This window comes from Diceros bicornis, chromosome 28 (genome assembly GCF_020826845.1).
Source record: "Diceros bicornis minor isolate mBicDic1 chromosome 28, mDicBic1.mat.cur, whole genome shotgun sequence".
Taxonomy (NCBI): domain Eukaryota; kingdom Metazoa; phylum Chordata; class Mammalia; order Perissodactyla; family Rhinocerotidae; genus Diceros; species Diceros bicornis.
Genome location: NC_080767.1, coordinates 27,904,102 through 28,035,108, shown reverse-complemented (window position 1 = coordinate 28,035,108; position 131,007 = coordinate 27,904,102). Strand labels below are relative to the sequence as shown.

The window sequence follows — 131,007 nt, the reverse complement described above, 5'->3', positions numbered from 1 at the left end:
CTTGTCAGACTCTAGCCAGCGTGAGCAGAACGAGAGTATCCTCATGCATGCTGCACACCTTATTAATTAGGCTGCTAAATAATGACATCAATATCGAGGGTGTTTTTATTATTAATAATCACAGCTGCCATTTATTAAGTGCCTGTTATATACCAGGCACTTTACATACCTAATCTTATTCAGTCCTCCCAACAACTCTGATAAGGTGGGTGCTGAGGTCATCCCCATTTTACAGATGAGGAAACTGAGGCTAAGAGGTTAAATAACTTGGCTTAGGTCCAAGTTGCAAGGAAATGACAGGGCTCTTGTCTCTCCACCTCTAAACTGTCGCTTTCCACTCTACCATCCTGCCCCTCATTTCCTGAACACCTGCTCTGTACAAGGCCCTGGGTGGGACCACAAGATGAATCATTCAAGTAGTCATTCGTTCAACAAACTTTTTCTTTTTGAGCACTTACTATTTTGTACAGGCTTATTTATTTATAGCATGCCTTATTACAGAAAGCACTTAACGTGACTTCTTTACTTGGTATACAAGAGAATAAAATTTAAAGGTGTGGCCATGTGACAGGTGACAAATGGAAAACAGAAACCAGAAAAGTCAGGAGAACCCAGGAATGAGACAGGCACACAAATGCAGACCTCGAGGTCCTATATGTTACAGAGACAGGCCCCAAATTGTCCTCTGAACTTTCTAGCAGCCAAAACCCCATCCCACGAGGTTCGGTGTCCACAAGATACCAACAAACCAGTTGCTGAGGCGAAACGTGACTCGCATAGGCTCTGAGACCAGAGGGGCCTTTTCCTCGTAAGTTGGCACAAAGAGCACTGTCAAACCTAAAGAGCAATGTCCCCAAACAGTGTACTTATGGCACGTAGTGCACAAGTCTCAGGGACTGTTCCCCGTCCCCCTCTCCGTGCTGGCCCAGGTCCCAAAGCAGAAAAGCAGCTCAGAGGAGAGAGAGCAACCAGCCAGGGCATGCATGCCATGCTCCAGTTTAATCCCCACGCAGAGTTTATAGGAAACGTTTACAGCAAACTGGCAATCCACTAGCTCCATGCAGTCCTCAGGTAAGTTTCATCTGGCCTTTGAAGTGTATTTAAACTGTTTGAAATAGTTGTCAACTTTAAAGAGTTAGATTTCACATAAAAATCCAGATTTTGGCAGTCTATTAAGAAAAAAACGGGATTTGACGACATGGGGCCCACATCCGCGAAGGACGAGAATTGGCTGGAGCTGAGAGTTTTCCAGTCCCTCTGTGGTCCCCTGAAGGCCTTTTTTGTTTTTCACTTCCCTTACCTGGTTTGCAAGTCATCCGACAATTGCAGCCCCGTTTTAGGATATTCCAAGTTGGGGCCCATTAGTGAGCATCAGAACCACCCAGAAACTTGTTTACAGGGCAGAATCCCAGGTCTGGCTCCTTGGATTTGGGGTGGGGCTCAGACAGGCATCTTTCTATCAGGTGATTGTGATGTAGGTGGGCTCTCCTAATAGGCCGGGAGGACCAGGTGGGGACTGCAGGTGACAGTATAGCTGCTCATCACCGCTGATCCAGATAAACGAGTGAACAGTGTTTCTTTCCACGAGACTTGTGGCAAGTACAGTGAGTTCAAGGTTATGCTCCAGCTCCTCTGAGTTGCTGGGGAAGTTCTGAGTCAAGTGCTATAAATTACAGTGGTGCTCAACCTTGGCTGCACGTTAGAACCACCTGGGGAACTTTCAACCCCTGCTCCCCAACCCCATGCCCAGGCCACCTCCCAGACCAATTAAATCAGAATTTGAGGATGAGAACACAGGCATCAGCATTTTAAAGCTCCCAGGCGATCCCAGTGTACTGCCAAGGGTGAGGAGCAGGGCTTAAAAAGGAGCATCTTCTCTGGGCCAGGTGTGTGTTGACTGTAGGGATACAGAAATGAGCAAGGCTCCCAGGAGAGGGGAGTGGTGGAGGTAGGCGAGTAAGTGGACCGTTAGAGTAAGTGTGATGAGTCCTCTGAGGAACCCAAGTGGGGGGCACCTAACCTGGCCTGGGGCACTCAAACTTTCCACCGCCCTCCCCCAGAGGAGGAGCCTGAGCTGAATTTTGGGAATAAATACCAACCAGCCACATAAAGAAGGGGAAGGAAAATCCCAGCCAAAGCAAGTGTCCAGTCCAAGGCTCTGAGGCCCAAATGGAGCCGGGAGGAGATGGAGCTGAAGGTTGTCTGGCACAGCTGGATCAAGGGTGGAGGCGGGGAGTCTGAGAAGAGGCCACAGAGGCAAGAAGGGACCAAATCACAAAAGGCCTTGCATGTCAAGTAAGGAGATTGAACTTGACCCTGAAGCTAGGAGGAACCTCTGGAGGGTTTCAAGTCAAGGAGTCACATGGATGAACAAACCCATGATGAGTTGGGGTTACCAAGGAGGGCTTCCTGGAGGAGGTCAGACTTAGCTGAGGGTGGGGAAGGATTTGGAAAGCTAGCAGGGAGGAAGAGGTGTGGGCATTCTGATTAGCTGCTGCAGTTAAAGCTCTTGAAAATCCTTCCCTCCCCCACGCCCTTTCAAACCGTTTGAATCACAGACTGCCTGTGTTAAAGATGTGTTTGTCTGTTATTTGAAAGCTGTGGTTTCTCTTTAACAGATTCTGGGCCCCATCCTTTGACGAGGAACCAGGAAGGAATGAAGAACGCATCCTCTTGCCCAGAGAGCTAATTATTGAAATACTGTGGGCCTCACCAGGGTTCATGGCGTCATTGATCTCTATCCTCCAACAGCTCCTTGTTTCTAACTGGTCAGAGTTTTCAGTACATTTTTATGGGCTGCCCCAAAGCCAGCTGGAAGCTTTTTTTCCATAAACTCCCTGAGACAAGTAGCCAGGTTTCACATATTAAAATGAAAACGTCAAAAGAGTTGTTTAAAACAAAAAAAAATACGCAGGCTCATTCGTGAGGCCTCAGCTCACGAAACTCACATCAGAGTCCCAACAGCACCTGCCCAGTTTTTTCTGCAAAGCTGATGGTCAGGTTAGAACGATGATAATGATCCCTGATCACTTGTTTGTCTATTCATTCAACAAACGCTTACTGGGCATTTACTGGATGCCAGGCCTTGAGCTGGGCACCAAGATGAGAACATGCCTCAGGCATGATTGCTTCGTCTCCACCGCCCTCCAGGCTCAAAATACTTTACAAAGTGCTGTCACATGCAGTTTTGTGAGCTGTATGGACTGTATTATCCCCATTTTTCAGAGAAGGAAGTCGGGGCTCTTAGAGGTTTGATAACTTGGCCCAGAGTCATGATGCTAGTAAGTGGTAGAACTTGACCTTGAGTCATCCAAGGTCAGATCTTTAGTTCTGTCCACTCTACCTTGATCCTTTTCAAGTAATACCATCTAACTGTTATTGGCCTAGGTTGGACAATAGCCCCAAGATGTTTAGCTGTCACTTATAATCTGTCCAGTATCCACTTCCACCCTAGAATCCTGGTTTCCCATTGGGGGAATTCCCCATTGAAAGGAAGGGAAAAACCAGCCCCCACCTCCCATGACCACCATCATCAGGAAAGCCTAGGGAAGACAAATCCTTCCCCAGCATCTCCTCCTGCCTGGACAGTGGATAGGCACATGTGAAATACAACCTCAGCAGATCAGATACTCATTCCTGGGACTGACTTTTGAGGGAGTGGAGAGGGGTCCCTTGGAGATCAAAGCCATACTCAGTAGAGGTCCCTGGATCAGACTGTGCCTGCAACATTCCCTTTGCTGGGGTTCCTGCGGTTCTCTTGGCTCTGTCCTTTGTCCAAGCCTGTTCTCCAGCCTCTTGTCAGTTCTGTGAGCCCTCGCTATCTTTCAGTAAGTCCCTCCTTGTTGAAGATAGCAAGAGATGGTCCTGGTTACTTGTAACCAAGAATCCCAACTGAATACAAGGTCATAGGTCTCCATCCTGTTTACAGAGCTAGCCGGAAATAGCCACCTCCCATGGTGCTGTGGGCACTGACCAAGGAGATTCTTACCAGGAAAACCATTTTTGAATGCTGTGAAAATGTTGGCACTCTTGCCAAAGCCTGAAAAATATCACAGCACACAGACCCAATTGTCCAGGCTGCTGCCTGCATCCTGAAAAGCCGGGCATAGTCTCCTGTTCCATGTCTCGCTTCTGGGTTCCAGAACTCTCAGCTCTTCAAGCTGCCATGAAGCTTGCTTTCCTATGATTCCATTCCCATCTGAGCCTTTCTGGCCTCTTAAGGATCACGAGTGTGGAGAAGCAGGCTGATGTAAAACCCATGGGTGTGGTCTATTGAAGGAGAGATGTGCTGGGTATATGGACGGAGGGGCAGGAGGGAAAGGAATACGGGGACCTGCGTATGTGTCAATGGGTGCTCAGAAGATGGGCTATGAAGGGCCAGATCAGTGATCTGTTCTCTGGGACTGTGAAAGAGGGTTCATCGGTCGGGGTCCTCGAGAAAAACAGAACCAATCAGATATACGTGTATGTTTATTTATTTATAGATACCTTTATTTTAAAGAATTGGCTCATGTGATCGTGGGACTGCCAAGTCTGAAATCTGTAGGGCAGGTGACAGATGGGAAACTTGGGCAGGAGTTAATGCTTCAGTCTTGAGGCAGCATTTCTTCTTCTCTGGGAAACCTCAGTTTTTGTTCTTAAGTCCTTCAACTGATTGGATGAGGCCCACCCACACTATCGAGGGTAACCTTTACTTAAATCAACTGACTGTAGATGTTAACAACATCTGCAAAATACCTTCAGAGCCACAGCTAGATTAGTGTTTGACTAAAGAGGTGGGTGCTAGAGCCCAGCCAAGTTGACACGGAAAATTAACCATCACAGAAGGGTCAGCCCAGAGTGGTGCCTCCTGTGATGGTCAGAGGGGTGACTGCGGGCAGGATGGACCAGCAATGGGAGTGGGAAATATTCAAGCTGACGTTGAGTGATCTCCTGGCTACAGAAGAGGACATGGCTCCTCGGTCACACCAGGGGTATGTTGCCAAATGCCGGAGTTGGCTTTTTCTGCCCAGCTGTGCCTTAGCATCTCTCTGTTTTGGCCGGATGTCCATACAAACTACGCCTGCCGTCCCCCGACCCTAGCTAAGTCCCAGGGCCTCCTTCCTGAATGCCGACTGCTCCCGATTCCCTCCCTGCTTCTGTTTCAACTGACCCCCACAGCCCAGCCACCACACACACACCGGGGGCCTGTCGAAGCCTTGAAGGTGGGACCTAGACCCCAATGGTCTGAACCGTATCTGGAATGAAGAGCTCTTGGCTCACAGGCTCCTCCCCGGGGCATCTCCCACACAGGCTGGGCTCCCTCCACACAGCTCTGGCCCAGATGTTTCTTCTCCTCTGTGGCAGGAGACGTATGGGACCTTGAACTGTCATCCTGGAAGAAGCGGCTATAACACGCAGATCTAAGTGGTCCCAGCTAAACCTCTTGGACCTATTGCCCCAATTTAGGTCCAAAGATCAAAAAGCAGAACAGACCACAGAGAGAGACCAGTGGCAGAACCACAGCCTCTCCAAGCTGCAAGAGGCCGTAAAGGCGACTTAGATGTCCCCCCACCCAGGCAGGGACTCCCTCTGAAATTCATGAGAACGTCACATATCACAAAACACTCAACCAGAAGAGTTTTTAAATAAATTTTGGCAGTAGAAAATCTCAAGAGGACTGCTGGAGATCTGACAAAAGCAACAAGATCTGACGTAAATCTCTGGGCAAGGAGGCAGAAACCTTGATCAAGTTATGGCTCATCTGCTGATTTACCACTTGACTGTGAACAAGTCTTTCCTGGACGACCTTGAGCAAGCCTCACCTGCTCTCCAGGTACCAGTTTCCCCACCTGAAAAGTTGGAGTTGGGCGACTTGACTTGGAAGGTCCTCTCCGGTTGTTATGACTACGTGACCGAGTCTTGTGTCTAACGCTTTCTAGCTGCACGACGTTGGGCACATCCCTTTTAACCTCAGTTTCATCCTCTACCAAATGGGGGAATTATAATCCCTGCCTTGCTCATCTTGTAGAGTTGCTGTGGGGATGGAATGAGAGATGTGGAAGTACCCTATATAAACTCCAAGGAGCTATTCATATATGAAGTATCATTGTAAGATGAAATATCATTGTCTGATGTATCTAGGATGTCTTAAGCTGCATAAGAATCTACAAAACCAAACAGCAGTATTCACGGGGCAGAAGGGCATGGTGGTTAAAGGCTCTTGCAGTTTGGAGCCAGACTGCCTGGGTTTGTGGCTCCGCTCTGACACATTTACCCATTTCCTTAGAGTAAAATGGGATAATAATAGCATAATAATAGCACATGTGGAACCCAGGGCGGTGCCTGGCACGTGACATGCTTTCCATGCATGTTGGCGATTAGCAAGATTATCCTCCTGTCATGATGCACAGGAGGCAGAGCGGGGCAGTGGGACGGGCGTTGGCTTTTGAATACACCAGACCTAACCAGGTCCAAACCTCAGTTCTCCTGTTACCAACTGAATTATATGAATGATCATATTGTATCCATTATCTTCTTTTTTGCTCTCCTCTGATTATTTCTTGAGAAGTTATGTCTTGTCTCCTTCATGAAATGCCCAGCTAGAGGCCTGGCTCCCAGGGACTAGTTCTGGCCCACTTCTTCTCTCTCCTGGATGCCCATCTTGGGGCTGGGTGCTCAACCGCCCCAAGCTGATAGATTTATGGATTGCATGATCCCAGAAAAGATGCCTTGTAAATATTGTAATTTACTAATAAAGTGGCTCCTTTGTATTTTAATGTGGGGACGACTTGAAAGATATCTTTAACCCTCTCTGGAAGTATCTGCTATAAAATGGCATAGATTAACAAAATACCCAGTGCCCTTGTTTGGGGCTAGAATTCTATTTGTATATCTATCTATCTATCTATCTATCTATCTATCATCTATCTAATTCTATCTTTTTTTATTGAGGTATAACTGACATATAACATTATATTAGTTTCAAGTGTACAACATAATGACTCGATATTTGTATATACTGCAAAATGATCACCACAATAAATCTAGTTAACATCCATCACCTTACATGGTTACAAAAAAATTTTTTTTCTTTTCATGAGAACTTTTAAGATCTACCCTCTTAGCAACTTTCAAAGATGGAACACAGTATTATTAACTATAGTCCACATGCTGTACATTACAACCCCATGACTTATTTATTTTACTGGAAGTTTGTACCTTTCGACCCCCTTCACCCATTTCTCCCACCCTCCACCCCCCGCCTCTGGCATCCACCAATCTGTTCTCTGCAACTATGAGCTTAGTTTTTTTGTTTTTGTAACTCTATCTTTTATCATCACACTATTTGTATCACAGCAATCAAAAGCTCTGATTGAATATAATATGTGTACCTAATTCATAAAAAAAGAGAAGACAAAGTAACTATCAAATAATAAATGTGGCATTTGGTGCGTGAAATATTTATACAAGATCCTTTGTGGAGAAAGATTGGGAACCACTCGTTTGTTCTAAACATTATGCTTTGACGTGTGAGTAAATCTAAAGCCCAAAGTGAAATAATCCAGTCACAAAAAGACAAATACTATAGGATTCCACTTATATGAGGTACTTAGTGCAGTCAATTCATAGAGATGGAAAGGAGGTTGCCAGGGGCTGGGGGAGGGGAAAATGGGGAGTTATTATTTTAATAGGTAGAGATTTGCAGTCTTCCAAGAGGAAAAGAGTTACGGGGATGGATGGTGGTGATGGCTGCACAACAATATGAATGCATATAATACCGCCGAACCGTACACTTAATGGTTAAGATAGGGCTGGCCCGGTTGCGTAGCGGTTAAGTTCGAGCACTCAGCTTCGGCAGCCCGGGGTTTGCAGGTTCGGATCCCAGGTGTGCACTGATGCGCTGCTTATCAAACCGTGCTGTGGCGGCGTCCCATATAAAGTAGAGGAAGATGGGCATGGATGTTAGCCCAGGGCCAATCTTCCTCAGCTAAAAGAGGAGGATTGGCATCAGATGTTAGCTCAAGGCTAATCTTTCTCACCAAAAAAAAAAAAAAATAGTTAAGATGGTAAATGTTATGTTACATGTATTTTAACACAATAAAAAAAAAAAAAAATCTGAAGCCCAGATTAGAGAAGTGACTTATTCAAGGTTACCCAGTGAGAGAGACACAAAGCTTAGATTAAGTTCCTAGAATCAAATAATTTCGTAGTCAGAGGCACCGTATCAATCATTGGTATTTGCTCAGAGCCACCACTCATTGTCTTGATCCCATCCCTTGACACACCGTCACAGTTACCTGTGACGTCACAGTTACCTGAGACGTCTCTGTCTCCCCAACCCGACCAGCTCTAGACTGGGAGCTTCTTGAGGCCAGAGGCTGTGTCTTATTCCTCTTTACGGCACATCTCCCTCTGCCCCCACTCTCATTCCTAGCACAGAGGCTGCCACAGCACGTTTCCCTAAATGGCTGCGGAATGTTGAAGGCACGGACAAAGCACCAGTTTACTTTTAACAGATGAGGAGACTACATTTCAGAGAAGAGAAGGGACCCAACCCATGGGTCCACAGCAAGCTTGGGGATCAAGGAGGGCTGAAGGGATCTCCCACAGCACCTCGTGAAGGCTCTCCTGGGGTCACAGAGAGGCCAGACACTTGACTTCTCTCATTTCCCCACAAAAGCCACAGGTAAAGGTGTTTATGGCTTGGCAGCTAACCAAGGCCACAAGCATTTTAATAGGTCACGGTCTGACCCTGTCAACTAGTTTTTGGTTTTTTGTTTTTTTTTAATGGTGTTAGAAATCATGCTTTCTTCTACAATTTGAAAAGTCTCAGCACCTCCATGCTGAGGCCATTATGAACTGCTCCCCAAATTCAGGCAATGAATCACAGGCCCACCTAGCTGGTCAGCGGCTTTTAGGGATAAAGTACCTTTATCTTAACTATTTCTCAAACTTTTATTACAATAACAATTACTCACATTGTAAAAAGCATTTTCTTTTCGTAGAGCACTTTCATACATGGTAACTTGTCTAGTACCCGAACAAATATTTCCAAACGACATTATGTTCTCTCAAAATAAGTTAGTGCTGTACGTTTAAAATAGGTGAATTTATTGTATGTGAATTACAGATCTTGCTCTACTTACGATGGGGTTACCTCCCAATAAACCCATCATAATGTGAAAATATCATAAGTCGAAACGCATTCAATACACCTAACCTACTGAACATCCTATCTTAGCCCAACCTACCTTAATTGTGCTCAGCACACTTATATTAGCCTATAGCTGGGCGGAATCATCTAACACAAAGTCTATTTTATAATAAAGTGTTGAATAGCTCACGTAATGTTTTGAATGCTGTACTGAAAGTGTAAACAGAATGGTTGGATGGGTACAGAATGGTTGTAAGTGTGTTCATTGTTGACCCTTAGGATCGAGTGGCTGACTGGGAGCTGTGGCTCAAGGCCGCTGCCCAGTACCATGAGCATCATACCGCTAGCCCAGGAAAAGATCAATAATTCAAAATTCCAAATACAGTTTCTAATGAATGCATATGGCTTTCGCACCATCGTAAAGCCAAAAAATCGTTAAGTCGAAACATCATAAGTCAGGGACCTTTTGTATATAGACCTCAATTAAGCTGACTTAAAAAGTAAAATAGTGAAAATCACAAGTGACTTTTATTTTCTTCCTTGTGCTTTTCTATACTTTCCAAGTTGTCCTTAATTGAAAGAAAAAAGAAGAGTGCAGCAGATGGAGGAGGACGGAAGGCAGGAGACCTCCTCTTGAGGTTCTTTGGCCTTTGTGCTGAGACACAGCTGAGAGTAAGGAGACTTGTCCTAACTCCCCACTGGGTGTGACCTTGGGGAAATCACTCCAGCTCTCCAAACCTTGTTCTCTCCCTGTAACCGGACCTGTCGCCTGCCATGCCAGGTGCACCAAGCTGCGGCACGTCTCAGCAACAGACACGTTGGGACACTGTGCGCAATGATGGCCCTGCACACGTGGCAGATGGCATGATTACCAACCTCCTCTGCTGCAATCTCCTCATAATCTCCCTGCCCTTCCCATCTTTAAAATTACTGAATATTTCAAACATACAGAAAATAGAGAAAAAGTTTTAGACTTGAGAAGGAGAAGGATCAGAGAGAACAACTATGGACCAGCCACCCAGCTTTGTCAAATCTTGACACCTTGCCATATTTGCTTCAGATATTTTTTTCAAAGAAATAAAACATTACAGATATAATTAAAGCTCTTCCGTACCTCTTTCCTCTCTCATTCCCATCCCTCCCTTCCCATAGGTAACCACTATTCTAAACTTGGTGTCTTCGAGTTCCCATGCATGTTTTAACACTTTCACTATCTAATTGTATCCCTAAAAATATACAGTAGCATAGTTTTGAATGTTTTAGAAAAAAAACTTTTTGTATCACACTGTACCTATTCTACAACTCGATTTTTTTTCTCAACTGTATCTATGTCGAGGCTTAGTTTATTTTTACTCCCAGTATGTTATTCCATTGTATGAATACATCACAATTGATCTACCTAGACTGCTGTCGATGGACAATTAATCAATTTCTCATTTTTCACAATTCTATGCTGAGTGAGTGGAGCAGAGTCGTTGAATTGCAGATATGAGCAGCTTCAACTTGATTAGATGTTGCCAAACTCTTCTCCAAAGTATTGTACCAATTTACATCCCCATCAATGGTGTATGAGGTTCCAACCGGCCCACATCCTCACCACCCCGCCCCCGCTCCCCATATTGACAGACTTCTTACTGTTCGCCAGTCTGGTGGGTGCGAAATGGTGTAGCACGGCTCTTTCCATTTGCATCTCTCACATGACCAGTGAGGTTGAACATCTTTTCATATTTTAGGCCATTTAGGTTTCCTTTTTTGTGAATTGCCTAAACCCATTTTTTAGAAAATTGGGTTGTTCACCCTTCTCTCATTTGTCCACACTTTAACCTGCTACTGCCGGATCCTGAAGCAAATTCAGATCATGGCACTTTTCTGCTCTAGATTCCCCACGGCTCTCTCTAGAACATGCACAGCTTGTAACCTTGCTCAGTGGCCCTGTTGCCCGTGGGCTGACAATCGAGCTTAGCCCATTACACTCAGCTCCACCCTCTCTTCCAACCTTACCTTCCACGGCTTCCTCCACACACCTGAACTCCAGCCTCCTGCACACGCCCGCCCCTCCACCGGGAAGGCTCACCTCCCTTTTCTGCATTCTATCTAAATGCCACCTTTTCCAGGATATTTATCCTCTCTTCTCAATTCAAAGTTAGAGTGGCCTCTAAACAATCACTGGTGACACCAGACTTTTCTAGTGGAATTTTGTAGTGTTTTAGCAGCTCCCAATTTCGCATACCCCTTTTTTGTTTACAAAAGCACCTGCTCCTTCGTTATGCTATTTTAACCCTCATTCATAATCTGATTTTAACCACATCTATGCAACGGCCCTGTGAGACAGGGTACCTGCTTTGAGGAGATGAGGAAACATGGCCTAAAGGGGGACTAGGTCACCAAAGATCCCACGCCAGCCCCAAGGCAGAGCTAGACTCAAAGCCAGGACTCCTCCCGTTCCCTGGCCAGTTCACCTCACCAGGCCCCTCATATTCATATATGCGTGTTGTTGCTGCTTGTGCCAACACCTGACTCCTCCATGAGACGGTGGGCCCCACAGCTCCCAGTTCGAGTCCCACCCCAGGGGGCACTCAGGGAATACATAATTTCTTGACAAACTACAATAAGCACTTACTGCACACCCACTGGTTGCAGGGGCTTTGCATGTATTAACTCTAACTTTCCCAACAACTCTATTTAGATGAGGAAACTGAGGCTTAAGAGTTGAAGTGATAACTCAAGGTCCCATGACCAGTAATCAGAGGAGCTGGCCTATGACACCCACAGATAAGTGCTTCCTTCCGTTATCTCTGCAGCGAGCATCCTAAAGGCAGACCCAGCCAGCTGGAGAGATCACACCCTAAGGCTGGAGGCAGAGAGCCAAGGATGGGCAACTTGAACAGGGAAGGCTGGGGGATGGGAGGGTCCTGTCCACTGGCCACACCCATGAGGTACACACTCCCCAGGCTCAGAGGGGTGTCTGCAGAGTGTGATGGTAGCAGGTGAGAGGAGGGCAGAGGGATGTGGGCGTTGTTGGCAAGTGTTCTCCATCCCACCCCAGCAAAGAGTGAGTCTGGATGGGGACATGTCTGTCCTTTCTCCCCAGGGCAAGGACCCCATATGACTAGAGCCATGCCCTTGCCTCAATCTGCCATTCCCGTGACTCTGTATGTTGTCTTTCACTGTGTGCTATTTATTTATATGTTGTGTTTGTGCATGTGGTATTTGCGATTGTATCTTTGTATTGTTTCTGGGCAATGTGTGTCTGTGCGTTGTTGGTGTATGTACTGTTTCTTTTGTGTGTCTACTGTGTTGTGGCTCTATGCCTGTTGTTTGTCTACCTTATGTGTATGTTCTGTTGTGGGTCCACCCTGTGTACATTGTGTGTCTCTCCTTGTGTCTATCTGTGTCTATGCTCTGTAACTGCCTCTTTGTGTGTTCGTGTCGTGTATATCGTGTTGTGAACTTGTATCTGTGCTGTGTGCGCTGTGTATCTGTGTTATGCTTGTGGTGTGTCTCTGTGCTGCCTGCGCTGCAAGTTCAGGGTGTTGTGTTTTCATGTTGTGTTGAACCCCGTTTGGGTTGTCCTGAGTCTGTGTCTACGCTGAGTCTGTGTGTGTCTGCACCTCCCTGCCGTGTGTCTGCGCCAGCTGTAGGTCTGTGCCATGTGCACAGAGTTGTGTGCTTCCTGGACAAGCGTGTGCCTGCCCTGAGTGCCGTGCGCGCGGGCGGGTGCTTCTGTGTGTGCCCGCGTTGTGCCTGCGCCTCCGCGGGTGGCCGTGTCGCGCCGCGGGCTCCGCGTCCCCGTGCACTCGCGCCGCGTGTCTGCGCCCAGCGCGCGGTGGCGGCGGAGGATGCGCGCCCGGGGGCGGGGGCCGGGGCGCGGCGCGGGGGCGGGCGGCGCTGCGGGGCCCCGCGGCCGCGGGCTCCAATGGCGAGGCCGGCGCGGCCCCCGCTAATTACATAAGCGGGACGTCAATAATTCGCGGGAAAACGCGAAAAAGATGGCGCCCCGCGCCCGGGGGGCCCCTTCCTGAGCGCCCCGGCCCCTCCCTCCTCCTCCTCCCCCCCTCCTCCCCGCGGCGCCCCCGCCCCGCCCCGCCCCCGCCGAGACCCCGACCCCGGCCCCACGGGCGGACACTCGGCCGGGCAGCCGCGGGCCGAGCGCAGCCGCCTCCGCCGCCGATGCGCCTGGTGGCCAGACTCCAAGTGGGACCGGCGGACACGCAGCCGGGCGGTAAGTTCAGCGCCGCAGGCTGCCGGCCCGGGCTGGGGGACTCCCCGCCACACTCTTCTCTCCCTGTACGCATCCGTCTTTTCGAAATCTCCCCGAACTTTGGCGGCTCGAACGCCCCCGGGGGGGGTGTTGGAGTCCTGGGGAGCCGCGCGCCTGGAGGATGAAGGGGGGTGAACGGAGTCCGCGGGGCGGCGGGAGCCACGCCCGGGTCCCCGAACCTTTTGGGGGGCGTGGGTGACAGGTCGCTATTCCCTTGCCCCAAATCTTTACTTTTTCGGTGGGGGGGGTTGGAAACCGACAGGGGCGTTTGGGATTTTGCTCACGTCCGAAGTCAGGCTGCGGCAGGAGTGGGATGGGGGAGGCTTGGCGTCGGAGCGACTGAAGAGAGGAGCGCTTGAACCCGAAGGGGGTTCTTCTGCAAGCTTTTTTTCCCCCTCCTGAACACCCTTTTTAAAAAGCCAACGGCCGCCCTGGGAGAGGCCCCGGCGCATGAATCATCCTCGCTTCCTGCCCCCGCCCGGCCCCGCGCTCCGGGTGCCGCGGATTTGAACTGGACGCCGACGGGAACCCGCAAACAGGCATTTCTTTGCAGATGGGTTTGAATCAGCCAATCACAGCCCGCCGGGGCCCGCTCCGGGAGGATGGAGGCGCGGGTTGGGGGGCCGCCACCCGGGGGCCCCTCGCCCGGCCAGGCGGGGGCGCGGCGACCGGGCCCGCTCCCAACGGCGCGGCGGGGGAGGAAGTGTCAGTTTGTGAACCTGCCGCGGCCTGGGCCCCAGGCCTGGCGGGCGGGGACCTCGCAGCGCCCGGGAGCCAGGTGGCAGGGAGAAGGCAGGGATTCGGACTGCATACCCTGCCCAATGCTTGTGCGCTCTGCCCTGGAGAAAGAGGAATGGGGCGGTGGGGAGGAGGGGGACGTGGCCGCGCTGCCCCCTGGGGAGCCAAGACCTTAGCAGTGCCCGGCCTGCCCCAGGGCCCCTGACATGCACACACGCATATTTAGTTTCTTATACTCACTGACGTACTGCTGTAGACATCATCAGACACAGTCTCACAGGAGTACACACCACTCACACGGAAAATACACAGGACTCTCTCCCTGTCTGCGCACCATCATAACACCAGGTGCCCAGCGCCCTGGCAGAGAGGGAGGGGACCAGAGTAGCAGGTACAGGGAACAGAACAAGGCTGTGTTTGGCGTAGTGCAGAGTGTGTGGAGGGGCATGGAGCCAGGTGAGCCCAGAGACGGGAAGAGGAGGCTTTGGGAAAGGCTTGGAATGCCAGTGAAGGCACTGGGGTGCCCCAGAAGGTTTCGGGAAGGGAGAATAAGAAGATGGGAATTTGTGGAAGAGTCTGGTGGGGAAGCAGGAAAACAGGGAGTGGCCTGTTTGGCATTGGGCGCTGGTGGTACCATTCCCATCCCAGGTGCCCCAACATAGGTGAGCACAAGGTTCAGGAAACAGTTATTGAATGAATGAATGAATGAATGGCCCATGCAGAAGAGAGGCCTGAACTCAGACCAGGACAGGGAATGGAAGAGAGAGGCCGAGGCCAGAAGTCACTGTGCTTGAAGTTGGCTGACTGTGGCAACTCATTGGTTGGAGGAGTCTCAGATGCTTGAGGGTTCTGGGGACCAGAGAAGTACCATTAGCAGGCAGAGAGAAAGCCATGGGGAGCAGCACATTTTATGGGATGGTGAGAGACAGGCATGGAGAGGGTGGCATGGGGATGATTTAACTGCTTGGAGCAAATTTGCATCTGAGTGAAAGCATAAGTGAGTTTAAATGCCCCAGAATTGGTTTCCATTAAATCATCCCATAATTGAGAACAGAAAAGGGGATTACAGAAGACACAGATGGCCAAGTCTATACCAGTTCACCAGCCACCCAGGAGTTTTCCTTTCTAGGTGAGTTTTCTGTGGCCAGCTCTCAGGGTAGGGGTAGGGGATAAAAACATCCCGCTGATCCCCTGGAGAAGGTCCTCGACTCAGACAACATGGAGAATGTTTGCTTTCGGGGTGAAGCCTCAGGCTCCTCAGCTGGGGAGTGTGGTTCAGGCCCCTGGGCAGGGAGACTTTGCTGTTGGTTGAGAGATGCGTTCTCATGAGAAGACAGCATGGTATGGGTGGGAAGAGAGGCAGAATTTAGAATCAGCTCCCCTGATTATGAACCATGGCTCTGCCTCTGACCTACTAGCCACTTCCCCTTGCCAAACCTCAGTTTCCCTACTTGTAGAATGGGAATAATAATGTCTCCCTTGGAGGCTTCTCATGAGGATCTGGTGAGATGATAAAAGTGTCTGGCACGTAGCACGGGTTACATAAATGGTAGTTTTCTTCCTTCTCCTGGTGGACTTTTGAAGCTGGGAAGCCAGGAGTAAAAACCCTGTTCTCTTTCTTTTCCAGTGTCAGTGGAAGCTGATGGAGAATCGAGCTCTGGACCCAGGGACTAGGGACTCCTATGGTGCCACCAGCCACCTCCCCAACAAGGGGGCCCTGGCAAAAGCCAAGAACAACTTCAAAGACCTGATGTCCAAGCTGACGGAGGGCCAATATGTGCTGTGCCGGTGGACAGACGGACTGTATTACCTCGGGAAAATCAAGAGGGTAAACCTTTCCTCCCCGGCCCCGGTTCCCAGGCTCAGCATCTCTCGGCTCATCCTCTGGCCTAGGCCTCAGAGCAGTGATGGAGGATGTGGGATTGCTGGGAAATTCCCTTCTTGTCCCTCAGGCTCAAAAGCTGACAGTGGAAGGAGCTGGAGTCTGCTTTTGCAGGCGCCATCCTTAGGACCAACATCACCCTACCAGTTCTTTAGAAAAGTGCTCTGCGAGCCTACAAAACAAAACAAAGTCAGGTTGGAGAGGATCACAGATGACCATCTGGCCTGTTCTGTCCTCAGCATTCCCACCAAGTTGTCTCGCAGTCCCGGACTGTCCAGCTCCAGTGACTGGGCACACACTCCTTCCCCTTCTAGCCTAGCTCCTTTCTGGAGCACCAGGAGTGGGTCCTGGTCCCTCTGCCCTGCAGGGACAAAAATGGGAGAGGAAGACGCTGTTCCAGTGGCTTGCCCCCTGCCACTTTCTCACGTTGCTCCTCCCTCTCCGTGCCCCAGGTCAGCAGTTCTAAGCAGAGCTGCCTTGTGACTTTTGAAGATAATTCCAAATACTGGGTCCTGTGGAAGGACATACAGCATGGTGAGTATTTGGAAGATTTCAGGCACTCCTGCCCCACCCCCAGTCCTCTCTCCTCCACCTCTATTTTTTTCCTTCTCTCTTTCTATCTCTTACCCCTGGCATCTGGCCTTGTCCATGGACCCCCAAGGCCACCTGAGATGATGATCAGACTACCAGTGGTGCATTTACATGGAAAGGCACTTACGACATCTGTCATCCCCTTGAGTACTCAAACCTCATGAGGGAGGCGGGCAGATGGAGAGAGTGGCTCGGGGAGGTGCCGGGACAGCTGGGATGAGTCTCAGGCCTTTGTTTGCTTCCTTGCTGTACTTCTGCTGCACAATGCTCTGGGTCAGTCTGGGGCTAGGAATGAGGAGGGGTCCAGGCAATCAGAATTGTCACCTCTAGATGTGAGTACAGTGTCCTTTATCAACATGTGAAGAAAACTAGTGGAGATAGCTCTCTCCATGGGGGAAAGACCAAGTAAGCAGAGATGGGCCAGGCAGGGTGAAGATGGACATGCCTGGATGGAGCTGGACCAGCTTTCCGGGTTGAAAGGGAGCTGGGTTGGGTCCCATCCCTGCCCTCCGAGAGCTGACACTGTCTTACAGAGATGTCAAATCGGGGCCATTCTTGCCACCATTCTCCTTTCCCATGGACATGGCAGACATCACTAATCAATCATATTTGATATATGTAACGATATATATCGTTCTCAACACTCATGTATTTTCAACATGGAGCTCCAAGCAGCCAGTACCAGTCAATCAGAGTTGCCATGAGAGAAGAAACCTGTCTGCCATTTATGCTCTAACAGGAGAACAGACATGGTGGTATGGGAGGAAGAGGCAGAGTTTAGGGTCAGATAGACCTTGGACCACCTTCTAGCTCTGCCACTGACTAGCTGCACATACTTGGGCAAGCAATGTAACTTCTAGCCTCAGTCTCATCTGAAAAAAGGAGATAATGAAAGTACTGGCCTCACAGGGTGGTTAAGTGAGATAATCCAGGTAAAAGGCCTAGCCCAGTGCTATTGAGTTACAGGGGGCAGTTTCTAAAGAATTTGTTACCGTAAGGGATGCTTTCAAGGAGCCTGCCAAGCAGAGGCCACAGAACCCAGCCAGTTAGTAGAGTGTCTAAACTGCCCCTTTGTCCGAGATGTTGTGGCTGATGCAGACTGATTCTTCTCCAAACCCGTCTCACTCTAAATTCATTATATAAGTTTATATAACTTTATATAAGGAAACCCAGGCCTCCTCTCCTGGGTGACCCTCTTATTGAAAGCATAGGGAGCCAGCTGGTGAGGAGAGAGTTCACCTGAGCAGACCTTGAGTAGAAGGCCCACTGTACCAGGCACGAGGCGGTGCTGCAGTGCTCACCTGGGGAATGGCATGGCTCCTCAGCCAGATAACTGCTCACGGGCAGGACGGCGGCCTCTCTGGCATCTCCCAAGATGAGAGCATAAGGCTGGACACGCTGTAGTTATTGATCCATCACCTCATTAAGCCAATGAGGACATACTGAGACCCTTGTGGGCACCCCCTTCCTGGAGGCATATTCAGAAATAGGAGGCAAGAGACCATTTATTCAACAAACATGTCTTGAACACGTGTCATGTGCCACGTTCTGAAGGAAGTCCCAGGGACACATGGATGAAGAGATACCATTTCTGCCCTTACAGAACTTTCAGTCTGCAGGGGGAAATTAGACAGAAACACACATCAAAATGTATTTAATTTATTCACTCAAACCTTTCACACATAAATCTGTATTTATTTTTCAACCCCCAAAAAAATGCAAAGAAAAAAAAGAGATGGAGAAGGAACCTGTAGTTTAAAAGCTATTGAGCACACTTAAAATTGTTATGACATTTTTATTTGAGACAATTGGAAATGTGAACACTAACTGAATTTGTTGATGATATTAAGAAATTATTTTTAATTTTTAGGTGCAATAAAGGCTCTATAGTTATGTTTAAAAAAGAGAGAGAGACTCCTAATCTTTCAGAGATACACACTGAAATATTTATGGAAAATGAGTATCTGGAACTTGATTCAAAATAATACAGGAGGGGAAGTGGGTGGGAATATATTTGAAACAAGATTGGATGGGGCCGGCCCCGTGGCTTAGTGGTTAAGTGCACGCGCTCTGCTGCTAGCAGCCTGGGTTCGGATCCTGGGCACGCATTGACACACCACTTGTCAAGCCATGCTGTGGCGGCATCCCACATAAAGTGGAGGAAGATGGGCATGGATATTAGCTCAGGGCCAGTCTTCCTCAGCAAACAAAAAGAGGAGGATTGGCATGGATGTTAGCTCAGGGCTGATCTTCCTCACAAAAAAAAAGAAAAAAAAAAAGAAACAAGATTGGCTATGAGTTCGTTAACTGTTGGTGAGAACATGGAGTTTCATTATAACATTCTGCCTATTATTATCCCTTAACAAAATCTAAAAAAATTATTTAACATGAAAAATTCTTTAACAAATCAAGTTAAATTAGGCAGGAGAGGCAGTGTGATATGGTCAAAAGAACAAAGGATTTATATCAAACAGCCATGGGTTTGAATCCCACCTCTCCTACTTACTAGCTGAGCAAGGGACTTCACCTCTCTGAGCCTCAATTTCCCCATCTTTAGAATGAGGTAATGATAACAGGCATCTCAGAGTGGTGGGGAGATTCAGTGAGTTGGCACAGGGGCCCAGCACTAGGCCTAGCATGCAGTAGAGGCTCAGCACCTGGAATGTGATGTCAGAACTCTTCTAAGTCCTGGACCTGACCTGACCCTGGAGGGCCTCTCTCTCTTTCAGCTGGTGTTCCAGGGGAGGAGCCCAAGTGCAACATCTGCCTGGGGAAGACATCGGGGCCACTGAATGAGATCCTCATCTGCGGGAAGTGTGGCCTGGGTGAGTGAGATGAGCAGCCCTGAGAAGGCCCGGACCTGTGGGTCCCCATCCCCACACTGGCCCCGGACGGGCACTGCTGCAGACTCTTGGGGCCTCAGCTGGCTTCCTGTTTCTCTTGGAGCTCCAGAGTGACAGGGGGCCAGTGTCTGGGAATGAGGGCCCACGGAGGTGACCCTTGAGGAGTGCTGGGGCTTCTGGAAAGTGAGACAAGTTATGCACTTCGGAGCCCCCCTGGGTGGAGAGGATGGGTGGGAGAGATGGAGTGCAGAGGCTGAAGCCAGACCTTGTCCCTCCCCCACTGGGGCCCAGGCTGTCTTAGTCGCCTGCTTGGATACCAACTTTGGCTGCCTTGGTGAGTGTCGCCAGCCAGTCCCCTGGCAGCTGGCAGGCACACAACTCCCTGCCGCCTTTGGGCTGACTGGCCTCGGGCCACTGCTTCCTCGTGGGCACTCACCACCCCTCCTCTGCCATAGGTTACCATCAGCAGTGCCACATCCCCATAGCAGGCAGTGCCGACCGACCCCTGCTCACACCTTGGTTCTGCCGACGCTGCATCTTCGCGCTGGCTGTGCGGGTGAGCCCTCCATCCTTCCAGTCCCTGCCTCTCCTCCTCCTCCAGTCCGGAAGTCCAGAGACTCCCTGGGCTCAGGCCTGACTCCCTGTCACAGAGCCTGGGCTTTGGCGGCAGACAGTGCCGCTGCCACTTACCAGCTGTATGTCCTTGGCCGGGTTCCTTAGCCTCCCTTGGCCTGTTTTCTCAGCTGTCAAATGGATACAGGTGTGGTGTCAGGAGGAGACCCCTCCCCCCCAATGAGTGGTGCTTTGCTATTAAAAGAGAAAATCCGGGACCGACCCGCTGGCGTAGTGGCTAAGCTTGTGCGCTCTGCTGCTGGCAGCCCGGGGTTCGGATCCCGGGCGCGCACTGACGCACCGCTTGTCGGCCATGCCGTGGCGGTGTCCCATATAAAGTGGAGGAAGATCAGCACAGATGTTAGCTCAGGGCCAGTCTTCCTCAGCAAAAAGAGGAGGATTGGCATCGGATGTTGGCTCAGGGGTGATCCTCCTCACAAACAAAAAAAAGAAAATCCATGTAAGTGCCCACACCTGCTACATATTGGTTATTATTGTTGACTTTATTGTTGTGCTTATTACTCTTAATACTGTTATTAATGGAGACCCTTCTGGGATAGAGAGGAGGGATTTGGGATTGATGAGAAAAAGCTCCTTGCGTTTCTGGCTACGCTGGAGTATCTGTGGGTTCCCCTGCTCGGCATTTCCCTTGATAGCCCTGTGCTGACACCTGTGGCCCAACCGGGACCACCCCCCCCCCCGCCCCCGCGGGTGACTCGGGTCCTCATCTCCCCGCAGAAAGGCGGCGCGCTGAAGAAGGGCGCCATCGCCAGGACGCTGCAGGCCGTGAAGATGGTGCTGTCCTACCAGCCCGAGGAGCTCGAGTGGGACTCACCCCACCGCACCAACCAGCAGCAGTGCTACTGCTACTGCGGCGGCCCGGGAGAGTAAGGCCGCGGGGGCGGGGCCTCCCCGAGGGTCGGAGCACGGGGCGGGGCCCCCAAGGAGGCGGGGCAGGTCCGGGCGCAAGGGCGGTGCGGGCAGGCCCGACGGGGGCGGGCCTGGAGAGTCAGGCGGAGCTCGAGGGGCGGGGCCTGAAGGTAAGGAAGGCTGTGGCGTGGGGCCCGAGGGAGCGGAACCTCAAACGGAAAGCCCGAGTACTCGGGCTGCGGCGATGAAGCCCGAGGGCGGGGCTCGAGATGGCGAGTCTAGCGCTCCGCGGCAGTGTGCAAGTGCAGAGTGCAAGTGTCTTCTTGGGGCACCGTGGAAAAGAAGGCAGTATTGAAGAGCGGTTAAAGAGCCTGGCCCCAGGTGTCCAAATCCTCCCAGCCCCTTACAGCTGTGCAACCCCTGAGCCTCAGTTCTCATAACAGTTTTCCCGTGATACGGGGTTTGTGAGCAGAGCCTGAATTACATAATTCACAGAAAGGCTCACAAAGTGCCTGGTACTTGGTAAGCACTTAATAAATGTGAGCTGTTACTGGTGGTGCACCAAAGTTAAGATAAACCTTTCTGTTGTCAGAGTCAATGAAAACAGGCTACTGGTGAGATCGTTTCCCTGGAGGTGTGCAGGCAGGGGCTGCGGTCGTATGTTGGGGAGGCTGTGAAGGAGATTCTTGCCCTGGCTATGGGGCAGGAGTCTTTGATTCTTCCCTGCTGGTCTGGGCCTCCATGTAGCCATGGGCAATTGAGCCGGCTTCCTTGGGCTGACTGCACCAGACACTCTGGGAGGAAACCATTGAAGTAAGAGATGGGGATCTCTGCCCTCAGGAAGCTCAGCCTACAGGAGCCCTGGAAGTCCTGAATCTCAACCCCAAGCTCTGCTGACGAGCACTAGGGGTTGAAAGCTGTGCTTACAGCCTTGCCGGGTAATTTGGACAAATCGCTCGAACTACTGCATCTCTCAAGTGGAATTAATAACCTCGGCCCCATCAGCTTCCCGTGGTGTTGAGAAGCCTGTGGGATGACAGATGGAGAAGTGCTTATACAGACCTTCCAGCATTAAGGCAGTGGTTCTCAATGCTTACTGAGCAGAGTTGCCCAAGGCAACTGTTAAAAATGCATCTCCCAGGGGCTCCCCCAAAGATTGAGTTGGTCTGGAGTGGGCCAAGAAATCTGCATTTTAACCTAGACCACCCACCCCCGCCAGGTGATTCTCATGCAGGTAGTCCATGGACCACACCTGAGTGTTATTAAGGCAATAATAGTTTTGGCTCTTCATTCATATTCAGTGGATAGTTGTTAAATGCCCATGATAGAGTAGATACGCTACCAGGTGAGAAAAAACTAGATGTAGTGCTGCCCATGGAGCTTACAGGAGCCATTATCCTCCCAGGAGGTCTCTGGACAAACCTTGCCCTGTCAGTGGTGTTTGGGAAGCAGTATGTGGGGCGCAGTCCAGAGATGGGGGCTCCAGTGTGACATGGCACAAGAGCACAGGCTTTGAAGTAGGAGTGCAGGATCTGAATCACCATCCACTGCTTGCTTCCTGAGTGACCTTGAGCAAGCCATTTAACTTCTGACTCAGCTGTAAAATGGGAGCAGTGGCCTGTCTTATATCACCTGGTGAGATCAAATGAGGTAACATTTGCCCTGCTTCCAGGACCTCCCCTGGCACAGCCTAAGTGCTCAGAAGCTGTGAGTTCTCTTCCCTTTCCCCTGGTGGAGGGCGAGTTTGTGCTGGGAAACGTTGCTGAGGCTCATGCTTGGCTGGGAGTGCGGGCCTGGCTGACCCTGGCTCCTCTGGCTCTCCAGGTGGTACCTGCGGATGCTGCAGTGTTACCGGTGCAGGCAGTGGTTCCACGAGGCCTGCACCCAGTGCCTCAATGAGCCCATGATGTTCGGAGACCGGTAGGTACTAATCTGGTCTGGCTCAGCCCTGAGGTTGAGGTGGGGGTACGGGACAGCAGCAGCAACTCCTTCAGATTACCTGCCAGGCCCTAGACAAGTGGGGTCTATGATAGTGTGAGCCTATCTACGGGAGGCAGCTCAGGGGGAAGGCCTTCTCAGTAGAGGAAGATTCTGGACCACATCCCCAGTTGCCATTGACTTGTGGGGGACCTTAGACGAAGCCCTACTTTCCCTAAGCCCTGGTCTCTTCAAGTGTCTGGGGAAAGAGGAGTGACATAGGCCCTGCCCCATCCCTGCCTAGGGTTGTTGTGGGAGCCCCTGGGGAAATGGATGACTTGATCTGGCTTCTAACCAATGGGACTAAGCTAATGGAAGGCTTATGTGTGTCACACCAGATATCACGTGTCTGGGTTGGTGATTCATGTTGTTTGTGATTGTGTGTGTGTGTGTGTCTCAGAGGGAAGAGGGTGACCACTGCAGCTCATCTCACTCTCTCTGAACTCAGCCACCCTCCAGGGCAACAACACTGGGGAAGGGGGTTGAGGTGTGGGTTAGAGGGGTAGGGGAGTATTTCTTGGTCCCTGTCCTGTCCCCATCCTTACCCCCTTAGAAGCCACCAGTCCTAGGAATGAGAACAATGCTGACTGGGTGGGGAGTGAGGGGGTGAGGGGCTGGACTAGAGTGGGGTGTCAGAGCCCCTCCTACCACAGGCCCCCTCTCCACCCCCCCACAGGTTCTATCTGTTCTTCTGCTCTGTGTGTAACCAGGGCCCAGAATACATCGAGAGGCTGCCCCTGCGATGGTGAGAGGGTGGGGCTTGGCCCAGGCCCACCGCTGTCCCCTCCCCACCCCTCCCCTCCCTCCTCCCTCCAGGAACAATTCCATTTCCAGCCACCAGGTCCCAGCCTGGCCCCAGCCCTTCAGCCCTGACCCAGGAGGCTCCAGCCCTGGCTGGGCAGGCTGCCACCTCACCTTAGCCCCACCTCCCTGCCCCCTTGCCCAGGGTGGATGTGGTTCACCTGGCCCTCTACAACCTGGGAGTGCAGAGCAAGAAGAAGTACTTTGACTTTGAGGAGATTCTGGCCTTTGTCAACCACCACTGGGAACTCCTGCAGCTTGGCAAGGTATGCAGGACCATGGGACGTCAGAGTGGCAGGAGTCCATTCCACGGTGGGGTTACCAAGGCCCACGGAGGCGAGAGGTTTGCCCAGGGTCACACGGTGCAGGACTAGGATCTAGGTCTCTGAGTGCTCACTCTTCAGCAACACTGCCTGTCTGGGAGGGCTGCTGGCTGGAACAAAGACCCAAGCCTTTTAGCTGCTGCATCCTTGAGTCCAGGCCTCTGAGCCTGTGCCCTCCAAGGGGCTTCTTGACCCAGGTTTTGGCAGTGGGCAGGTCAGGGCCTCACCAACTCAGCTGCAGGGAGCTGGGCTCTCTCCAGAGATGTCTGACTCACTCCAGATTACCTAGCTAGAATGGAAAGTGAAGTGGGCCTGCCCCCTGCTGGTCCTACTCTGAATAGCAGAGTGGTCACCGGGGGGCCTGGGAGCCTGAGATCCATGGAGTGAAGTAACAAACCAGAGACTTGCAGGATGTCAAAGGTGGAGAGTGACTTGCTGCTGGTGAGCACAGCTTTGGAGCTGAGCCAGGACCTCCCCCACCACTTCCATGGTGGGGCCATACCCCCTTTTCCCTAACGACACCCTTAGAATCCTCTCCACCACATCCAGAGTGAGGCGTTTTCTCTACTGACTGCCCCAAATCCTTCTTTGATGAGACAGGAATTTAAAAGAAAAAAAAAAAAAGTAACCCTTATGCTTGGCAAAAGCTTTTCATATAATGTCTTCATTTACAGTGTTTAATAATTTATAAAAGACATACATATTATAAAGCCCTAAAAGATAGGCAGAGGTGGTATATTTTTAAATAACCTTTTTTTCTGATTTATAAAAAAATCATACATGTTCCTGGTAGAAAATTTTTAAAGTACCAAAAAGTATAAGGAAGTATACTTAAAAAGAAGTCATCCATACTCTCACATCACACCCCCAGAAACAACTGCTATTAATGCACAGGTGCATATCCCACCATCCTCTCTTCTATGTCCATTTTTTCTTTTTACATGGCTTAGATTATACAGTATATACAATTTTAAATCATCTCTTTTCCAGTTTACATTATACCATAAATACTTTTCCATATTATGAAAGAAGAAAATTTCGTCAGGATTTTTAATGGCTGCATTGGTTTCCACCAAAGCTCATTCACTGTTTCCTTCCTGATGGGCATGTAGCTTCTTTCCCATTTTTCATCCTTGGCCATCATTAGGAACAGCACTGCATGAACATTTTTGTACATAAAGTTTTGTTCATGTTTCACTTTATGTCTATATGATAGATTCCATGGGGTAGCATTACCAGGTCAAGGGCAGGGACGTTTTTAAAGCTCTTGTTACATTTAGGACAGGAGTTATTCTCCCCATTTACAGATGGGGAAGTGAGCTCAGAGAGATGAAAAGACTTGTCTGAGATCATGGAATAAGTTGGTGGTCCTCACCTGGAGGACTCGGAAGCATCAGGAGATTGCGGGGAGCGAGGGGACAGGGCCTGAGGCTTCCTTAGACACCATGTGCCTGGGTCTGACTGTCTTGCTGGCCTGCTCCCCCTTAGCTCACCAGCACCCCCGTGACGGACCGAGGACCACATCTCCTCAACGCTCTGAACAGTTACAAAAGCCGGTGCGTGCAGGGAAGCGGGGTGCCCTGGGGCCCCCCGACAGGTGGGATTTCAGTTTAAAGTGTCCTCCTACCTTATAGCCTTTCCTCAAGCTGTGCTCCTGCCTGGGTCTCCCTCCCTTTCTCTTTGACTAGATAAATCCTACCCATCCTTCAAGATCCAGGGAGCATCTTTGTGATGCCTCTCCTGATCACTCCAGCAGCCTGACACATTTTGGGACTGGGCTCAGCTCCACATGGGGCTGCACCCCTGATCTCTGAGGGCCCGTCCTGCTCTAGCCATCTGGTTCTGGGCACTGAGGGATCGATACACCATCTCTCAGGCAGGCTGTAGCCTTCTAACTTGACCCCAGCCCATGTCTTCCCGTCCAGACTTCTGAGTTCCTCTCAGAACACACAGCTGACATGTCCCTGGCTAGCACCACAGGGAATGCCTGGGCTCCTTAGCACAGCATTCAAAGCCTCTTCTGATCAGACCCAGCCCATGCCTTCTGCCACTGCCCCTTTGCTTAATGTACCTTGGCTGTCAGCCATACTGAATCCTTTGTCCTCCTACTCGGTGCTTCTGCTCACACTCTTCCCTTTGCCCAGGATGCTCTTCAATCCCTTTCATTCATTGGTTCCATCAACAACTATTTGTTGAACTGCTGTTCTGTGTCAGCCCTTTGTAGGTGCTGAGGACACAGTGAGAACTAAGACATGGTCCCTGCTTCTGTGAAACCTCTCCAGACATCTCTAGACAGGATTATCCACTCTCTCTTCCATCTTCTCATGGTTTGGGGCCCAGACACAGCCCTACTCTTGAGTACATGGGGCCTCCTGCCGTCCCCTGGACAGTCTCTGGAGGGTAGGGCTGTGTCTGAGTTACCTCTGCAGCCTCATGGCAGCTCAGCCAGTGTTGGAAGGATAAGGGAAGTGCCTGGACGTGCTTGTCTCCTTGGGGAGACCAGAGAATAGAATGGTGTAGAATCCAGTGTCTCAACCATAGGAGTTCCACTGGGAGCTGGAGGAGGCCTTCCTGTAGGACGTGGCCTTGGGGCTGATTGAGGCAGAGAAGGAAAGGAAGAGGAGCACCAAGAACCACACATATGCAGGAGTAAGGACAGGGAGGAGCCATAAGCCACATTCTCAGCCACCAGCCGGGACCCCTGATCCCATAGGCTTTGAGGAATCAGTGTGTCCAGGGGCCACTCAGGATTTTAGCTCTGGGTCCAGGGAGGCGGAGAGGGTAGTTTTAACACTTGACTCTCCTCCCCAGGAGGATGGACCGACAGACTCCAGAGCTTTCTCCTCCCCCTGCTACCCCCCAGGTTCCTCTGTGGCAAGGAGATCAAGAAGAAGAAGTGCATCTTCCGCCTGCGCATCCGCGTCCCACCCAACCCTCCAGGGAAGCTGCTGCCTGACAAGGGCCTGGTGCCCACTGAGAATGGCGCCTCCTCTGAGCTGCGTAAGAGAGGAAAGAGCAAGCCTGGGTCAGTGCCCGGGGACACAGGGGCTAGGGCTGCAGCTGACCTCGGGTTCTCTGCTCCCAGCCCCAGCTGATGGGCTCTGTGGTGGGCCCAGAGTACGGTGGCATCCAAGTGAGCAAGGAGGACTGACACCCAGCTAGTCATAGCTGGAGGCACCCTGAAAGGGCCAGTCAGTGACTGAGCCGGGACTTGATCCCACATCCCTGACTCCTTCTACCACAGCCCCTTATTGCCTTGCTTGGAAGGAAAGCCAGATCACAGGACCCAGTCTTGCCAGATGAGGGCTTAGGCAGAGAGCTGAAGGGGAAGTCAGAGTGGAGGGGGTCCCTAGCTCTCCTGGCTGAGCTGAGCCCCCTTATCCTGGGTGTCGGGGAGCAGAGCATCTGGATGCATGTGCCTGGAGAGGCACCTTCCCTTTTCTGCCCACCATGCCCCCCTCCACACCCTCCTGCACCTACTGCCCCAGAGGATTCCCCTTCTTCCCCAGGTCTCCTTGTGAAGACCACCCCACTGCTGTGACCCCAGCCCTGCCTCTCCTCCCTCTGGGCCACCTCTGGGCCTTCAGGCTCTGACTGAGCCACCCTCTCCCTTTTCTGTCTCCACAGTTTGTTGCCTCACGAATTCCAGCAGCAGAAAAGGCGAGTTTATAGAAGAAAAAGATCAAAGTTTTTGCTGGAAGATGCTATTCCCAGTGTTAGTTTCTTGTTTTCTTCCTCTCCACTTTCACATGCAGGGTCAGCACATAATAGGGATTCCTGTGCAGAAACCTAAGTCCCCCAGGCCCAGGGGACTCTCCCATGTCCCTTAAAGGAGAAGCCAGTTCCTACTACAGCTAAACAAGGAAAAGCCAGGCACTGCATGACTACTCTTTTATCCCCCCAAGTTCCCCCAAGAACCCAAATGGGGCAGGCGTAGGTAATATCCTTGCCCCCACTGTCCAGGTGGGGAAATGGAGGGCCAGGGAGGGGCAATGACTTTCCTGAGGTCACCTCAGGCGGTGGCAGAGCCCAGCCTAGGACCAGGAGTCCAGATCTCTCTCTCTCCTCCTTCAGTAGCCCTGCATCCTCACTGAAGCCCACCCTGTGGGCAGCAGTATTAGCACTGCCTCACATCTCCGCAGCACTTGGCAATTTACAAGGCCCTTTTACAACCATCACTTCATTCTGCTGTGCTTCCTGACACCTCTAAGAGTGAAGCATGGCAGGGGGTACCGTCCAAAGTTTGCAGTCGAGGTAACTGAGGCCCAGAGATGGGAAGGTCATACAGTCCGCTAGAAACGGAGCCGAGACTAGAACCGGTGTGACTTGGCTCCCTGGTCAGGGCTGGAAATAAAGAGGACGTGACAAGTCTTACCCTCAGGAGGGTCCAGCCCTCAGAAGACCTGGCTGGACCAGCAGGCAGCCTGGGTGGCCCTCAGCAGGGAGAAGGGTGTTTGTGGGAGGCTGATTTGATGCTCACTGACCCACCCTCCCCCCTCCTTCCTCTGTGTCCACAGAGCGACTTTACCTCCGCCTGGAGCACCAACCACCATCTGGCCAGCATATTCGATTTCACGCTGGATGAGATTCAGAGTTTAAAAAGGTAACAGGGGGCCGGCCCCATGGCTTAGCGGTTAAGTGCACGCGCTCCGCTACTGGCGGCCCGGGTTCGGATCCTGGGCGCGCACCGACGCACCGCTTCTCCAGCCATGCTGAGGCCGCATCCCACATACAGCAACTAGAAGGATGTGCAACTATGACATACAACTATCTACTGGGGCTTTGGGGAAAAAAATGGAGGAGGATTGGCAATAGATGTTAGCTCAGAGCCAGTCTTCCTCAGCAAAAAGAGGAGGATTAGCATGGATGTTAGCTCAGGGCTGATCTTCCTCACAAAAAAAAAAAAAAAGGTAACAGGGAGAGACCCAGCAGAGGTCTGCCTGGAGACTAGGGTGGAAATCCAGTGGGGAAGAGCACCTCCATTCCCCAGCTGTGAAGGCAGGCTCTGGAGTGGGGGAAGCAGAAAGCCATTTGAGGGAGTGGGAGCTCCCTTGGGGTTATCCCAGTTCAAAAAGTCCATATTGCGTAAGGCTGCCCGAAGGGTCTTTATACATTAGAGCTTTCAGCCTAACATCGCCCTACTGTAGTCTCCAGGGCTCCCAAGGACAGCTCCCCAGAGCAGGCTTCAAGGCCTGCCTGGCCTGGGCTCTCCCTGCCTCTCCAACCCTTCACCCTGCCTCACTCCTGATACCAAAATTGCTGTGATTGTCCCACATTCACATTCCTCCAGGAAGCCCTAGCTAACCCTTGCCAGGCTTCCTGTGTATTCCCACCACACCTCATGCTTGATACGCCTAAGGGAAAGGACTGTGTATTCCATCGTTTTATTTCCACAATTACCTCCTCACCTGTTTTTGCATGGTTGTTATGAGATTCAAACAAGATACTGTAAATGAAAGCATTTTGGGCCTGTAAAGTGTTGCACTGGTGTCTGGGATCTCACTCTTTTTTTTTTTTTTTTAACATTAATCACTACAAGAGTGATTTTTTGTTTTTGTTCTGTTTTGAGGAAGACTGGCCCTGAGCTAACATCTGTTGCCAATCTTCCTCCTTTTTTCTCCCCAAAGCCCCAGTAGATAGTTGTAAGTCATAGTTGTACATCCTTCTAGTTGCTCTATGTGGGACGCCGCCTCAGCATGGCTTGATGAGCAGTGAGTAGGTCCGCACCCAGGATCCAAACCGGCGAATCCCAGGCCACCCAAACGGAGCACGTGCACACTTAACCACTACGGCCGGCCCCCTGGGATCTTGCTCATTAATGATCATCTTTAATTATTGTCACCAGTGCTTATATCACCACCAGGGGAGGGTCATCAGGGAAGGCTTTCTTGACTCCTTGGACTTTGAAGGCTGGGTGGGTAGAAAATGGACAGGCAGAGAGGAGGCAGCAGCTGAGGTGTGACAGGAAGCTCAGCAGTGGGAAGGCGGGCCTATGCTGGGACAAAGGATGCGTGTCAGAGGGGCCGAGAGACAACTGGAGAGGTCTCAAGGGGTGCTGAGGGCCAACAGCAGGCTCACCCTCTCCTCCCCCTCAGCGCCAGCTCAGGCCAGACCTTCTTCTCAGACGTGGACTCCACTGACGCCGCCAGCACCTCTGGCTCTGCTTCCACCAGCCTCTCCTATGACTCCAGGTAAGCTTCCTGCCGGTCTGGGCTCAAGTTCCGTCATTCCCCCAGACCCTCCACCTTCCATTTCTGTGACGTGTGGTTCATTCTGAGTCTGGGGCTCAGGGACCTGGCCTTCTGCAACTGTGAGTCTGGGTCTGGGACCCTCTGGTTCTGAGTCACAGGGGTTCAGACAGGGGCTGAGTATGGACATTCAGGTCACTCCTCTTCACCTGCTGCACAAGGTTGTGTGACACTTCTTGCTGGGTATTTCCAGTTCTGGGGTTGTTTGACCAGAGGTTCTTTCATTCTGGGGTCCTTGGCCTCTGCACACCATAATTTTGCATGTCTGCGCCTCTGACTGCAGGGTTCCCTGAGCATGGTTCTTGCCTGTCTGAATCTGGTGTCTGTCTTCCAGGTTTCTAAAGAACCATTGATTTGGAAGCCTGATGAGGGGAAAATGGCATCCTGCAGGGTGTAGAATCTGGGAGAGGGGATGGAAAACCCTGGGGCCTAGCTGAGGGTACAGCCTGTTTGGCAAGAGCTGGTCTTCAGCAGCAAAGGGAGGGTGGGGCTTAAAAACATATACACAAATTCTTCTGAACTCTGAGGCTCCTTTAACTGTATTTTAGGATATTTGAGGCCCTTGCAAAAGTAGAATTAAAAGTGCAATGCCCACAGAAGTGTGTCTTGGGACTCTTTCTGTCTCCAAACATCTGTCTCAGTGTCTTTCTCTGCTGTTGCCTCTGTACTTTCATTTATTTCTTCCTGTTTCTGTGTTCTCACTAGCTCTTCAGGTCTTGGTTTCTAAGCGTCTGTGAATGTGTACCTCTTCCTGTGTCTGTTTCTCTACCACCTCTGCCTCTTTGTCCGTGTGTGTTGCACAGAGACGTCTGTCTCCAATCCAGGCTCTGGAGTACAAGGTACTTTAGTCCGTAACCCCACTCCTACCCCTATTTGACTCACCAGCTACAGATGAGTCCCAGGTGAGGGACAAGCCAGTCTAAGCAGGACCTCCGCACTGCACGACTTCAGGAGGCACAGAGAATGCTGCCCCTGGACTTGTGCAATGCTGAGATCCTCAGTATGAGGAACACGTGCCTTAGAGCGGGACATACCCAGGTTGGTATCCTGTCTCCACCACTCCCCAGCTGGAGGTTTCTCCTCTGGAGCCTCCCTCCTCAGGGCTGTTGTGAGGATCCAGTGAGATAATCCATGCCCAGAGCCCAGTGCCTGGTGCCCAGGAGAGTGCCTGGAGAGAGGCACTTGTTAGGATTATCCCATCTCATTCCCATCATCTTCCTCTTCCCCTCCTGATATAGACGGACAGTGGGCAGCCGCAAGAGGAAGCTGGCAGCCAAAGCGTACATGCCACTGCGGGCAAAGCGGCGGGCAGCTGAGCTGGGTGGACGCTGCCCCTCGGACAGCAGTGCAGAGGGGGCTTCAGGCCCCGAGCGGCCAGACGAAGGCATCGACAGCCATACATTCGAGAGCATCAGTGAAGATGACTCATCCTTGTCCCACCTCAAGTCATCCATCACCAACTACTTTGGCGCAGCTGGGCGGTTAGCCTGTGGGGAGAAGTACCAGGTGTTGGCTCGGAGGGTCACGCCCGAGGGCAAGGTTCAGTACCTGGTGGAGTGGGAAGGGACCACCCCTTACTGACGAGCCCTCAGAGGATGCCAGGAGCCCTGGAAACCAAAGGAGAGACAGTGGAAGCCACAGGCTCCCCAGTTCTCTCCAGGCAGGGGTGGGAGAGGGAAGCAAGACAGTGCCTGGCAGAAGGCCCTTCCTGCCTGCCAGCCAGGCCAGGGCCTGTGCCTCTCTGCTGTGCCCACCCTGCTCTTGAGCCGCCTCAGGCTCATCATCCCTTTGCCTGTGCCTCTAAGGTCCGCTGGCTATTTCTCAGTGTCTCCACACACCCCACACTCCCTCAGACTGTTCACATGTTCCTCTGAATTTGTGTCCCCCTGGCTCTGTGACCCTTTTTCCTGAGGCCTGAATCTTTCTCTTTGTCCCCAATTCTGTGTCCCTTTACTCTCACCCCTTATGGGTGTGTTTACACACTCTACGTGTGCATGGCCGTCCCTCCACTGGATGTCCTTCACACCAGACCCATGGGCAGCCTGTCCTCCCAGGGACCACGTTATAAGAACAGGAACCTCCGAGAGAGAATGGGGGAAGGTGGATACGAGGATGCCCTCGGAGCTTTTCTCTCCCACTTTCCTGCCACTCCCCCTGCCCTTGGAAAGAGGTGGTGAGGGCGGGAGAATGCCAGCGCCTCCGTGAAAGCCTGTGCGGCAGAGACCCTGGGACTCGCAGGATGTGAGCAGTGAAAGGGCTGCATCTCTGCCTCAGAAGGTACCAGCACCAGAGCCCAATTATTAAGGTTAAGAGTGATGGCTGCTAATGTCAGCTTGAGGTCCCAGAAGTTTTCCTTTCCCTGGCCGCACTGCCTCTTAGTTGCCATGGAGCTGGGCCTGGCCTTGCTGGAATGGAGACAGCCTTGAAAACCTGAGGCACAGGGAAAGAAAGTGGGAGAGAAGGAAGCCATGTCATGCTTAACCTCAAACTGTTTCCTAGGCCTCCCACCCCAGACCCACCACACACACAGCCAAACAATACACACTCACTCACATATAAGCTTCCATCTACAGGTGTGCCTTCACTTTCCAGGCAGACGCATGTGGCCCCTGGCCTCTAGGTGTACAGACACACATACAGCCACACATTCTCTCTGGTGCCAGCCTGGTTCCTCCCCTTGGCTTTCCCTTGGCCCTCTTCCAGGGGCCATGTGCTGCAACTAAATGTGAAAGTCCAGCTCCTGCCCCCTTCTTTCAGCCCATGACACAGCTTTGACCCCATAGGGAAGTCCAGGGGACTCATTCCCTCTTCCTTATCCCCTGCCCCGCCCTGAAATTGACAATCACTTTTTTGGGACAGGTTAGGATTTTTCAAGGGCCTGCGTCATTCAGTCTCCTCAAAGGGAAGCCTTTGTCAGTGAAAATATAATTCTTAGAACCGACATTTAAACCCGTACACATCTGGAGGGAAACCAAAAATGGAAGGGGGAGGCGACCCCTCATTTTTTCTGCTTCCAGAGATATTAGAAACTGACTCACTTGATTGGAAATGGAAAGAAGTGCCTTGAATGGGGGGTGGGTGCACCAGACGGGGACCAGCCTTGCCAGCGGCTGCTGTAGCCTCCAGCTTGGCTGAGTTTTGTAGGCTGCCAGCTGCAAGGCGAAGGTGGATGAACAGTAAAGGGGGGTGGGCAGCAGGGACAGCAGGCCTGTGGAGCAGGCTTTTCCCATTATTGGGCTGATCCCCCTCCCTATCTGCGCCTATCTGACCCCAGGGGTCAGATAGTTCAGATGCCCCTTGCCTCAAGTCTTAGCTCCTATAGTGCCTTTCAAATGGGACCTCATCTCCTGTGCACAGCCTACCCACCTCCCTCTGCTTCCCTGGCATGGCCCAGGCAGGGACAAGCTGGACTTGGGCCTAGTTCTCCCCCTTCTCAGCCCCACAGCTGCTGCCACTGAAGCCCCCTACTTGGGCCAGGTGGAAGAGGAGCTGAGAAGCCAGCCTCCAGCTTAGCAGGGGTGTGGGACCTGGGATCCAATTTGTGGCTTCCTGCCTGGCTTCAGAGAGCTCAGCAACCTCCCAGGCCTGTTTTCTAGGCTTCTAGAAAGCACAGGATGAGCAAGGCCTGTCACAGTGCATCTGCACCTCCTCTACTCTGGCTCCAGAGAGGCTCTGGACTTGAAGAGGGAGAAGGAGAGAAAGGGTATCTTCCCCACTTGGGAAGTCAGCATAAGGCCTAGCAAGGTCACCCTGACTCCACACCCCAGCATTCCATTCATACCAGATAATAGCTGCATTACTGCCAACTGACCTTATAACCCTGTGCACCTTCAGAAAGATTTATGGTTTTGAATTGCTGCTTTTAATAACATTTGTTATATTAAAGTTATAATTAATGTGTCTGACTTACAATTTAAAAGCTCCCTATGAAAAACTGCCCATCATGCTCCTAATGAACTATCAGCTGTTGGGTAGCAGGAGGAATTGGCTCCGCTTTCTGGTTCTGGTCTTGCTTCCCTGGAGGCTGAGGAGGAATGGCAGGACCCCACCCTCTCAGGCTACGTGCCACTCCTGCCGCTGCCTACCACATTCTCTCAGCGATAGTCTCACCCCTGCGGCCCAGTTGACGTGGAACCTTTTTTCTACTGCGAGTACGTGACCCATGGGGGCAAAAAACATTAGCTGAGGACCACGGAGAAGTAAAAAGTGGGGAATGAACTTAGAAATTGACCCTATTAACATATTTAAGTACAGGCACTATAAAACTTTACCCAGTACACACAAGCACACCATTCTAGAAATCTGAAATGGGTTCTAGGCCTGGCTCTGATAGTTACAACCTGTGCCACCTGGTCAGGTTCCTTTGCTTCAGTTTCCTCACCCTTCAGATGCCAGAGAATCACCAGGTGTTGAGAGGGAACCCTTCACATGTAAACGTGATGGATTATTACTCTCAGTAAACTTCTCTAAACTTGGGGCAGTTTGGAAAGAGGAGAATATGAGATGTGAAGGGATAGGAGAAAGTCAGCTGTAGTGAGGTGAAGGCCATGGGTACAACTGAATTATGTAGTTTCAGGGGGAAAATGTAGCCTGTTAATCCCCGAGTGTTAATGCCTGCCCTTAAAAATCTTAACTATGGCTCCTACTTTTTTCCACTTCAACCTTATAACTGCCCTTGGAACAAAACCACAAATGGTAGTGGTGGGGAAGGGGGATGGGACGGTCTTCTCTGGGCTGAAACCAATGGACTGGAATGAAAAGTGAATGGCACAGGTGTCAAGAGACCTGGGGTCTAGCCCAAGTTCTGCAGTGAGCAGGGGTCCTCCCCAGGCTGGAGAGTGCCTGGTTCTTTGTAGTCTAGGTTAGTGTTTACAAACTTACAACAAATATTTATCTTTGGAATTTAGGAGCAAGAAATTAGAATTTTCAGAAATTCCCTAAATCATAAGTTACTCTTAAAATACTTCAAATGTTCTTCATATGCTTTCCTCATTATGATAGATATCTGAAAAATTTTTGCTTAACAAATAGGAATATTAAGCTTAGTAGTATTTACAAAGAACTGTAGCCTACAGGGGATATTTGAACACTAGAAAACGCCAAGGAACATTACTGGGTAGTATTCAGATATATTTAGATAACATTCAAATATCCTAGCAACGTTAACAATACACAGAGTCACATGTCAAAATTGCCAAATTAAGAATTTATTTTGCTTCCAGAGATTATTTCTTGGAATACCACTCAAAGGATTTGTATAAAGTATATCATGTGTATAAACTTACTTTATTTGCAAGAATCACTCACGGTTTGCAGCAGACAGGGCTACCGACACACACACACCTATCACATGGCAGCAATCACAAGCAAGACTGAGATAGTACCCATTTCTCTCCTGCGTGCTCCTGTCCTGGTTCTCTTAAGCTTCAACTCCACATGTTAGTGTTTCTTGCTCTTGTTTTTTACTTGATGAAGGTGGATCCCTTCAAACCAGTAATGTCTCTATGCTTTTAAGCTCTAGCATTCATGAATAATTATAATGCCTTTTCTCATTTCCTCAACTGATTTTTCTGGGGATTCTAGATACAAAAAACATACTTCCTGTGTCATGCTGGGAAGGAATTCCCACATGGAAACACTGGTGTAGGTCCTAGCCCCAGCTCCCACAGCATCATTCTGGGAGGACAGTGAGGTCTAGTGGCCAAACCATGTCAGTTGGAGTTAAGCAGAGCCTAAAAATCATTGAACTCCTCTAAATATATCCCCTCATCTGTAGAATGAAGATACTATCACCAACCTCCAGATCTGTGGGGAAAAGTAACCAAAGCAATATATTTTTAAGTGCCAGACCAACTTAGCACATAGATGTTTTAAGAACGAATACCTCTTCCTTTAGAGTTGGCTACAGCAGGCTCTCCGGGTCTTTGGCCTACAAAGTGACATATCCAATCTCTCTGAAAGAGGCAGTAAGAGCATCAGGTTTAGAATCAAATTTGGGTTCAGAGCCTAGCTCTGCCACTTATTTTAAGTGTCTTATGCTCTCTGTTCTCAGGTTTCATCTGCAAAATGAGAACACTGAGTTATAAGATAAAATAATTAAGAACCTAAGATAGTACCTAGCAGAGACAGCTGGTGTTTTGTCCCTCTCCTCTCCCATTCCTATAGTCAACTGACACTGAGGCAAAGGAAGGCCACCAAGAAACAGTTTTCAATGCACAGTCAGCATAGAAAATGATCCAATGAAGGCCATACATAGAAAGAAAAATCTCCTTTGGAATTAGTCCCACTTTAAGAAAGTTCCAGGAAAAAATGTTGGAGGCTGCCAATTCCATAAGTTACAAAGTAACTAGGGACTGTAGAGAAAGCTTTAGCTATTCAAATCCTTGAAACATCAATTCGGGAAATATTTGCCAAACCCTGTGCAAGAGATCACATAGATTCAGACATGCCCCTGTCCTCGAGCAGCTCACAATACAGAAATATTTTTGGAGGCTAACTGTGTTGCACAAGGATAACAAGGACACCAAGGCAGGAGAGATTCCTTCCAACCGAGGGAGCCAGGCCTTGCAAAGGCACAGCCAGATTTCACAGACATTCATGCAGAAGGGCAGTCCAGGCAGAGGGGATGGCCTGAACACAGGAGTAACATCACACAGCATATTGGAGCTATCCACTTGCCAGAGTTGGAGAGGAGACGTGAAGATGATGCCAGAAAAAGTAAGTTGAGGCAAGCTTATGAAAGGCCTTGAAAGCCAGACCAAGATGGATAAAAACTAGACTACTGGTGGTGAGCACAATGTAGTCTATATAGAAACTAACATATAACAACGTACACCTGAAATCACACGATGTTATAAACCAAAAAAAAAAGCCAGACCAAGAAATTGGACTTTATCCTGAAAGCAATAATGGGCAAGTCCATTTGGGGTCCCCAGAACATTTTCAGTAGGGTTTAGTTTACACAAGATTTTTATATGTATCAGAAACATCCGTTGTAAAAAGGGACATCACCATTATCATTTTCTTTGTTGTTCTCCTGAGGCAGCCCTCCAAAATCCCCACTGCCTATCAAAATAGGATCCCCTGGACCTTAGGAAGGGCCTCAGCCTAAAGTCCCTAGAAGGTCTTCATAGAAAGGCCCTTGGAGATCCTCCCACATTTCATATTTGGAGGAACTAAGGTCCAAGAAGCACAGCAGATGTCAGAGCTAGAGCCTGGCAGTACCCCTCCCACAGCCTTCTGTCTGGGAAGAAAGGCCCAGGATAGCACAGAAATCTGTGGGTCCTACCCAAACTGCCCATGGTCTCCCCAGAGTGGAGTTACCTTGTGACAAAGGCACAGAGAGGGCTCTCTTCTCACCCCACAGGGCTCTGCCTTCTCTGCCCTCTTGCACCTGAGACACGTGGAGCAGGTAAAGGTGGACACCAGACACAGGGTGAGCAGCCTTGGCTGTACCATTCATAACTCAACATGCCACCCCCTTTCTGGACCTCAGTGCAGTTCAGTTTCGTTTAGTAATCTATAAAATGGAGACTGGCTTTGACTACTGGTTTATAAACTTTTAACAGAAAACTTTTTTAAAAAATCCAAATCTTACAAGGGAGCTCAATACATAAACATCATAAAAGCACAGTTGCACTGGTTGCATTATCGGTGGGGGACCTCATATCCTTACCCCCACACCCAGGCAGCCCCCGGAGTACCTTTTGTCAACCCCTGGGGCTCTGTGGAGTAACTCTGAAAAACACCAGTCCAGCAGTTCCCCAGAGTTCTTTCCTACTTTAGGATGTTCAGTTTCAACGCTCAAATGAAAAGGTTAGTATGGTGGGCTCAGAACCTGTTTCCACTGAGCAAGGCACCAGAACTTTCTCACGTCCGTCACATTCAGGCTAGGAAGAGTCAAGACCTACTCCTAACCCATGAGGCTGTGTCTAAGCCCTAATATTCCCCTTGTCCTACACACACTCTTGAAGCCCATTCCCAGTCCCCCCCTCCTCAGGACTCAGGAATAACAAACACCATCTTTAGCCTGGAGAAATAATCCTGCTTGTCCCTGAAATTCCACTATTAGGAATTCATCCTTCTGCATAAAGCGCTTGCCAGTTCCCCAAAAGGTGGCATTCATCCCACACGCTTCTGGGTGAAGAAGTCATCAGGTCCATTCCTCCTCATGAGGAGAGTAATTACATCCTAGGCACTCGAGGTAGGCCCAGTGACTGCAGGAGAAGATGACAAACCTCACCCTCACTGCCACTTCCCCTGGACCCCTATACACAGCCATCCTCGCTCTGGCCACCTTTAAGCATGAAGTACTCAGAGAAAAGTTCCACTGGGTTCTCGCTTGGCCCAACTGGCCCAGCCTCCTCTTCCAGCCTCAGGAGCCTCGGACTGTCAGCCTCCACAAGTTACTTAGCTCCTCTGTGCTGACAAAAACATGGAATCCAGAGATGCTAGGAGGCAGAAAGAGGCCTCCCCTTCCCCAGAGTGCAGATGATGAAGGCTAGAGGCAGCCAGCAGGATGCACAAAAAGCCTCCCCCACTCAGTCCTCCTCCATGCCCTCCTCCAGCCACTTTAAATAGTGCACATCTCCTTGGTCCATGGGAAGACTGAAGACCTCTGGGATTTCAAAAGGATGCACCAACCTTTAGAAAGAAAGCAGAGCCCTGTAAGTGACTATGATTAGAATCAACCCATGCAATAAAACCCAACTGGCCAGCCTCACTCGAGGCCTTCTGCAATCCACTGCAGCCCAACCAGCCCCGTGGCCTACCAGTCCTGAGCCTATGTTTCCCATCTGTCAACAAGCAGAGAGTTGGGCCAGCTGGCTTTAGAGTCTCACAGACACAGGTTCCAATTCTAAGTCTGCCCCTTACTAGCTATGTAACCATGGACAAATCACTTAATTTCTCTAAAGGTCCTACAAAAGAGGGGATATAAAAATAGTACCAGCATGACTGGATTGCTGAGGATTAAATGAGACAAGGTATACAGAGCATTTATCTGGTACACTGACTGGTACTGTATACACTCATTAAATGTTAAACTACTGTCTTTATTACTATCCCACACTCATCACTGTGCCTTCTCCAAACAACTCCACCTCTATACCTCTGTATTCTTTTGCCCTCCTAGAAAGTTCTCTGCTCCTGTTGATCAATCAAAAGCCTCTCTATCCCTCAAGACCCAACTCAACCATTGACCTTTCCCAAGGGATCTTCCTTGACCATCCAAACCCACAGGAATCTCTCCCTTCTGCACGTCCTCCCCGCCCCATTTCTTTCACCTGGCCCTAGGCACACAATGCAAGTTCTCTTCACTTTCCAGACTGAAGAAACAAGAGACCTTGGGCCTCAGTTTCCCATCTGTCAAGTGGGGATAATAATCCTCTTCTTCCTTTCTGCTGAATGAGGCACTATAAAATTCTCATGAGATAGCATGCTTAATAAATCACAACATGCATATAGGTGCTTAAACATTTGAAGTGAGCTGGGTAATTCTATCCTTTGCCCTAGGATAATGAATTTTCTTAACTTATTTCATGGACACCTAGACCACTATATGCGTTTTTATAAGCAGACAAATGAGTTTAGTATATGTCTGAATACAGTATTCAGACATACAGAATAAGACACTTTTAACACTTTAGTAGTAAGAGCTGACACTGATACAGCACTTCATGTGTACACTTCACATAGATTCATTCCAATATGCATAACAACCCAAGGTACTAGTATGATCTCCATTTTATAGACAGGGCAACTGAGGCACAGAAAGTCTCAGTAATTTGCGTGCACTTCTGCTACAACTAGCAAGTGGAGGAGCCAGAATTTGTCTCTGGAGGTCAAGCTCTGGGGTTCGCTCTTTTAACCCTGAAGCTGTCCCTCCCAGTTAAGCTGTAATTTCTCAACAGTGCTGGTTCTACCAAGGGTGCCTTATTCCCACACCTCTGAGGGCCTTCTCTACCACTAGACTTGAGATCCAGGTATAGCCATATATTCACAGAATGCTGCCTCCCTAATAAGTGAAGGGGAAAAGGGTTTTATCATCAGATAGGTGACCTGCATCCCTGCAGATGAGAGTCAGTCTGGGTACTTCTGAAGAACACCATACTTCATCCCCATTCCACATGAATTAAGTCAGAATCTGAGCCTTGGAGCCTAAATCGGTAATTTGAAAAATGTCTCCAAGTGATTACAGTAGTGAGCATCAAGAATCACTGGTTTAGACTAGTGCTTCTTAAGTTTTTAATGTGCACAGGAATCATCTGGAGGTCTTGTTAAACTGTGGTTTCATTCAGTAGGTTTGGGTTGAGCATGAGATTCTGCATTTCTAGCAAGCTTTCAGGTGATGCCAGTTATTCCAAAAACCACACTTGGAATGATTAGAATTTAGACCAGTGGTTCTCAAAGTGGGATCTTCTGTCTGCTGGGGAACTCCAAGGCTCTTTCAGGAGGTCCATGAAGCCCAAACTATTGTCATAATAATACTAATGTTTCATTTATCTTTTCACTATGTTGACATTTGCACTGATGGTGCAAAAGCTATGGTAAGTAAAACTGCTGGCACCTTAGCATGCATCAAGACGACAGCACCAAACTGTACTAGCTGTCATTGTATTCTCCACCACCACCCACTTGCATTTAAAACAAGTCAAATTCACTTAAGAACATCCGTGATCAAGAGGTAAAAGTTACTATCTTTATTAAATTTCAACGCTTGAGTACATGTCTTTTTAATGTTCTGTGTGGCAAAATGGGAAGCATACGCAGAGCACTTCTGCTATATTCTTAAGTTTCATATTGTCTTAAACTTGTCTGATGGTTTGAGTCACAAGCTAAACTAGGCTTGAACACCATTTTACTTTCAAGCCTGAGCAACCATCATTTATCTGTCACTTTTGCAAATCATGGTTTCTCAGGTTTGAGTATTAGGTAGACATTTTCTCAAATATGAACAAAGTGAGCCCATCATTCAAATGAAGACAATTTACATCATTTGTTGCCAATGAAAAAACTCATGTTTTCAAGCAAAAATTAGAAGTTGGGAAAGTTTGAATTTATCACCATTAGATTAAAACTGTCCCAATACTTAAAGATGCTTCTGAGGAGATCCAGCTTTTATTAAGCCAGATTTTGCAAAATGATGCCATTCTTCTCACTTTTTTGTTTTTTGGAAAATATGGTTTCTTTCCATAAAAATGCATTATTTATGTTAATATGTAATGGCTGTATTACTGTTATTTTGAATGAACTAAAAATATTTTTTTAATTTCTCGGTTCAATTTCTAATACAGTAAACGATACAACCCACATAAACAAAGCTCTTTTGGGTCCCCCATAAGTTTTAAAGGTTTAAAGGGATCCTGAAACCAAAATTTTGAGAACTGTTCATTTAAACTAACTCATTCCAGCTTCTCATTTTATAGATGGAGAATGTGAGGGACAGGGACATGCTCAAGGTCATATGGGAGGCTGGCGACTAGGCTCTAGGTCTCCTGCTTTTCATACTCTTTTCATTCACTTAGCCCCCAGCACGTCCCTGGCTGAGAAGAGATGCCAGCATTACCTGATGTAGCTGGACAGCACGTGTACCTTGGAAGTCTTTGTCTTTATTAACTGTAAAAAAAAAAAAAATCACTGCCTTAGGACATCAGCCCCAGCTTTGCAGCTGCTCACTCATCTGGCCATTCAGGAGACAGCATTCCTCCCAGGTCACCACGCCCTGTCACTGGCTCACAAATGAACCTAGGGCATCTTATGTGGGGCAAGAACCTCAATCAGCTGATCTTTGCTCAGTTTTAACTGAAACCAAGGAATAAGGCCTTGGTCTCACTCTTCCCCTATCAAGGCCCCATCCCCCCATCCTCACTCACCAACAGGATCTCAGTGGCTTCTTCTATTTCTCCATTCCAAAAGTATCTGAAGAGGAGAACAAAAACACATTATGCTGCTCACAAGATGAGCCCAGTGAAACATCAAACCGGGCCCAATTAGGTGACTTACTGAGGTGGAAACTAAAATCTTTCCGAGCCCATATAAAAAAGTCTAGAGTTGGTTAAGGCCCCACAGGTCATCTAGTCCAACCATTCTAATGTATGCTTCTAGCATGTGCCTGAACATTCCTGGAGGTGACAGGTTCACCATCTCTTACGGAAGTCCATTTACCTTAAAGGTTTCCTCAAGGTGGTTTTTCTTACGGTGTGCCAACATCTGCCTCCCAGTTGTTTCCCCAGCTTCCACATGAAGCACACTCAGGACAGCCCTGCAGAAACTCCTATGTTTTCTCTCCTCCAGACTGGGCCTCTCCAGCTCTTTCAACGCTCATCTTATACTCATGGCCTCCAGGGCCCTCCCCATCCTTTGGACTAGTGCTACTTTTATCACTGACTCTCAAAGCTGAGTGCCCACAAATGGATAAATAAAAAAGCACAGGTGGCTTTAGGAAGCAGTGAGCCTTATAAAATATGGAAACAGGTCCAAAAGTTAAAAACAAAGTCAGTGACGATATTTAGAAAAGAGAATGAGAACAGCACAGCATCATGGAAAAGGAAAGAAATTTGGCATGAGAAAATCTACACTGACCCATGGCAAGCATAAGATGACCCAGGCCATTGGCCCTGCCTCAGAGAGCTGTGGTAAAAGGATCAATTATAAGGAAGGATAGACAAATGAAGGGAATGATAAGCTGAAATTCTATTCTAGTTCTCAAGTATTGGGTCTCCGACTGGCTTTATGTGAATCACCTATACGATTTTTAAAAACTCAGAGGCCCAAGCCTCACCCTCAGTGAGACTGATTGGGTGGATCTAGGATGGAGCTCAGCAATCTAAAGCACAGCCAAATCTGGGAGCCATAGCTATAGGTATTGTGAGCCACTGAGGGAATGACAACGTTTGGAGGGGAGGGGGACAGGCTTTCATTATACAGCACTTTTCTGTTTTGATTTTTAGAGTAGATATTATTCCACCACCACCCCCACCAGGGGAGGAAGAAGATGAGAAACAGGCTGATCAGAGATTAAGGCACAAGACAAATCCTGCACAGGTAGTACTGGGATGCTGAAATATTTTGATGAGGGAAATGGTGCAGACCAGGCTTAACTAAAGTGAAGGTGTCAATGAAATGAAAGACAGACAGTCCACAGAAACAGCCTGTCACATATGCTAAACTCTCAAATTTTTCCAGGTAATCTAAAAGCAACGGAAATGATTTTCTTTGATATCCCTAGTTGGCGTACTCAAGGATGGAATACTCAGTCTGACTTCTTTGCTAACAGCAAGCAAACTGATTTAAACAAAGAATGTGCAGACAAGATTCACTGTTCCTAAAGTGTAGGTTTTTTTCTGTCTTCTGGATACATAACCTATTTTTGCTTTTGTTGGATGACATAAACCCACTGGTTGATTTCCTTTGAATACAAATCAACAGTGAACTGTTGATCAATTAAATGCCTTTGAGTTGTTCTCGGACAATTTCCCCTTAGTTCAGTGCTCTTCCAACCAGCCAGGACCTGACCGAGCACACCCACCCTGCTCCACTAGCAAAACTCACAGTGAGGATGCCTTGGGCAGGATGTTCACAGAAGCAGCCAGCTTCTTATCCAGTATAGCCCTAAAGCAAAGAGAGAGAGTGACAGTCACTGGGGCAAATGTCCAGGATCTTAAGAGAAGGGACAGGGGACAGGAGTTCCTAGGAATTACCCAGGAAACCTAAGTCTCAGTAGATAACCATTTAGAATGCCCCTCTCCCCTCAAATCAACACATTCCATAACTGCTATGCACAGAACCTCTCAAGAGCTGTTTCTAAGTCTTTCCCTGGGTGGGGAGAGAAGTAAGGAAGCAGCTATGAAGAGGCAGTTTTAAAGACAGGCCCAGTCTGCTTAAGGAATAGGAATTAACACTGGATGGAGAACAAGAAGACCTGGATTCCATTCCTGGCCCTGCAGTAGGATGGCTGTGTGACCTTATGCAAGTTTTTTCTTTCATTCCAGGAATAAGTATTTGAGCACCTATCCAAGACAGGCATGTCCCCCTCACTCAATCTGACTCTCCTGCTATACAATGAGAGGGGCAGTTCAGTCAGCCTTTTCGCCACGAAGAACTCCTTTTATTACACCACCTTCTTCTGCTGTTATCTATTAGATATGTACCAGGCTGACACTCAGTGCTTCAGATCTGTAGATACCCATGTGACCACACAGAACTGACAGAACTCCAGCTAAAAGCAAAAAAAGCATCATATCCTGTGTTTGCCTTTGGCAAATATAGGCCCTTTTCATCTTTTATTTTTGTGAAGGTTTCTACCATAGCCCTAAGAGCACAATCATCACCTTTGCAGACCTCTAAGTTCGTTTTTTGACAGACCACAGGTTGGAATTCCTGGTCTGATAGTCTCTGATTCCCCTGCAAAGCCCTGGTGAACACAATAAAATGTTCTTAAACCAGTACAGGTGTCACAGAACCAGGAGCACCACCAAGTCATCGACGCAAAGAAGTGTTCCCAAGCATCAAAAACTCAAGCCCTCAGAATCAGGCAGAACCTGACAAACCTTTCTCAGGTCTCAGGCAGCCTCGGGGGCCCGGTCTCTGTTCTCTGAAGTGCTTGAACCCTGCCAAATAAACCTCATCTGAGCCCTGCTCACTGATCCCTCCTTTCCTCAGCTGCTGCCAAGAGAACTGACCTACTTTCTCTTCCTTTGAGTTCCAGGCTGAACAGTGCTCTATTTATGGCTCCACATTAATGTGGCATTACCACCACCCTCATTGCCTTGGAAAGTTCCAGGAACTAAATAAATCCCTGACCATAAGGAGAGGCACATGGCACAAATCTGTTAAGCAACTGCTGCAAGTCTTGATCACTCAATCATCTGCTGAGGGATTACATTTAATTGGTTCTGAAGGTGGCACGCAAATACAGCGAGTGAGTTAAACCTCCAGGAAAAATAACCCACTGCCTCCCAGGCCCTTTCCAATCTCTATGGGAGTGTAAACTGATCACAGCAACCTGTCCTTGCGTAAAAGACTGTAGAACTGTGGTGGACTATGCTATGCAAAAAGCCCCTATGGCCAAAGAGAGAGAGAGAGAACATGCAAGCCGACAGATAAAACACACACACACTAAGACCAGCAGTGAGTCACAGATGGGGAGCTCAGGCCTTCATGCTCATCTGAGGAACGCAGAAGATAGACGTGTAGAGCTGCAAGGGCCTCTAGAAATCACAAAGTTCATAGACTAGTAGCTCACAGACCAGATACATGGTCAGGTGAAGTTGTTCCCTGTCAGGTCTCAGAGTGGCTGATCCAGGGCTCCAGATAGTTCAGCACAGACCCTTAGTATACCCAGGGTATTTCAATTCCTAGCTGCTAAATACTATAGTCATATTTCTGGAGTAATCACAGGTTCTTTTAGACAAGAGCTATTCTCCAAGGCAACATATTAATGAAGGAAAAATAAACATTCTGCTTGGGGGAAGAAAAGACAGAATCAAATGCAAGGGCAAGGTTAACCTGGGACCAACAATTTGGAGGCTGTGTGCCTCCAAAGACCAGATTCAACATGTTATAATACTATAACTTAGTCTTATCATCAAACTTCAAGAATGCTGAATTGTGGAGCAAGAAGAAAGGGAGCAAGGAACCCCATTCATTACCCTCCAGCCCCACTAACCATCTTCAAAGCTACAGGTCCTAAAGAGGAGTAAAGAAGGGAAATTCAGATACAACACACATTCACCGAGCAAATACTACGTTCAAGTTACTGGGGTAAGGATTGTACATATTTCATATCATTTAATCCTCACAACAATCCTGTGAGTAGGTGGCATTATCCCATTTTATAATTCAGAAAACTAATGCTTACAAAAGGGAAGCAACTTGCCCAAAGTCACACAGTAAGTGGCAGAGCCAAGGTTCAAGCTCTGATTACAAGTCCAGTGCTCTTTCTACCACACCACAGCTGCTTTTAGAAATTTGCCAAATACTTGGAATGGCCTCCTCCTCCTCACTTGTCATAGTGAGTACCTCTGGGACTGAGCAAAGAGATCATCTCCAAGAAGAAAGAGAGCTGGGCCAGGAATTAGACTTAAATTCGCAGCCTGCAGGGTTCCACTGTTCTCTTACCTTAACACCTTGGGCGAGCCACCTATCTCTCTGGGTTTCATATCCCTAATATGCCCCCATGCACCACTCAACATTTTCAGAGCCAGCAGCAGGATGTGCCAGGGGATAATGCAGCCATGCTCCTTACATCACCCCAAGCACACAGCTGTGTAGTTCATCACAGGACAGACGGGGCTGTCAAAAGCAAAAGAAGGGCCCAAAAGTGGCCCCTCTAGAGCATCCTAGTAGCTCCCTGGGCCTCCTGGGGCAGCACCTAAGCCCCTTCACCATACCTGGCAATATCTCTGGCAATTTGCTCATTGGGACAGTTGACAAAGACGATGGAGTAAGTGCCGGAGACATAGCTGCCGGTGACAGTTGAATGGAGCTGCAGGCTAAGGGTCCTGAGCATAGGGTATGTCAGGAAAGAAGCTGTCAGGATCTACATGGTAGGAAAAGAAAAGCACAGGTCAGCAGTGACACGGCCAATTCACTATTTGCCAGCTCATAGAGGTTGGAACCAAGGCTGGGCATCATTTTTTCATCCCCATTCCCCATCCACAAAATAATTCCTGGGATCTGTATTGAGCTTTAGTTCTTAAAGTTTTCAGACCTAGATATTTCATGCATTTCCCGCATTTTGTAGCTGACAAAGAAATGGAGGTTCAGAAATCTAGAAACTTGCTCAAAATCACACAGCTTTTAATCAGCAAAGCCAGGATTAGAACTCAAGTCTGGATGCCTTGAAATCCTCATTCTTATTGTACAAAAGTGCTACTGGCGGTAACGCCAACCGGCACCCACTGAACTATCACCCTGTGGAGATTATTATGAATGATAAGCTCTGACATCAATTGATGTTTCAGGGAGTTAATTTCACCTTCATTCATTTGTATATGTGCCAGGCGCTGTGGGTAGTCTAGTGGAAAGGTAGCCTAATTCTAAAGCAATGTGCCCTGTGCTACTGTAACTGAGAGCTGGGGGGACCAAGAGGAAGGCTCTACTTGAGGCAGCAGGAAAAGGCTTCAAAGAGCAGGTACCATCTAAGTTGGATCTGAAATAATAAGTAGGATTACAAAAGGAGAGGGAGGCACTCTAAGCAAATGATGCATACAAACTCAAGAGATACTTAGGGACAGATGAGACATCTAGTCTGCATGGGTCTTAATCTGTGGGTTAATCAGGAGGAGATGAGAATGGCTAGAATTATAAAGAAAAGGGCCAGGCTAAGGAGTCTGGAGTGTATACTCAAGTGATAGGGTACTTTTGGAGGTTTTTAAGTAGGAGAGTAATAATACGGTCAAGCTGAGTAGAGTAATGGGAGGGAGGGTGGGGAGTGACCAGAAGGCAGTCTACTTAAAAGGCTATTACGATGACCCAAGAAAAAGACATTAAGATCCTGAGCTAAGAAAATGGCAGTGACAAGGTGAGAGGAAAAGACATTCAAGATATAATTTTTCTTACTCTTTTAATAATAAACATTTAAAATAAGAGGAAATGAAAAGAACTGGAGAACATCTTCCACTCCAGGGTTCTCTGCTTGGAGGATATAATGGAGTCATTAACAGGGAGAGAAGCAAGTTGCAAGGAGTCCCACTGTGACTTGGGCAAGACTGCACCAGAGCGTGCTTCTGCCTCCCAGCCCAGGGCTCATGTCTTGCTCAAATAAACCTCTGTCCTCCCACTGCTTTTACATCATCGCCTGGGCCCTGGCTCCTACTTCTTGGCAGGGCCTGAGTAGTGTTTTTATGTCTGTAGCTTCAGTTTGACTAGAGGCCTGTCTGGATTGGGTTTCTCATTCCCTCCCACTACCTCCACCAACACCTCCAATTCAACACAAGAGTTCTCTGAACTAAACCAATGAAGCTTTTATTGTGTGTATTTTTTAATGACAACTCAGACTATAGGAAAAAAATAAAAGCGCTAGAGAGCAGGATTTAAATGCTAGTGTCAGTACTGCTAACTGCCCGTGGCCTTCAACAAGTTACTTCCTCTCGCTTCTACAAATGTTATCTAGAAATTGGAGATGATGTCACTTGTGCTGCCTACCTCAGAGTTGCCATGGGTTCAAACAAGATAGGAAAAACAATTTGTAATCACTAATTCAATAAAGGAAGGGACCGTGCTTTGCTCATCACTGTATCCCCAGCACAGTTCATGGCACACAGTAGGTTCTCAATAAATACTTGTAGACTAATGAATTAATACACAAGCAAGATGTTATTGAGACTAAGTAAGTGTCAACAAGTAGTGAAGTAAGTGGGGCTCTTGGGTCACCCACTGTTAACAGTGCTTTTAGCAGAGAACTAGACATACTGGAACACTGTCAGTCGTCAACTACATGACTCTAAGGTGGCTTCCAGCAAAGACTCTAAACGAAAGGAGCACTGGGCTGTCCTGTCCTCCAACCGAAAAAGCCATTTCTAGGGAACCTCTGGGGCATTTCAGCCAGCAGGTTATCAGTGGAAAACAGAGCTAATAGGATTACATATAAACTCACCTAAAATGTATCGAAACTCTTGTATGAACTCATAGTCAAAATACTAAGAGGTAAACGGGCCCTCGGGTATTATCTAAGATAACACTTAATTTAACAGATAAGGTAACTGAGACAGAACACACAGAAACTCTGTGACAGAACCAAGACTCGAATCCAAGACTTCTGCCTCCCATTCTGAGCTCTTTGAACTGCAAGGTACACTGACTAGGAATTGATCTAGTGGGGTCATTTCACCTTCACTCAATCCAGTGGCTCTCAACTCAGAGCAATTTTGCCCCCCAGGGGACAGGAGGCACTATCTGGAGAGAATTCTGATTGTCATGACTGGGGAGGAGATGCCATTGGCATCTAGTGGGTAGAGGCCAGTATTGCTGCTAAACATCCTTCTGTTGTACCAATGACCACATTGAAATACAGACAGTTGTTTACATATGTCTTCCCCATCGGACATGAGCTCTTCAGCCTCATTTATTTCGGTATTGCTGGCACTTTACCACCCCTGACAGGGCGAATGGGCTTGAGAAACATTTGTGCACCATACCAACAAAGCAGCAGTATGAAAGGTCAGTTTGGAACCAAGGGTGGACCACAATATATGAGAAAGTGACATGATGTGAATGCAAAACTGATGGAAAATACATACATCACAATATTCCCTAATAGAAACATTATAATAGGAAAAGATTTACTATAATTTTTAAAGAAAAGCTTTTATAACATTTTCATATTTATGTGTTTTACTGTATAACTTTTCTAATTTTATATTCTAAAATATTTTATGTATCCTTTCAGTTATTTCATATTTCATTCTGCCTTTTCCCTTTTTTTGTCCTGCAGTATCTGCATAGCCTTTAGGAGGTTATGACTGACTTGACAGTCTGTTAAGGCAGAAGGGGCCTCAGAAACCACCGAGTGGTTCTACACTTGCAATCCACCTAGTTTTAAGGAATCTGCGAATACTCTGAACTTGAATGCAACATTGTGTTTACCTATATACTTTCCTTGGGTACAAATCCAGAACTTTAACAAAAAAAAAAATTCAAGAAAAATTAAAATCCCAAAAAGGTTAAGGGCTACTGATTTGTACCAATTTTTACAGATGGGGAAAGTAAGGGTCAAAGAGGGAACGAAAATCACCCAAAAAGGGAGCAGCAGAGCTAGGCTAGACCCCTGGGCTTCTGACCCTGCCCTACAGTTCTCCTTACCACCACCACCACTGGTGGTACTCTGTAGCCATCTCCAACTTTAACATTTTAAGATATTTCAGAGATGAGAAAACAAAGCCCCCAGAAAAATACAGAAAAAGAAGACGGTAACTGCAATAGAAACAGAAAAGGAATCTATCATGTGACCCTTAGATGAGAACTCACCAGCAGACACCCCTTCACCTCTCAGACCTCCCTGGCAGTGAAACACAGTCCAGTCACTCCTCCTCACAAGGCAGGAGTGAAGGGGTGCTGGTAATCTTCAGAACCACGCCACAATCTCCAACACACCGGGGCTGTCTCCAGGGATCTTACCCTCCACCGGCTACCTGCCTGCCTCCAGCTCAAAATCCCAGGGGCACTAAAGAGAAAGGCGCCTTCTTCCCTCAGTCCCCAGGCTGGAGGTTTAGGGGTGAGGAGTTCCTAGCGTCGTAGCATGGGGCACTCACCAGGAGGCATATAAGGACCGAGGGCCGCAGGAGGCCTGGCAGAGGGCACCTCGAGCCCAGCTTGTCCATGGCGTCGCTGGTAATCGAGCGGCACAGCCCTAGGGAAGGGCGGCCTCAGGCTGAGTTGCCGGCTGGTGGGCGGGCACTGAGGGCCTAAACTGCCCGCTCCTCTCACCACCTGCTGCCGGCCCCACTGCCCAGCCACGCCCCAATCAGGAAGGCTGGAAGGAGACAGTGCAGGGGGCGGGGAATGAGGGAGTCATTTTCATTGGGCAACTCTCTAGAAACAAAACCCAAGCACCACATGCAGACCTAAAACCCCTGCAAAAATAAAAATACTAATTTTTCCTTCCCACTTTACCAACAACAAAAAAATCACAAACTCCCCAGAGATGTACAGATAAAAAGATCTAAGTTTCTTAAATACATAAAACCTTCAGAAACCACAGCCACAGAAACCACAAACACTAATACACACACACAAAACTCATCCACTTTACAGAGGCCCATCCCGCCAACAAAAACAAGTAAGTGAAGCACACTCAGCTGCCTTCCGGTCCCCCACACCACCCCCTCCTCCCAGGGTCTCCCTTCTAATCCTTGGCTTAGAACACTAGCTCTGACTGCTCTCCCTATGAACTCATTCATCTTTCCAGGCCAGCTGCTCCGTGCAGCCTTTCCCCGAGTTAATCCCGCAGTCCTCGGTTTCCCCTCAGGAAACTTTGCACACACTTCTGTTGCCACATTTAACATCAACTATGGGGAATTACAAACAAACAAGTAAAGCAGCAAGCTAATGGTTCACCGTTGCCCTTTGGGAACGCAGAGGCCACTGTGGCCAGCGTTTCCAATTTCTTAATCCAGTTTTTTAATGTGAAATATCTTAATTTTTAAAATATGACATTTCTGGGGTGGGGCAAGGGACTGAGTGCACAAGGGCACAAGCAAACTTTTTTAAGTTAAAGGAACAGTTCTATAGCTTGATTGTGGTAGTGGTTACACGAGTGTTAAAAAAATCAACAAACTGTACACTTAAATTGATGAAGTGTATTGTATGTAAATGGTACCTTAAACAAAGGAGGAGGGGGATGCTAGAAACCAGTCCAAAATTGCGTTAAACTGGGTAGACCAAACATATCTGTTAGCCAAATCTAGCCTGCAGGCTGCGGGTTCACAGCTTCTGTGTTTATTTTAATTACCTGTTTACCTGTCTGTCTCATTCTTTAGGACTATAAATTCTTAAAGACCTGATACATTTCCTAGGAAAGTGTCTGACAAAGTTAATAAATCAACTGTAGCCGTAGTCCTATCGTTTACATTGTTGGCTGTGCAGACTCAGGCCAGTTACTTAACCTCTCTGAGCTTTTGAGGGTTTTTTGGTAAAGGAAGGGCTAACACTTTCTTCATAGGTCTAAAGTGAGGATTAACAGAGAAGATTAACGTAGAGTGCTTTATAAAATGTAAGACCACGTCAGCATTTCAAGAGCAAGTAGTCTCATGCCAACTACCATTGGAAATGGTAGAAAATCTCCATTTCTGATTAAAGAATTTAGTATCTGTGCAAAAACTAAGGTTAGAGAAAATGAGGCTGAGTGGTCCTAAGAAAATCTTTATATTCAAAGTCCATTAAAATAAATCAAGACTGTGATCTTTTATACCTATTACATTAATAAGAAAATCCACTGTTAATGACCATTTACCTTAGATCCTGAGACGATTTCCTGAGATGATGTCCCCAAGTTTAGCACACCCCATATAGTTTATGCTCAATAAATGTTTGTTGAATGACTAAATGATACAGATGTGTGGCTGATGATTATAAGGATGATCACGATGAAGGTGATGTTAGGGCAACAAGGGAAGTTCAGCAAGAGATGAACTGTTATTTGGAAGAAACTGCCTCTGGATTCTTTTCTTCCTTCAACTCAGGCACCTTACTCTCTCCAGATTCAATTCCAAGGTTAGATTCCAAAAGTCCAATTCTGCATTTATGGCTTTGGCAGATTCTTCAGATATAGTAAGATTCTTAGTGCCACTGCCTGAGTGTCCACGCTCTTCTTCTGAAGGCTTCTTATCCTTTTTCTCTCTCTCTACCTTCTCCCCCTCCTTATAGGATTCAGAATCAGACTCAGACTCTCCTTCAGACTCATTCTGTACCCATCTCCTTCACCCACACTACTTCCTCTTTGTGTGTATTTTCCTTCTCTTTCTTAAACTCATTTGCTTTATTTTGAACGTTCTTTTGAATCTCTTTATGGGTATACGACAATTTATTGAAATCTTTTTAAAAGGTCAAACTTGGATCCAGGAAAGGATCCATATCAATTGCAGCATCAAGGAGGTCTGAGGCCTGGCGTAAGACAGCAGACAGTTTCCTTAGATTCATCTTTACCTCTGGTTCCAGGGACTTGTCTTCTTCCTCATCTATAGATACTCTTTCTCAGTTATCACTAAAGCTTCAAACTTGAGTAGCTCATTAATTTCCCTTTCATCAATACTGATGAATTTAAAGCCCATCTGTTTTGCAGACTGTATGATTTTTTTAACTTCTTCATTAGCTCTAAGGAAACATGCATAATCATTCACAACACCCTCCCAAAGTTTCAACCAGGCTTTAAGAGTAGCCGGTTTTATATCACTCATCACCTCTTCTATCACTACCAAAGCATCGGCAGTGTGGTACTGTTGCCATGCTTCTTTTGCAGTAAAGCAAGAGTTTTTTTTCAATATAGTCAACAAAATGGTCAACCATATGCTTGGTGTAATACCTCCTGAATGCTTCAATTATACCCTGATCCAAGGGCTGAAGACAGCCAGTACGTTCCAGAGGGAGGAACACACTATCAACTTTAGGATGAGCAAATAATAATGAGTCTGGGTGATTGGGACCTCTGTCCAAAATTAGCAACACTCTGAATTCAAGATTGTTTTCTGGTGATGGCCCTGTGGCATAGTGATTAAGTTCAGTGTGCTCTGTTTCGGCAGCCCCAGTTTGCAGGTTCGGATCTCAGGCACGGACTTACACCACTTGTCAGCCATGCTGTGGCAGCAACCCACAAACAAAATAGAGAAAGATCAGCACAGATGTTAGCTCAGGGCTAATGTTCCTCAAGCAAAAAAAAAAAAAGATTTTTTTCTGTTAAATAACTCCAGGCTTGATGGAGAAAACCAATTATGAAACCAATGCGAAAAGAGGGCGGCGGTTAATGATACTCTGGGGTGTGACTGCCAGAAAACAGGAAGACGTTTTTTATCTTTTTCCAAAAGACAAGTGGGATTAGCGTCTTTATAAAGCAGCAATGGTTTTATCATTTTGTCACCTGTGGCACTGGCACAAAAAAATGAGGGAAATCCTGTCCTTAGCTTCCTCTAAGCTTTCTGGCTTTTTGTCTTACTCCCTAAAAGTATGAGAAGGCATGCACTTCCAAAACAAGCTCATCTCCTTGGCGTTGAAGACCTGTTGAGGCACACAGCCGCTAGCTCTGATCAGTTTCTGGATCAGAGTTGGAATTGCTCGGGATACTTGGGTGCCGACTGGGCATTTAAGGGTTCCTCCTCCTCCATCAACCTCGAATTTCGCAGACTGCAGCCATCTCTAAACTTCTCAAACCATCCTTTGCTCGCATGAAACTGATCTGGGTTGCCCTTCCCGATGACTTCCATCAGTTGCTCGTAAACGCGTTTGGCCTGGTTGCAGGTGGCCTTCAGCGTCAGAGGCCGCCCCGCTACGGTCTGGTCCTCGAGCCAGGTTAACTCAGTCTCCATCCTCTCTATGTTTACATCACGGGGAATGCACAGCACCCTGGAGCAGACGGGGGAAACTCCCCATGTTGGCCCTGATGGCCCTCTCGTTTTTCTTAATGGTGCGCACAGTGGACTCACTGACGCCAAAAAAGGCGCCCCCCGTCGGTGTTACTCACGTCTCCTTCCAGCTTCTGGGGAATTTTCATCTTGTCTTCCAAAGGCATGACCCTCCGCCTCCTCTAGATACGTGTCTTGCCCGGGAGCAGGATGCCCATCGCCGCCGCTCCGCCCGGGGTGGCCTCCACCGCTGCGGCTCTCGCCGCGGCCCAGAGCCTGGTTTGAGAGCCAGAAGGACGCCCGCGAGGCCGTTTAACCTCCAGTGGGCCCTCATTCGCACCACTCCGCTTGCCGGACATTGGACGAGCCTTCGCTCCCTGTGGGAAACACACACGCCGACCGGAAAGTCGGCCCGCTTGACCAACTGAGCGGCGCCCAAGATGACGCGCGACCCCGCAACCACCAGCGATCGCCGGCTCGACCTTAACAGCCCCGGTCTCGCGAGGCTTGACATCCCGCAGCGCGCGCGGCCAGCCAGCTCCGCATTGCTATTGGTGCGGCCCGGCGGTTCGCCGTCAGAGCCGAAACTCGGGAGAGGGAGGCTGCGCCCGGCAGATCTCGCGAGGCTCGGGGAAGCGCGCCGCGAACAGGGCCGGGCGGGCGGATCCGCCAGCCCCTGCGGGAGGGGGCATGATGGCGGCCCAGGTGCTGGCGCTGCTGAGGGAGGTGTCGCGGCTGGAAGCGCCGATGGAGGAGCTGCGCGCGCTTCAGTCGGTGCTGCAGTCAGTGCCACTTAGCGAGCTCCGCGAGCAAGCGGCGGAACTGCGCCTTGGCCCGCTTTTCTCCCTGCTCAACGAGAACCATCGGTGAGAGGACGCTGCGGCTTCAGTGGGGGAGAGTGACAGCCCCAAGTATGGAAACCGGGGTGGGTGGGGTGAAGGGGAAGGCTTTTCCAGTCGCAGTGAAGGTAGAATATAGCTGAAATGTAGAGAGGGGAGGACCCTGGTCTGAGAGTCAAGAGACGGGGGTCAAGTCCAGGTTCTCAGGTGTGCCCCTGGCCTCTCTGCCTTCATCCTTGAAATAGGATTTGGGGGAGGAAAGCAAGGTTGCCCATCTGCATGGAGGACTCCACAATCCTGTGTACAGGTCCTTGGCTTTTTCCCTCTTAAGAAGGGGTGCTATCCTGGCAATTTGGCAAGATCCGTCAACATTTTTAATTCACATGCCTTTTGATCCAGTAATTCCTGTTATAGAACCTTAACATGCAAGTATACTCCGACACAAAGTGTACTGTATATACGGGAATATTCGTAGCAGAAGGTGACAGCAAAAACCTAGAAACAACCTAAATATCCATTAAAAGAGGATTCTAAATAAATTATGACACATTACTATGTAACACTATACAGCTGCTAGAAAAATTGAGGTAGATCTATACATGTGGACATGGAAAGATCTCTAATATATGTTGTTGAATGGAAAAAGAAAATTGTAGGAGTTTATGAGCCCCATTATGTGTTATTTTTACAAAGAATTACAATTTTCCCGCACAAACACACAGGGCTAGTATAACATTGGGAATGTCTGAAAGGTACAGCAGAAACTATTAATATAGAAGTGGGACTTAGAATGGTAGGATGGCAACTTTTACTTTTCATTTTATGCTCATTTGTTGTATTTGATTAAAAAACACTTTGTATTTGATCCTCCAATAATTTTAAAAGGTTGAAAATGTTTGTGATCCAGAAATTTAAAAGTGACCTTTCTGCTTGAAAGGAATGAGTCACTGAATCAACACTGGATGATTTCGGAAGACTTTCTTGGCTCTGACCTAAGATTCCTCCCTTTTTCCTATTTGTTCTCCCTTCATTAAATCCGTTAGTTAACATTATTGAGGTCTGTTTCTGAAATATGTCTTTGTTTGCCCATTTTAATTCAGGCCCTCGTTTTCTCCCTCTTGCTAGGTCTATTACATTAGTCTGACTTTTCATTACCTCAAAGCTTCCTTTTCTAGTGTGTCCTTGCCACACTACAACCACAGTGAACTTCTCGGGTCATTTGGCTCACGTCTTTTCCATGGTTTCCCATTGCCTACAGTGTAAAATCATGACTTCTTAGTCTGGTGTTTGGACCCTTACAGTATATTTCCATCCTATTTTCCAGCCTCATCTTTTTCCTCCACTCCTGTAAACATATTTCATCTGCTCCAGCTACCACGTGGCACCACTAACTTTCCCTTGATCATGACTTGGCACTTTTCTAACTTTGTTCATGCCATTCCTTCTAACTGAAATGCCCTCCCCTCTCTCCAAATCCTTTAAGGCCCAGGTGAAGTGCCATCCACTGCAAAAAGTCTTTCTTGGTCACTCCAGTTGCAAGTGACTGGTCCTCAGATCTCCTGAAGGACGTTATCATTACTTCTGTTGATAGTTAACACTATTGCTTTATGTTATAGTTCTGTATGTGTTTGTGTCTAGTTTGTAAATTCTTTGAAGGCAGGGGCTGTATTTTGTTCATCTCTGCATCTCTCATAGGGCGCAGCACATAATGCAATATATGCCAAATAAAAGATTAGACTCATAAATTTTAGAGAGGCCTAGTCCAACCACTTTATATTATAGGTGAAGAGACTTTCAAGGCTCATACCATAATTTAACACCAGAGATGCAATAGGAACTGAAATGAAGAGGAGTTTTAAGAATAAGTTCTATGGGGGGGATGGTTTGCTGACTGAAGGAGCAGTGCTCTAGCAAGCAGTCTTAATGAAAATTTAAAGGCAGAGTAATTCAGAACTGGGTACATAGTAGATAGCAATTGCAATTTGTGGAAATAATAATTCTCTGGATGGTAGATTGGCATTCTCCAGATGTATTGCTATTATCCTGGTTAAACCACACAGGTTGCTATATATTAGTTCAAGATCTGATCTGATAGATGTAAATCTAGAATCTTTTTTTTTTTTTGTGAGGAAGATCGGCCCTGAGCTAACATCCATGCCAATCCTCCTCTTTTTGCTGAGGAAGACTGGCCCTGTGCTAACATCTGTGCCCATCTTCCTCCACTTTGTATGGGACGCCACCACAACCTGGCCTGACAAGCGGTGTGTCGGTGCGCACCCAGGATCCGAACCCGGGCCACCAGCAGCAGAGCGCACGCACTTAACTGCTACACCACGGGGACAGCCCCTAAATCTAGAATCTTGATAGGAGTTTTTGTGAGGGAAAGTAAGTCCTAAGGTTACTGCTTTGCAACATGGAAGTCAAACAAGACTGATTATAAGTTATTAACTCTTTGGCTTCCTGGTTCCTAAGGGCCACATGTGGCCTGAAATGTGTGTACTATGTGGTTTAGCCTACCATTGCTTTTTTTAAAAACAGCTTTATTGAGATATAATTTACATAAAATAAACTGTACATGATAAAACATACAATTTGACAAGTTTTGACATGTATATACCCATGAAACCATTACCACAATCAAGATAGCAAAGCTATCTCTCACCCCCGGAAGTTTCCTCGTGCCCCTCAGTAATCCCTTCCTGCCTCAGCCAGGCAACCACTGATCTGCTTTCTATCACTATAGATGTTTGCCTTTTTTTTTTTAGAGTTTTATATAAATAGAGTCATACAGTATGTACTCTTTTGTTTGGTTTCTTTCACTCATCATAATTATTTTAAGATTTATTCATGTGATATGAATAAATACTTTATTCCTTTTTATTGCTGAGTAATAGTCTATTATATGGATGTACCACAATTTGTTTATTAATTCACCTGGTGATGAACATTTGAGTTGTCTCCAGTTTGTGTATATTACAAATAAATGCTCACTGCTGTGAACATTTGTGTACAAGTCTTTACATGGACATATTTTTTCTTCTCTCTTTGAGTGAATACCTAGGAGTAAAATGGTTGGGTCACATGGTAGGTGTACGTTTAACTTTTAAGAAACTGCCAAACTGTTTTCCAAAGTGATTGAACCATTATACATTCCTACCAGCAGTGTATGAGAGTGGATTATAAACCTAATATAAAACCCAAAACTATAAAATTTCTCAAAGAAAACTTATAAAAAAATTTTTGTGCCTTGGGTTAAGCAAAGATTTCTTTGATGTGACACCAAAAGCATGATCCATAGAAGAACAAATCAATAAATTTTGACTTCATCAAAATTAAACATTCTCCTCTTCAAAGGTCACAGTTAAGAGAATGGAAAGGCAAGTCACAAATGGAGAAAAATCTTTGTAAAGAACATATTTGATAAAGGACTTAAGTATTTGGAATAGATAAAGAACTCTCAAAACTCAATAACAAGAAAAGAACCCAACTTAAAAATCAGCGAATTATTTGAACAAGAAGATATATGGCTGGCAAATAAGCACATGAAAACATACTCAACATCATTAGTCATTAGGGAAATACAGATTAAAATCACATTGAGATTCTACTACATACCTATTAAAATGGCTAAAACATACGAACAAAAAACACCAAAACAACCCAAGTGTCCATCAGTGGATGAATAGATAAACAAAATGTGGGATATACATGCAATGGAATATTATTCAGCCTTAAAAAGGAAGGGAATTCTGACACATGCTACAACATGGATGAACTTTGAAGACATGCTAAGTGAAATAAGCTAGACACAGAAGGACAAATATTGTATGATTCCACTTATATGAGGTACATAGAGTAGTCAGATTCATAGAGATAGAAAGTAGAGGCTTTGGGCTAAAGGAAGGGGAGAATGGGGAATTAGTGTTTAGTGGATACAGTGTTTCTGTTTGGGAAAATGAAAAGGTCTGGAGATGGATGGTGGCAATGGTTGCACAACTGTGTGAATATACTTAATGCCACTGAGCTATATGCTTAAAAATGGTTAAAATGGTAAATTTTATGATATGTACAATTGCAGTTTTTTAAAAAAAGGAAAAGAAACACACACCCATTAACAGTCCCTCCCCATTCTCCCTCTTATCCTCTGCCCCAGCCCCTGGCAATCAGGAATTTGCTTTCTGTCTCTATGGATTTGTCTATTCTGGATATTTCATATAAATGGAATCATCATCAAAAGGAAGCCTTTCATATCTGGCTTCTTGCACTTAACATATTTTCAAGGTTCATCCATGTTGTAGCATGAATCAGTACTTCATTTCTTCTTATGGTTGAATAATATTCCATTGTATGGATATGCCGTATTTGTACATTTATTAATTGGTAGACATTTGGGTTGTTTCCACTGCTGTGAACATTTGTGTACAAATTTTTGTGTGGGTATATGTTCTCAATTATCTTGGGTATAAAAACATTCTTGATTACTCCCTTAGGCTCAGTTATGCCAAGTGCAATCCCTAAGTTAAAAGGATATGTTCATTTTAAGGCTTTTGCTGTGTATTGCTTAATCACCTTTTAGAAATGTTGTGCCAATTTAATTGTATACTCTTATTACCAGTATGTGAGTGCCCATTTACTTGTACTGGCTATTAAGAGACAAGGAAGTGATTCTTGAAATACTGTCTGTATCTACATCTGGTAGTCATCAAGTTCTGATTATATCCCTCTTTAACAGCTCTTCAAATCTTTTCCCTCTTCACCATTCCCACTGCTACTCCCCTGTTTCACTCCTTCATCGCTTATCATCATCAACTGCCTTCTAACTGAAAATTCTTTCTCTAACACTGATGCAGAGTTATTTCTATGAGTCTCATCTCATCGTGTTACTTCTCTACTTTAAAACCACTTCATGGCTTGCCATTGCCTTCTGGAAAAAGGCTAAATTCCATTGCAGAACATAAAAGACCTATCAGAATGTGGCTTCTGTGCATCTTTCCTGTTTTATTTCTTGCCCTTCATCTCCTGCCTTTTACCTTCTCCCCACTTCTCTCCCCTTCTGACCCCAGTCATACCAAGCTACTTGTGGTTCCTTGATTGCAAAACACTGTCTCAGTCCTCTTTGCCTTTTCATGTGCTACTACCTCTACCTGAAGAGATACTTGCTTCTCCCAGATAACTTGCACTTTTTCTTAAAATTTAGCTCAGGTGTTACCCCTCTGAGAGACCTTCTCTATACCCTGTGTTCTTTTTTGAGCTCCCACAGCTTCCAGCCGTAACCTATAGCATTTATCTACCTGGATTATAGTTGCCTTTCTGTTTTTCTGTGTCTTCCATTAGGCTGAGCTCCTTGAGGCTAAAGAATATATCTTATCCTTCTTTGTAGCCTCAGCACAGGCATGGCACATAATAGGTACTTAGTAAATGTTTAATAAATTAGTAGAAGCTGGTGTTTCCAAGGGAAGTCTGTGTGGAGGAGATCCTCATTGAGCCAGGCGACAGATATTATTAGGTTGTTACTTTCTGCCTGGCAGGACATGAACTAATAAGATCTATGGTGCCTCCTTTAGGGAACAGACTACTTTGTGTGTGTCCATTCTGGAGAGATTGCTCCAAGCTATGGAGCCAGTTCACGTGGCCCGGAACCTCAAGGTTGACCTGCAGAGGGGACTGACTCACCCCAATGATTCTGTAAAAATCCTCACTCTGTCCCAGGTATGAAATTTTACCAGCACATAATAAAGGAACCGACATTTAATGACCACTTGCTGTGGGCCAGGCTCTATGCTGGGTGCCAAAGACAGCGAGATGAAGAAAATACGCCCTCTCTCTGTCCTCGGGAGCATATAGTCTATTCTAGTGTGCATAGCTAACTATGACCAGGGGGATACAAGCTAAAGTAAGAAGTTCCGCTCAGTACCATCTGAATCATTCATTCATCAAATACTGACTGAGTTCCTTTTACATGGCAGGCGTTGTACCATATGCTGTTAGAGCCACCAAGATAAATAAAGCCTATTTCTTTCCTTCAAGGAGCCCCAAGTCTAGAGAAAAAGATTGCCATGTTAAGTCTTATTATAGTGGCATGAACGAAGTACTATTGTAAAGGTCACTAAACCAACAAATTAAAACAGTAACTCTTATCACCCTGGTAACTAAAACATCCTACTACTGTTTGGGTGAAGAGCTACTACTGAGGATTAATCTTGTTGAAACATTAGAAGCTGAGCAGTTAGTTATCCAGTAGGTATTCAACTACTCTTTTTCCTTTTCTCCTCTAAAGTGTTTATTCAACAAAAAGGGGAAAGCATCGATTTATTCATTGACCATTTATGTGCCAGACACTGTAGTAGGTGCTTTACCTATTTAGTCTTATTTAATCTTCATTACTATCCTGCAATTAAGTACTGTATTCCCATTTTGCAGACAAGAAATTAGGTTCAAAGAAGTTATTTAATTTGCCCAGGTCAATGCAGCTAAAAATTGATAGAACTAGGATTTGTATTGTTTTCACTCCTTAAGGTGTCTCAACTCTTTACCCACCTTTTATTATTTTTTTTTTTTCTTTCCTTTCAAAGATGTGACTATACCGTATATGTGTTTGGCTTTAATGAATTTGGGTCACTTGGAATTTTTGTTGATTTGTCTTAAAGCTGTAATCTGTAATTCCTAAAATAACTGCATACTAAGGAAATTTGACCATTGTGTGTTCACGTCGCCCTACCTTGGAAGAGTATTTCTGATTGTTTTTTTCTTGCAGGTTGGAAGAATTGTTGAAAATTCTGATGCTGTTACTGAGATTCTAAATAATGGTGAATTACTAAAACAAGTCGTTTATTGTATCGCTGGAGAGAATCTATCTGTAGCTAAAGCGGTAAGTCAGCTAGAACCATCAGCTTAAACATGCAGAGACATTAGTGTCCTAAAAGGTGAAAGAAGGCCTTCTGGATTGAGAGGTGAAGGTTTAAATGGATGATCTGTGTCATTGAATTTGCAACAGCAAATATATGGTATCAAATAAATAAATGGTGTCAAATAAATACTAGTCCCTTCTATTTTCTAGAATACACATATCTAAATTATCCATCATAGGGCTTACAATGTGTTGTTTGATAGGAAGCAAAACTTACATAATCTGTTTTCTGTTGGGAATAATATGTATCTTTTCCAATCATAAATAATAATTACTAAAATGTAAAATGTAAATGCTCATTGGGCAAGGTGCATTCCATACACTAATTTTCATATCAATCTTATGAAGTAGATATTAATATTCTATATTTTTATGACTTAGAGATATTTTCTTTCCTTGTAAGGCCATTAAATCCCTGTCAAGAATATCACTGACCCAGGCTGGACTGGAGGTTTTATTTGAAAGCAATCTGCTGGATGATTTGAAAAATGTAATGAAAACAAATGACATTGTTCGATACAGAGTGTATGAGGTAAGACTAAAAGCACACTTTCTGATGCCTACAATTCAGAGTGCAGTCAGGCTTACATTGGAAGGAAGATGGCTCATTTAACATGCGTTTATTGAGTATATAGTCTGTGTTAGGCCCTACTAGGTGCCGGGACTACAGGGATGAACTCCCAGCCTAGGGTGAGACAGTCAGATAAAAAGTATTTACATTGCACTATAAGTACTATAATAAAGGAGATACCGTTGAAGCTGGACTTTGAAAAAATTAGTTGTTGTAGTAGTAGTAAGAAGAAGAAGAAACGGCTTTCATTTGCACCAGCTTTATGCTGAGCACTGAGCTAAATCCTCACATATATTGTCTTCAGTTCTCACAGTAAACCCTATACATTACTATTGTTAACCTCGCTGTTGATGGAGTAATTGACCCAAGGCCACACAATTAATAGGCTACATATTCAGAATGGAACCCTGTATAGTAACTCTCTTCAAAACACTTCCTTTCTTTGCATGTCTTGATACCACACTATCCTGGTTCTCTTTCTGCCTCTCTAGCTGTTTCTTCTCAGTCTCTTGGCCTATTATCCTCTATTGAACTTTTTTTGTGTGTGTGTGTGTGTGAGGAAGACCAGCCCTGAGCTAACATCCGATGCCAATCCCCTTTTGTTTTTTTGTTTTTTTTTTTTTTTTGCTGAGGAAGACTGGCCCTGGGCTAACATCTGTGCCCATCTTCCTCTACTTTACATGGGACACCACCACAGCATGGCTTAACAAGCGGTATGTCGGTGCGCGCCCCGGATCCGAACCGGCGAACCCCAGGCCACCACAGCAGAGCGCGCACTTAACCGCTTGCACCACCGAGCCGGCCCTCCACTGTTGAACTTTTAATTGTTAGAGTTTGTGAAGGTGAAGTTGCAAGCCCCGTTCTCACTGTACTCTATATTCATTCCTAGGCAGTTTTATTCATCCTCTGATTTCAGCTCCCACCTAAAATGGTGATTAGTCTCAAATGTAAACCTTCAACCCAGACCTCTCTTCTGAACTCAGACCCTCGTGTCCAACTGCTTATTCACTCTCTCCCCCTTGGACATATTGTAGGCCCCTCACACTCGTTTCAAACCGAGCTCCTGATCTTCTCCACCCACCTCATGCCCCTAATAAACAGCAGCAACAAACTGGCCCTATCCCACAGTCTACATTGTTGAATACTAGACTTGAGCTCATTCTCTGTGAGGCCTTGTTCTCCCTACCACAGTCATCACATCATGTTGGTTTTACTTAAACCTGTGCATTTCTCTTCCTTGGTATAGCCACTACCATGCTAGTCTAAGCTGCCAGTATCTCTCACCCAGGCTGTTATTGTATTTGCATCCAAACTGGTATCCTCTCATCCATTTTTATCACCACTAGTCTATCTTCACATGCAGTCAGAATAATCTTTTAAAAATCCAAATCTGATTCTGTCATTCTTGTGCTTAAAATCCTTCCATGACCTATATATTTCAGTAAGCCCTCAGGGCATACTTGTGAATGAGTGAGTGAGTGATTCATAGAATGCGTGCATGAATGAATGATTTTTACAATCTTTTTGTTATTGCTGATTCAGCCTTTTGTACTCTAATTGAGGATTTGTGGGTTTTTTTTAAGTGCAGATACACCCAGATATAATGGAGTATTTCTGTGTCGAAGTAATTTCTTATGTGTTCAATGAAGTTTTCCTACTTGTGGAGACAAATAATGGATGTTTAAAAATTCAGTTATATAAAGTGCCTAATCCTGCATTTAACTAAAATGAGATCTGACAAGTTTGGGGCTGTTTTGACCTTTCTGCTTTTTCTGTTCTTTTGTTTCAGCTAATTGTGGAAATTTCTTCTGTGTCACCAGAATCTTTAAACTACTGTACCACCAGTGGATTGGTAACCCAGCTCCTCAGAGAGCTGACTGGTGAGGATGTGCTGGTCAGGTATGTTTGCTGAGAGAGTTCTTAAAACAAAAAGTCCTCTTTTGGAGGGCCGGGAAACAACCTTGAGACTCAGTGTGATCTTCCCTAGTAGAGCCTGTGCCCAGGTTGCAATCTCATGGCTGATGTATGTTACATCATGACAACATACTAGAATTTACCAAAGCCCCGCATAACCACTCAGGTTCTTTTGAATAACTGTATTACGTATCCTTAGGCGTGTGTGCTCTTAAAAAGTTATAGTCACATGGTAACTGCCATTTTGTATTAGTTAACATGTTAATATACGCATTGTTTGGTGTTGGTTTGTTGTTAAATAATAGCACTATGGCACGATAGTAAAAACGTGACTTTTGAAAATGAGCAATACTTGGGCTTGCCTATGTCTCTACTACTTATTATTTGTTTGACCTTGGAAAAATTATTGTAACCTTTCTGCACCTAACTTTCCTCATCTCCTAAAGGAAACAATGACAACTCTGTAAAGAAGATAATATGAGGATTAAGTGATTGACCATAGAGACCAATACACTGGCTGGCATAGGTCCTCAAAGAAATGTTAATTCCAGTCTCCTCACTCCCAGCCCCCTACTCCCTAAGTCCTCTTTAATATCTGCCACATGTTTCCTTGTTGATGTTCCACAATTTACTAATACGTCCTCACTGTTGGACACTTGGTTTGCTTCAAGTATGTTGCTGTTATGATAGCATTATTGTTATCATCTTTCTGTACACAGATTTTGTTTTCCTTATCTTAAATGATTTTCTGATTGTTCTATGTTCTTTAAATGTGACTGAATTCGTTAAACTCAGATGCATAAATCAGTCACCAGGTACACTGTTTCAAAGCATTGCTAATAAGGAAATTAATTGTGTTGATTATTTTTAGCTTTGTATCAGAGTTTGTGACAGAAAAAAACCAAACCTGCAAATAGTCAGTTAAAATACCTTAGAATCAACTATAAAAATATTTTTTTTAGTTAATTGGGGGAATTTGATCATGGTTAGATATTAGATGATACCAAAGAATTATTATTAATTTTTTAATAGGTGGCAAAGGCATTATAATTGTGTGAGAAAATATTCGTGTTTTTTAGAGATGCATACTGAAGTATGCGGGGGTAAACGGCAAGGTGACTAGAATTTGCTTTAAAACAATTCAGCAAAAAATGGAAAGAAAAAGAGATGAAATAAGTAAAGCAAAATCTTGATAACTATACAATCAGGATTATGGGTACATGGGGGCTTACTGTACTGTCCTTTTTACTCCTGTATATGTTTGGCATTTCAAAATAAAACAAAGGCTTAAAAAGATCTCTTAGGAAGTAACTATGTTATAGCGGAAGCAATAGTGAGCCTCAAGTCAGAAGGTGAGATTTAAGTCTAAACTCTGCCTATTAATAACAATGTGATTCTAGACAAGTCACTGCAATTTTCTCATCCTTGTGTCCTCATCTGAAAAGTGGAGCCAGGATTATTGACCTTTCAGATTTGGTGGGAAGAATTAAATAATATAACCTATATGAAAGCAGTTTATAAAGTATGCTAATCACAGGCAAAATCTTGGCATTTCAGAGCCACCTGTATAGAAACAGTGACATCGCTAGCAAGTACTCATCATGGACGACAGTACCTTGCTCAAGAAGGAGTGATTGATCAGATTTCTAACATAATTGTTGGGGCAGATTCAGACCCTTTCTCTAGCTTCTATTTGCCAGGTAAGAAATATCGATGCCTGTGGAAATGATAGTACGTGCTTTGTTTCTGAGTTATCTCTGACAGGAGTGGCCAGGGATTGTTTTCTTTAGAGCTGATTCCCTGAGATAATACCTATAGCCCCTTAATGAGATGGAATCTGTTGCCCTGGGAGCCATGAATTGTTGATTGTGATTTTCTGGAAGTGTTACTATTTAGAGCATTAGGATAGTTTCCTTTGAACTTCAGCCAAAAGAAACAAATAAAAATACTCATGAGCCAGCCCTGATGGCCTAGTGGTTAAAGTTCAGCACACTCCACTTTGGCGGCCCAGGTTCGGTTCCTGGCTGCGGAACCACACCACTCGTCTGTCAGTAGCCATGCTGTGGCGGCAACTCACACAGAAGAACTAGAACGACCTACAACTAGAATATACATCTATGTACTGGGGCTCTGGGGAGGAAAAAAAAACAGAGAGAGGAAGATTGGCAACAGATGTTAGCTCAGGGCGAATCTTTCCCAGAAAAAAAAAAAAAAATACTAGTAATGACATTTACAGTACGTTTCACTGATTCATCAAACTTCTGAGTTGGAATTTTTATCTAATATAAGATCTACTGCAGCCATTCTGTTCTAGGACATGGTTGATTCGTTTTTCTTGATCTCTTCTGGAAATTGGAGATTTATTCCTTCCTTATGTAGCCTCGCTTATCTCATTGATAAACATCTCTGTTTAAAAATTTCTTCCTAATAATGACTCCAAAGTTGCCTTCCTGTAATTGATATCCACAAGTCCTTGTTCTTTGTTCTCCCCCTTGCATATGACAGTGCTTCAGCATTTGGACCCAGCTCCGTTAACACCCTGGGGTTTCTGTTCTCTCAGGACCACTCATCACAGGTCCTTCAGTATCTCCTTATGAGGTCTGTCTGATTTCTGGGCAACACAGTACCATAACTGTTTTCCTCTTTCTGGCCCACAATTTTCCTCCTCTATTAAAATATATTTTTGTAAACATCTTTAGGATTTGTGAAGTTTTTCGGAAACCTGACTATTATGGATAGTCCTCAACAGATCTGTGAGCGTTATCCTGTCTTTGTGGAGAAAGTCTTTGAAATGACAGAAAGTCAGGACCCCACCATGATTGGTGTAGCAGTGGACACAATTGGAATCCTGGGATCCAGTGTTGAAGGAAAACAGGTTTTACAGAAAACAGGTTGGTATGATTTGTTTTGGCTTTCTTTAGGGATATCTTCATTTTTGACAGAGATTGAAGTTCATTTGCTGGTATGTTAACTGTATCATAAAAACTACTTTCACACATGGCAGTCTTTTTACCATGACCTTGGACTCATCCCTAAAAGTTTCATAATTATTACTGAAACTTTTTTTTGACTTGTCTGGTCCAAGCACTCTTTCTCCTCTACGTCTTCCTTACATAGTATTGATGGTACAAAGACCGTGGGCTGGAGTCAGAAAGACCTGGGTTCTTGTCCTAGTTCTAACACTGACTTAGCTTTTTGAACTTCATTTACTCACTTCACTACTCTAGGCCTCATTTTCCTCATTTATAAAAAGAGTATAACAACTACTCAGAGTTGTCGTGAATATTTAAGGAAAAGACACATTTGTTTTTTATTTGTAATATCAAGACAGGAAAAGAAACAAAAATTTGTTATAAGATTTTGTATTAAGAATGATACTTTTATCATCCTAAGTATCTTGAAAGCACTATGAATTCTACACAAAAAATAATATGCAGCACTGTTAAAACCCTGTGAGGTGTATGGTGAAAATGAGCATGCTGTTGTGTATCACAGCTAGTATCCTCGTTACCTGTTCTTTTCTAAGTGCTTTTACCTATGGCATATCCTTCTACGATCCTGCAAAGAACATACTATTGTCATTCTCATTTTGTAGATAAGGTAGCTGAAACTCAGAGAAGTTAAGAAAGTTTTCTAAGATCATACAGACTATGAGGCAGCTGCTGCTCAAATCCAGGTCCTTTGATTCCAGATCCTCTACACTTTGACTTATATACTGTATCACATATGAATGTGTGTTTTAGGCCTGTCACTTGGTCTCTGGCTACCTGTTTATTTTTATGTTGGTTTAGGTTGATAGAGGTCATAGTATATGAAAGCATACTTTAAAAAATCTCGTTGTTCACTTAGGATGGCTATTATTTTTTTAAAAAACAGAAAATAACAAGTGTTGACAAGGATGTGAGAAATTGAGACCCTTGTGCATATCTGATGGGAATGTAAAATGGTGCAGCTGCTATGGAAAACAGTATGATGGTTCCTCAGAAAATTAAACATGGAATTACCATATGATCCAGCAATTCCACTTCTAAGTACATACCCAAAAGAATTGAAAGCAGAGACTCAAACGGATAATTCTGTGTTCATTAACAGCATTATTCACAATAGCCAAAAAGGGTAGAAACAACCCAAGTGTTCATTGGATGGACAAATGGATACGCAAAATGTGGCATATACATACAATGGAATATTATCCCGCATTAAAAAGGAATGAAATTCTCATACATGGTACAACATGGAGGAACCTTAAAGACATTATGTTAAGTTAAATAAGCCAGACACAAAAGGACAAATATTGTATGATTCCACCTATCTGAGGTACCTAGAGTAGTCAAATACACAGAGACAGAAAGTAGAATAGTGGTTACCTGGGGATGGAGACAGGGGGAATGGAGAGTTATTGTTTAGTTTGAGAGGATGAAAAAGTTCTGGAGATGGATGATGGTGATGGTTGCACAACAATATGAATGTACTTAATACCACTGAACTGTATGCTTAAAAATCGTTAAAATGATGTTTTATGTTGTGTATTTTACCACAATAAAAAATATCTCATTATCCTTCAAAGGAACTCGCTTTGAACGCTTGCTCATGAAAATAGGATATCAAGCAAAAAATGCCTCAACAGAGCTCAAAATTAGGTGTTTGGATGCAATTTCATCACTTCTTTATTTACCAGTAAGTAAACTGGGAAATAGTGAAGGATGGTGGGATATGTTTGGGAGAATAAATCTGTATGAATCAACAGAATACTGGTTAACGTAATATAAATATTGACCAAATAAATGCCATTTTTCTTACTCTTAGTAAAAGATGATCACCCTCATTAAATAACTAGTGACATTTTTTTAAGTTAAAGTGGAATCAGAGTATTAGAACTGGAGATGACCCTAGAGATTGCTTAATCAACTCCATCAAAAAAAAACTGGGGGTCCAGCCCGGTGGCACAAGCGGTTAAGTGCGTGCACTCCACTGTGGCGGCCCGGGGTTCGCCAGTTCGGATCCCGGGCGTCCACCGACACACCGCTTGTCAAGCCATGCTGTGGAGACGTCCCATATAAAGTGGAGGAAGATGGGCACGGGTGTTAGCCCAGGACCAGTCTTCCTCAGCAAAAAAGAGGAGCATTGGCAGATGTTAGCTCAGGGCCAATCTTGCTCACCAGAAAAAAAAAAAAAAAAGCTGGGCAAGTTAGGCTGGGTTTGAGGAAGAGTGCTCCAGACTTGGTAGAGATCACGCAGCGAGTTAATGACAGAGTGCCATCAGAACCCAGGTTTCCTGACTTCCAAATGTCTTGAGATTTTCCTTTTCTGTCCTGCAGCCTGAGCAGCAGACTGATGACCTCCTGAGGATGACAGAATCCTGGTTTTCTTCTTTATCTCGGGACCCGCTAGAGCTCTTGCGTGGCATCAGTACTCAGCCCTTCCCTGAACTACGCTGTGCTGCCTTAAAAGTGTTCACGGTAGGCATCCTCTTCTTTTCCCCATGTCCTTCTGGGACTCTGCCAGTTCAACACATGAGTACTTACAATGAGCCGGTCTCTCTGCCATGCCCCGGGATACACAAGTGCATAGTACAGTTTCTGCCCTCTGCTATTAGTATAGACGAATGAGGGAGACAGATGTGTAAAAAGTATTAGGTATTATAAACGGTAGTAGTAAAAGGCATTAGGTGCTGTGGCAGAGGTTTGAACAGGGTGCTATGGGATCACAGAATTAATTCCAGATCCCCTATCTGCCATCTGGCAAGCCCTTATTGACCCAGCCCTGGTCTTCTTCCTGAGCCTTACTTCCTGCCATCCCCCTTCTGGGACTTAATGCTCTAGTGATACCAAACTGCTTGCTTCCTATCTCTGGACCCTGTATGCCCTCTGCAGTCAACACTCTTCCCCGACTTTGCTTGTTAACCTCTTATTCCTTCTTCAAGGACTAGCTCAGGTATCTCTTCAGCAAGCTTTGAGCAAACCCACAAGGCTGAGTTAAGTGGTTTCAGCTCTCATACTTTGCATTTATTCATTCATTCAGCAAATGTTGATTGAGTTCCTTTTTTTTGCTAGGTACTGGGGATACAATAGTGAACAAAACATACAAAGACCTTCCTTTCATGTCTGTCTAATGAGGGACCCAGGGAATAAATATAATTGCAGAGTTAAATTGTATAATTACAGTTGTGGTAAGAATTATACCTCTGTGTTCTATTTATTACATTACGTTGAAAGTGTTAATTTATTGACCTATTAAACAGAGTTTGTTGAGAATAGGAACCATATCTGATTTATCTTTGCAGCCCCCACATTTACCTGGTGCCTGGGCTGATAGAAATGTAGTAATCACTTTAGTAATCCTAATAATGGGATCTCAGGCAGCATGCTTGGCCTAGAGAGGGAGGGAACAAGGAGAGTGGAGGCGACAAGAGAGGGGATGCTTCCTGCAGGATGTGATACATGATCTGGGTTTTGAAGGATACAGTGTTCCCATCAGCTTCAAGAATCTTGTTTTTAGATTGCTTCACCCTTGTCAGTTAGTCACTGTGGTGGTCATTTTAGCTCCTACATTGGTAGTCCCATTATTACTTTATTTTTTTCCCACTATTCTATCTTATGCTTCACTTGGCCACAGTTTTAAGAGGTAATTTTTGATTTACTGGTTGGGATGGCTATTTTTATTTCAGTCCATCTTTCATCCTTGACTATTGTTAACTAAGCTGATGTTTGTCAAATTTTAAGATCTTGTTAAAATGTAGATTCTGGGCCGGCCCCGTGGCTTATCGGTTAAGTGTGCGCCCTCCGCTACTGGCGGCCCAGGTTCAGATCTCGGGCGCACACCGATGCACCGCTTCTCTGGCCATGCTGAGGCCGCGTCCCACGTACAGCAACTAGAAGGATGTGCAGCTATGACATACAACTATCTACTGGGGCTTTGGGGGAAAAATAAATAAATAAAATTATAAAAAAAAAAATGTAGATTCTGATTCAGTGGTTCTGGGGTGGAGCCTGAAATCCTGAATTTCTAACAAGCTTCCAGGTGATGCTGATGCTGCTGGTCTGCAGAACGCATTTTGAGGGGAAGAGACTAGGCTCTAAACCTGATTGTTCCTTGTTCGTTAAAATGTAGTAGTGAGGTTTTTAAAACTGTTAAAAAAAAATTTCGTTATTTTAAAATGTGGAAGATTGAGAAGTAGAAATTTTTAAAATTGCATAAAGTCATACCTGTTTGGTGTATTTCCTTTTAATATTAGTGTTAGTGTTTATTAATTTATTTATTTATTGGTGAAATATTTCAAACATACAGTCATATAAACATACCCTGCTTCCTCTGCCCAATCCCATTCCCCTTCCTCACTCTCTGGATATAATTACTGTTATGAATTCAGGGTTTAAAAGCCCACCTATGATTTTATACTTTTACTACATACATATATACCCTTAAACAAATTACAGTATCTTATGTATTCTTAAACTTTGCAAATGGTATCATGCTGTTCATATCATTCTGCAATTTGCTTTTTCTCTTCAACATTATGTTTTTAAGATTTATCTGTACTAAAAGAAGCAATTATAAAGTTGTTAGTATTTCATTGTATAGCCACAGTGTATCATCCTCCTGTTGGTGAAGATTTAGATAATTTCTATTACAAATGGTGCTGTCAAAAATATCATCTTGAGCACATGTATGAGAATTTCTTTAGTCTTTTCTTTTATAGATTTTGTTTTTATTTTTCCACTGTTTCAATTCTACCATGTACATAATTTAGATCTACTTTTTCATATAACAGGTTTACCTGTTCTTCATAGACATCATTCTTAATGTTTATTTAATTTTTTATTGCTATATACCGTAATTTACTTACCCATCCCCCCACCATTAGACATTTATATTGTAACTTTCACATTGTGTTGAACATCTTTATATACTTTTTTTTTTTTTTTTTTTGCTGAGGAAGATTAGCCTTGAGCTAACATCTGTTGCCAGTCTTCCTCCACTTTATATGTGGGTCACCGCCACAGCATGGCTGATGAGTGGTGTAGGTCTGCACCCAGGATCTGAACCCACGAACCTGAACCACTGAAGCAGAACGCACCAAACTTAACCACTACGCCACGGGGCCAGCCCCTACAAAGTTGTTGTTTTTTTTTTTTTTTTTGTAAGGAAGATTAGCCCCGAGCTAACATCCCATGCCAATCCTCCTCTTTTTGCTGAGGAAGACTGGCCCTGGCCTAACATCTGTGCCCATCTTCCTCTACTTTATATGGGATACCGCCACAACATGGCTTGACAAGCAGTGCATTGGTGCATGCCTGGGATCCAAACCCGTGAACCCTGGGCCGCTGAAGCAGAGTGCGCTCACTTAACCACTATGCCACTGGGCCGGCCCTACAAAGATTTTTTTCTAATATTTAGGTTATTAAATTAGATTCCCAGGAGGGAATTTACTTAGGCAAAAAGTAACATTTTGAAGCTTCATGTTGCCAGATTTCTTTCTAGGGATTGTTTCATCCCACTAACAAACTTAACTTCTTAAGGCTCAGAGGAATTGTGTTCTTTCTGCCTTCCATTTCAGGCCATTGCAGACCAACCCTGGGCTCAGAAGCTTATGTTTAATAGTCCAGGCTTTGTAGAATATGTGGTGGACCGGTCGGTGGAGCGTGACAAAGCTTCGAAGGATGCCAAATACGAACTGGTGAAAGCACTTGCCAATTCCAAGACAATTGCAGAAATCTTTGGGAACCCAAATTATTTGAGGCTCAGAACTTACCTGAGTGAAGGTCCATACTATGTGAAACCTATTTCCACCACAGCAGTGGAAGGAGCTGACTGATTTCTTCTAGAGTCTAGACCGTTTTTTGACCAAAACTTCTCCTAAGACTCCATCTGTAATTTACAAAGCAGAGACTTCCTGCCCCCCAGAATTATCGTGGAGTGTCTAATGTAATTTTAATCACCAACATTTGTTGTGTTTCTACATTGAAATACAATCTGAAACCAGGAAAGCAGGCAAGCTTGGTCTTAATTGAACCAGATGTTTTTCAGATTCCTTTGACTGCCTTAATCTTTGCAAGAAGATGGAAATTTTGTTCTCCTCCCAGAAAATTTCCATGGACTTACTGTCCTGTTTTAAAATCTGCTTCAACTGAAATGGAACCAAATTGTTTCTGAATTCTCTTCATCACTTTTCTTTTTCTTTTTTGGTCCCTTTTCCCCTTCTGATTCCACCTTCAAAGTCTTGGATATAAATATTCTTTGAAAAACAAGTAATATGGAATCTTAAAATTATGTTCTCTATACTAAGAAAAAATATTTTTAATAAGGTCTCTTGATTTTTTGTTGCTATTATTCCTTTGAAAAATAGTAAATAAACCTTTTAAAAATGTTTCTAGCGTTCTTTGATGCTTTTTTGCTGTTTATCTATGCATTTTACTCTGTTGTGGTTTTGGGGGAGGAGGAGTGATAATATGCTAAACCAGATAGGTCCCCAAACTGTCATTTTATTTCCTGGTGGGTCATAATTCTTCAGGGTTTTGCTTTTGATTTTTCAGAGCCGTCAAGTCAATATTGAGTTGATTGGAGAGAAGGAAACTTACTCCTAATAACCAGAGTCAGAACAAAAGGGATGCTATGTATAAACCAGGATACCATCTCGTTGATTAACAAAGGATGCACTTTTTCTTTTTCATTGACAAAAAAGTGTTCCCACCTGTTTTCCAGTGCCCTGCTCTCTAAACACCAAAGCACTCTGCACGCCAATCACCAATGCAGAGGTTTGTGCGTGAACATGTTATCAGAGTGTGACAGTTCAGAATCTAGAGAGAGAGGTTTCTTTTAGGCCATGATGGCATTGATAAACCATCCCTGCTCTGTAACAAAATGGTTCTCAAGTGACTAGAATTCTCTTGTCCCCAGATTGATCATCTCTCTTCCGCCATCTCTTGTGTCCCTGAGTCTCCTTTTTCCCTGTTTCCATACCAACCATTTCCCTACTGCTAATACCACTAAATAGTCTACAGCCAGCTCTTTCCTGGCCTGAGAAACGTTCTTTCTCTTTAAGGTGACTTTTGTTTAAATCTCATTCATGATGTTGATTTTATTCATTTAATGTCGGAGTTCAGAGGATTCTCCTCCCTCCTATGTATGGCCTACACACTGATTCTGATTTTGCACCTGTGACTTTTTAAAGATTAAATAAAATTTGCAAATTATTTTATTTTGCATTTAATGAATAAACTCTTTTCGACTGCTCATTATGTGCTTGGCATGGGGGAAAGTATTCGACATTGTCCTAAGTGCTAAGTTCATCTCATTTAATTTTTACATCTCTATTTCATAGATGAAGAAACTGAGGCTCAGAGAAGTTAAGTTGCTTATCCCAAAATCACACAGGTAGCAAGTGGCTAATAGTGGAGGAAAATAGATCAATATAAAATTAGTATATAATAAATACAAAAGTAGAAGAAAGCAGAAAACACCTACCCTAGACTCGAGGGAAGGTTTTCCAGAGAAGGAAACACCTGCCTCTGAAGAACCAGTTGGAGATAGTCAAGTGAAGAATAGAGGGGAGTAGCAGAGCAAGCAGAGGTACAGATATGAAAACAAGATCACATTTAGGGAACTACAAGTCATTCAATATGACCAAGCCTAGGATTCAAAGGGGAAAATTACAAAATTCTTTATCCTTATTACTAATAATAGCCACCATTTCTTAGCATTTACTGTATTTTAGGCACTTGGTGTGCATTTTCTCATTTTATCCTCATAACAGCTGTACAAGTTAAGTATCAATTTGCAGACAGAGACACTAAGCCTGAGAAGTTAAGTACCTTGTACAGGTCACACAGCCCAAAGCCAGAATATTAACCTGGCTTTCTGAGGGTTAGTCAGATGTGTTCCTTTTTTGTTACTTGGTTATATTTTGGAGATAATAGCAGTTACTGTGTGTCAGGCATTGTTCTAAAAGCTTTTCATGTATTCACTCATGTTGCTGTCCTCTCACTCCCAGGAGTTAGGTACCGTTATTACCTTATTTACACATGAGACCAAGACACAGCAAAGTTAAGGAACTTGCACAAGGTCACACAGCAAGTAAGTGGAGCCAAGATTTGAACCTACGCTGTTTAACTCAGAACATATGTTCTTCAATGCTGCCTTTTCTTCTTGATGAACACTTACTATGGACCAAATCCAATGCTAAACATTTGACATATCTCATTTAGTCCATAAACCCTACAAGGTTGATTTTGTATATAAATTGAGGCTCAGTACGGTTTAGTAACATGCAAAAAATATGATCTAATAAGTGTCATGGCAGAGATTTTCAAGTATATTACTTTGGGGATACCTAAAATCCCGAGAACCTCAAGATGGGGACTACAATCTAGTGCCTAGTCCTTGTACAAGAGAAATCAGAAAGTATGTGTTGTAGGGGCTGGCCTGGCATCGTAGTGGTTAAGTTTGGTGCACTCTGCTTCAGTGACCCAGAGTTCGCAGGTTCGGATCCCTGGCACAGACCTACACCACTCATCAGCCATGTTGTGGCAGCGACCCACATACAAAATAGAAGAAGATTGGCAATGGATGTTAGCTCAGGGTCAATCTTCCTCACAAAAAAAAAAAAAAAAGAAAATATGTGTTGTAGGTTGAATTGCATCCCCCAAAAAGGTATATTGAGATGCTAACTCCCAGTACCTGTGCAGAGGACCTTATTTTGAAATAGGTCATTGATTTGCTTGATTGCTGATGTAATCAAGTTAAGATGAGGTCATGATGGTGGGCCCAAATCCAATGACTGGTGTCCTTAGAAGAAGAGGGAAATTTGGACACAGGCACAGCACAGAGGAAAGATTATATGAAGTCACAGACACAAGAGAAGGCCACGTGAACGTGAAGGCAGAGAGAAAGTGATGCGTCTATAAGCCAAAGAATGCCAAGGATTGCTGGCAACCACCAGAAGCAAGAAGAGGAAGGAGTCTCCCCTATAGGCTTCAGAAAGAGCAGGGCCCTGCCGACATCTTATCAATTTTAGACTTCTAGTCTCTAGAACTTCAAGCAAGTAATTTCTGTTGTTTTAAGTCACCTAATTTGTGGTACATTTTTATGGCATCCCTGAGAAACTAATACAATTGTACATATAACATGAAATGTGAATTTGTTGCATCCCATCTGTAAAGCACTGCCTAATTAGGACTTGGTGAAAATTGTTTCACAAAAAGAGATCCAAGCTTGATACTAGTGAGGTTTAAGTTAATATATACTAGGTAGCTAATGCTTTTAAATTAAATATAATTCCACCGCCCAGATAACTAAAATGGTTCCTGCTTGCAGACAAGATGAACATTTTGTTAAATTCCTTATTTCCTGTTTTCCTTTAATTCTGGGCTTTCTCAAATCAGTCACCGCTGCTATCACAGTCATGACAGTTCCATAGAATGTCACTTTTAAAATTCATTAATTGTAAAGAGAAACAAAACTTTTGGCTAGAATTGAATTTAATATTCTCTCTTTTCTGGATGAAAGGCTTTATTTTGACAAGAATCATGTTACACCAACTTAAATTTCTTAAAATGAGATCTCAATATGATGTAATACATCACAGCACTAAGAATACTTTGGAACTTGCTGAGTACAATTAAAGATTCAGAGAAACCACATAAAAGGAACCACAAGGAAAGAGGGATGCTTTCTGTAACGAGGTAGGAGGTAATTTAATAGAACACACATAAGAAAAATAAAGAAATCCTAATCACTAAAATACATGGCATTGTTTTTTGTGGTACCCATGTGAAAACGTTTAAAGCTGTCAAGGTATGTCAGAATTTTGCAGGAAATGAGCCCATAGTAAGTCTCAAACGGTGTGCATTCTTTCCCATTGTTAGTTTCCTTCCATGCCAGAGGCATTTCGGCATCTGTAGTTTCTGAGGATGTGAAAATGAACTTATAGCAACATCTGCTGTATCTGATGTGCTTTTTCCCAGAAAACCTTGAACTGTGGATGGGTATAAGGCCAATGGACTTGGCACAAATTCCTACAAACACATCAGCAGGCACCATAATTGGTACTTCTTCAAACACCACATACATCATCCGAGCCACATCTTGGGACATAATAAAGGCCTCACCACTGCAATAATCTGGGTAATACTTTCCTGGGTACTCGCTAAGAGGGACAAATTCTTCACTATCAGGGTCTCTGTTGGGTGTATCCTGATGGATAACTCTTCCTACATAGACATCTTCAAGGTGTTCTTTCAGATTGAGAAGATAGTCTATCAAGCTTGGTAAATTAACAAACATCTTCTCATCAACCTTGAGAATGAACAGGGCATTAGGGCAGAAAGTCACAGCCCACTGCGTCATTGTGATGATCTTCAGGGTTTGATTCTCAGCACTATCCAAGAAGATTCCTTCAATTATATCACTATTCTTATGTGACTCTTTGTCTATCTCTTGCTGAGTAGTTACCAAAACAGGCATTCCCAAAGCAAACAGTGTAAGAATGGGGTGCCCTCGGACACTGGTCACATTACCCCAGGTTTTCCTGATGAGGTCCCACCTTGTTCCATTTCCTGGGCTACTGAAGATGAGAGAGAGCAAAAATATGTTCTTCCCTTTACACACCTCTGATGGGCTCAGGATATAATATTTGGAAAGATTACTTCTTAGAGGCACCATGTTCAATTTTCTTGCCTTATCCTTAATTTCAAGAACCTTCATATCTACATAAGGCAAAGCATGCAGAAAGTATTCTTCCACAAAATCAGCCCCAAAAAGTAAGGCGTGAAATAGGATGACATTAAACAGAATGAAACACCACTGGAGAGTCCAAAGTCTGCAGAATGTCACCTAAATGAAAAAAGAACACGTGTTCCTTCAAGCTTCATCTTCATTTCTGGTTTTGCCCCTACTAAACACTGTATGTACTTACAGCACTTAGCAGTACACTGTTTTAAGTGTTTATTATTATTTTTGTTATCTGTCTCTCCCACTAGATCATGGCCTCCTGCCTCTCTCTTCTCCAGTGCTGCTGAATCCAGTGTTTGGCACAAAGTAGAAACTGAATGAAATGTTAGTTGGTTGTTTTCTAGCTTGTTTGGATAAAAGCCTATTTACTATATCCAAGGCACTGTGTTAGACACTAAGGAAGCAAAGAGGAACCAAACACAGACACGTGGATATAAAGTAACAAGTAGCATCATTGCGCTAAAAGCCTACAGGAAAATATATGATGTTCTTTCTGGAATTGAAGCACTTGAATCAGTTTCTTCTCTAATTATAAAGGTCAAGGGCTATTTTTCAATGACATGGTTGCTTTTATTGGCCACTGCACAATAGCCGCTATCAAACATTTACATTCTTCTAGTATGACTTTTCAATTTAATCTAATACTGAAATCTGACATTGTCTGTTTCGACAATGTCGCCTAATCCATCTGACATGTCTGTCAATATGGGCATATTCCTGCTATCTGCTTAGCACCCCTTCAGAAATCTAGCACGGACCTGTGCCAAGCTTACTCCACCTCCTCAAAGGAGATGGAAACTTTCCATCCGGTAGAGCGTATGCAGTATTGTAATATAACAGAGCCAGGGGACATTAACGGAATTAAATCTCTGTTCATTGGAGCTTCAATCAACAAATCCTCTCAGAATAACAGTTACTTCTTACTGAGCACTTGTAGTCGGCCAGGCGCTGTGCTAAGCACTTTACATGCCTTAACCCATTTCGCCCTGGTAATAACCCTTTCAGATAGGTTATCTTCAAAAGTAAGCTGAGCATCCAAGAGGTTTAGTAATTTTCCCAGGATCACTCAGCGGGTAGGGAAGTGGGGTAAGGCCGTGATGTCAACTCAAGTCTACAGGATTCCAAAGCTCACTCTTAACCACTAGAGAATCCTGATTCCCATCTTTTACTTTTCTATGTCTATTACAACAAAGCAAAACAAACTCCTAAATTATAATCTGAACTCCTTTCCATTTTCTCAGTGCTGATGATTTGTACATACAAGAAACTTCAGCCTCCCCAAAGCCTATTTTAATAGATATCAAATGCTTCAAAGATTATAAGAAACTTACCTGCATGTTGTCTGTGAACAATTTCAGGGCTTTGGAAATCATTGACACTGGATGCCAAATTATGCCCAAACGTATCTCAGTATCACTCAGTCTAACGGCAATTGAAGCAGAGTACTTTGTGCCTGAGACTTTAAGGATAAGGTTTCTTGCCAGTCAACCTGAGCTTTTGTCCCAGAATACCTGCTGGCTCCATAGGAGAGCAAGTGCTGATGATGTTACAGCTAGAGCGAATCCAGAACAAAGAATAGAAAAAGCAAACTTCTTCAAATGCTTCCAACCTTGTGTACCTCTTGAAACTGACCCTTTGTCTTTATGCTGACTTCTTGGTGAAGTATGCTTGGGAGTTGAAAGGACAGTTCACCCACATCACCTCTCCACAGCATCATCACACAAGGAGTACATCGCAAGAAACCACATAGTTGGAGTAGTTACTGTTCCCTGGTACATGCACACGCAAGAAATGTACTAAACATCAAGGAAAACTTGTCATCTCTAGTGGGTGCATTTTTTCTACCCACAGAAACATCATATGGTGCGATTTGGCTTGTGTCCCATTAGGAAGGATTTTGAATTCCTAATATAAGCTACGCAAGAACTTTACTAAATCAATCAGATGTTGTCTAAACTACCTCTCCCAGGCAACTTTATCTCAAAATAGAAAATAAGACGTAGTCTGTTTTAGCCTGAATTGAAGAAACTAAGCATTTGATGTTTGCCATTTTCCTAGTGCATGCATGTATAGGAATTATCTCAAACACCGTTTATATCAGCAAGTTTATTTTAAGAAAAGAAACAACATCGAGCATATTTTCATGTTCTTGTCACATAAGCAGTTGTACTGAACATTCTGATCTCATGCCAGGCTGTATTTTATGTTTTTCTTTTCATATGTTGATCTTCCTACCTGCTATTCATAGCAACTTTTGTAATTATTTGGCTATGAATAACTCATTATGTTTAAAGTTGGCTATGTTTTCTCAACAATCGTTGTGCAATCTTGGAGATTTTTACAAAGTGGGAAAAATCTGATCTAAAAAAATGCAAGTAAAAGGGAGTTTTTACCTGTACTAAATTTAACAATTATTTAACAAGGTCTTGTATTTAATTAAACATAAATTCTATTTTGCAATTTCATTTTTTAGAGCCATAAATTTTGCTCCTGAATCTCCTCTGCGCTTAAACTTAGACAGTTTGAGATCTTTGTCCTTGAGAGGTTCAAACAATATTGTCTCTGGGGCAGCTCCAAATGGAATTTTCAGTTTGATTCATCAAACTCCTACCATACTAGAGTTGAGACTGTTTGCCACAAATAGACAGAGGTGCTTGGTTTTCTTGATTACTTTGGTACTGCCTTCTCTTTCATAGAGGTTTTCCAATCTGTGTACCCGTATCTTCCTGAATTTCTTATAATATTGTCATCAGTCACTGTCTGACTGAGAAGTCTACAGAGGCTTCCTATTGCCTACCAAATCAAATTTTCTCTCTTGAGATCTTTCAGGACACCATACTTGGCTTCCAACATAAAGAGTCAACTTTTTATTTCCCATGTTTCAAGTACCCTAGATGTACTCAGGATGACTGGAGCCTTGGCTGTGCTCTCCCACTAACTGGATATGTGACTGTCTTATTGTCTATATTATGTGTTATGTCTATATTATTGGACAGGGCTGTCCAATATGGTAGCCATTAGCCATATGTGGCTATTTAAATTAAAATTAATTAAAATTAAATAAAATTAAAATTTTATTTCCTCAGTCACATTAGGCACTTTTCAAGTGTTCAACAGCCACAGGATGCTGGTGGCTGCCATATAGGACAGTGCAGATAGAGAACATCATTGCCGAAAGTTCTATTGGACAGTGCTGGTACAAGATGCATGTGAGCATATGTGTGTACGTGCATGCCGTTTATGAGCCCATACAGAAAAACAAGAACAACACGCTCTGAAGGGAACCTGAGTTGAAATCCCATGATAGCCAGTTACTAAGACCTTAGTCCAGATGCTTAAACCTCTTTTGATCTCGGTTTCCCCATCTCTAAAAGTGGAGCTAATAATAGTAACAACCGTGTAGAGTTATTGTGGGAACTAGTGCAATAACACGAAGTGATTAGAAGAGTGCCTGGCACATAGGAAGCACACAGTTTTAGTTCTGAAAGATTCACATTTCATCTCCTTAAGTACTCAGAACGATCAGATGACGAGGGTACTATAACTGCTATGCAGATGAGGAAAATAAAGCCAGAGAGGTGAAGTAACCATAGGCACAGCCAGAGTGTAAGAGCTGGGATTCAAATCTAGATCATCTGACTCTCGCTCACCAACTCCCTTACTTTGCTTTATTTTTCTGCTTAGCACTTGCTAAGGCTTGCACCAACCTTGCTTAGTTATTTTTGTTTATCTGTCTGCCTCCCCCACTAGGATGTAAGCCCCAGGCTGTCAGGGATTTTTCTGCTTTTTGTCCACTAACCCTATCCTCTAGAACAGCGTTTGGGACATCATAGGTGCTCAATGGGTTGTTTGACTTTGGACACGTCTCTTCACTTCTCCTCCGTAAATGAGGATAACAAGAAAAAGTGCCGCACAGTTGGTTCAAGATCAGATTGGATGACAGACAGAAACGCGCGGGACAAACTCGAACGTACAGCACGCAACTAGGCTTTGGTCCAGGCGCCACAGGTTTAAGGTGTACTGCGCATGCTCCGCCTCCCTCTACGCTTCCCACCGCTTCCACTACCCCACCAGGCGGGGGCCGGAAGTGCGTCCGCATCCGCTGGGCGCCCCGGGCGGAGGGGCGCGAGGAGATGACGCAGACAGCACCGGAAGCCGCTCCCCGGTGAGGTTGCGGACCGCGAGCGGCGGCCGCAGGTCCAGGTCTGTATATGAGGCGGGGCCGGGTCGGGGAGCGGGGAAGTTCTCTGGCGCCCCCGCCTCTGCTGACCCGCGGCGCCTCGGGCTGTTTGTCTTTCTCCCTGCAGGCGCCATGGCTGCGGAGCGGACCCGGCCGCTGCGAGGCTCTGGCGGCCCGAGCGCGCCTAGTCGGTGTGAGCCCGGCGCGAGGTCCCGGGCCCCGGGGCGCTCGCTCAGGTCAGTGCCGCGCGGAACACGGCTCCGGGGCGGGGGACCTGGGAGCGACGAGCGGGGTGAAGGGATCTGGAGCGATTTAGAGCTGGGAGAATTGAGTCTCGGAGTGACTGCTTTCTAGTGCCTCAGTTTCTTTAGCTGCAAAATGAGTAAACAGTCATGTCCCAGGGCTGCCGTGAGTTTGAAAGATAATGAAGCGTGGAGAGGTGGTTTCTGAACTACAGAGCGCGGGGCTGACGTGAGGGACTGCGCCATAGTTGTGGGTATGCCACGGAAACAGGTGTGTGTGAGGGGTGGCGCTTGAAATAAAGATAACAATATGAGTGCTAAATAATAGTGGTAACTGGCATTTCTTGTTGGCTTCCATTGTGTCGGGTACTGTGCTAAAGGCTTTACGTGCCTTATCCTGTTTAATCCTCAGAAAAATCCTTGTAGGTAATGCTGTTCGTGGTTACATTTTACAAGTGAGGAGACTGGGCTTGAGATAGGTGAAGTGATTTGTTCAGGGTCCCCGGCAACTAGTGGAGTTGCAGAGCCCTTATTTTATAAACACTATTTTATAAACACTATTTGTATTCTTTCAAAGCTGTTTTTTAGTCGTCTTAAAGCTAAAGGCTGTTTTTAAATAGATAATATATTCACATGGTTTTAAATTCAAAAAGGGCCCCTCACCCCTATTCCTCAGCTCTGCAGTTTTTTCTGGAGGCAACCAGAGTTGGCAGCTTCTTGAATATCCGAAAGATACTTTATGCATATGGAAGTTTATGTATATAAACGTTTTCAAAACCTCTGTACTCTACTAATCATCCTTGATAAGAAAAGAGAGGGAAGATGAAGGCTCCTCCCCAACAACAGGTGTTTTGCTTTCACTCTTGACTAGGCTGCGTCTTGGTGGAGGAGAGGAAGATGCATTCATGATGTTTTATTTAGAATGTCGTATCTCTAATAAGACCTAGGGGTAAAGGTTTTGTTTTGTTTTGGGAAGGTGGGGGCTGGGCAAGATGTTAAGACTGCTGCTTCCTATGGGACCCTGGGAAAGTCACTCCACTTCTTGGGCCGTCAATTTCCTCATTTATGAGTTAAGGGCAGTAGTACTGATACTTTCCATGAGGTTGTGAAAATCAAATGAGCTAATATCTGTGAGTAGTACTTTAGTCTTTGTTTTGTTTTTGTTTTTGTTGTGAGGAAGATGAGCCGTGAGCTAACAGTTGTTGCCAGTCCTCTTTTTGCTGAGGAAGATTGGCCCTGGGCTAACATCCATGCCCATCTCCCTCTACTTTTTTTTTTTTTTTTATATGTGAGACACCTGCCACAGCATGGCTTGATGAGCAGCGCATATAGGTCCACGCCTGGGATCCGGATCTGGGAACCCCAGCCGCTGAAGCCACTGGCCAAGCAGGGGCACTTAACCATTACGCCAGTGGGCTGGCCCCTACTTTAGTCTTTTAAACTAATACGAATATGCAAGTTGCCTAAGGGAACTTGGAGTTAATGGCAGAACCAGAGACCAAATCCAGGTCTCCCATCTTCCAATTTAGGACTCTTTTTATCACACTACCCATTTCAGAGCTTTGTGATTGTTAATATTGAGGGTAGAAGGGCAAGTTTAATGTTTAGTCTCAAATGGGGAAAAAAGGAGGAAGACAGCATGGAGTGTGGGTAGAGTGGAGAGAAAAATGCACCTAGTGGGAAATTATAGCCTCAAGTCAATAACTGACCTTAATTATAAAATTAAACTCCCAGTAAATTTGAGCCCTTAACATTTTCTTCTATGTATTTTAAGCCATTTTAAGAGAAACTATGATAAGATCATAGGGTTGAAAGAGGTATTAGTGGTCATGTCTGTTCCAGCCTCAGGGCCACTAAGAGCTTCCCTGCCATGTATTCATAGTAATAAAACTAACAAAAAGTACCATTTGAGTTACCCTAGACTGGTCTCTGTGCTAAGCATGTCCTTGCTCTATTTCGGATTCTCAGAACCCTCAAGGTTGAGTGATAGCTTCCATTTTTACAGATGATGAAATTGAAGCTTAGTAGTTAGTTGAACATGCCCACGATCACATAGGAAGTGGCTGAATCAGTAAAAGATTTGACTGACTTCAAAGCATTTGTATTTATCCCATTTTGCCTCTCTATCCAACTGTCCTTGACTGTTCCCAGTAATGGGAGGCAGCTGTTCCATTATTGGAAAGCTCTGATGATTTAAAAGCTCCTTCTTATGTTGAATTGAAATCCCGCTTCCTGAAGTTTTCCCCTTGGGGCCTTGTGCTGCCAGTACATGATATTCCTAGAGGCTCTTTAAAAGAGTTCAATTTAGACCTGTGACCTTAAGAAAGTTCCATCCAAAGTCACTTCATTTTTTAGAGAAGTAAAAAGTGCATTCTGCAGAGTTAATGGGGCCTGCTTTATTTAAAAAAAAAAAAAAGATGCCTTTATCGTGACAATCAGAGATGAAGAACTGGAAAACAGCCTCTCATAAGGAGTTCAATAGCTTAAAGGGCAATCTCTAATCTAAGAGTTGGAAAAAAAATTTCGTATTAGGAGAATATATGAATCTCAGAAATGGCTAAGGTTTTAAAGGTACTCGCTGGAAAGCTTGTCCCATAATCATCTGTGGTGTCTTGAGCACATTAATTTGACAAGCTGTAGGATATCTCTTAGTTATTTGTGAATGATGGGAACCTGATAATGTTTTCATGGGTATTTTAAATTTGCCTTCTGGCCATTTAAATAATAATTCAGCATACATAAATGTAAGCATTTCTGTGATGATGTGGCATACTTTGTGTGTGGAGGTGTAGGTGTGTGAGAGGAAGTCCCCGACACTTCTTCACTGTAAAAAATGATTACTGGGCAGATGTTTTGGTGTGGTTTTTAATTGGCCAGTATTAATTAGTTAGCTGCTCTGATGTTGTATGAACGTCCACAGAAGAGGGTTGTTTTGTCTGGCTGTGAATGATTTTTTGTTAAAGCAAAAATTTTCTAGAAGTGTTACAGATGGAAGGTTGTTTGGATTCAGAGGAGGGAGGTGGCTTGTTATCTTGTGTTAAATCGATAAAACTTTTGGTGTCCTGGTTATTTTTTGGCAGCCAAGTAAATCTTTAAGTTGATGTAAATCCTACTAGCCCAAACCCTGAGGCTTCAGGGTGTTATTTTAAAGTCCATTCGCTGTTCCAAAAACGAAAACTATTAGACAGCAGATGATGTGATTAGAAAGATTTGGTTGCTTCTACTGCTTTTTGTCTGATAACACTCTTGCCAAATTTGGTATTAGGAAATTAATGAACATGATTTTTACTCACCTTACATTAGCAAAGTTGCAAGATGAGATCTGGCTTTTTGTGTAGACCTGATCTAGGTGACACATAGGGGAAGGAATTTATTTTCCTTGTCCACATTAATTTGGACATAAATTTTTAAAATTACTATGACAGTCTGGTGGGAAGCTGAGATCAGATTAGAAGGAAAGTTTTTTTCTTTTTTTAATCATGGAAATGTTTAAACATCTGAAAATAAAGAGAATAAAAAACCTCCATGTACTCATTACCCAGCATTAATATCTACTAACATATGGCCAGTCTTGGGAAAGATGATTTTTATTGATTTGCTTTGTTTTTTGCTTCTTTCTGTTAGTTTAGTCCCCATTGTTAAGAGTGAGTTGACCCCTTGCCACAGTGTGTAATGGTGGGTACTTGTAAGTTTTTTTGTTGTTCCAGTTAGCCCTGGAGCACTTTGTTATTCTCCTAAAAGAGAAAGTGGTATAAACAGATAGGCACGGTGCTCTCAGACTTGATCACCAGGTTGTGATCCTCCTGGTTGTAACTGGCTTCAGAGAGAGACAGCTTGGTGTGATCGGAAGAGGACTGATCTTGAGAGCACTGGCTTCCAGTCTGTTCTGCTATTTTAATAGCTCTGTTGAATATAGGCAAATCACTTTACCCTCTCTGACCTGTAACTTCCTCATCTGCGAAGTGGAGATGATGATACCTGGTTTTTGGTGTTTTGTAAGCATCAGGATTACTAGTTTGACTTATTTGTGCAGGCTTCCAGGACCCTCATTGCTCTCTGGGGCACGTGGTTGAGTTGTCACCAGCTCATATGAGGCTTATAAAAACAGACTGTGTAAAGCCAAATAAGGCTTTGATAATTCATGTTCTAACAGGCAGTACCATAAAGGAAGTGGAAGAACCGGAATACCTGAGCCACATAGTTTATTGCATCTGCTGATTTTTCTTCCCTAAGCCCTTTTGCCTAAACATCTATCGCAAAAGCCAGTAGTCAGTTTCGTGATTTTGGTAACAGGTCAGGTTGTTCCTAGCATGATAACTAATGTCTCAGGTTACTGCTTGGGAACCTACTTTCTGATTGTCACATGCTGGTGCTTATTTTTGTGATTTATTGTCCAGATAGAGTGTATTAAGGAAATCATGTTACCATAGTTTTGATGGGGAGGTATATTATATAGAATACACTGTTTCATAATGAATGAATACTTTGTAAATCTTTTACTGTGAAGATGCATGTAGCATGTGCTAGACTTCAAAAGGAGCAGTTCATACACACCAACATAAGTTTTACTGACTTATGTTTTTGGAGATCATAATTTGTTAAAGTATGTTTTCTCAAATGTATTTTCTTTTGTGTGCATGGAAAATTTTCAGATAAATATAGTGTGTCAACTGTAAAGTTGTGTTGTAGTTAACTAAGCATAAAATTGTAATGCCAAGTTTTTTACACTAATTTTTAATACTTCATTTATTAGCAGTCTTGCTTGAACGGTGTTTTTGAGCAGAACTAATACAATATTTTGATGTGCCACAGGTAAATTTTTCCATAACCTTATGGAGAGAAAGGACTTTGAGACATGGCTTGATAACATTTCTATTACGTTTCTTTCTCTGACGGACTTGCAGAAAAATGAAACTCTGGATCACCTGATTAGTCTGAGTGGGGCAGTCCAGCTCAGGCATCTCTCCAATAACCTGGAGACTCTCCTCAAGCGGGACTTCCTCAAACTCCTTCCCCTGGAGCTCAGTTTTTATTTGTTAAAATGGCTCGATCCTCAGACTTTACTCACGTGTTGCCTCGTCTCTAAACAGTGGAATAAGGTGATAAGTGCCTGTACAGAGGTGTGGCAGACTGCGTGTAAGAATTTGGGCTGGCAGATAGATGATTCTGTTCAGGACGCTTTGCACTGGAAGAAGGTTTATTTGAAGGCTATTTTGAGAATGAAGCAACTGGAGGACCATGAAGCCTTTGAGACCTCATCATTAATTGGACACAGTGCCAGAGTGTATGCACTTTACTACAAAGATGGACTTCTCTGTACAGGTAAGAGATCCCGGAATTGTTTTTTTGATTTTTGCATTTCATAGGGTGTAATTTTACAAACAGAACAAACTGTTCCTCAGGCTTGAGAATGGCAAGTATTAATTATATGAGATATCTATAATGGCACCCCCCCCCACCCCGGTCCTCTTTCCCACTAGAGAAGACAATCATTTTTATAAATGATTGAGAGAAGATTTTATAAATGATGAGAGAAGAAGGTTCCAGATGTTCTTTTAAACATGATGTGAATCAGAAAGCTGTAACTTCTTTTTTTGGTGCTTTTCTTCCATGTACAGTCCTCCATGTTAACTTTTTTTTCTGTTAGCAGTGATTTTGGGAAAAACCAGTGGAAAAGTTGGTGTTAGTCCTAGCAAGTAGTTAGATCATCTGGCAAGAATTACTTAACCTTTGTTTGTTTCCTTGTCTATAAAATATGGGAAGGGAGGTGTTTCTTGTTTTAAAGTCCTGTGGTTCTAAGAAGAATTAGAAGTTAAGAGTTCGGATATGAGAACAAAGACAATTGAATATTTTAAAACTAGGCAATTAAGTAACTTTCTATAACAAACATAATCTTTAAAATTTAGAATTATGTATATCTTCCAGTTATAATGGGCGTGTGTAATCAGTACCCACATTTTAGGCAATGTATTTCGATAGACAAATAATTGTTAGGCAATGTTTGGAATGGCTCTAGGCAGTTCTTGTCAATGATCCCAATGCCTGTTCACTTCCATCATATGTAATATATAGGGATACTTGGGGTTCTTTCTTCATCCAAGATAATTTCCTTTTTTTCCCCCAGTTCTATTGAGAAATAATTGACATACATCACTGTATAAGTTTAAGGCATACAGCATGATGGTTTGATTTACATATATTGTGAAATGATGACCACAATAGGTTTAGCTAACACCTATCTTCTTATTTAGATACAATAAAAAGAAAAGAAAGAAAAAAAGGAAACAAATTTTTTTATTGTGATCTGAACTCTTAGAATTTACTCTCTTAACAACTTTCCTCTAGATCATACAGCAGTGTTAGCTATAGTCATCATGTTGTACATTACATCCTTACTACTTATTTGTGTTATAACTGGAAGTTTGTACCTTTTGACCACTTTCCTCCAGTTCTCTCTCCCCCCACCCTCTGCCCCTGGTAACCACAAGTCTTATCTCTTTTTCTATGAGTTTAGTTTTTTTTTTTTGATTCCACGTATAGGTGAGATTGTGTAGTATTTGTCTTTCTCTGTCTATTTCACTTAGCATAGTGCCTTCAAGGTCTATCCATGTTGTCACAAATGGTAGGATTTCCTCATTTGTTATGGCTCAGTAATATTCCATTGTATGTATATACCACAACTTCTTTATCCATTCATCCATTTTTGGACACTTAGGTTGTTTCCATGTCTTGGCTATTGTAAATAATGCTGCTGTGAACGTGGGGGTGCAGATATCTTTTTGAGTTAGTTAGTTTCTCATTTCCTTTGTATATATACCCAGAAGTGGAATTGCTGGATCATATGGTAGTTCTATTTTTAATTTTTTGATGACCCTTCATACTGTTTTTCATGGTGGCTATACCAATTTACAGTCCCATCAATAGTACACAAGAGTTCTCTCTTCTGCACATCTGTGCCAGCATTTGTTATCTCTTGTCTGTTTGATAATGGCTGTTCTAACAGGTGTGAAGTGATATCTCATAGTGGTTTTAATTTGCTTTCTATGATAATTAGTGATGTTGAGCACCTTTTCATGTACCTGTTGCCCTTTCATACATCTTTTTTGGAGAAATGTCTATTCAGGTCCTTGGCCCATTTTTTAATTGGATTATTTGGGTTTTTGCTATTGAGTTGTGTGAATCTTTATATATTTTAGATATTAACCCCTTATCAGATATATAGTTTGCAAGTGTTTTTTCCCATTCCATAGATTTTCTTTTCACTTTGTTGATGTTTTCTTTTGCTGTGCAGAAGCTTTTTATTTTATTTATTTATTTTTTTATAATTTTATTTATTTATTTCCCCCAAAGCCCTAGTAGATAGTTGTATGTCATAGCTGCACATCCTTCTAGTTGCTGTATGTGGGACGCGGCCTCAGCATGGCCGGAGAAGTGGTGCGTTGGTGCGCGCCCGGGATCCGAACCCGGGCCGCCAGCAGCGGAGCGCGCGCACTTAACCGCTAAGCCACGGGGCCGGCCCCAGAAGCTTTTTAGTTTGATATAGTCTCACTTGTTTATTTTTGATTTTGTTGCTTGTGCTTTAGGTGTCATATTCAAAAAATCATTACCAAGACCCATGTCAGGGAGCTTTATTCCTATGTTTTCTTCTAGGAGTTTCATAGTCTTAGGTCTTACATTTAAGTCTTTAATTTGTTTTGAGTTAATTTTTGTGAATGGTGTAAGATATGGGTCCGGTTTCATTATTTTACGTGTGAATATCCAGTTATCCCAGCACCGTTTATTGAAGAGACTGTCTTTTCTCTATCGATTATTTTTGGCTCTCTTGTCCAGTATTAGTTGACTGTATATGCTTTGGTTTATTTCTGGCCTCTTAATCCTGTTCCATTGGTCTATTTGTCTCTCTTTATGCCAGTACCATACTGTTGTGATGACTCTAGCTTCATAGTACAGCTTGGAATCAGGAAGTGTGATGCCTCCTGCTTTGTTCTTCTTTCTCAGGATTTCTTTGGCTATTCAGGGTCTTATGTGGTGCCATATACACTTTGGGAGTGTTTTTTCTACTTCTGTAAAAAATGCCATTGGAATGTTAAGAGAGATTGCATTGAATCTGTAGATGGCTTTTGGTAGTATTGAGATTTTAACAACATTGCTTCTTCCAATTCATGAACATAGGATACCAGTCCATTTATTTATGTCTTTGGTTTCTTTCATCAATGTCTTGTAGCTTTCAGAGTAGAGATCTTTTACCTCCTTAGTTAAATTTATTCCTAAGTATTTTATTGTTTTTAATGCTATTGTAAATGGGATTGATTTCTTTCTTTCTTTTTCAGAAAATTCATTGTTCAAGATAATTTCTAGTAAACATTTGAGTATTACCTAAACTGCATGGTTGCCATTTTTAATAGTGTATACTGTTCCTTTGTGTAAATATATCATCATTTTAACCATTTCCATATTAGTGCATATTCAGATTGTTTCTATTTTTATGAATATTTTTGTTTGCATTTTTTTCCTGGAATTATTTATTTGAGGCAGAAGCCTCAAAGTGGAATCACCAGATCCAGAAATATGAATGATTTTATAGCAACTTAGTGTCCTTTCCAGATAGATTGAATTGATGCCATGCCCACAGTAAAGTCTTAAATAACCTGCTTCTCCCTCAGAGTCCCACCAGGCTCAATTTTAATAGATGAGATGTATGATTTCTCTAGATTGTTTTAAAATTCATTTCTTTATTCGTTAAGGATGTACATTTTCTCATGTGGTGGTAAATTCTCTGAAATGCTAGACACTTTGCCAGTTTTATAAAATAAACATTAAATTTAAAGCATTTCATTGTTTTGTTTGTCATCCCGAAGTTACTCCATGCTTACATTATTTTTCCTGTCCTATACTGTAAGCCTGATTATTGGAACAGCGTCGTCTGTTCTTCCATACTTTGATGTACTTTAGCAGCTGTGGCGATGACTTTTCCAGGTCCTTTGACCTCATGATCAGTGGCATGGATTTTTTTAAGATTAAGATGCAATATTGCCCTTGAGCTTGGTTCTCGTTAGCACTTAGGTAAATACTGGCAGTTGACTCATTTTCAGAACCACCTCTAGCTTTTTTTTTTTCCCCTTAATTTCTCATCAAACTTTACTTTTGAAATGCAATAAAACCTCAATTACTTGGAGCGGAAGTGAATGGAACATATTCACTGAATTCTTTAACTAACTGAAAGGTTAATATCTACAATAACTGTAGACCCAGTCCTGCATTTTAAGGTTATTCTCTAGGTGGGTCTATATGTTGTTTTATTTTTATTCTGATTAAATTCATCCATTATGCATATTGAAAATTACACTCTGTCTATTAAAAATGATCCAAAGCATTAGTTTAATTTTTCTAATGACAACATCCCTGGGACTGTTATTAAGAGAGAGGTATTTGTTATAGAATTATACATGTGTTTGTGTCATCTTGTTACTTAAGAGCTTGTATTTTCACTGTGGTTGAATTGGGAAATTCTGAATTTGGCAATAAACTTACAGTGAGTCTCAGATTAGCCCCTTGAACAATGAAATAGTATTGCCAAAAAGATTGATGGCTAATGCTAAAAATTAATATGGTATAGACTGAATGAGGTAGTTATCCTTCTGCTTATTTATGAAATGGTAAGAACCGAACCTCTTGTGCCTTGTGCTGTTCAGTAAATATTTATTTATAAAATGCCTACTATGTGAAAGACGACGTGAGGGCATACATAGATGAATTAGAGCAGTTCCTGGCTCAGAAAACATACACACTGGGATCAGGAAGGTAAACTGAGTAAGTAAAAGTCTCCATGTGGACTATGGCTAATTAAAGAGCACTTGCCCTTCTGGGGGAGTAGCTGCTCTTCCAGTGTAGTGCGTTATTGCCATGGGGGATTCAGGCTCAGAGTTGTCAGATCTGACTTTTTAAGAGAAGACTCAAGTCTAGATTTTTGTGAAATATCCTGATTTTTTAAATACTGATTTTTAAGTATTATTCAGATTTTTAAAATATTGTTATTAGGTCATATTCAACCTGCAAGCTGCCGTATTGCGACCTCTGGCTTATAGTCGAATAAGGTAAAAACAGGAGCTGGGCCCGCCCAGTGGCTTGGCAGTTGGGTGCGCACGCTCCGCTACTGGCGGCCCGGGTTCGGATCCCAGGCACAGCACCGACGCACCACTTGTCCGGCCATGCTGAGGCCGCGTCCCACGTGCAGCGACTGGAAGGATGTGCAACTATGACATACAACTATCTACTGGGGCTTTGGGGAAAAAAAAGGAGGAGGATTGGCAATGGATGTTAGCTCAGAGCCGGTCTCCCTCAGCAAGAAAGAGGAGGATTGGCATGGGTGTTAGCTTAGGGCTGATCTTCCTCACAAAAAAAAAAAAAAGAAAGAAAAACAGGAGCTATAAAAGAGGTATAAGAAAAAAGTCATATAGTTGTTCAGAGGAAGGAGTGATTTCTTCCATTTGGGGAACTTGAGCAGTATTTATGTTGAGTCTTAAAGAATGAATAGATTTTGGAGAGATGAGAGTACAGGCTTTCCAGTAGGAAGATCAGCATTAGCAAAGGTATGGTAAGGGCTCAGCGTGGAGCATGTAGGAGGAAAATAAAGAAAATTCATTTTAGCTGGATTTTTAGGGTATAAGTAGGGACTCTATAAGAGACTCTTAGAATAAAATCCAAAGAAGTAGGCTTAGGCTGTGTTGTGAAAGCCTTGAATGCTGGAAAGATGAGTTTGGACAGTTTTCTATAAGCAGTAAGAAAAAACTGTGAAAGGTTTTCTGAGCAGAAAAAGGGCCTGCATCAGAACTTTCTGCTTCAAGTAGACTGGTGTTTTTTATTTCTGTCAAAGCCAAGTTCTCTTTTTATAACATATTTTACAGTATTATCTTGAAGTAAAATTCATAGAAATAACTTATCTGTACATACACATATTTTAAAAATGAATACAATGCCTAAACTCTGATCCAGAGGAGAATTACAAGGACTGTAATTTAAAATAATACACATTCAACATGTGGTGCTCAAGCACAGCTATGCTGGAAGACAGTACTGTAGTCATGTTTGTGCCCATCATGTACTGTCATCGTGATCACGACAGCTGTAAATGCAGAACGTTGTATTTGTGCCACAGATACCATCAATGGTGTGATCGTCTCAAATGATGAAAAACTCTTAGTAAAGTTCCCAACAAAGCAAAGTACATTTTTTCTCAATTTACCTGGTAGTTACATGTATAGAAAATTCAAAATAAACTGTAAATATGCTTTGTAAAACAGGTTCTAGGCTCAGATAACTAAGAATAAGCTTTTCACTTATGAATATCTGGCAGAACCTTCGAGAATATGCGAAATACAAGACAGTTCTTTTTGTGCACTCCCAAACGTTGCAGTTTGTCTAGCATTCCTGGCCTCTGCCCAGTAGATGCCAGTAATGCCCCACACCTCTAATCGTTGCGAAATTGAAACCACCTATACAAATTTCTAAAATGTTCCCTTAGGAGATACTACTTGTATTGAGACCCTCTGACATAGACAAATCTGGAGCATCCAAATTAAAGTATTAGCCTGTTGCAGTTTAGATAAGGGTAAATAGGTCTAGATTTAGGATAGTAAGGGTAGAGATTTTGAAAAGGAGCAATGGAATGGAAGAGCAGCCATTGAAACAGAATGAATAGGATTTGGCAACGGATTGGATGTGTGGCGAGGAAAAGGGGGATTTCAGAAAGGGCTGAGGTTTCTGGCTGTGTGTATACCTGGGAAGATAGTACTAGTAACAAGAATAGAAGATGAAGGGGCTGGCCTGGTGGTGTAGTGGCTAAGTTCATGTGCTCCGCTTCAATGGCCCAGGGTTCTCGGATTTGGATCCTGGGCACAGACCTACACACGGCTCATTAAGCCATGCTGTGGCAGCATCTCATGTACAAAATAGAGGAAGATGGGCACAGATGTTAGTTCAAGGACAATCTTCCTCAAGCAGCAAGAGGAAGATTGGCAGCAGATGTTAGCTCAGGGACAAGCTTCCTCACCAAAAAAAAAAAAAAAAAGAATAGAAGATGAAGAAATAAATTCAGGAGAGTAGGTGGAGTTCAATTTGGGTTGAACTTAAAATGCAGTTGGATGTGTAAGTGGAGATTCACACAGATATCTAGAAGTGCAGGATTAGAACTTAGGGGAGTGCTCAGGTCTAGAGAGAGATTGAGGAGTTAGTCACATCCCAGCTATAGCTGTAACAGTGAAATTTAAAAAGGAGATGTAGAGAGGAAAAGGAATAGAGTCTAGGGTGAATCCTTGAAGAGCGTACTTAGAGAAAGGGGAAAGATACGGAAACAGAATGGTGGTAAAGAGAGTTTCAAGGAGAATGAAAATTGCCTGTCTTAAAGAGGCACTGGTAAATGTTTATGCAGTTGGTCAGCAGAGTCAAATGCCTGAGAGAGGCCGTTGAGAGCTGAGATCTGACTCCACCAGTTAAATATTTAAACTTAGCTTGCTACGATGGTTTACTCCATTTGGGTTACAGCTCATTTTTCTGCTTGCCTTTGTTACATACCCATCCGTGTAATTTTTTCTATCAAAGTATTGTTTTCATCCTATTTTCTGAATTGAAGGGCTTTTTTGTTCTTTCATATAGTGAAAAATAGTCTGCATTTATTTGGTCCCCTTTCATCTCTTGGTTGCATCATTGATGACCTCTTCGAAAACAGGTTGGGGTAGTCAATGCAGCAAATGAGGAAGGTTGACATAAAGCCAAAAGGAGCAGAGAATAATTACTCCTAAAGGCTTAGCAGTTAAAAGTAGACTTGTACTATGGAATGGAACTCAACTCAACCTGATTGTTTTGCCATGTTTCTTTAGGGTGTAAAACTGAATGGCTCAGTATTTTTCTGTAGAGAATAATTAGTTCAGATAAATAATTAGTTTGGATAATCTCTCCCTTTTTTTTTTAAATCAAATTGTGGTAGAATATACATAACATAAAATTTATCATTTTTTGGGGCTGGCCCTGTGGCATAGCGGTTAAGTGCGCGTGCTCCGCTGCTGGCGGCCTGGGTTCGGATCCCGGGTGCGCACCGATGCACCACTTGTCAGACCATGCTGTGGTGGCGTCCCATATAAAGTGGAGGAAGATAGGCACATATGTTAGCCCAGGACCAGTCTTCCTCAGCAAAAAGAGGAGGATTGGCATGGATGTTAGCTCAGGGCTGATCTTCCTCTCACACACACACAAAAAATATCATTTTAGCTATTTTTAAGTGTCCAGTTCAGTGCCATTAAGTACATTCACATTGTTGTGCAAACATCACCACCATCCATCTCCAGAACTTTTTGCTTCTTACCAAACTGAAACTGTAGGCATTAAACACTGACTCCCTATCCCGTTCTCCCCCTAGGCCCTGGCAACTACCATTCTATTTTCTGTCTCTGAATTTGACTGCTTTATGTACCTCATATGGGTGGAATCCTACAGTATTTGTCCTTTTGTGACTGACTTATTTCATATTTCACTTAGCGTAATGTCTTCAAGTTTCCTCCATGTCGTAGCATATGTCAGAATTTCCTTCCTTTTTAAGGCTGAATACTGTTCCGTTGTATGTATATACCACATTTTGTTTATCTTCTCTTCTAGTTTTTAACTAGCCTTCCAGCCTCCAGTTTTGCCCCACTTCAAACCATTCTCCATGATGCAGCCATAGTGATCTTTCAGAAATGCAAAAATGGTCATAAACGTCTTCCCCAGCCAGCTCTCCAGCCTGACCTTGTCACTATTTCCCAGTCATACTGAACTGCTTTTATATCAGTGTCCATGTTTTAGACAGTGCATTTTGACAACTATTGTAAATAATTCCTGGACAATTTTTAGAATGGTATCAAGTAGTTCTTTATGAATTGACCCCAGTATCTGTTCACGTATATTTATGTAGTATGGAGAGATATTTAATAGGTATGTACCAGGGATTGGCAAACTACGAACTCAGGGCCAAATCCAGCAGTGTAGAGTAATTCCAACAGATATGTATGGCTTAAGAAGCCTAAAATATTTGCTATCTGATCTTTTACTAAAAAAGTTTGGCTGACCTTTGGCATATACTGTTCCTTTGGGAGGGTCGGTTAACTAAACCTTTAGGTTTCAGCTAGTTAAAACTTGAAAGTTTTTTTAAGCCATGAAATCCCTTCTTCAAATAATCCTAAGCCAAAGCCCAGCTTAAAAACAAATAAGGGTATAATTGAGGAGCCAATTACACCATCTCCTAAAGCATATTTGTGGGACATCTAGATATTGGGGAGCACAAGTGTGAACCAGTCAAGTTTCATCTGAGGCGTTTTCTCCTTTCATCCCCTCCTTGCACTTGTTGTGGGCTTTTGTACTGCCCGCCACTTACTATACTGAATTATATCTGCTTGTTTAGCCTTTTTGTCTTCCCAAGTAGACTAAGTGCCATGTGAGCAGGAGCCCTGCCTGACACAGAAGTTCAAATAAAGGTTGAATGAATGAATGAATGAGACCCCAGTTGAACACTGGCAATAAATCAGAACCGAGCTCAGATAGGACCTAAAATGATTTTTTTTCCTGCATTAGCTCCCTAGAAATACAGTCACAAATGCTCAAGCTTAAAGATTATCTAGACCCGTACTGCCCAGTATAGTAGCCACTAGCCACATATGGCTTTTGAGCACTTCAGATGTGGCTAGTCCAAAGTGAGATGTGAAATGTGAACTACTCACTGGATTTCAAAGACTTAGAAGATAAACTATTTCATTAATATATTTTTATGTTGATTACATATTGAAATGGTAAATTTTTGACGTGTTGAATTAAACTATATTATTTTCTTATTTTCTTTACCTTTTAAAGTAACTACTAGAAAATTTTAAATTATGTATGTGGCTTACATTACATTTCTGTTGGACAACACTGTTCTACATCATTGGCTCTCAAAAGTATTGCTGATGCATTAGAATCACCGGGCAATCTTTTAAGATTATTGGACCCCACCTCAGAGATTGTAAATTAGAACCTCTGAAGGTAGGGCCCTGCGTTTTTTTTTTGTTTTTTGCTGAGGAAGATTCTCCCTGAGCTAACATCTTTTGTCAATCTTCCTCTCTTCGTATGTGAGCTGCCGCCACAGCATGGCCACTGGCAGACAAGTTACGTACGTAGCTCTGCGCCCGGGAACTGAACCCGGGCTGCCGAAGCGGAGCGCACTGAACTTGATCACTAGGCTGCCGGGGCTTGCCCTGCGTATATCTTTTGATAAAGTTCTCCAGATGATTCCGATGTCTCATATGCCTGTTGAGAACCGCCAACCAGTCCCAACTCTCATTTTGTAGAGAGGAACTGAGTCCCTAAATAGTAAAGTGAAAACAGTCTTCATTTCAATATGTTCTCATAGGATTTGCCCAGGTTGAAATTCATGCTCTACCTCTTCCAGAAGTTATCGCTGTTTTTCCATTGTCTGAAGCAGTGGCTCTTGACCAACCCTTAAAGGTAGAATTGTGGCTGGCCTTATTTAGTCATTTCAGCTTTGTGAAAACTGGTCACTTGTTCTTGTCATAGTGACTGTGTTTATTATGTCCTCAAAATGTCTTTGTGAATTCTTATTATTACTGTTCTATTCTAAAGGTATGAGATGTGAGTTAATCGTTAGGATTTTAAACGTAATTAAAGCAAAGTCCTGAATTGTCACCATGATCATTATAACATTTTTATCAGAGGCAGAAATAAAATCTACTTTTTTCTACAGAATCTTAAGAGACTTGTACAAGCTCATTGTTGAGTTGTTGTGACTGTCCAGGAATAATTCATCCCTAGTTTTCTTAGGGGTTCCTTTACACATTTCAACGTGGCTCAAGAAATTAGCAGTTAGCCTCTGTAGAAGTTAACTCGTGATCTGAAGCTTATCTTTGTCTTGCCTTAGAGTAGAACATGTTCTGGCAGAGAGCTTTACTATTCAACATTCTTTATTTGTTCAGGGTTGTTGGGTAATGGGCAGGCATGCAAGTGTACACGTGCAGTCATAGTAATACCCATCATTTCGAGCTCAAATCAGAGAGCTCATGCGAGTCAAAGATTTATGAAATTTTACAAGTGGAAGCCCCAAGGGATGCTTCAGGCTAAGACTCCTCTGTAGCCTGGAAAGGTAAGGGAAAAGGACTAAACCAGGAAGCTTGCATTCAGTCCCTGTGCTGTTAACACCATTTTGGTGACCCTAAGCAAATTGTGTTACCCTCTCCATGCTTTGGTTTTCTCAGCTATAAAGTGAGAGTGTGAGAAGAGTGACCATAAAGGTTCTTTTCTAAGAATACTATGGTTTTGGGATTGATTTTCCTTCACTAGTATTTGTTTTCCTACTAACCTCCCTGTTTTTCTCTTGAAGGGTCAGATGACTTGTCTGCAAAACTGTGGGATGTGAGCACAGGGCAGTGCGTTTATGGCATCCAGACCCACACTTGTGCGGCCGTGAAGTTTGATGAGCAGAAGCTTGTGACAGGCTCCTTTGACAACACTGTGGCCTGCTGGGAATGGAGTTCTGGAAGCAGGACCCAGCACTTCCGGGGGCACACAGGGGCGGGTGGGTTGCCCTTTTTCAAGGATTGCTACGGTTACTTTAACTTCTTGCCTTGAAGCCAGGAGTCAAGAATGTGATCCTTTTTTGTTTTATTTTTTAATTTAACCTGCCTTTCCCACCTATTCTTTTTCAGTCACAGCAGTTAATCCCTTTATTCAAGTTGTTCTTATTTGGGATTTTTCCCCTAATTTTGCTTTTCCTTGGCCCATTTAAAAACTCTTCTGTATACCCTTATGCTGGGACGGGCCAGTTCTCTCCTGTTTCATTTATATGCTGTTGCACAGTCAGTCCCCTTTGCTTTTATCAGATTCCATACTTCCAAATTGAGTAAGTCCTACACTTGTAAATTCAGTCTACTTTATTTGTAGCATTAAGGCTGAAAATCCTTTGGAGTGACATTGGTTTCCAGATTGTGTGATCTACACATATATCAAATTGGAGCTTGGTTGACAGTTGATTAAAACAAGCTACTGCCTAGAGGTAAAATGGAAGAAACAGATCCTGAGTATTTCCTAATAATTTTACAGCAGCCTTGGTTTACAAAAACTGGTCATTTTAACATGGCCTTGAGACCTGAGCTCTCCCTCTGCTGCATTGTACTTTGGGACTTTGTGCAGAAATCATGTTGAGCCGTTTCCCAGCCTGTTGCACAGCAGCTCCCTTCTTCCTTTCCCCCATTACCCACTGCATTAGCCCCAGAGAGTCATAGTCTGTACTCTGAAGCGTCATGTTTTATGAGCGGCCTTCCTGGGCTCCCTAAGCAGGTTGAGTCCCTCTGCTGTAGGTTTCCCAATAACCTGCATTTCTGAGCTCCGAAGGACAGGGAGCCTGCCTGTCTTGTTCACCCTCAGGACCTGAGTTCCTTGCACCGTACCTGTTACTCAGTAATTCTTTGAAGTAAACCTAGCTGTTTGATTACTAAAAATAATTTTTTTTTCCCATTTTGTTTGTCATCTTCTACATTTTTTCTCAGTCTGCTATGTTGCCACTGGTTTGTTGTAGAAATAATATTTGAAGATACATGAATTAGCATGGAACTTGTATATTAAACTGAGTGTACTATTCCACAGTGTCAAGAAGTACATTGACTTCCAGGTGATTTTATACCTGATCAACTTTGAGAGCCCTGCTCTAAAAAACTTCCTCCTTGCTGTTCCCTGGACATTGCTGTGGCTTTTCCTAACTCCATGCCTTTGCTGTTCCCTCTACCTGCAGTATTCTCTTTCTTTTCTTGATAAACTCTACTCATCCTTCAGGGCCCATCTCCAATATCGCCTCTTCCCTGAAGTCCTCCCTGATATCCCTGGGCAGAGTTAGTCATTCTCCTTGGTGTTTCCCTAGCAAGAGGTAAACATTTATTTTTTTTGGACTTCCTCCTCCACCCCTCACTTAGACTGACTTCCTTAAAGAAAAGACCAATGTCTTCATCTCTGGGTTCCCAGTGTTCCTTTAGAGCTTGGCAGACATTTGAAAACAAATACTTGAGTATTTGCTATACTCAGGCACTGCTTTAGGTGCTGGGGGTACAGCTGTGAAGAAATTCAGACCGTTTTGAGAGAATGGCTTAGTCTGACCTTTGAGATCCTTGTTTGTGTTTTGTTTTTCTCATTACACTGGCTTTTCTTGAATATGGGTGTTATTTTGCATCTTATATTCTTGACATTTTGTCTCACTGCAGTAAATGGTGCAAATCTGAGTAGGGCCACCGGTATTCTGTTTTCCTTGCATAAGCTAGATAAGTTTTGTGTAGTATCAGGCTGGCAGTCCTGAGAAGAAAGGCCATTATCTCCAACACTGGTTTTGCCTCTCACTTTGCAGCTAGCACATGTATAAGAGATTGTATTATTCTAGACACTTTCAATCCTTAGAATAATAAACTATAATAATAAGAATTTTGAAATGGCTATATTTCTTATTATAAAATTGGTAGTTGAGTAGCACCATCCTTATAGTAGCTCTTGTTGAGAAATTATACAGTTGGACAGCTAGGGAGAAGAAACGTTATTGAATTCTATTATATAAAGACCCTCAGACAGAGGCACATTTTAACTTTGTGTATGTTATATATGCTAGTGTTTAGCGTCGATTACAATGATGAACTGGATATCTTGGTGAGTGGCTCTGCAGACTTCACTGTGAAAGTATGGGCTTTATCTGCTGGGACATGCCTGAACACACTCACCGGGCACACGGAATGGGTCACCAAGGTAGGAAGATTACAGAAGAGATCTCCTTGATGTCAGGTTTTGTGGGGGTGGGGAACTTGGGTTGAGTGGAGGATGGTAGACGCTGCCTTATAAGTGGTAGGTGAGCCATAAGATGGAATAGATGCAACCACAAGGCATGATTATGTATAACGTGACCAACATGTGAAAAACGCTCGGTAAATAGTTTAACAAATGAATGACTTTGGGCGTGGAAAGATGCCCGCAATATATTAGGTGGGTAGACAGAGCAAATAAAACAGGTTACATACAAAAAACTGTATATGATACCAGTTTCTGAGTGTGTTTATGCACCAAAATGTTGAAGATGATTATTTCTTTGGAATTGTGGTTGCTTTTTTCCCTTTAGGATAAGCATTTTTCTTTTTTAATCAGAAAAGCAGTTTTTGTTTTGAAAAAAATATATAATTGCAAGAAATGGGACAAAGAAAAATGTACACGATCTTTAAAAGAATGTTGTGATGTTTTCTAGTTTTCAAAAAAAGATTGCTGTGAGAATTAAATGCAGTATTAATAATGGAAATGCCACGCAGAAACACTTCTTCAGCTTACCGTGCCATTCTGTGAGGGGCAGAGGATACAGGAGTGAGCAAAACAGACCCAAGTCTGACAGGAATGTTAGTTTAGTAGGAGAAAAAGTTATTAAACAGTAATTTCACAAATGAATGTGTAGTTACAAATTGTGTTCAGTGCTATGAAGGAGAAATGCAGTGTTCTGTGAGAAAGTCTAGGAAGGTATCTAATTTAATTCATTCAGGGAAAGCTTTTTGAGAAGGGACAAAACATGAATAATAAATTGGAGGTAGCTGTGTAAAGAGTAGTTTTACTCTTTTGAGTCTTTGAAAGTTTTGAGTCTTTCCCCTGGGGTGGGAAAGAAAAGAACACTTGATGACCTGGACGGCAGCCTCTCCTAGGGGAGAGGTGGCCGTCATGTATGCCTTACTTGGCCTTATTAAGGATTTTAGATATCCTAAGTGTAGTAGGAAGCAATTAACGAGTTCTCAGCAAGGGTCTGGTGTGATATATGTTTTAAGAAGATAATTGCTGAGTGAAAAGTCGATTAGAGTGGGGTACAAGAGGATACAGGGTGGCCGGTTAGGCTTTTGTAGTAGTCTAAGCGAAAGATACCCATGGCTTGGACTTGAGTGTCAGCAGAGAGAAGGGCACCCATGAAGGATGTGTCTTCAACATAAAGCCAACTGAGCTTACTGACTCATGGGGAACAAAGAAAAAGAAAGAATCAGAGATGACTAGTGGGTTTTAGATTGGATGGGTAATTGTGTCTGTCTGAAATAGGGGGAGCTATAAGCAGAGCAGTTTGTGAGAAGATCAATAACACCACTGAACTGTACACTTAAAAATGGTTAAGATGGTACATTTTATGTGTCTTTTACCACAATAAACAAATTGGGGAAAAAAATAATTCTTTATTGGGCACATTGAATATTTAAATAGAAAAGTTATATAAGACAATTTGGTGTTGTGTTAAAAACAGTGGACTTGGGGCCAGGACACTGATGTCTTAGACAAGTTACTCCTCGCCCCAGGGCCTGAGTTTCATCATCTGCTAAATGTTCCTGTGAATATTAAATGAGGTGGTGGGACAGTACCCAGCAAGGTGCCTGGCACCCAGTATCATGTCTGTCAGTTTCAGTTGAATCTGCAGCCTGGGCTTCTGAATGAGTGAGCCTGGCCTCCCCTGTCACTGTGTGCTGATTTATTACAAAAATAAGTAGAACCTAGTGTTTATAGATTATTCCAAGTGCTAATGGAATGAATATTAGGTTTTATTACATTATTATTACTATTATTCATATTACTGTATTTCATTTTCCCTGCAGTTATGTGAGATAATAAGTGCCTCAACCCCTACTTGAAAGATGAGGAAACTGAGAAAAAAAGAGGTTAGATGGTCCTGCCTCAGGTTCCAAAGTCAATAGATGGCAGATTTTGGTCCCAAGCCCAGTGCTTTTTCCTTTATAACGTACATGCCTATGAAAACACATCATGTGTGTCTACTATGTCTGTGGACTTTTTTCTTACCTCTTCCTCACAATTTCTTTAAAGTCATGTTTTATAATTTTTAAAATCATTCCTAATGTTTGCTTCCAGACTAAAGCTAAAATTAAATGCTGCCAACATTAGACATGTTTAGATCCTGCTGATAATTCAGAGAATCTGGTTATACTAAAACTCCTAGTAAAGGTTAACTTGGTCATAGAGTTATAGCTTAGCTATTCTAGCATACCATATCATCTCATATTTTAATTTTTTAAAAAAGCGATACAGGAATAGCATTAAAAGAATGTTTCTGTAACATAGATGTTTATATTTCTAGGTGGTTTTGCAGAAGTGCAAAGTCAAGTCTCTCTTGCACAGCCCTGGAGACTACATCCTCTTAAGTGCAGACAAATATGAGATCAAGGTGAGGGTTTTTTCTCCATTAATTTGTCTCATCAAAGAAAAACTGGCAAAATTTAAAAATTTAAAAATTAAAATGATGTGGCAAAGGGGGAATGTTTCAGGGGAGGCAGAAATGTCTTAGTCCAAGCCATCTTAAACCATTGGAAAGAGAATTATTCATTATTTCTATGTTCTAGGCAGTTTCTAACCCTGATTTGTAAATGAAGAAAAAAAATCCGCAGAAATTTATCTTCAGTGCATTCTGTTTTCTTAAGACACATATCTCCTACTCTCCTCAATTCTTAGATCTAAACTATGAAAACATAAACATTTACTTGTATAATAATAAAAACAATTTACAAAAATTTAGCACTTTACATACATTCTTACTGCATCTTTTAAACTGCTCCATGTGGTAGGCATTATGTTCATTGTGGGAACTGAGGTTCAGTGAGGTTAAGTGTTTTACCCAGATTACACAGCACATACATGCAGAGTCAGAGCTTGAACCTATCCCTCTTGACTGTAAAACCTGCAGTCTTTCCAGTTTACTTCACTTTGTATCTGACGTCAGCAACACAAGCCATGTTGTTGAAGGACAAGCTTTTCTTTGGTGATGTGATCTGTCATCTTTCCTAATTGACTTTTATCTGTAGATTTGGCCAATTGGGAGAGAAATCAACTGCAAGTGCTTGAAAACATTGTCTGTCTCTGAGGATAGAAGTATCTGCCTGCAGCCAAGACTTCACTTTGATGGCAAATACATCGTCTGTAGTTCGGCACTGGGTCTCTACCAATGGGACTTTGCCAGTTATGATATTCTCAGGTAATGTTTCCTTTGACAGTCTGTTGCAGTCTATTTCTTTATTTTATTGCAGTTCAGTAGTAAAGACAAGACTAAATATTTGGATAAACTAGTCAATAACTTGCTTTTGGGAAATGTTTACTACTCAGTTGTAAACAGGGTTATATGCTGAAAATCTCACACATAGCAGTAATTAGAAAGGGTTATGTGCTAGAACCTAGAAGATCTAGGTTCTAATCCCTCGCCTAACTCTAAGTCATTCCCCCTTTCGGAATTTAACATGCTTTTCTGGAAAATGAGGGGCTTGGATGAAAGGATCTTTCAGATTTCTAGTTCTAACATTTTAAGTTCTGTTTCCTGGTCAGTTGAAATTTTGCATTGAGGAATCGACTGGCCTTCTGTTGACTAGCAGAAAGACAGAGGTATCTAGGGAAAAATACAACTTGTGGAGTTTCTCTCCAAAGAAATAAATAAGAGATCCATGGACAAATAACTTTGGGATTCACTGCATGCCGTAGACCCCTCTTAGAGATAGGCGTGTCCCTTAGCACAGTCGAGGCTGATGGAAGCCAGTGCCATATGGTGATTAAGAGAACTTAATTTGGTGATAAGCAAAACTTGGTGTAAGACTTGGTGCCATCTCTTATGAGCTGTGTGATTTTATGTAAGTTTCTTAACCTCTCTGTGTCTCAATTTCCTCACTTATGAAGTGACGATTAAATGAAATGCCTGTAATGAGGGCCTAGCACAGGACCTGACAGATCTTTATTACTAATAGCTCTGAGAAGCCCTGCATAAAGAAACTTGTTTTAATTTGTTTAACCTACTGTACCTCCCACTTATTGTGCACGAAGCCCTCTTTTTTGAAGAACACCTATTAGTAGCTCACAGAATTAGTGTTCCACAGCATGGTTTGAGGACATGCTGACTTTGGAGAGTACAGAAAATTGAATGTTCTTTTTGCTGTTTTTATGCATGACTGTTTGAGGTCAGCTTGTGTGGGATTGATCATACTAGCCAACAGGACTTTGGCAGGCCCTGTCTCTCTGGTCATAAAGTTACAACCCCAGTTATGTCTCCCAGGATTCAGACCTTCATTTCTAACCAATTAGATTTCCAAGCGGTCAGGATCATTTCTAGAACTGATTGATAATTATACTTTGAGAAGAAAAGACCAGAACGGATCCTAGAAAACATCATTCCAAGCTCTTCATTTTATAGATGAGGAAACTGAAGCCGAGAGAGAGTAGGGATCAACATCCCACAGATCACCCTAGTCCAGCATCCATCCGTCCGTCCATCCATCCGTCCATCCATGGCTAGATCGTCCAACAGGCATATGCTTAAGATACCAGCAAGCCAGAGAGAAAGAACTTTTGAAAGAACTTGATACTTTGCAAAGAAAAAAATCTAAGTAGTCATCATGGGAAAATCAGCTCCTTTACAGTTTAGTATTGCTTTTGTTTTTAATTAAAATTTGGGAGGGAGGCGTGCAAAGGCAAGGTGTACTAGAGGTATCATAATCTTTGTAATGCTTAGGAGTCTCTAAAGGTTTTAATTGGACCCTGCATTTACCTTTCTCATATATGCTTCTTACTCAGAATGTCATATGGAGAGTCCCGAGTCCCAGATGAAAATTCTATTCGTTTTTGCTCTTTGCATACACTAGCTTTAAGCAATAAACCTGTAAGATTGTTTGCCGCTAGGAAGTGCTAGGTTCACATTTTTTCTTTGAAAAGGGACTACTTTATCTCTTGCTTTTCTCCCCTCCAAATACAAATAAACTAACCTCTTTTGAAATCTTAGTACAAATCCTGTGGCCTCGGTTGCTGGGACCAGGTAGGGCTGCTTACGCTTGGAAGCTAATTGAAAAGAAGCAAAGCACAAATGGCAGCATTTTGCTCAATAAAACTAAGATATGATGCCATCTTTTGAGCTAGTTATCTCAGAACGGCAGGCAGCGTTACTCAGGTTTAAGGGCCCAGGCTGCACAGCGGGAGTGTCTGTTTACAATTCTAAAGTAGTCCAAGTAAAAGGGGCTGTGAGCCTGTCCAGACCTGTATTCTGTTCTGCAACATTTTTGCCCTTCAGGCTTTGGAGTCAGCTCATCTTCACCAGGCTTAAGTCCTATCCCCTAGCCACCCAGTTTTCTAAGTTTCTGGTTATTTCCTGCTTTGCATTGATGATGTGGGACTTAGAGACTTTCTTGCTGTTTTTCCCGGTTTCCTTTGGATCTCTCTTGTAGGAAATTTTATTTGCCTGTGTTCGTTGCACCACTGCTGTATTCATTAGCAGACATTTATTGGGCCACCTACCTGTGTGTTAGGCATTGTGATGTACACTGGCAACCAGCAGAAATACTTACCAAACTCGTGGAAGTTACTAACTGGTAGGAGGGAGGACTGTCATTAAACAGCTAATTACATACACGTGTTTCAATGGTTGGGCTAAGAGCAAAATAGTATGGGGGACTTTGAGACCCCTCCTAGTTTGAGGAGTAAGGGAAAGCTTCTTTGAGGAAGAGATTCGGGCTGAGCTCTAAAAGATGAGTATATGCATTAACTAAACGCCAGGAGTGGGTGTACGGTGAGGAGCATTGTAGACTGAGAGACCAGTTGGTTCAAAGACCCTGAGACAAAGGAGCCTGGTACATACGAGGAACTGAAAGAAGGCCGGAGATGTGAGTGCAGTAGAGAGCCCTCGAAGGGTTTAAAAGTTCACATGAGGTGGCAATAGGATTAGATTTTAGTGTGAGGTTAACTGGTTGAAAGAGTCTAAGAGTAGGTATGGGAGATCAGTTGAAAACTGTTGGCAGTAGTACAGGCAAAAGATGATGTCTCAGATTAGAGTTGTGGCAATTCAGACAATAGTGAATAAATTAGAGGAAAATTTTGGAGGTAAAATCAATAGATCGTGGTGATTGAATTTATGGTTTGAGTAAGGAGGAGAGTTGGATGGATGCCATGTTTCCTAGCTTGAGCAACTGGGTGAATGAGCAAGCTAGGAAATAGAGAAACAGGTTTGGCCAGTAAGTTCAGTTTTGGACAGGTTGAGTGTGAGAAACAGGTCTTCACTACTAAATCCCCTCCCTTCCTGATATCAAACTGAAATCTGCTTCTGTTTAGCTCTCTTTTTCCTAGACCCTTGTTCTCTCTGCTGGAGCTCGTAGTGTCTGGCATAATCTTTCACGCATCCTTCACTATTTCAAGGTGATGGTCATGTCTGGTTTCCCTGTCCCTACCAAGTCTTTTCCTCCCCTCTCAGCTGATTTCCCTTAGCTGTTGCTTACTTGTCCTCTTACCAGGCTCTGCCCATTCTGGTTGACCTCCTGGACAGACACTAGTTGGTAGTGTCCTTGTTAAAACAGGTGAAACTCACCTCTCACAGGGCCGACCATATTGTCACAGAGCAGAGTCTCGTAGTTCTTTTCCTAGTGCCTCCAAAGAAGACATCACCTTTTCTTGTCAACCTTTTGCCTCACAAAGTGTGCAGACAACAGAGACTATGGTTGTTTTTTTTTTTTTTTCCATTTGTGCTGCTGTGTAGCTAGATCTCTTCCATTTTGTGCCTTTGTCATCGATGTTTGGGAACTGCCAACCTGAGAAGGTTAAGGCTGTTCTCCCAACTCCCCCAGTTTTCCCTAACAACTTCTTATGGATCTATTAATGTTTCTGAATTATTTAGGAAACTTTTAATATTTTCAGCCTCTACTGTTTTTAGAGCGGAGCCTGTGTGTTTGCTCCCTGCTGAATACAGTAACACCTGAGTCACTTGGTTTTCAGTCTTTGTTGCCGGCTCCAGGGTGTTCCCCGAGGCCAGTATTCTAGGATTTGACGTAGTGGTGAGAGTTGAGTCTTGTATTGTAGTTCTGACTGACTAGTTGTGAATCCTTAGCCAAAGTATTTACCCTGGCTGGACTTCGATTTTCACGTCTTAGAAATGAGAATGTTAAATGAGATAATCTGCAATATCCTTTCCAGCCTGGGTGGGCATGTGTGCTTTTATAAATGTTTGTCAGACACCACCTTTCTCCTTATGTGCCTGTGTTATCATATCGTTATGAAGGACTCTTTCCCCTCCCCCCTTTTTAGGTAGGCTGAGCTTTTTGTCTTCATATTGTCCTTTTTATCAAAAACCTTTATTTAACTCTCTAATTTGCTTGAATTTTGTATTGGTTTTAAATGTCTCTGGGAAAGACTGCAATAGCCTAAACAGAAGCAAAGTTGCTTTCTGGTTCATGTTTCCTAACTCTCGTCCTTGTAGGGTCATCAAGACTCCTGAGATAGCAAACTTGGCCTTGCTTGGCTTTGGAGATATCTTTGCCCTGCTGTTTGACAACCGCTACCTGTATATCATGGACTTGCGGACAGAGAGCCTGATTAGCCGCTGGCCTCTGCCAGAGTACAGGAAATCGAAGAGAGGCTCAAGCTTCCTGGCAGGCGAAGCGTCCTGGCTGAATGGACTAGATGGGCACAATGACACGGGCTTGGTCTTTGCCACCAGCATGCCTGACCACAGTATTCACCTGGTGTTGTGGAAGGAGCACGGCTGACACCACGAGCTGCCACCGCTGACTGACTTTGGGTGCCGGGGCTGCGGGTTTTGAGTGCAACCTCTGTGGCAGCCGACTGCATGAACCAAAGTTCTCACCTAATGGTATCATCGCGCAGTGCACAATCATTTATCTATGTTTGCCAGGGGGCCAGGGCTTGGGGCGGGGGAGGGCTTGTTTTATTGACATACAACGCAGCATGCTAATGGGGTACACCATTGACTTCATTTGTACTTAGTTATGTTGGTCAGTATGAGGATGCATTTTGGGTTCATCTTTCTTGAATATTGGTTTTAAGTAAACAAATGGTTCATTAATCTGCTAATTGGTTGCCTATAAAAACACATTCAATCTACTATTAAAGCTTTTTCACCATTGCCTTTTTTTCTCTTAAAGTTGAAGCAAAGGTGCTATGATGTTGTTACAGCAACTTCTCTCACATGGGGCTTAGCTTTTACAATGACCAGTGTCACACAGACCACTAAGTCCCGTGACGTTCATGCACTCTTCACCAAATATCAGTTCTAAAGACAGTTGCACTGCCTTTCAGTGCAGATCCAGTTCTGTAAATTGATGGTTTGGAACTCATTCTACCCTACCTAGTTCTTGGCAGAGTCAAAGTTGGCCATGTCTGAGATGTGAGGGAGTTCTGTAGTTTTTGTTTCCATGTGGAGCAAGCTGGTCCTCGGTCCCCTACAGCCTGAGTGCCTGCACTGAAGTGCCATGGTAGAGTAGAAAGAGCACTGAGCTGGGAGATGGAAGACCGGCTCTGTTACCTAGGAACCCTGTGACCTCAGGCGTGACACTTCTCTGGGCCCCATTTTCTCTGTCTGTATAGCCAGGTGTTAAGCTAAGTGATTTCTAAGGTTCTTTCTGGTCCTGTTCTGCTGAGGTCTGCAAAAGTTGATATTTTAGTTTTGTCTGATTCCTGATTCATTGTTTCTTTGGGGTTGGAGGTAATATTTAAATGAAATCACTGATACAAAGTTGTTATCTTTAAGGAAATCAAATATATGAAAAGGGGAATAAAAGGGGAATGTAGACAATATAACGGATTCCGCTTAGCAAATATAAGTAATGGGTGGAAGAAATGCTGATAGGAGGCTTGGTTCTCTAGAGAGGCAGTGACCTGAACCTGACTTTTCTTCCTCTTTTGCCTCTAACTTGATGTGTGGCCTCAGGCAAGTTAACTTTCTGTCCCTGGGCCGTCATTTTCTTTGTCTTTAAAATGAAGGAATTGCCCTAGATGAGGGTTCACAAGCTCGAATGCCCAGGGAGCCATGCAGATAACTCACATGAGCGAAGCATGCACGGTAGGATTGTGCTGAGCCAGGGAAAGCTTATCTCATGGGGCAGTTAATCATCTCTAAGTGTTAGGCAGAAATGATCCCAATGTTGGCAGGCCTTCTGATTTTTCAGGAGGAAGTAGAAATCCAGATTTTTATTTGAAATTCCTTGACTTTCAAAATGTTGACAACTAATTGAAGATAATTTAAAATACAGTAGGCTAAACAAAGCATGTCTACAGGCTGCCAGTTTGTAATCTCCACCCTCTCATTCCTGTCAAGTTAGGTAATTCTGTGATTCAGCAGTGGAGATGTTTTAACATAATTGTCGCAAACATCAGAGAGAAAGTAGTGGGAGCAGGCAGTAGGAAAAGATCACGTACTCTTCAGCTGTTTACCACTGTGTTGCAGGGGAGTGAGGAGGGCATATTCCATTCGTAGACCAATAGGAAAGTAGTTTGAAGGTGAACATAAGAACTGAACCTCAGTGAGAGCCTCTGCCTGGGAGTATGAGTTATTCGTTCTTCTTGCCGACCCTAATGTGAAGCGTATCCATCTTACAGGTGGGAAAAGGTTGCTGGCAGAGCTGAGAAGGATGCAGACCCTACAGTGGGGACACAGCTCTCCCCGAGTCCGCGTTAGCATAGAGTCGGACAGTGGACCTCTGAATGCTGCAAAGTTAATATTTTGAACAGTAATGGTTGGTTTCAAGGACACATGTCGAGACTCTAAGGGAATTAAATAGACAAAATTTTCCTTCTTTCCTCAAATCTGGGTTTAATCCATCTCACAGTGAGTTCTGTGTGTGAGCTCTGCTTGATCCTCCAAGAAATGGAACAAGAATTGTAGCTGGAATCTGTTTTGTAGGAGCCTCAGGAGACTTTGGGCGGTGATGAGGGCGAAGGACTCTCTCCTTTTCATCCCGCCTGAACAAATAACTGAGGTTACTGACCTCATGACCGTCCCTACTCCCACCTCACTTTCAGGTCTATGCAGTAGCTTCACAGGGCAAGAAGTTAGAGTTATTTGTGGAAAAAAGTTTTTTTTAGATGACAAACCTGAAACTTGTATAGGATGTCTTATTTCAATTTTCAGTGCTGAATATCGAAGTTACGTCAGTGAGGTGGTACTTTGTACAGCGGATTTTGACAGCAGGACTCTAGGCAGCGGTTGGAGTCCTAACTTGGATTCCTGCTCCCAGAGCCTTCATTTCACCTGAGCATTTTATTTCATTGCTTTTTAGGTGCTGGATTATTACTACTATTGCCAGCTTTTATGAAAATGGAAACCTAACTCATCCTTCTAAAAAAATAAAGCAAAGTGGGGCGTGAGAGAGAGAAGTGGGTAGGCCTAGCTAAAACTGTAGTTACTTAGCCTTGGTTCATTGATTTAGGGGGCTATCTTCCTCAGGCACTGACTTCTGCTTCCTTAGCTCAGAGGCGAGGGAATTGCCTTTGCCTCTTCTTTTTGTGAATATTCTCATTTCTGAAAAATTCTTAAATCATGAGCAAATGGACTACATCCTTCTTTATGAGCATTGGGTTTCTTGAGGACAGTGTGGTGTGGTGGAAGCGAAGGGTTTCACTCCTCTCAGGTTCATAAAGGCACCATGACAACTTCAGGCTCCAGGGCCGGGGATCCAAGAGAGCCGAGTGGGTGTGAGGTTTTTAGGAGGTCGTTCCCATTCCAAAGGAAGCCAGTTTCCTCCAGCCCCGTTATTTGAGGTGATGTGTTGTGAAAACTGGCCCAGCACTGACCTTTAGACCTATCAAAGAAATAGGAAGAAAGTCTTCCTCCAGGGGAGGGGCTTGACTTTGAGAAGTCCCACAGGAGCCGCATGTGGTTGGATAGCTTTTCATAACTGGAAGGTGGGGAATATTGCTGTTAAATTTTAAAGTTTGTGCTTCATTTTTTATTTTTTGAAAATTGTTCTGGCCACTGAAAATGCATAGTAAGGTGTGAATGAGGATTATGATGTCATCATTCTAGTGTTTGCTCTCAGGAGAATGATAACTGCTCTACATCTGTAAAACACCTTCAGGAATAAAGTTCTGAAGCAGTGTTATTTCAGACATGAAGAAAATTGATTCTGTTGGCTTAGGCGTTTTGACCTAACAGAAGTAGCTGAGGGTGGTGGTGCCTGCCTTTACACGTTGCTTTGGCCAAACCCAGCAGCTCCTTGAAGCTGGGATTGTGTGCCCTGTTTTCTGGGAGCCTAGAGGTGAACCATCCCACCATCATTCTACCTCTCTGGGCCTCTGGTGGGCCTAGGTAGGTGTCTGAACCACTTGCCTTTCTCTCTAGGAAGTGTGCAGAGTCAGACCACTGCTCTAGGATGCAGTCTGGGGCAGGGCTCACTGTCACCTTAGCCTTTAGGGACAGACTGGTCAGGGTAGGGGACTATCTTGAGCTCTATCCCCTTGACTCAGCCTTCCTACCTGGTTATGCTGGCACTTGCCAAGATATTTAAGACAACCAGGACACTTGAGAATCACGCAGTCAGCAGATAGAGTGTCTGATGAAAAGAACAGGTTAGCATTCTTGACAGAAATGCTCGCTAGCCATCTTTGGCAGTGTCTCCAATCAGAAGTTCCCTGTGCCTACTCTAGGGAAGTGAATTTTTTTCAGACTAAATCCTCAAGTGGATTCCTGGATAGTCTTTGTACCACCCCCATCAGCCTAATCAGGCTGAGTGACCATGCTCAGTGCAAAAAGGTGTTTTGCTGTCAAGCTGCTTCAGCGTGTTTCCAGTCTTCCCTAGAATGGTTTAGTTGCTTAAAGTTAGTGTTACTATCCTGACCAGTGTAAACCCACTTAATTATTGCAGCTTAAAGAATTCAGCTACTTCTACTCTTCATGAATGTACTGAAATAAAAATGTTTTTGCATATTTAAACCTGGCAAATTATTAATTCGGATGATACAAGCTCACAGTTTTTTGGTGTCCTTATAGTCACATTGTGAACAGACATATTTCACTAATTTAGACTTAGTACTCTTGATGAGAATGCTCAGGTCGAAAAAGGCTGGTCTCACCAATCCAACATCTGTGGCAATGTGGTAAAATCCATCAACTCATGTTTCACTAACTTGATGTATGTTGTGATCCAGGAGGAATGAGGTGAAGTGTATATTTGAACTGTCTGTGGGGTGGGGGGAGAAGGGATTGCTTAAGCAAATAGTGGAGTAATTGTGGAACAAGATGTCTCTACAAGATGAGAAATTATTTTTGTGCGTCATAGAAGCATTCTTTCACCCATGCGTGATTGTGCTAACTATAAATCATATATATCTATACATTAAAGCAGGTTCCTTCAGTTAGGCAACATTTGGCTAGCCAAGCCCGTTATCGTTTGAACTTGAAAGTAATAAAGCTGCATTTCCTTAAAAATACATTCTGTAGTTAAGACTATTTTCTTGGTTTTTTTCCCCCATCCAATTCAGAGGGGACTTTTCAAAAGTGAGTGTGTTTTAGAATGTGTTTGTAGAAATGGAACTGCCCCTCGGGTGATCTAAAGTGGCTCTGCTCTTTTACTGTTTCTGCATATTCTAGAATGTAAGCCCAACAATATAACAATTTCTGAATGAGATCCAAGAAGCAAAACAAATTTAAAAGTAAAATGCAAGGAAGGAATTTTGGGGACCTTCATGTGTAGATGCAAATGGGAAAGGTACCATTATGCAGGGTCCGGACCTTGGAATTGACTTCCTCTCTTTTGCCTTCCTCTATTCAGCACATCCCGGAGTGGTTAGTCCTTTCTTAATTTAAATTTGTAGGGCGCCTTGTCATTTCACCACACAAGGTCCTGTACTTTTGATCCCCAGTATAGGGCAGATTGTCATTCCTCTTGTGCAGTTGAGGAAGTTGAGGCTTGGAAAAGTGACTGACTGCTTAGAGGAATAGTAAGTGATAAGGATGAGGCTGGGACCTAATTGTTAGCCTCCAGTTCTGGGTTATTCCTACCATTCCTTGTTACCCTTCTCATTCTCTTCCTATTTCAAGTCTCTTCAATCCAGACCTGGACTGACGCCCTTCCCCTTCACCGCTCTTGGGCACCCGTCAAGCCGTCTTAACGTTCTGCTTCCAGGACATCTCCCAACAACTCCTTTGAGCACGAGCCTCCTTTGAGCACGAGCCTCCTCTGTTCAAAAGCCCTTAATGACTCCCTGTTACCAGCAGGGGATGTCTAGATTTATTAACATGTAATGTGTCCCAACTCATCTCTTCAAAAAATTCTTGCTCTTTTCCTGCCTTTGCACTGTGGTTCCCCTCCCATCCTCGTGGAGAAGCCCTTCGTGATCTTTTCCACCTGTCCTAGGGCCAGCCTTTAGGAGCACGTTGACCTCCCTCTACTATCTTGAGAGCCTCTGCTGACCATCATCCCCATCCCCAGCCTGACTCAGCGTTTTTATCTAGGGTAGTTGGTTGTGCAATTCATTATGTGTGACCTTTTGCAACTGGCAAACCATTAACTTGCACCCTTGATCCATAAATTTTTCAAAATTCAGGTGAATACCTTGTCTCCCCAGCAACATTGTAAGATTGAGATAGGAACTCCATGACGCTCAATAAGTTCTTTTATTTATTTTTACTTATATTTTTTTGCTGGGGAAAATTAGCCAGTTTTCCTCTTTTTTGTGTGTGTGTGTGTGTGTGTGTGTGTGTATGAGCCACCGCCACAGCATGGTCACTGACAGACGAGTGGTGTGGTTCCGCACCCAGGAACCAAACCCAGGCTGCTGACGCGGAACGTGCTAAACTTGAACCTCTAGGCCATCAGAGCTGGCCCAATAAGTTCTTGATAAGATATTGCAATAAATTCCATGGATTATCTTAGGGGCTACGTTAATTGGAAGAAAAATAACTTCAGAATATCAGAGCATTGAAGCCACATGAAAGACCAATTACATACAGCTCTTCCTCTCTTAGGCTTCCCCATCCTGCCATATCCTGTAAACATCTACAGTGTTCCGAGTACATTTGGGCAGAATTTGATGATCACTCTGTGGTTAGACGTGGGTAGCCCTTACCAGTGGGGTGTTCCTGTCCCTTGTTTGCATTTTAACCATGTGTTCTGTTCTCTTTGTGGTGAAGATAATCTAACAATAATACAAACTTATGGAGAAAATCACCCAGAGCTCCTTTATCATAACAATTCTTAATATTATCTGCTAGTCCTTATGCACATATGTATAGATTTATGATCGCAAATCATTGTTTTGTTTTGTGCTCTCAAAAATATGCTCTAAGTGGAGACTGGCCCGGTGCAGTAGTGGTTAAGTTCGCATGCTCTGCTTTGCTTGCCTGGGGTTTGCAGGTTCAGATCCCGGGTGCGGACCTATGCACCACTTATCAAGCCATGCTGTGCCAGGAGTCCCACATATAAAGTAGAGGAAGATGGGCACGGATGTTAGGCCAGGGCCACTCTTCCTCAGCAAAAAGAGGAGGATTGGCAACAGATGTTAGCTCAGGGCTAATCTTCCTTGCCAAAAAAAAAGTATGCTCTAAGTGTTTGCAATTACCGTAATACTTTGTAATATTCCTTTATTACTATAATTTGCTCAACCATTCCTGTTTTGGTGGACAATTAGGTAGTTTCCAGTTTTGCTTTTTAGATAATGCTACAGAGAACTTAGTTGTGCATATTTCCTTAAAACGAGTTCCCAAGAGATACTTATTGGTAAAAGCCAAGGAAATGTTTTTTATAACATTTTTTGTTATAGACACAGAAGAGTGCATAAAACACACAGTTGACTGAATAGTTAGAAAGCGAACACCTAACCACTGTCCAAGTCAAGAAAGAACATTTCTGGCTCCAGAAACCTCTGTCCAGGAAGGAACACTTCATGGCTCTGGCTTCACCTTTATCTTGTGGATTTCCAAATGGGCGAAATGGATTTATATTGTCACCTTGCTGGATTGTGGGTACGTTTCGGCACAACATCATCACTTTTGAGTGGTTATTTTACATGTTTGCCAATTTACTAGCTATAAAGAAGTTATCTCAAGGTTGCTTTAATTGCCATTTCTTTAACATGTGAAGACATATTTTTATGTGTGCTTATTTGTATTTCTTTTGAATTCTGTCTTCATTTTTTTTACCCATTTATTTTTATTACATTTTCAAATACTTGGCAAACATTGTTTGAATTGAATTGTGGTCAAAAATAAAATTTCTCTAATCTAGACGTCACTAATTTAGAAATAATAAGCCAAGGCATGCATTGAAATTTTGTTTCATTACATAAGAAGGATTGGTTTCAAGCAAACCTCTCAACAATCGCTATTTACATCCCGGTAATTAATGGGACAGGTCACAAATTAGAAAGTAGTCAGAAGAGAGCTAGTCAACGGTACTGGATACATAGTAGAACTGTATTTTTAATTTAAACTTTTCCTAATGAAGATGTATCACAGATGATCGATAATATTTAAAGGAAAATGTGGGCAATCATGAATCAAATGGATTTTTTCCAAAATATGTGATGAAGTTTAAAATGAGGAATGAATCCAGAAGGCAACCAAGTGCAGATTCCAAGAACATAGTCATCCTAGTGTATTCTTTTTACTCATTAATACAGAGTCAAGGAGGGGTTGTCAGGCGTGCTTTTATATCTCAGGCCTCTGTGAGTTCAGAGGAGATTTTCCATGGTGAGAGTTACACAGGAGAGCACACATTCCTGAGTTTGTTAGTTCAGCAGAGTCAGCCATGTAAGGTGACTCTTGAGCGAATTGATCTTTCAAGCTTTAAGGGCACGAAGCTTGAACTCCATTTGAGAGGGAATCAGAGAAACAAACAAAAAACACTTATGAAACCTGTGTGTCGGGAAGAAGAAACGGAGAGGTAGTAGTCAACCAAAAGTTATTTTCTTCATTTCTCCTGATTTCCCTCACGAGACTATATCTTGAGAACAGGCACTGTGTCTTTTTCTTCTCTGTGCCCAAATCGCCTAGAACTGGTACAAAGTAAACTCGGAAGGAGCGGATGGATGCGTATGGGTGCATGGGCCTTGGGTTGGTCTTACAGGGCTTTATAGATTGGACTTCTATAATCCAGTCTTAAAGTGTAGTTTCCTTCCAGCACATCTGCATCACCTGGGAACTTGTTAGAAATGCAAATTATTGGGCCCCACCCTAGACCAACTGAATCCGAAACTCTGGGACAGGCGATGCCCGCTAAGGGTGAGACCCGCTGCTGTTCTCTCACCTGTTCTGCCACCTAGTGGAATTTTTGGGAGTAGCATCTGGCAGTGAGTAGAGCACATTCATTATACTAAGGATGTTTTTGCATTTAGTGTTACGGCTACTCTGAAGGTGTTCTAAAACTGGAGTTGCTTTCTATTTTATTTCCAGTTATTATAGGGCATGTCATGTCAAGACATCAGCAGGCAGTCTGTGTAAACTTGTTCCTATTGTTTTAGAAATGCCTTTAATTTTGTACTGAAATTGTTTTTATCATACACTGGAATAATACACAGCTGTGAAGTAATGCTATGAAGAATAATACATGAAGGGCCGGCCCCGTGGCTTAGCGGTTGGGTGCGTGCGCTCCGCTGCTGGCGGCCCGGGTTCGGATCCCAGGTGCGCACCAACACACCACTTCTCCGGCCAAGCTGAGGCCGCATCGCACATAACAGCAACTGGAAGGATGTGCAACTATGACTTACAACTATCTACTGGGGCTTTGGGGGAAAAATAAATAAATAAAATTTAAAAAAAAAGAATAATACATGATGAAATACAAAAACCTAAGTGGAAAAACAGGATTAAAAATGGCATACAGCATGATTCAAATTAAATGGTTTAATATGCATAGGAACAAAATGAAATACATCAAAAGGGTAATAGTTCTCTCTTGGGGATGAGCTTATAGGTAAATATTTTCTATATGCTTTCTTGTTCTAAGTTTTCAGCAATAAGCATGAATTATTTTTAAGAATAATTTAAAATTTTTTTTGGTTAAGTGGTACAGCCGCAGGCATCATTTAGCTCAAATTCCTTCTTTCAGGAAATATTATTAGGTCTCTGTTCTGTACCAGGCATTGTCCTAGGGCCTGGGGAGACAGATGAATGTGTGTGGCCCCTGCTTCTGGGAGCTCACAGTTCTCTGGGGCAGTTACCCACACAGAACCCAAGAGATGTAATGAAGGAAGCACAAAAAAGGGAGAATTTCTACTTAGGGGTGATAGCCAAGGTTTCTCAGAGGAAGTAACGCTCCATAAATTTCCCAAGCTAAGAGGAGGATCCTAGGTGCAGACATCCTGTAAATTGCCAACCTTTTTAGCTGGCTCTAGGATACGAATGGTTGGCTGGACTGTTACTCATGGGGGTCTTTATAGTCAATATAGGAACATGTAAGACACTACCAGAATTTGGAGACAAAATCATTAAACAGCCAAAAGTCAACATAAAAGGAGCAAGTTGGTGGTGGTGGCAGCATAGTTTTTCAATCTCTCTGAATCCCCACATAAAAACAGCAACTAAATAGCAAAACTGAAAACCCAGGCAATATTTATAACAAAAGTAGGTGACAAGGTAACCTCGTGAGCCCCAAAATACAAGTGGGCAGGGGCAAACCAAAAACTGCCCCAAGAACAGCATTTGCGTAAGAGGAAAAGGAATGAAGGAACAGAGGTGGTATATGATGGACCCCAGAAGAGGAGAACTTGAAAGAGGTAACAGGTGATCACTGAAGAGTTGGGCAGCCAATCTGAAAATGTCAGCTGAAACCGGGAGAGGTTTTGTCCTCTCCAACAGTGGTGAGTGCAAGGGCCCAAGGGAAGAACAGCTGAAAGGGCTGGAGTAGGGCAGCCCTTATAAGCTCATGAGACTGACCTGCTGTCTTCTAGGACAGGTTGCCACACTAGGGAAAACTCCAAGGAACTAAAATCAAAATTGAGCAGGACAGAGATAAGAGAGAGAGAGACTGTATTACTCATTGGGGTCTTTATAGTCAATACAGGAACATCTAAGGTGCTCCCAGAATTTGAAGACAAGAAAAGAAAGAGATGGCCCAGACCCAAGAAAGGATAAGGGCGGAGGCAGGAAATCCTAGAAAGCAAGCATCCTTATTTTTAAACTTCACACAAAAACAACAGAAGAGGGGACTCTGTGAAGGTTGAAAATCTTTCCTGAACATAGCCCCATTCCAAAAAGTCAGGAAAAATAATTTTACATAAAAATAAACAATAGACAAGTATCAAGGCCAAATTCCATACAAAGTTATTCAAAGAAAAAGAGAGCTAAGAGGGAGCAGGATAACATCCCTATAGACAATGAGAGCACACCAGGGAGACGTGGTCAAAAACAGATCACAACTGTAACTTATTAAGAAACAAGAATACCTTAAGCAAATGATATAAGACACGAAAGAATTGCATAAATCAGAATTAGAAAAGCTCAAAAATGAAATGAAGAATTCAGAAGAGAATTCAAAATCATTTTAGAAATGAAGACTAAACTAGGAGCAACATAAGAACTAAACACAACATAATACCTTAAGAGAAACAGAAGAAATGTTTAAGTAAAAACAAAATGGAGAAACAAAATTAAGAGAAAGTGACAAATATTCAAGGCAGGCAAAGGAGATCAAACATACAGGTAATGGGAGTCCCTGAAGAAGAAAACCACAGCAAGGGAACAGAACAAAAGCTAAAAACTGTAATTCCAGAAGGACATTTCTGAAATTAAAAAAAACATTGAAACTACGTATTGGAAGTATACCGTGTGCCTGAGATTATAGACCCAGAGGGACCAACACCAAAACATTCTAGTAAACTTAATTGGACTTTAAAGAAAAAATTATTTGGGCGTCCAAATAATAGATGAGGAAAAGTGTCTCTTAATAAAAGTATTCCAAGTATAAGTGGAAAAAAAATGATAGAATTAGAATATCACCAGTTTGCAGCCCCACTGAATAATAGACTGGCATTAAGCATTAACAGCTACCAAGATCACTAACAGAGAGACAACTGGAGATGTGTCTCCTATAGACTTGCCAAAGGGACCAAACCTGAGTCTGAACCACTGTCTGAATACTGCTACCAATTTGCAGAAAATTCCAAGGACAGAGGAATATGCTGAACTGTAGTGCGAGTGTGCAATCAGCAAAATCCAGACTGTGGGAAGCTGCAGGTTAAATGGCGTGGGTTCTTCAACAGATGCCTTGTAAGGAAATGAAAAGGATAGAAGAGGAGTCTATAGATTAAAAGAGATTTAAAGATTTTAAAAAATAGGCAAGGCTAAATGATGGATAGTTGGGTGGTGAAATTATGAAAAGAAAAAAAGGGAAGATGTGATTACTGTAAGTCAGGATAGTGGTTATTTATGATACGAGAGGGGGGCTTGTGACTGGGATTGGTGCATGTGGAAGGGGCTTTTGGGGTGGCTGGCAAAGTTCTATTTCTTGGCCTGGGTGGTATTTACCTTATAATAATTCACTAAGCGTATACTTGATTTGCATGGTTTTCTGTATCTGTGTTTTCATTTACCATAAAAAGGTTTTTAAAAAATCAACCTAAAAGAGGCAGCATGGTGTGTAGATTCTTGTTATTCAACATGTGGTTCCTATAGACCAGCAACTTGAGCATCATTTGGGAACCTGTTAGAAATGCAGATCTTGGGTCCGCCCCAAACCTACTGAGTCAGAATTTAAATTTTAACGATATCCCCAGGTAATTCACATGCACATTCAAGTGTGAGAAGCGCTGGTGCAGAGGACCTGGGTACCAGTCCTGGCTTGTTACTTATTGTGTAATGCAGGATAAGTCACTGCAGCTTCAGTTTCCTTATTTATAAAATGGAAGTGATAATTATCTTTTGAATTATGTAGTGTAAGAGTGCCAATTGTTTAACTGAAGAGATGGGAACAAGAAATCTCTGGAAGGATCCATTCATCAGCCCAAGGAGACTTGGAAATCTTGAGCCCATCTAGATTGTCCAAAGTTTACCTGGTCTACCAGAGGATCTGTCTAAAAACAGGACGTGCTACCCCAGGGGTCTGAATGGAGCCCCCCAAAAAGGGATCCAGGCAGGAAACGTTTGCCCATTGCTCCCGCACTAAGGATTAGAGGCACTGTCTGGATGACCAGAGACTCTAGTGTTCTGCCTGGATAAAATTGCTGGGAATTTCTTTCGCTCACATTTTCTGCTCACCAGCCAATCCTCTGGTAGGGAATTTGGATTTAGGGGAAAATCTAGATTTATCATCATCTATCTTAGAATTGAATCAACTCTGAACTAACTGATAAAATTTCTAAACCTGCAAAGCTGAGCCCAGACTGGATCATGCACTCCAGCCAAAGCCCTGCCCTCTGTGCCAACATCTCTCCAGCATCCAGTCTCCTGCAGAAACATCAGGTCGAAATAATATTTCAAAATGATATATCACGGCACTTTTAAGGTAAAGCATTTTAGATTTTTAAAAATAATTTTTTTGGAAATAAAAAGTGCATCCCACTTTTTTTTCCTTTTATTTTCTTGTGAGAAAGCAGGACCTTTCCTTTCATATGGAATATTCTTTTCTCCCCATGCCTTGTGTAGCCGCTGCCTACCCAGCCTTCAGTGTCAGCTGTATAGTCCTTCACAAAATGGCCTTCCCGACTTCTAGATTAGATGAAGCCATTCAGCCACACTGTGCCAGAGCACCTTATGGAGATTGTGTTATGTCTGCTTTCCTCATTAGACTGTAAATTCCTTAAGGGAAGGGACTATGCCTTTCTTTCACTTCTGTGTCCCAAGTGCCTGGTACAGTGCTTGGATCAGAGGCACTCAATACTGTTGACTTTGTCCAGTGGCAGGATCTGGGGGTGGTTATCCTTGGACCCAGCCTATTAGACTATTCTGTGCCTCAAGGGTAGTGATGCTCAACTTCCTGAAATGCATAAGGTATTCCAGCCCAACAAAGAAACTCCCAACCCAGAATGCCGATGGTGCCTTTCTCAAGAAATACCAGGAAACCTTTATGAAAGAAAAAATATCCTTTCAAAAATCCAATGAGTGTTCAAATAGGTATCACTCACTTGCTTACACACGTCTACTGTCTTTTTTTTTTTTTAATTTTTTATTTATTGCAGTAACATTGGTTTATAACATTGTAAAAATTTCAGCAGGTGTACATCATTATACTTCTATTTCTGCATAGATTACATCATGTTCACCACCAAAATACTAATTACAACATTAAGCACCAAAGAATTTTGATAGTACTAGTTTCGAGAAGAACTTTGATCATAGCAAATCTTTTCTAGAGAAGTATTTAATGATCTTAGTCTCAAATATAAGGTTTTTCTTTTCTGTTTTCAATAAAACTACACTAAAATTATACTAAAGGCAAAAAAGAAGAAAAATATGAAATACTTTTAATTAAATGTCCTTGGAAAAGAATGTCCTTAAAATATTTATGGACAAATATGTACGTCCTGAGGACCTATTAAGCCCAGGATCATCTCTTTCTCATATATTCTAAAGCCAGTGGATGTTTCTGTCAGATGACTGCTCAAATTGCTGACTCTCTCTGCTCTTCTAGGGCGTTTTCGCCTCGATAGTAACTGTATTTGAAAAGGTCCACTAGAGTTGGTTTGGTTGTATTAGATGACTTTGAGCCAGTTGGCCTTTGAAGCATCTGGACCTGACTTTGGGCCTCTCATCAAAACTTAATTCCGAGTTTTCTCTCCTTTTAAGAGGAAATCTGGGAACCCTTTTGTTGCATATAATTTACTCAGGACAAGGTCCACGTTTTAAATTAAGGGTTTACACTGCTGCCCTATTGTTTTATCCTTCAGGGGGGACTCTCTGCAGTGGTAAAGGAAAGCAACATCTGGACCTGGAGGCACATCAAAGGAGGGACCAGATCACTCCAGAACAGTGGGAGCTGATAGTTGAACAAATTTCTTTGGCTCAACCAACATATTCTGATTTCAATGACTTAAACTGGCCTTGCTCCTTGTAAGTAGGCTGCAGCACATTGACCCCAGGGATATGCTTCCATGAAGACCTGAAAAACGTGGGACTTAGGTGTGAATAGTATGGAGGAAGACAAAGTTTTTAAAGAGGAGAAGCCCACCATGGGATGTAAATGCCTGAGCTCCCCCGCCATGGCCTTCCAGTCCCAGTGCCCGACCCTCAGCGCCATCTCATCAATGTTGGTTAGCAACACAAACCAACTCCTGTGCATGTTTCTATAGCTCATTGAGGGCTGTCCCCTGGCCGTAGTAAGCAATGTCACCTTTCTTCAAGAAGAAGTGCCAGGAAGGAGTCGTGACCAAGTAGGTAGCAATGGGCTATGAATTACCTCTACTGCCCCTTCAGTGATGTCTTCTGCAAGACTCTTCCCAGAAATTTGCCGCAGCTGGTTTTGTAAATCTTCAAGTCTGAACACCCAGAAGTTTACACATCTCTATGCCTTTTATGAGTTGTAGAATACTCTCGTAATTCCTAGAAAAAGAGGTGAAATGCACACAGTGAACTCTGAAGAAGGATCCATGGGAACCTGGTTTCTGATTTCAAGCCTTGGTATGTGGCTCTCATCTTGGCCCAGTAAATTGACACATCCCTGAGCCAACAGTTCTGAGGAATCTTCCATGGCACATCAGCTGTGTAGGAAAGGAACCCATTCCCATCACTGTGAAGCACTATTTCTGCCCTTACGATGGATCTTACCAGCAGGCAGGCAGCACAACTAGCGATACAGCTCTTGAACTTCTCCATGGTGAGCTGCAATAACATGGATGAGGTTTGGTAGAGATCGATGATCAAAACAGAGGCTACCATAAAAGTCCTTTGATCTCTAAGGGGTGTACTTGTGTCTCTGGAAATCTCCCCTTTGCAGCCCCAAGTTTTGATTTTCTGTGATTCTCTTTTGGTTTGATCGTATAGAACTACATGATATACAAGATCAAAATAAAATAGGTAACCCCAAGCCAAATCTGTAGCAAAAAAATTAAGGGCATCTTGACTTCATGGACACATATCATATCCAAGACAGAAAGAAGAGAAGAGAAGAGAAGCGAAGCGAAGCGAAGCGGTCACCATAAATGTAGTTAAAAATTCATTCCTCCTGCCAACAAACACTGATGCAGCCTCTTCAAAATGAAGTATGACAGGCATTTCTGGCAGTCGGCACTAGTTAATGTTTATCACGGGAGTAGAAATCTGAGATAAGTACAGGAAGCAGTTCTCCTGATGGTGATTTTCCCTAGGTGTATCCTGTGCTGCCTCGAAGATGGTGATGCCAGAGCAGAACCCTCAGCACACAAGTCTTGGAGATGCCAGTCCCAGGAACAGACTCCAGAGAACCAGAATTCTGAGGGATAAAGACACAGCAATGCCCTGGATGGGGAACCAGCAGGCTTCCTTCATTTTGCTTTCACAAAATTTTGCTTTCCTTCATCTGCTTTCTCAGCCTTGGTTACCCATCCATAAGGAGAGGGGGCACTGGACTAGGTGGTTACTACGGGCCTGTTCAGATATAACATTCTATGAGCTCTATGATTGGGAGCTTTCTAACAACCTTTTGCTCACTGAAAAATTCTGCACCTAGCAGATTGCCTGAAAGATAGAAGCTGCTCAATAAATATTTGTGGAATAAATGAATGAACTAGAACAATGTTTTCAAAACCTTCTGTTTTTCAAACACCACCAATTTTTATCACTTCTGCAGACAATATTTTCCTTTGAAACAACTATTTTTTCTTATATGAATTTTCTTAAAAGAAATCTATTTATCACCTGCCATAAATAAAGTAAGATTTCTAAGAATCCCTCAGTCAAATGTCCCTTTATACACCTAAAGCTTCCCAACACCCAGCACACATTAAATAATGTTTTCCTGTCTCTCAGGAAAAAGATGGGCATAAATTGTGATGGTTCTCAAGTCAAACTAAAATATATATGTACCTTTCTCAGAATGATAAATGTTACATCATTGCAACAAATGAACCACGTAGTGTTCGCAAAGTTTCTGTCAGAAATTTTAGCTCAAAAATTGTGATTTCTTACAGTTTAAGGTGGCTACTAAATAGCAGAGAAAGACCTGCCCATTTAACCTGCCTGAAATGAAATAAAGGAATAATGCCCGGAAGTTTGTTAATGCCTCAGATGTTATAAAAAGAACCAGGACCCCTCCGCCGCATTTTGAAGCAGATTGCAGACAAAACTATCTTTCCCCTCCAAGTCGGTGAAAGGTCTAGATCTGTCCAGTGTGGCAAAAGAACAAAAACAAACCCTCTTCCAAGGAAAGAGCTGAAACCAATGAGGTAATACTTGACTTTTGTAAAACACTGTTTTGGATGGAGACTAAAGGGCAATAGAAAACCCTTTAACTGGTCTCTAGATCTATTGGGGTCCTGATATTTCCACCTCATTGCTTATTTTAAAAGAGTTAAAATGTAGGTCTAGCCTAGAGAAAGTAAAATTATCTCTGACTTTGGCAAGTGCCAAAGTTAGAAACCATTAAAAAGAAATATAGTAAGAACCAAATAGGGTACTGATTTCTTAAACTACAAACTTTAAATTCCAATGAAATACAAATGATAACAAATTAATTAACAAAAATGCATACCTGAAAATCAGTGCCTTAAGAGCAGACCAGAACTGTTTTATGATTAGTCAATATTAAAGAACTATTCAGGGCCGGCCCCGTGGCTTAGCGGTTAAGTGCACGCACTCCGCTGCTGGCGGCCCGGGTCCGGATCCCGGATGCGCACCGACGCACCGCTTCTCCCGCCATGCTGAGGCCGTGTCCCACATACAGCAACTAGAAGGCTGTGCAACTATGACATACAACTATCTACTGGGGCTTTGGAGGAAAAAATAAATAAATAAATAAATAATTAAAAAAAAAAAGAAATATTCATTTCAATATTAGCTTTTTTTTAAAAGACGAAGATAAATTCTTCCTCAATAACCCAATTCCAATTTTCAGTTTTGATGTTAACTGGATTGGAGAATCTCAACTCACGTGTGTACATTCAGCAAGAAGAAAAGGCATTTGCCCATTTCCAGGCTTGGAGCCCGAGAATTAATTACTAACCAAAAACGATGTGAACGACTTTTTTTCCAAAAAAGTTTCATTCCGAGAAGCTCTCTGATAGGGCTTCTGGTTAAAAAGATGGCAAGTAAATCTTGTCTTCATCGTCTCCTCTTCTCTAGACTCCACTAAAAGGATAGTAAAGGAATAAAAAACAATATAAAGGGGCTGGCCTGGTGGCGTAGTGGTTAAGTTCACATGTTCTGCTTCAGCAGCCCAGGGTTCGCAGCTTCAGATCCCAGGTGTGGACCTACACACCGCTTATCGAGCCATGCTGTGGCAGGCATCCCACATATAATGTAGAGGAAGATGGGCATGGATGTTAGCCCAGGGCCAATCTTCCTCAGCAAAAAAAGAAAAAAACCCCCACAATATATAAATGCACAAGGACCAAGGGACCCAAAGAGGAGACGTCAGTGAACAAGAGGCTACAAGAACATTCTTGAAGTTAAAAGCAGATGTGTACAGAGGAGTGATCACTAATTCAGCAGATGACCCATTCAAAAGACAGTTCACTCAACGGTGTTACATCCTCCTGTGCCACAGTACGAGATAAATCCCTAGGAAAGAACTAACAGCATAAGCATATCATTTAGAAACAGGGAGTTAAATATGTGGGGGGGCGTCAGCCAAGCCAGTGGAGAGAAGCTCTCTGTAGAGCAGGACTCAGGGATGAGAAAGACAGGGCAGAAACTACTGGGGTTTGTTCTAAGTGTATTATTTCATTCTGAGTGTATTTATTCTGAGTGTAGAACTATGTTTCTTTTCAAGCTCTGTATCATTTTATTTTGCAATATTTAAATACTTTTTTTTTTCAGTTACAGGAAGGTAGATTTTGATTTAGCATGGGGAAGACTGCTTAGAGCTCCCCCACAGGGTGGCAAGGAAAGGAGTCCCTGTGTCCCCAGAGACATTCAGCATTGGCTTGTCAAAAACATGGAGGAGCAGAGTTAATATTGAGCACCTAGTGTATGCCAGGCACTCTCTCTAGACGTCATCTAACGTGTTGCCCCATCAACATTTGGAGAGCTGAGCCTTAGAGAGTTAAACTTGCCTGAGGCCAAGTGTCTGGTAGAAAACACAGGTCTGTTGACCCTAGAGCCAGAGGTTTTCCCACCCATCATGAGGCCTCCCCATCGCAGAGATTCACTCAAGCCTTCCCGGGCGTTTGTGCGCCACGACGTTTTCCTCCAGCACCTGGATGAGATCAGGAGGTGGTGTGATTCAGGTGAAAGGTGTAGGCGCCCTTGGGAACAGGACGCACCTGCGTGGAGCACCGTCGCAGATGGTGGGGACAACACTGGCCTAAGTCTCTCTTTTCCACAGGGGCTGGGTCTCTTGGGTACCTCCCCAGGATCCTTCCAGCTTCTCCAGACGGCTTTACCAGCTGTTTGCTCGGCAGTGGCCCGGGCGGGAGGAGGAGGGTGGAAGATGCCTAATATGATGAAATACTGCCGGATGACATCAGAATGGCTGCACCAGGCTACTCTCCCACCAGCAATGGATGAGGTTTCCATAGTCCCACGATCCTCTCAACACTTATTATTCAGTTTATTTGTATTTATTTTTTGCCTGTTTAACAGGTATGAAGTGATATCATTGTTTTGTTTTCCTAATGATCAATGACATTGAACATACTTTATGTATTACCTTCCATTGGGCTTTGAGGTTTCCTCTTCTGTAAATTGCCTGTTTCCAGACAATTATCTGTGATGGTTTTAAAATATGTCAATAAACTCTTTGATACTCTGTCCTTTAAGAAGTGGAGCTGCCTTCCCAAGCCCTTCTGTGTCCACCGGACTTAGTAAGTTGAGGAATTTCCCTTCTATTCCTAGTTTGCCAAGAGCTTATATCATTATCAATATGTGCAGTACTTTATCAGATGTTTGTTCCACGTCAATTTTGACTTTTTGTATTTTTATGTCAATTTCATCTGCATTTTCAAATTTAACAGCATATACCTCTTCTAATTCTTTTATTATCTTTTAAATCTCTATTGTGTCTACAATGATTTCTCCTTTTTTGTACTTTTTTAGTTTTAGTTTTTTGGTAGCTTCTCTCTTTTTTTCTTGTCTGTTTTGGTAATGGTCTATCTACCTTAACAGTAATCTTTTCAACAAACCAGCTTTGGATCTTGTTCATATTCTCTTTTGTAAGTCGTTGCTCTCTATTTCATCTTAGTCTTTTATTCCTTCTTGTTTCTTTGAGTTCGTTCTGTTGGTCTAAGTATTGCTTTGGCTGTGTCCAATTTTAACCTGTTATGTTTTCATTATCATTCAGTTCTCAGTATTTCTTAATTTCCTTTGTAACTCAAGTGTTACCTAGTAATTTATTAGTTTCCAACAATACAAGCTTTAACCTATCTTTTTGTGTGGTTCAACATACAAAAATCAATAAATGCAATATATCATGTTAATACAACGAAGGAAAAAAGTCACATGACCATCTCAATTGATACAGAAAAAGCATTTGACAAAATTAAACACCCTTTCATGATTAAAAAAAAAAAACATTCTGGGCCAGCCTGGTGGCATAGTGGTTAAGTTCTCATGCTCCTCTTCAGCAGCCAAGCGTTCGCAGGTTCGGATCCCGGGCACGGACCTATGCACCGCTTATCAAGCCACGCTGTGGCAGGCGTCCCACATATAAAGTAGAGGAAGATAGGCACAGATGTTAGCCCAGGGCCAATCTTCCTCAGCAAAAAGAGGAGGATTGGCAACAGACATTCACTCAGGTCTAATCTTCCTTACAAAAAAAATTTAAAAATTTTTTAAAAACCACTCAATAAACTAGGTACAGAAGGGAATTTACGCAACATGATAAAGGGCATTTATGAAAAACCCACAGCTAACATCATACTCAGTGGTGAAAGACTGAAAGCTTTTCCCCTAAGATCAGGAAAAAGACAAAGATGCCATGACACTTCTGTTCAACATAGAGCTGGAAGATCTAGCCAGAGAAATTTGGCAAGAAAAAGAAAGAAAAGCCTCAAAATTGGAATTGAAGAGGATATCTAGAAATTATATCTAGAAAACCCTAAGGAATTCACCAAAAAAACCTGTTAAAGCTAATAAATGAATTTAGCAAAGTTGCAAGATACAAAATCAACACACAAAAATCAGTTATATTTCTATACACTAGCAATGGGCAATCTGCAAAGGAAATTAGGAAAACAACTCCATTTACAATAGCATCAAAAAGAATAAAATACTTAGGAATAAACGTAACCAAAGAGGCACAAGACTTGTACACTGATAACTACAAAACATTACTGAAAGAAATTAAAGACCTAAATAAATGGAAAGATTTTCATTCATGGATTGGAAGACTTAATATTGTTAACTTGACAATACTGCCCAAAGTGATCTATAGATTCAATGCAATCTCTATTAAAATCCCAATGGTATTTTCTGGAGAAATAGAAAAACTCATCCTAAAACTCATATGTAATTTCAAGAGACCCAGAATAGTCAAAATAAACCCAAAAAAGAACAAAGTTGGACTCACTCTTCCTGATTTCAAAACTTACTGCACATCCACAGTAAACAAAACAGTGTAGCACTGCATAAAGATAGACATATAGATAAATGGAAATTTATCTATAATTGAAAGATAAATTTGGCAATTGTTGCTTAAAAAATATGACACCAAAAGCACAGGCAACAAAAGAAAAAATAGACAAATTGGACTTCATTAAAATTAAAAACTTTTGTGTATCAAATGACACTATCAAAAGAGTGAAAAGATGACCCACAGAATGGAGAAGGTATTTGCAATCATACATCTGATAAGAATTTAATATCCAGAATATAAAGTACTCCTACAACTCAACAACAAAAAGACAACCCAATTAAAAAATGGACAAAGGACTTGAATAGACATTTCCCCAGAGAAGATACACAAATGGCCAATAAGCACATGAAAAGATGCTCAGCATCACTAATCATTAGGGAAATGCCAATCAAAACCACAATGAGATACTACCTCATATTCACAGGAGGCTACAAACAAAAAGACAAGAAATAACAAGTGTTGGCGAGCCTGTGGAGAAATTGGAATCCTCAGACATTGCTGGTGGGACTGTGAAACGGTACAGCCTCTGTGGAAAACACTTTCGTGATTCCTCAGAAAGTTAAACATAGAATTACCAGATAACCCAGCAATTCCACTCCTAGGTAAATACCCAAAAGAAGTGAAAACAGAAACTCACACAGATACTTTTATGCCAGTGGTCATAGCAGTATTATTCACAATAGCCAAAAGGTGGAAACAACCCAAGGGTCCATCAACAGATGAATGTATAACAAAATGTTGTATATACATACAATGGAATGTTATTCAGCCATAAAAACGAATGAAGTTCTGACACATGCTACAACATGTATGAACCTTAAAAACATGTTAG

General features: G+C 43.6%; 5 protein-coding genes across 12 annotated transcripts; 3 read left to right on the top strand and 2 right to left on the bottom strand.

Moving 5' to 3' along the window:
- Nucleotides 1–13,123: 13,123 nt before the first annotated feature.
- PHF19 (PHD finger protein 19) lies at nucleotides 13,124–34,194 on the top strand. 2 transcript variants are annotated; one of them, XM_058523903.1, is made up of 15 exons: nucleotides 13,124–13,358; nucleotides 15,763–15,963; nucleotides 16,470–16,551; nucleotides 19,338–19,433; nucleotides 19,907–20,007; nucleotides 20,802–20,950; nucleotides 22,758–22,853; nucleotides 23,587–23,655; nucleotides 23,857–23,977; nucleotides 25,523–25,590; nucleotides 26,898–27,059; nucleotides 27,662–27,749; nucleotides 28,552–28,637; nucleotides 30,130–30,225; nucleotides 31,521–34,194. In XM_058523903.1, the coding sequence occupies exons 2-15, from the start codon at nucleotides 15,778–15,780 to the stop codon at nucleotides 31,861–31,863; spliced, it is 1,743 nt and encodes a 580-aa protein (XP_058379886.1). In that variant the 5' UTR covers nucleotides 13,124–13,358; nucleotides 15,763–15,777; the 3' UTR covers nucleotides 31,864–34,194. The 2 variants fall into 2 exon arrangements, with proteins under 2 accessions (XP_058379886.1, XP_058379884.1); XM_058523901.1 differs by lacking the exon at nucleotides 13,124–13,358 and adding an exon at nucleotides 14,138–15,264.
- LOC131393278 (protein CutA homolog) lies at nucleotides 20,186–54,844 on the bottom strand. 3 transcript variants are annotated; one of them, XM_058523908.1, is made up of 7 exons: nucleotides 52,235–54,844; nucleotides 50,535–50,755; nucleotides 46,674–46,822; nucleotides 43,834–43,893; nucleotides 42,156–42,201; nucleotides 41,849–41,898; nucleotides 20,186–20,496 (listed from the first exon to the last, which is right to left on the bottom strand). In XM_058523908.1, exons 2-7 carry the CDS (start codon nucleotides 50,601–50,603, stop codon nucleotides 20,430–20,432), a joined length of 441 nt encoding a protein of 146 aa, XP_058379891.1. In that variant the 5' UTR covers nucleotides 50,604–50,755; nucleotides 52,235–54,844; the 3' UTR covers nucleotides 20,186–20,429. The 3 variants fall into 3 exon arrangements, with proteins under 3 accessions (XP_058379891.1, XP_058379892.1, XP_058379890.1); XM_058523909.1 differs by lacking the exon at nucleotides 20,186–20,496 and adding an exon at nucleotides 31,710–31,769 and having other exon boundaries at nucleotides 52,235–54,843; XM_058523907.1 differs by lacking the exon at nucleotides 20,186–20,496 and adding an exon at nucleotides 34,276–38,925 and having other exon boundaries at nucleotides 52,235–54,843.
- A 156-nt stretch (nucleotides 54,845–55,000) lies between these two features.
- Nucleotides 55,001–73,935, top strand: PSMD5 (proteasome 26S subunit, non-ATPase 5). 3 transcript variants are annotated; one of them, XM_058523905.1, is made up of 10 exons: nucleotides 55,001–55,201; nucleotides 60,739–60,883; nucleotides 61,929–62,042; nucleotides 62,485–62,613; nucleotides 64,442–64,551; nucleotides 66,124–66,266; nucleotides 67,266–67,457; nucleotides 69,134–69,243; nucleotides 69,885–70,025; nucleotides 71,289–71,501. In XM_058523905.1, the coding sequence occupies exons 1-10, from the start codon at nucleotides 55,026–55,028 to the stop codon at nucleotides 71,439–71,441; spliced, it is 1,413 nt and encodes a 470-aa protein (XP_058379888.1). In that variant the 5' UTR covers nucleotides 55,001–55,025; the 3' UTR covers nucleotides 71,442–71,501. The 3 variants fall into 3 exon arrangements, with proteins under 3 accessions (XP_058379888.1, XP_058379887.1, XP_058379889.1); XM_058523904.1 differs by lacking the exon at nucleotides 71,289–71,501 and adding an exon at nucleotides 73,124–73,935 and having other exon boundaries at nucleotides 55,003–55,201; XM_058523906.1 differs by lacking the exon at nucleotides 71,289–71,501 and adding an exon at nucleotides 73,124–73,935 and having other exon boundaries at nucleotides 55,176–55,246.
- Nucleotides 73,936–77,292: 3,357 nt separating this feature from the next.
- On the bottom strand, nucleotides 77,293–82,608 carry B3GALT9 (beta-1,3-galactosyltransferase 9). Its single transcript, XM_058524830.1, has 3 exons — nucleotides 82,361–82,608; nucleotides 79,904–79,961; nucleotides 77,293–78,396 (listed from the first exon to the last, which is right to left on the bottom strand). The coding sequence occupies exons 1-3, from the start codon at nucleotides 82,606–82,608 to the stop codon at nucleotides 77,293–77,295; spliced, it is 1,410 nt and encodes a 469-aa protein (XP_058380813.1).
- On the top strand, nucleotides 82,575–109,666 carry FBXW2 (F-box and WD repeat domain containing 2). Of its 3 annotated transcripts, none has more exons than XM_058523898.1 (7): nucleotides 82,575–82,710; nucleotides 87,529–88,038; nucleotides 99,113–99,307; nucleotides 101,378–101,511; nucleotides 103,868–103,954; nucleotides 104,589–104,758; nucleotides 109,001–109,666. In XM_058523898.1, exons 2-7 carry the CDS (start codon nucleotides 87,549–87,551, stop codon nucleotides 109,287–109,289), a joined length of 1,365 nt encoding a protein of 454 aa, XP_058379881.1. In that variant the 5' UTR covers nucleotides 82,575–82,710; nucleotides 87,529–87,548; the 3' UTR covers nucleotides 109,290–109,666. The 3 variants fall into 3 exon arrangements, with proteins under 3 accessions (XP_058379881.1, XP_058379882.1, XP_058379883.1); XM_058523899.1 differs by lacking the exon at nucleotides 82,575–82,710 and adding an exon at nucleotides 82,721–82,987; XM_058523900.1 differs by lacking the exon at nucleotides 82,575–82,710 and adding an exon at nucleotides 82,723–82,987 and having other exon boundaries at nucleotides 87,621–88,038.
- The last annotated feature ends 21,341 nt before the right edge of the window (nucleotides 109,667–131,007 follow it).

What these genes read in the sequence shown, in the direction of transcription:
- PHF19 (XM_058523903.1), top strand. Translation starts at nt 15,778, where the DNA reads ATGGAGAATCGAGCTCTGGACCCAGGGACTAGGGACTCCTATGGTGCC. An exon ending in TGGAAGATGCTATTCCCAGT is followed by an intron (nt 27,750 to 28,551) that starts GTTAGTTTCTTG and finishes CTGTGTCCACAG; the next exon opens with AGCGACTTTACCTCCGCCTG. An exon ending in AGCCTCTCCTATGACTCCAG is followed by an intron (nt 30,226 to 31,520) that starts GTAAGCTTCCTG and finishes CTCCTGATATAG; the next exon opens with ACGGACAGTGGGCAGCCGCA.
- LOC131393278 (XM_058523907.1), bottom strand. Translation starts at nt 50,603, where the DNA reads ATGGACAAGCTGGGCTCGAGGTGCCCTCTGCCAGGCCTCCTGCGGCCC. An exon ending in ATTGCCAGAGATATTGCCAG is followed by an intron (nt 43,894 to 46,673) that starts GTATGGTGAAGG and finishes TCTTTGCTTTAG; the next exon opens with GGCTATACTGGATAAGAAGC. An exon ending in GTGCTGTCCAGCTACATCAG is followed by an intron (nt 38,926 to 41,848) that starts GTAATGCTGGCA and finishes TTCTTTCTAAAG; the next exon opens with GTTGGTGCATCCTTTTGAAA.
- PSMD5 (XM_058523904.1), top strand. Translation starts at nt 55,026, where the DNA reads ATGATGGCGGCCCAGGTGCTGGCGCTGCTGAGGGAGGTGTCGCGGCTG. An exon ending in AAATCCTCACTCTGTCCCAG is followed by an intron (nt 60,884 to 61,928) that starts GTATGAAATTTT and finishes TTTTTCTTGCAG; the next exon opens with GTTGGAAGAATTGTTGAAAA. An exon ending in GGTGAGGATGTGCTGGTCAG is followed by an intron (nt 64,552 to 66,123) that starts GTATGTTTGCTG and finishes TTGGCATTTCAG; the next exon opens with AGCCACCTGTATAGAAACAG.
- B3GALT9 (XM_058524830.1), bottom strand. Translation starts at nt 82,608, where the DNA reads ATGGCGCCTGCAGGGAGAAAGACAAACAGCCCGAGGCGCCGCGGGTCA. An exon ending in TCCGGCCCCCGCCTGGTGGG is followed by an intron (nt 79,962 to 82,360) that starts GTAGTGGAAGCG and finishes TCAACTCCCAAG; the next exon opens with CATACTTCACCAAGAAGTCA. An exon ending in AGTTTCAAGAGGTACACAAG is followed by an intron (nt 78,397 to 79,903) that starts GTTGGAAGCATT and finishes TTTTTCATTTAG; the next exon opens with GTGACATTCTGCAGACTTTG.
- FBXW2 (XM_058523898.1), top strand. Translation starts at nt 87,549, where the DNA reads ATGGAGAGAAAGGACTTTGAGACATGGCTTGATAACATTTCTATTACG. An exon ending in AGATGGACTTCTCTGTACAG is followed by an intron (nt 88,039 to 99,112) that starts GTAAGAGATCCC and finishes TTTCTCTTGAAG; the next exon opens with GGTCAGATGACTTGTCTGCA. An exon ending in ACACGGAATGGGTCACCAAG is followed by an intron (nt 101,512 to 103,867) that starts GTAGGAAGATTA and finishes TTATATTTCTAG; the next exon opens with GTGGTTTTGCAGAAGTGCAA.